General features: G+C 37.1%; 4 protein-coding genes and 1 long non-coding RNA gene across 8 annotated transcripts in view; 3 read left to right on the top strand and 2 right to left on the bottom strand.

The window, feature by feature from the left end:
• The window catches only part of LOC111868368 (neither inactivation nor afterpotential protein C-like), a 32,792-nt gene extending 28,437 nt beyond the window's left edge, over positions 1-4,355 (top strand). Inside the window, exons 11-12 of the mRNA XM_023858952.2 lie at positions 2,727-2,801; positions 4,325-4,355. Coding sequence (XP_023714720.2) covers positions 2,727-2,801; positions 4,325-4,355 — 106 coding nt within the window. The remainder of the gene's footprint in view (positions 1-2,726; positions 2,802-4,324) is intronic.
• LOC111868372 lies at positions 3,711-11,143 on the top strand. Of its 2 annotated transcripts, XM_033753022.1 has the most exons (5): positions 3,711-3,747; positions 4,325-4,599; positions 8,147-8,301; positions 8,889-9,030; positions 9,759-11,143. In XM_033753022.1, exons 2-5 carry the CDS (start codon positions 4,396-4,398, stop codon positions 10,497-10,499), a joined length of 1,242 nt encoding a protein of 413 aa, XP_033608913.1. In that variant the 5' UTR covers positions 3,711-3,747; positions 4,325-4,395; the 3' UTR covers positions 10,500-11,143. The 2 variants fall into 2 exon arrangements, with proteins under 2 accessions (XP_033608913.1, XP_023714727.2); XM_023858959.2 differs by lacking the exon at positions 3,711-3,747 and having other exon boundaries at positions 4,250-4,599.
• Positions 11,144-17,142: 5,999 nt separating this feature from the next.
• LOC111868369 (protein bric-a-brac 1) lies at positions 17,143-66,435 on the bottom strand. Of its 2 annotated transcripts, XM_023858953.2 has the most exons (6): positions 66,352-66,435; positions 64,073-64,270; positions 57,378-57,566; positions 53,981-54,374; positions 20,643-20,702; positions 17,143-19,151 (listed from the first exon to the last, which is right to left on the bottom strand). In XM_023858953.2, exons 2-6 carry the CDS (start codon positions 64,253-64,255, stop codon positions 18,763-18,765), a joined length of 1,215 nt encoding a protein of 404 aa, XP_023714721.1. In that variant the 5' UTR covers positions 64,256-64,270; positions 66,352-66,435; the 3' UTR covers positions 17,143-18,762. The 2 variants fall into 2 exon arrangements, with proteins under 2 accessions (XP_023714721.1, XP_023714722.1); XM_023858954.2 differs by lacking the exons at positions 17,143-19,151; positions 20,643-20,702 and adding an exon at positions 40,315-43,068.
• A 115-nt stretch (positions 66,436-66,550) lies between these two features.
• LOC117282623 lies at positions 66,551-76,100 on the top strand. The gene is made up of 3 exons (XR_004513436.1): positions 66,551-66,636; positions 67,838-67,900; positions 75,875-76,100. It is a non-coding gene; the product is annotated as an uncharacterized LOC117282623 (long non-coding RNA).
• On the bottom strand, positions 74,972-95,054 carry LOC111868370 (cell division cycle protein 23 homolog). Of its 2 annotated transcripts, XM_023858956.1 has the most exons (11): positions 95,003-95,045; positions 94,794-94,917; positions 92,740-92,874; positions 90,284-90,629; positions 86,892-87,069; positions 86,119-86,298; positions 84,282-84,446; positions 81,666-81,912; positions 80,801-80,990; positions 76,975-77,049; positions 74,972-75,589 (listed from the first exon to the last, which is right to left on the bottom strand). In XM_023858956.1, exons 2-11 carry the CDS (start codon positions 94,895-94,897, stop codon positions 75,491-75,493), a joined length of 1,719 nt encoding a protein of 572 aa, XP_023714724.1. In that variant the 5' UTR covers positions 94,898-94,917; positions 95,003-95,045; the 3' UTR covers positions 74,972-75,490. The 2 variants fall into 2 exon arrangements, with proteins under 2 accessions (XP_023714724.1, XP_023714723.1); XM_023858955.2 differs by having other exon boundaries at positions 94,794-95,054.
• Positions 95,055-103,605: the final 8,551 nt, after the last annotated feature.

Here is a 103,605-nt window from a genome sequence, read left to right as displayed (position 1 = left end):
TTTTGTCTTCTCGTCTGCTGTCCAAAAACATAAAAATTAGAATATACAAAACTATCATTTTGCCTGTGGTTCTGTATGGGTGTGAAACTTGGTCTCTGACATTAAGGGAGGAACAAAGACTGAGGGTGTTTGAGAACAGGGTGTTGAGAAGAATATTTGGACCGAAGAGGGATGAAGTGACAGGAGGTTGGAGAAAACTGCATAATGGGGAGCTTCATAATTTGTATTCTTCCCCAAGTATAATTAGAATGATAAAGTCAAGGAGGATGAGGTGGGCAGGTCATGTAACACGAATGGAGAAGACTAGGAATGCGTATAGAATACTGGTGGGAAAGCCAGAAGGAAAGAGACCACAGGGAAGACCAAGGCGTAGGTGGGTGGACAATATTAGAATGGATCTTAAAGAGATAGGATGGGATGGTATGGATTGGATAGATCTGGCTCAGGAAAGGGACCATTTTAAGGCTCTTGTGAACACGGTAATGAACCTTCAGGTTCCATAAAATGCTGGGAAATTCTTGAGTAGCTGCAGATTTGGCTTCTCCTCAAGAAGGGCTCAGCTCCATGAGTAAGCAAGTAAGTAAGTAAGTGCTCTAAATTAATAGTTCAATAGAAGCATACTAAATTACAGCTGTCACAGAATCTGAGCTAAATGAGTGGAGATAAATTGAACCAAGATGTGTAGTTAGTTGGACTTTCACTAATAAAAAAAGGAATACACAGAAATTTGAAAAAGTATGAGCTTGAAGCAAACGGAAAGAACAAACATTTAAGAAGTGAGATGTGATGTCCTCATAGTGGAAAGTGTCGAAAACAAGTTTCAAACGAGCCTTCTGTCTCCAAACAATTATTGTACAAGGTGGTTCAAATATGACCAGGACTGATTTTTTTTAGAAAAACAAAATTGCCAAACACTTACTTGCACATGTCAGTCTTCAACGTACTCGCCTCCGGAGTCAACACATTTTTTCCAACGTTCTGGAAGCATCCTGATGCCATTTTCAAAAAAGGCTTGTGGTTGGAGGCATATCCGCTCCTGAACAGTCTGGATGACGGCATCATTGTCCACAAACCGCATGCCTTGCAAGTCTGATTTGAGCCTACCGAACAGGTAGGAATCACCTGGGGCCAAATCGGTACTGTATGGCAGATATGTCAAAAGGTTCCATTTCAGTTTCCAGAGGGTTTCCAGTGTTGTTTTGGCCATATGAGGGCGTCTGCTGCCAGGAGCTCTGAGTAATAAGCTGTATTGACTGTTCTGGCATCTGTCAGAAAGTCTACATGGATAACCCCCTGCCAGTCCCAGAAGAACGTTGCCGTCACTTTTCCTGCCGAACAGCTCATCCGTGCTTTCTTGGGTTTGGGAGAACTGGTATGCCACCACTCGCGTGATGACTGCTGGGACTTGGGAATGAAGTAATGCACCTACATTTCATCAGTGGTCACTATAGACTTCAAAAATGCATCACCTTCATCTTCAAACTGGTGTAAGAGATGACTGGCAGCTTGCATGCGCACCATTTTGTTCATGTCCATCAAAGTGCGTGGTACCCACCATGCTTTCACCTTGCGATAGTGCAGGTGGTATTTCACGATGTCTTCTACACTACCAACACTGATGGACAGCATTGCTCCAAGTTCCTTGATAGTGATGCACCTATTCTCACGAATAAGCGTGTCTGCATGATCAATGTTTGGCTCGGTGACGGATGTTCGCAGCCGACAATCATGCGGTTCATTCTCCATGCGCTCTCTGCCCTCTCTGAAGCACTTACACCACTCAAACACATGGGTCCATGAGAGACATTCTTCCCCATACTGTTGTTGGAGTCTGTGGTGAATTTCAGCAGACGGGACGTTTTCTCTGAGGAATTTGATCACAATGCGTTGTTCCACGCTCTGCGGTACCTTCTGTTCGCTCATCGCTCTAGCAACTCCCAGACAAGACTGAACAGGTTCAAATCCTAACAGGAGGGAGGGTGGAGGTTGTGGCTTCACTCTCTCAAGGTCGCACAGCTGCTGCGCAGTGTGGCTTGTTTATGCACAAATCAGTCCTGGTAATATTTGAACCACCTTGTATTTTTGGACATTATCCACTGTCCTGCTTTTTATTTAAAACAATGTTTTGGAGACTAGAGTCTGTTTCCATCCTACTCTGTTGGGCCCAATCAATAGAGCTAGTCCCTATCTCCAGCTTTTACCTTAGGACAGAGACAGAATCCAGCCTCTGAAATGTTGTTTTAAATAAAAAAAACTGGATGATGGCTAATGTCCAAAAACACAGTAACTGTATTACTATACCACTGTCACAAATTTATTTCTTACTTCTGCCTCCATGCTCTACCCTGAAGATGGAGGCCACAAGTTCCTCTGAAACACTGGTCCTATCTAACAAACTATATGCTTTCACATTCCAGGAGACATTAATCTTAAATAAAGGATTACCACGTAAGGTAACCTATGTTCAGAGCAGGTGCTTCAGCTACAGAATGTACATGAGATTAATTACATGAGACAGACAAAAATGCATACAGCAGAACTATGACTGTGTATGAATGACACAGTATTCTCTGTACACAGCCACTGCACTTAATCTCTGACCAGAGTTCTGTTATCCATGATTCTAGCTTTGCAGTCCGATGTTCTGTTCTACTGTAGCTATATCAAAGTCCTTTTCATGCATTTGATACTAAATTCTGATTATACATCATGATTCCATATCACAGGTCAGGGCCTTCAGAATCTAATGAAGACACTGAAGATGCATGGGATAAACCATTTCAAAAAGGGAATTTTTTTCTGCAAAAAACAGGAAAATGCTCCATGAAAGGTAAATTTATGTTTACATATATGTATACATAGTGTCATTCAAAAGCAAACTTTCATAAGATTCTGTATTTCAGCATCCCGTTGCAATTGTTCAACTCAATATTGCAACACTCTTCCAGTGTTGCAATTTTGATGGACGATAAACAATGGACGTTAAGTTTCGTAAGATACACAGCATATTTAGCTTCTAGTTTTCCTCTATTAACGACAGCAGCTTAAACAGCAACAAATATTCTATCCCAGCAGTAAGCCATGAGAACTGAATTAGGGAGATCTGCCATTTGAACTTCAACCTGAGCACTGAGGTTTCTCATTACTTATCTCATTCCCTTTATGATAGTGTCAGAATGAACCTTCAAACTGACCACAACTGATTTCTTCAGATTGTTTATACTTTACTACACATAATCATTATCTAATGCAACCTTATGGCACATAACCACTAAAAATGATGAAGCATCAATAAATAAATCACATGTAAGTAGTAAATACTGACTTTAAACCTGATCATGGAAAAAATCAAAATCAAAAGCTTTGTTTAACAAGACGAGAAATTTTCTTGATCTCCAGGCCTGTTGAACTGTGAGTCACATTGTCACATGACATGACATGAGACTATGACTCACATGATATATATATGGTCTGCACCATGTCCATAGCTGCACAATGGTGCAGTAAACACACCTCTATTACAAGAGAAGAGCTGTTTTTATGTTGTCCATGCTGAGATAGTATAACTGGAAAGGTTTGGGGCAACTAGTTAGTTGCAAGAGTGCTCAGTTGAAAGTCCGGCTGTGAAGTGAACTTTAGGTGATATTTGGAATGTGTAATTCAGTGAGATTGTTATAGTCACTGTGTTCAAATCTGTTGCCAGTAAACACTAGTGGAGGCTGTAATCCAGAGGAAATTACTCTGTGTGTGAGTGAGTTGTAAAGTGTAGTCACAAGTCATGTAAGCTTAGAAGTGGTCAATAAATCAAGTCATAATCTAAACCCCATTTAAAGTTACTCATACATGTGACCATGTATAGTATATATAGATCCTACCATGGTGGCCTGCTTTTGATTCCAGGTCAGGTCACATGGGATTTGTGGTTCGGCTTTTGCCTAGCAATTCTCATTCCACCAGCAGCTCAACATTCATTAATTATCTGATCATCAATGTTATACAATCTTGATACTCACAGCGTTGTTAAATAACCAACTTAAAAATACATACATGGGCACCCACACACATATACATACATACCCTAATAGTTTCCACAAAAAACATTGCCATAAAGTATGCTCTTAAAATATTAAAACAAGGAGTCAGGTTATGAAAGTAGGTTTTGCACAGGATCTGACATGTGCAGCTAGAAAAAGAACAAAACGTATGAATCCTGGCATTTAGCATCTGTGCTTTCTAGCTCTCCAGTGACATTAAATCAGCACATCAAATGAGAAAACCATATATTATAATGAGAATAATTATTTTCTTATTCTGTATGTTGAAGACAAGGAGGTGCAAACAGGTTCCTCTCCTAACACAGAAACGTATGTTCAACAAAAAGAGCAGTTCATACACATGCCATTCTGCAGGGACCCAAGGAAATTTCCTTCAGGAAAATCATCCTTAGATCAAGACAGGCAGAGGAAACTTCATAACCAGAATAATGTGTATCAACCAAGCGACTGTTCACAGTTACCTACACTCCAGTACAGAAATCTGAAGGCTTATGGCTACAAAAAGACCGAAGTATACAATCCTGGCAAAGCCAGGCGCCTTGAGGTAAGATTTTACACACACACACACAATTGTGTGTCATAGGATTCATAAATGTGCTTGTCAGCACTAAACAATCAACACATTTTTAATTAGTTTCAGTCAACTGCTAGGAAGAAACAGCAAACAAGATCTCATTTTCTTGTGTACTGGCCCTGGGTTCTGGGCTCATGACAAAGAGAAGCTATACAACTATGCTGGAGCTGGTAATACCTGATATATATACGAGCCAGCAGTCGATTCCTACCAAGCAGTTCATTGTCCCCAAAGCTGTATTGCTTCAAGCACTTAGTATATTAAAGTAATGCCCATATTCTAACATAGTTAGCCAGTGCATATTTACTCTATAATTATTAAAGTTTCATTTAGTGCAGAAGAATGAAGAAGAATGAAGAATAAAAAGAATTGTCCCAAACCCAAATAAAACTTTAAACCTAAGCTTTTACATGAAAGTTACAAGATGAATACCCAGAGATAAAGATCTATAATTGAACTTATCAAAGCTGGATTTATGTTTCCTAGTTTTGTAATCACGCAATTTATTCCTGTTAGTTGGCCATATCACATGCAAGTTGCTTTTTAAAACCATCAGCTGCACACAACGGCATATCCCAAAAATTGAACTTACAGACAGAAGCACAGCAGTTTCATCAACAATTTTAGGGACACTTGAAGATAATGATTTTGGTTTAAACATGTAGTGTGCATACACCAGTGATGTAGAAGAGCTTTTAATATTTAAAACTTTTGAGATTTTAAAAAGCAAGTTCCATGTGAGACAGCTAACAGGAATAAATAAGTGATGTGCAACATTATGCTATATTATTATGAAAACATGCAATACCTAATCTGGACCTGAAACCTGCGTTTCTTGTGGGCTACAACCTGTAGACACATGAATTGCCCAATGAACTAATGATTGGAGCTTGGATCCCAAAATCACTTATACCAAAGCCACCATTGGTCATGATCCTGGCCCAGTTCCATTTGTTTCCCATCTTTATAACCTATCTCCTGAAGAAGAATCTTAATGCTATACTCCCACCACCCTTCCAGTCTGAAAAGTGGCCATTTTTCAAGGCAGTTCCACACCAAAATTCTACACACATTCCTTGTTCCTCCTGTCTTGGATACATTCCCAGCCCATCACTGTCACTATATTTTCCTTCCTATAACATCAAGTGACTTGTTCAAATCAGAGAGTTCCTCATTATGTATTCTTTCAAACTACACACTTATATCATCCCTCTTAAATCCATATATCTTGTGAGCACTTCATTTTCACATACTCGTAGTTTACATTCTCTCCCGATAAAGAAAACATTTAACATATATATACAAAAGTAGTAGTAAAATCAGTTGATTGCAAATACAATGAGTCACAGAAAGCTGGGTGGTTGAGAATAGGAGTAAGATAAAGATTAAGATCAGGGGGAGAGGGGGCCATTAAACAACTCTTGCACCAGACCATTTACAATCTACAGTGCATCCCCTTTCTAAGTTCAGTCCTGCACTTTGAATGAAGCACAATTCCTTGTTTAATGATGCATTTTCATAGTCATTTGGCTCCATTAAGCATTAGGATAACAATTACAGAATGTTATATGTTGTATTTTGTCTTGATGAATTTCAATTCTACATAGGTTGTACCGAAAGTCATGAGCAACTTTCTTTTGCATGCAACCTAGGAATAGCAGTAGGTGGAACCAGCTGTTGTGTTAACCTTGAGTGTCTTGTGACGTCAATAGCTTGCATCACGTGACCAGTATCACTCCTAACAAAATGGCCGACAACGATGTCGTTTTGTCAGTGTGCTGTCATTGAGTTTCTTGTGAAAGAGGAAACCCCTGCTGCAGAAATTCACCAGACACTTCAGCGTGCTTATGGAAGTGTGTGCATGGGTGCGAGCAGTGTTCGAAGATGGGTGAAACATTTTAAAGTTGGGAACACCAGCATCAGAGATGAGCCTCAAAGCGGTTGTCCTCGAACAGCCTCAACTGAACACAACAAGGAAAGAGTGGATGAGATCATTCAAGATGACAGGCGTGTGACTGTGGACACAATAGCCTGAAAACTTGGAACAGGGCACAGTGCAGTACAGGAGATGATCGAAAGCTTGGGCTATAGGAAAGTTTGTGCTCATTGGGTCCCACAGTTATTGACCGACGACCACAAAGGTCAGCGAAAAGCCATCACCTCAGAACTGCTGCAGAGATATTGACACGAAGGCAATGATGTTTTGCTCTGTATTGTGACAGGTGACAAAAGCTGGTTTCACCATTTCGAGCCTGAAATGAAACAGCAGAGTATGGAATGGCACCATTTGCATTCTCCATCAAAAAAGAAGGCAAAGACAGTACCATCAGCTGTGAAGGTGATGGGCACAGTCTTCTGGAATGCAGAGGGGTTTATTCTGGCCGAATTCCTGGAACCTGGGCAAACCATCAATGCTGCTCGTTATGTCCAGATGCTGCACAAGCTCCGTCGTGCATTGCGCGATAAACATCCGGGATGAAACATCATCATCCTGCATGACAACACTCGCCCCCATGCCGCTCACCTCACATTGGAAGCAATTGCAAAGATGGGGTGGGAAGTTCTTCCACACCCCTCCTATAGCCCTGATCTGGCACCCTCCGACTACCACCTTTTCGGATTTGTGAAGGATCAGCTGCATGGACGTTTTGAGACAAGGGAGGCAATTCAGAAAGCAGTGCGTCAGTGTCTTCAGATGACTGGAATGGAATTTTACAGAAGGGGAATTTTCAAACTCCCAGAATGCTAGGAGAAATGTGTACAAAGAAGTGGCAATTATGTGGAAAAATAAAGAAAAGTCTGTAGATTGAGATGGTGTATTTGGTTTGTCAATAATAAAGCATGTTACTTTACAAAATATTGTTGCTCATGACTTTCAGTATGACCCTCGTACTAATAATGAATCTGTGGTCCCATTATGTGAAGCCAATTAAGTCCACTGGACATGCGTCTATATCTGTACTACTGAATATCTTCAATCCCCTGCACTTTTGATTAACTGATAATACTGACAACATATCCATGAAGAGATACAACCTAGGAGCACTAAACCAATTATGAGCATACTAGTCAAAAAATTCTAGTTAAAGTTTTGCCTGGATGATCATATTTATTAGTTCAAATTTAAGTTCAAAGTTTCAAAATCCTTGAATGACAATCACAATATGTTGATTATTGATTAATGTAGGCTTATATGCATGAATATCCGTATGTAGATCTTATAAAAGTTCAAAATGTAACAGTAAAAAGCTAGATGACCATTCAAGGGAAAGTATGTATGTATGTATGTATGAAGGGGTAGGCTTACTTGGCCCTTGCACTTAGACCTCAGTGGTCCATTGTGCTTCCCCTTTTTAATTATTCCCTCAGCAACCCCACGCTTCGAATGAAGCACATGATTTTGGACGTGGGGGCGTCGAAATAGTCACTTGGTTCCATAAAAAAGGAAATTAAGGACAATATACTATAAGATACCATTCCAAAGTATACTAACAGAAATGTTATCCCATCAAAACAGCAGAAAATGAACGAGAGATCAATGAATACCACAAACAACAGATATTCACAAAGCATCAGAGCAGAGTTAAGGAAGTATTCTGGAGATAATGAGTGGGAACCTATAAGTCCCATGAACAAACAACCATTATGCAACTTAACAAATAAATTCAATTGGTAAGTTTGATACTTCCTTGTAACTCACATACTTTCATTAGATTCTTTAACCAATCTCTATCCCATTTCACATTTGGGTCAATACCTTCCATTTCAGTACATTGTGCTTGTTTAAATGCTTTGCCTTCCTTTGCATTACCACTTTTTGTTATATGCAATACTTATGAGAAGTGACCACATTTCCTTGCCTTCTGGTACCTCTTCAATCATTCATTTCTTATTCAATGGCTCTGTATTTAAAGCCAGTTATTGAAACACTGATACCAGATTACATTTTATCACAGATTATATTTCAGTCATAATACCAGATGATCAAAACTGTGCTGCTGGAAAATATATTTTGTAAAGTTGCATAACCATATAATCAGGCTCACCCAATTTGCCTATACATCTATACACATATACAAGAGCAAATGTGGCTGAACAAATTTTGAATACATTTCATCCTAAGACTCATACACTTAAGTGTACAAGGATGCTTTCAAAGAAAACAAATCATTTAGAGTTATCTATTCACTTGAAAGTCTAAATAACTTTTTTTTTTTCCACAGACTCATTGATAACATTGTAAATTTGTAATTTTACAGTCATGGGCTTATTGGGAACTCTCAGTCTGGAAATGCAGGTGATTGGATACACTATTCTAGAAACCCCATAGCAGAAATGGAGATGAAAGGCAAGGAATCATGTGACACAGACGAAACTGATAAACCTCCATTTAACTTCCAGGTAATGTAGCAAACACAGTAATTTATATTGGCACCATAACATTCATTTAGCTAATACATTCCAGGATGGAAAGAAAGATGAACATAACAGATGAAGGGCCCAGAGATACAGAAAATTATTTAAACATTTTTCTTCTCTTTAGTAAAGCATTAAGTTCCATTTTTTTATAAGGTACAAAGCCTTTTATAAACGTTACATAAACAGCAGAAGCTCATGGTGAAATTATGAGATGAATAAATTTGGAAAACGTTTATCATTACTCATTTCAAAAACTGTGATCATCCTATTTGCTAACAAAAACACCATATATAAAGTTATTTCTTTAATTCTGTCAGTTGTTTTGCTTGGCTACAAACACTCTTTCTTATTTGAAGAATGCTCTTAAATAACAAATGTTTGTAAACATAAAGCTCAGCATAATATATGGGCCATAGAAGGATAAAGTGAGCAGTTCTGAAGGTTGCATAACACAGAACTTCACCAGGAAACTGTGAAGTGGTGGGCATGTAGTTAGGATAAGGGAGACAATGAAAGCATACAGAATTTTGGTCAGACATCCATAAACATCAAATGTTACATGGTAAAGACATAACACCTGCTTTCATCAGATTCTCTTATGTTTGCATAAAGTCTTGCATTCATTTATATATCCTATAATATTCTCATTTTTCTCTACCAATTATGAGCATTTTCTGGCTAAAATTTCTAAGTTATGAATTTCTCTACAGGCAATGTTGAGAAAAACTAATGTTACTCGGGCTTCCCTAAGGAGAATTCATGACACTGCATCAGAAGGTATAACAAGGGAAACCTCTGATCAGAACTACAACATAAACTATTTGGCAAATGATAAAAACTATCTTAGGTCAAGCAGCACCCCACACAACGGCAGCAATACATCCAAACACACAAGTCCTACGTCTAATTTAAGCAAGTGCAGTGCACGAAACCCTTTGAATGAAAATGAACACGGGAATAAAAAATGTCCTAAGAGTTCCTGGAAGGAAAGTGAACAGCAGGAAAGATACAATTCCATGATACCTTGGAATGATACTGAAAACAGCTCTGACAGCAAGACATCTCCATCTGAAAATGAACAGTGGACCAGATTTGACCTCAAGAAATCACAGGCTAAAAATGAGCAGTACAAATCCAATTATGTAAATAAAAATGAGCAGCAGAGTACTGCCATTTCCAAGAACTACTGGAACGAAAGCAAACTGAAGCAATCAGAATCTATGAAATTGCAAAATGAAGGTGAACACTGTAGAAGATTCAACACTAATGAGTCTACAATACAGAATGAGCAACATGAATCAGATAACAGGCCAGATTTAAAAAAATCATTTAATGAATATGAACATAAAAGCCCTTCAAAAACCAGAAAGGAGTGGAAAGATAAAACAGGTATAACTATTACAGAACTTGTTCCAGGTCTAATCATACAAGGAGAAGTAGCAGATCTTTAGAAATCATGGCTCCTATTACAGTAACAGTGTTCATTAAAATATTCCAATTTTAAAATTAATTATTCTTATACTTCTTTCTTTTTAGCAGTAACCACACATTAACAGTCTAAATACAAGGATGTTGGAGTGACCAGCACATTAAGAACACTGCATTCAGACTAACTAATAAAAACAACTGTAATTTGCTTATTCATGAGTTTTGACCTCTCCACAATTTAATTAAGTATCATCTAACAGAAAATAGTAGCAGGTAAATGTAATGTTTGTTTATTATTAGGAAAAAGTTCATCATAGTCTTAATTATTTCACTTATAATATCTTCTGCTGAGCATGTGTGTTAAATGTACATTGTATAAGCTTAGTCTTGATGAGAAGGAAACCAAATCATAGCCTTCTGTATTTAATAAACAGTCCATACTTGATATAACAGAATAAGTAACCACCATATATTTCAATATTAACCCTTGAAATGAAACAGTGTTGTTTATTAGTTATCTCCAATAAGGGCAGTGCACATAAATCTGCAACAGTATGCTATACTACACAGTTATGAATAATGAGAAATTGTTTTAGCATGCTGTGAATTACATTCTATGATGAAGAAAGCAGTCTTCTGGGATTTGGCACCGTGTATATGTGGTGTCAACCGACGTTTCGGAGGAATGTATCGCCTCCATCTTCAGGGTAGAAGGAAAAAATATAAGAAATCCGCAAGCGAAGAGACCGTGAGAACCGGTAAAAGCAGACTGGTGTTGGAAATACGAGGGTAATTCCAAAAGTAGGGTCTCTTATGTTTGAAAATATAAAATAAACATTTATTTTCAATTTTGGATACATCAGTTGAATCTTGAACATGTACTCATTTCTCTACATGATCGCCATTTCGGTCGATGCATTTTTGTAGGCGCAGTGGCAGTTTTTGTATGCCCATGTCATACCAGTTCACCTCCATGCTGTTCAGGAAACTTCGAACCTCAGCTTTCACCTCATTGTCGTTGTTGAAGCGCTTTCCGGACAAATGTTCTTTCAACTTTGGAAAGAGATGGTGGTCACTGGGCGCCAAGTCCGGACTATAGGGTGGATGGGTGATGATGTTCCATCCAAACTGTTGCAGTTGAGCGACGGTTTGTCGGGCAGCATGGGGGCGAGCGTTATCGTGGAGAATGCTTATGCCCTTGCTCAACATCCCTCTTCTCCGGTTCTGAATCGCCCGCCTGAGTTTTCTCAGTGTCTCACAATATCTCTCAGCGTTTATTGTGGTCCCAGTTTCCATAAAGTCAACCAACAATACCCCGTTTCGATCCCAAAACACAGTTGCCATGACTTTACCGGCAGACTGTGTTTGCTTGAATTTTCGAGGCTTAGGCGAAGAGGAATGCCGCCACTGACGTGATTGTTGTCTTGTCTCAGGTGTGAAGTGGAACGCCCAGGTTTCGTCGCCTGTGACAATTGAATTCAAGAAGTTGTCCTTTTCGTCAGCATAGCGGCGAAGAAATTCACGGGAAGAGTCAACTCTCTGCCGTTTGTGGTCTTCCGTGAGCATTCGCGGGACCCATCTTGCGCACACCTTCCGATAATTCAACTTCTCTGTCAAAACCCGATAAATGGTGGTTCGGGAAACCTCGGGAACCGAAATGCAGAGATCATCGAGTGTGATGCGCCTATCCTGACGCATGACTCGCTCAATCTTCGCGACTGTCTCGTCAGAAATTGACGGTCTCCAAGTTCTTTTTTCGTCGTGTATTGCAGTACGACCAGATTCAAACTCCCTACACCACTTTCGGACGTTCTTTATGTCCATGCACGACTCGCCATACACTTCCACCAATTGACGATGAATTTCAATTGGTTTAGTCCCTTTTGCGTTCAAAAACCGAATAACTGCGCGAATCTCACACTTCGCGGTTTTAGTAATCGGGAGCTCCATTTCTAACGGCAACCGTGCCAAGACTGAGCGTCCTAGCTACGTGCGCGCATGCTTGGTGGTATTGGGGGGAGTGGGGGAAGCAACGAATGCAACAGGGTTGCCAACAGCTGCACGAAAAATTACCCAGAGCTTTGGAGACCTTACTTTTTGAACCTCTACATCCGAGGAAAGGGAGGAAAACCGCAAACGGTATAGCCAAATCTCCCGTCGGCCTACGCCAAGACAAAGACTGGACACTGTGGAGGGGTCGACCCCCTCCAAAACGCAAAAAGGGAAACGGCCCTTATGGGAGGAACCGGTAATGGAAGTACCGGCCTCCCCAACAAGGATGAATGGAGAACGAATGAATGTGAAACAAGGCGACCGACAAACTCTGGACCTTGGGAGTGCCCGGGACGAGCACAACTGAAGAGAGGGGCGGATGCGGTAAAATGAACAGCGCAAAGAGACGCGCAAAGGACACCAAGACCGAATGCAGACGTTGCCGGCAAAACGCCGCGGAATCAAAACCGAGGGAGAACCTTTAGGCTGTTCGGGGACGAACAACCTTTAGAAGGGAGCAATGTAACGTGTCTGGAATCCAGAAGAGTCACTTCTATGGAAACGCTAGAACAGACCGCTGCATAGGAAACAACAATCGCTCTATTGTGGTTCTAACAGGAGTCTCCATGGTTATAACAAAGAGTTCGTTGCATAGCGGCGACCAAGGTTATATAGCGGGGTTGAATGCATTCGCACACCCAGTCCTAGAATAACCGCCAGAGAAGAGAGTCCAGTGTCGGCCGGAATATTGTAAGCAGTAATTGTAACACTGCAAGTGCAAACGTTTGTAAATATACACAGCTATGTATATGTGTATATACATATGTGTATATGTCTCCACCTTATCGTGGTGAGGGGGTTTGAGTATGCCAAGGACCCTGAGAGCTATACCAGCGGTAGCGTAGCTACTGGCAGGGCCTCCCTTGCTGGACAGGTCAAAGGGTAGGCATCAGACGAAGAGAGACACCAAAAACCAAAAACTGATGCCGGAAGCAGCGTCATCAGTAGCGACTTGAAGCACAGAGCAAATGATGCTCGAGATGGTTCAAGTTCGTATAGCAGCAGGCNCCACAAGGCTACACAGGCCATGACTGACTAACATAGCAACCCCCTACCCCCCCAGCTTAAGGGTTAGTGCCCAGCCTTTAACCTTGCCTTTCTCTCCCAACACAAAACCCTGCCTGTCCCAGCTCTTCCCCCCCCTCCCACACTATTGATTTCACTTGTATACTTGCCCTTCCCCCCCTCCTTCACTGCTCTCACATAGCTGTGTATATTTCCAACACCAGTCTGCTTTTACCGATTCTCACGGTCTCTTCCCTTGCGGATTTCTTATATTTTTTCCTTCTACCCTGAAGATGGAGGCGATACATTCCTCCAAAACGTCGGTTAACACCACATATACACGCTGCCAAATCCCAGAAGACTGCTTTCTTCATAGTCACCGCCATGAAAGCCTCAAATCTTATACAGTCTATGATGTTGTAATCAGACAGTATATATTTTAAAGGTGTATTGCTATGAGTCATAAGTTGACAGTTGCACTGTTCTTATAAACTTCCTTTTATTAGTTTCCTTTTGAATATTACAACAATTATTACTGTGGTCTACTGCAGATTATTAGCAAGTGAATCTTCTAGCAGGATAATTAATTGTAACATTTTAACAATATACATAGAGTAAAACGTTGGGAACACATCTTTTAAGCTCATTTTATGTAATGTTTCACAAAATAAATCTGTATGAGTTGCAATCTATGATATACTCAACAATGTATAGTGCAGACAGATCTATATTATATTCTTTGTTTACAGAGAAATGTTTCCAAAATAAATGCTTCTGTAACTGCTATTAATTATATTCATTCTGTGACCCTATACTTCTTGTATTTATATTTATTGGCAAATCTTATAATGGTGATATAATTTCAGAGATGTTGTAAGAGTCCAGGAGATGACCTCTGGTTATTACATCACCCTCCTGTAACATAACTACATTAAAAGGAAAGAATATATGTTACATTCTTTAATGATTAACATTATTATACTTTCTTGAATTTCATCGGCACCCAGTACTTACTCATAACTGATATCTGATAAGATATTCTTAACAGCCTCATCCTCACTTGATAACATTGATTCAATCTTTCCTTTCTTTCCCGTATTCAAATCCTTTCTTAACAATGTTTCATTTCAGATGTTTCCCCATTTCCAGGAGCATTACAAACTCTGCACATGCCTTGCAATTTTCTATACCCATCCATCTGTACACATGAAACAATCAAAGAACCAGTAAATACTATCTAATCAAGTTCCATTTTAGAGTTTTAATAAACTGTGGGGCCACATTCTGATTATGGATAAAATCAGATAAAATGAGCAGCCATTTTAAGTGAGGAAGTAAATGTGTTCTTGCACACATCTCGCTAAATATTATTGCAGCAAAATATGTTCATCACCATATGGCCATGACTTCTGCCCAGTCTGAATAAGTATCAACTAATGGTGAATAGTTGCATGTGAATTTAACATTCATATATTACAAATGATGAGTTCACTACAATTTCATTATTCAGTTTATGTAAAATGGAGCACCTACACAATTTCAGAATATAACTTCCCCTTCTCTTGTTAACTGCGTTTTCTCCTATTATAAGTAATTCAAAAAACTAAAATTAAAATGTATGTAACTTGAAAATTGTAATTATAAATCCTTCTGCTAAGTTTTCTTGTTAGTGTACACTGTATACTTTCACAGTCTTGATTATGTAGTTTTAAAAAGTGAAACTCCAATTTCTTTAATAATAACCAGTGGCCTGGTTCCGAATACTGACTGTTTCCACAAATTTCTTGTTTCTCTAAATTTCTCTCATTGTTCTTATATCCCTTGAATGTCTTTGCATAATGGGATCTCTGTAAATCAAGTTCTCCTGTGTTTTCTCATTATCCATATCCAGCTATCCACCATGAAATATTTATCTTTTCTCCTTGAAACATATGTAAACTTCAGTGAAAACATTCAGAATGTCAGCAGTGATGTTCTGAAGTCGCAATACATTTTAAAACCATTTCTTGAGATTTTCATTTAGAAGATACTTTTCCACTTCACAGTATTTCAGGATGCTTCCTGACTGAATAGCAGATGGCTTCAGAACTTATGAATCAAAGACTTCCTGTTAATGCTTTTCCAGGAGAAGCTGCATATTATTTTAGGGCTTCAAACAATGTTTTATTAGGTAATCATCATTTCTCTCTGTAGTTGTCTGAAGAAAGTTTGATGTTAAATACAAGTTTAAAAGTTGATAGTGTAGGCCCTAATACTTATAAAAAGATGTCCCCTTTTCATTTACACTTTATAGCAATATAGTATAAGGTACATACATATAAGCTACCATTTCTGAATAAAATATTTTGGGATATAGAACATTTAAGGGGGTTTTAAACATGCATCCTTTCACTCTAGATTAATAATGAGTTCTTCGTAGGGGTATTCAACAGTTTTCACAACTGTGGTCACAAAATCAATTCATACAATCAACCTGTAGCAATTCCCTATATTACCAACATTAGAGCATCCAGCACCTCCAACGTATTACACGAAACTGGGGTTCAGAACATGCCTAAACCATCATTTACTATAAAGATGGATGAACCAGATAGGCAGTTACTTTCTGTAAAAATGCAACTAGACCATGAAAGGCAGTTTTTATCTCAGTGACCTGGAATATGTGCTACTAGAGAACACTGGCCTTGGGAAGTACAGGTGTTACAAGTTCCTACAGTGCCTAAATCCACATTTCATGTCACATACACTGCACAGTTCTTTACTGTTTCAAATCTTGAGGTAATGACTCCCAAAATCTGAATAACATCATCATTTCATAAAATTGTTTTAAATAAATGTTGTCGTCATCACTGCTGTCACGTCACTACTGTCGTGCTCAAAATGAAGCATATGAAATATTTTTTTAGTCTGTCCTTTGGCATTACCTTCCCAGTTTACAAAAAAAGAAAGAAAATAAATAAATAAGATTATAATAAATAACAAATAATCAAAATAATGTGAATTTTGTTTCATTTATTTTTGAACATGTGGCTCAAATTACATTCAAAATCTTTACCAATAATAAATATTATCACAGGTTTTTGCAAACATTTTTGCCACATCAAAGTTTGATATAAGATGATTACATAAAAATTATAATAAAAATAGTATTCATCTTCACAAATGAATATAGAAAATATGAAAAGTGAGTTCAGTTACTTATAAACACCAATATCACTGTTTTTTTTTATAGATTAATCTCAACAGACATACTAGTACTACATTTACATCTCTCTTTTACATACAAACATGTGCACAGTCAACTAAAACAGTGCCTTCATCTTGCCTTCGAGACTATGAAAAACCTGAACCAGATTTAAGCAAATAAATTGATAAACCCTCACTGAAACATAACACTTTAAATATCAGAGAAAATTCAGGCTCAAAATCCAAATGTATACATGGTCATCATGACAGTGATGCGAGATCCAAGGAAAAATACTGTGTGGGGGGGCGTAATTGGTTGAGGTACTATGCTATAAGCCGGAATGTCATGGGTTCGATTCACAATGAGGTCACTGGATTTTCTGATTGACCTAATCCTTCCATCCACACTATGGCCCTGGGGTCGATTTAGCCTCTAACAGAAATGTGTACCAGGAATCTTCCTGGGGGGTATAAGGCAGCTAGCGCGTAAGGTCTGTGAGCCAACATCTCACAACCTTGTGGGCCGCCATGGCCTGTTATAGGGGTACCTTTATCTTTTTATATTTAAACATCTAAAATTTTAACCTATTTTATTGTTATGGTTGTATAGCTTCTTATACTAAAATCCTTAGCAACTGTAAAGCCAGTTTCTTCAACTGCTGAGTCTCTGAAGATGGCCCCAAAGAGAATGAACATGTAGAGCAATATAATTAATTGGATTATTTACATTAATTCTGTTTCCACTGGATGGCTTGTCATTCCACGAACAGCTTCATAATATTCAAAACCAAACTGGTATACACTCTATAAGAAAAATAAAACATCATTCCAACACAGAAATGTAAATGTTACATAATGTAAACTCCAGGTATGTTCTTACACAGCATTCAAAGAACAATGTCATCTTCAGTAGCACCAAGCAAGAAATGTGACAACCAATAACAACAGTCTATTCCCCTCCAGAATTATGTAGTATGCAGAGCAAGGTTAGCTAATACTCATAACCTTAAATGATATATGAGTATAGCAGCTGTTTTCAACAGGCACTACATCCTTGTGGTAACCGATCATTTTCTTACAAATAGGCCTGAAGCTACCTGCAGTTGGCAAATACTGAATCACAGTTGCTGCTAATTATGAACATACTTAGTAAAATCATCCAGTTATAATTAAACTTAATTTTTTCCATATCAAAAAACTTGCATAGTGTGGAGGTTTGCAACTGTACTCTTCACCAAATATTATTAGGGCAATCAAATTAGGGATGGTAAGATGGGTGGGGCAAGTAGTAAACACGAGAGTGTACACAGACGATTTTGGTTGGAACACCTGAAGGGAAGAGATATGCTGGCTGATATAGGTGTAAATGGGAGGATGATACTAAAATGTATATGGGGTTGGAGGGTGTCAACTGAACATGGTAATAAACATTCAGGTTTCGTGAACGGTGGGGATTTCTTGACTAGCTCTGCAAGGACTCCGTTCTGCTGATTTCAAGTTCCTTTTTCTGTTGTGGTGAAGAGGGAAGGCCCTGCACAGTCAACTAAAATTTTCCATACCTTATGGGTTATGTTGGGTGCATATGGTTTTTCACATAAACCCTCGAGTAAGCTACAAGCCCGACTGATATTCTTACCAAAAATGTAACATCACTTTGTTGCGGGGAAATGGAGGTACTGAGATGAACATGAACTGATGAAAGCACATGTAAAAGTGCTCAGAGAAGGGTTCAAAAACACAATATGTCAGGATTTAAAATCATCAACATTCTAATATTTAAGCTTCATGTATCAGAATTTGTTAAAGCTATTTACACATCTACAACAAATTAATACTATCACAAAAACATGTCATACCTTCAGCTGTAAAATAATCTTTCACTATTTTACTCCTTGCCTTGTAGAAAGCCAGTGTCATTCCTGAGGATTCACTACATTTCACTTTGTAATATGAGACTTGTTGAAATATGCTAGCTTCTTTGCTAACATTTTTCCATATAATTCTTACCACAATATCAATCCAGTCAGGATTCTGAAGTCTGTACTATGTCCCTGTCTTTGGTGTTTCACTGGTCGCTTCAAGATCTTGGCTGGTACCTGAAACACTTGACTTTTCTGCATCATTATTGCTACTTTTCTTAATCATACTAACAAAAGTATCTAACCGAGTTGGATTTGGGATTTGTAGCACCATGTGAGCTTCTTCCAGAATCAGTAATCCATTATGAGCATCTCCTGGTGATAGATTATGCTCTGACATAACATGTTGCTCCCAGTCACTATGTGAGGGCAGCACTCGGAGGCACCACTTACATGAAAGCCTTGGTGACTGCGTATGAACTGCCTTGATGTGGCGACGCCTGAAGCCCCAGCTTGTATATGCCCGGTCACAGAAGGGGCAGGGAAATGGTGGATATGGGAAGTTCTTCGAAGCTAAATATGTAAACAGTTACAAAGAGATCATCACTAGTATTTATTATAAGGAAACATATACAGTTCAGTTACTAATACATGTTTAAGCCATTCAATTGTATGGAACATGATGTGCAAGGAATACTGTTGCTTAAAAAAATCTGTCTTCAAAATATTATATTCTGTACAAAAAAAAATAATGAATAATGATTGGGGGAAAAAAAGATAACCACATCAAAACTTGAAAGCAGCACAGTGTGAAGAATACACTGTTTCTTTGTTTTTAAATCACTATGACTGTAAAGACATGGAATACACTGGTAATACTATGGAAATATACAAGTATGTCAGAACTATATAGTCTTCTAGAAAGCCTACAATCCAGTTAGGTGGGGAATGCTGCAGAATGTCAACTGGATTTGATATGCCCATGAAACTACTAACACTAATTAAAATGCATAGTCCATATAGGTAAACATTTACCTGATGCATTTCCTATTCAAAATTATGTAACACAGGATGCTTTATGAGCACTCGTTTTCAACTTTACTTTACAACATGCCACTAGAAAGGTCAAAGAAAACCAAAACCAACAAAAACTGATTAGGACCAATCATCTTGAGGCTACTATGATGATATTCATTTGTTGATCAAAAACATAAATGTTCAAACATTTGGGAACAATAGTACAGAATCAAAATTTGATTTATGAAAAAGTTAAGGGCAAATTCAATTTAGTTTGCTTTCTAGTCTGTTGTCTACATGTGTGAAGATTAAAGCATACAAAACTATAATTTTACATACAGTTTTGTATGGATCTGAAACTGGGTATCTCAGATTAAAAAATGAACATAGATTGATGGCATTTGAAAACAGGATGCTGAGGAGACAAGGATGATGAAATTGGCACAGTATATAGCACGAATGGGAGAGATCATAAATGCATACACAAGTTTCAACAGAAAACTTAAAGGGAAGATAACTCTTTGTAAATGGACTTTCTAACATAAGTAATCACAGGCAATATGCTGAAACATTGTGAATATAGTATATACACAGTCTTTCATGGAAATTTTGTACAACTTTATACACCACAGCCAGTCTTTCTCTTACCCCTCTACTTGAGTATCATGATCACCTTCCTTGTAAGTTTCTTACATAAATACCTTTACCTCCACTCTATGGTCTCATGACCATTTCCCTTATATTCATAACTTGCCCATATAGCAAAGCCTATTCTTCAACCTAGACATTTAAACCCTGAAGATGGAGGCAGCAGTATCTGTCCACATGATTACAGTGAGACAATCCAGAAAACAACAACCTTAACCTCAATCAGGATAGCTGGTGACCAGGCTGAGATCAAACCAACCATCTCCCAAATGCAGGACTAGGGTATTTTCGTATTTATGCTTACTCCCTGAATGAATTTATAATAATAATACATTTAATTTCTGTAGTTCATTCAGAGTTACAGATTACTGCAACGTGCACATACAAAGGAAATCTTACCTTGTATTGGATCATAGTTTGGGTCTGTGTGAAAAGTTGATCCCTCCGACTTCGAAAAACCTGTAGAAAATAAAATATAATGAAAATGAAGAAAATGAAATACAATTAAGTAGAATAAACACTGAAATATCACTATAAAATCAAAATGGCATAAGCAATACTACTGCACAATTAACCTGTTACAGCAAGACATCATGTTCATACTGACAATGGCTGAAAGCTGGAATAGTGGAACAAATAAATGTGGCCATTGTTAAGTAATGGCATGGTAAACACATTTCTACGGCAACATACTGACACGACAACAGAGGGCAGTGTTTTCTATGCAGTCCATACCATGATTATATAACGAAGACCAACTGGACAAACCAGTCAGTCAACAGTCAGTCAGAGGTCGGAGTCGGCGGTCAGCAGTCTTGTTTTGCACTGTTAGCAGCCATTGCCTAGCAACAACTAGTGAACAAAGAAAGGATTTGTTTTGTGCTATAGTTGTGATTTAGTGTGTGCAAGTCAGTGACTGCTATAGTTACTTGTAGTAATGAGCTATTCTATTAGGGTCCAATAAATCCATTTATCAAGCCAAACCCCATGCCTAGTCACTGACACAAGACAATATATAAAATCCCTGGGATGATACAACATGACATCAAGAAGTACTGGAGACTTGGAAGCACAGTTCAGAGATAGATAATGGAGAATGAATGCTTTTACACCTTGTAAGAGGGCTCTTAGGAAAGAACAAAAGCGCTTCTAGAGAGAGTGTGAAAATCAAACCCCAAATGGCCAATCCGCAGACTGTCTCCTTACTGAGTTAGCATGGTTCACAAGGCTGTCCTTGTTTCCTTCCTATATGATATAGGTACCTAAGTAAAAAGTAAAGTAAGTAAAGCCATCCTTGTAGCAGGCCGTGAAGGCCAATAGGGTTGTGAGACATTGAGGGTCCCACATTATCTAGACAGTCAGCTCAAAGATGGTGGTAAGGTAGTCGGCCTTACACACCAGCCACGCTTTAGTCCCCAGGAAAATTAATTAATTACAAGCCAGAAGGTTGGGGGTTCAAATCCAGATGAGGTCATTGAATTTTTTTCAATTGACCTAATCCTTCTAGCCGCACTATACCCCTGGGGTCGACTCAGCCTCTAACAGAAATGAGTACCAGGATATAGGTACGTTTTTCCCAAATTAATCATTGTAAACAGGAATATTGCTCATCCCATAACGGGCTTGGTACAGATTCTGTTTAATCTACCGTAGGGAGTTTTTCAACATATAGCATATGTTGTTATTTTGATTTACAGATGGACTGTTTCTTCACAAGCAAAATGCTTACATAGGAAAAGAGCAGTTCCCATTCTTCCATACACTGTAGGCATCTTGTAAAAATCAGATCAAGAACTGAATTCCATACATGTTCATGCAATAGAGTAGATTTATGTCTTTCTAGAGTTTTTAGTTTGACCACCAGGCATCTGAATTGTGATATTCTTTCACCCAAGATATCAGTGTCTTGTCCATATGTCAATCACATTTTAGTTCTTCTATGTTAACCTTTCTGGAGCTAAATATTTCTAAATATATGAAGTGACAGGAGCTTCATAACTTGTACTTCTCTCCAAGTATAATTAGAATGATAACGTCAAGGAGAATGAGGTGGGCAGGGCATGTAGGACAAATGGAGGAGACGAGGATATAGGATATTGGTGTGAAAGCCAGAAGGATAGAGACCACTGGGAAGACAAAGGTGCAGCTGGGTGAACAATATTAAAATGGATCTTAGAGAGATAGGATGGAATGGTATGGATCTGATTAATCTGGCTCAGGATAGGGACCAGTGGAGGGCTCTTGTGAACACAGTAACAAACCTCTGGGTTCCATAAAATGCTGGGAAACACTTGAGTAGCTGCAGATTTGGCGGCTCCTCAAGAAGGGCTCAACTCCATGGGTAAGTAAGTACTGTTAACCCTTTTAGAGCTAAATATTTCGGCACAAATATGCCTATTCCAAGATTTTGTACAAGCGTAATCTCATACCTCTCCAAGATAATTGCAGCCTTCTTCAAATATTTTGATATTTATTGTATCCGATGTAAATTTGTTTATGTATGTCCGCTTTATGCTTTATAACTGTTTGCATGTATGTTTGTTTTGATTTTTGTTTTTGACATGTTTCAATTAATTATTGTAACTTAAATTTTGATCTTGTGACTCATTCTATATCCTATGGCTTGTATTATGCCTGTATCAGGATCAATTAGAAAGTGAAATAAATGAACGAATGAATGAATGAAATAGTTCAGATGTGAAGAAACATTTGTTATGACTAAGAAGCATCTAGTGTTAGGATTCTATCATGTTCATACATCACACAAATTCAACTAATGTTAAATTAAATAAAGAAATCAATTTTAAATCTGCTGACAAAGAGTTGTTATATATAACACCCATAGAGTAAACTACATGTATTTATTTGCTAGCTTAAACAGAAAGAAAGAAAGAAAGAAAGAAAGAAAGAAATTTTAAAACTGCTGACAAAACAGTTATTATATATAATATCCACACAGTAAACTACATGTATTTATTTGCTACTTGAAACAGAACATTACACTGATGTTATGTCTAATGTAAAACTATCAACATGTCATACAATATAATTACTATATATACATGAAGTACATTCGAATGACATAAATTTCCTATACAATCTGGACAGTATTTCTTCAACAGTTAACATTTCACTAGCATCAGTAATTATTGCAAGGTGCACACATTACATATACATATTTTCCTTTTATTTATACAATCTGGCAACTATTCAAGCTGAAAAATATAGCCATTTCAAAACCACTACACCTAACCAGTGCCCACTAAAACAACTGTGGAACATTAATCAGGGAAATTACAGTCTAGAATATGTAAAGACCACTTCAATTTTGACCACTAATACACTTTACTCAGAATATTTATGTTACTTTGTTATTTATTGTTATCTTTATTTTACATAATTGATAGTATGTCCCACATTATAGAATTTATGTAATTATACTGATCCTTTTTATGACTGACACTGGATATAATAATGAATTGCTTCAATAATATAATGAAGTCGTATCTGGTGCAGTAATCACTTCAGTATATATGACTATACACATATATGATCAAATAAAATTCCTATACAAAGACACCTCACTTTCTGACAATGTAATGGGAGGAATATTTAAACTAACTTTCAGTTTCAAAATATGAAACATAACATCCACTGTATGATGCACACACCCTGCATGCGCACACACCTGCTACACACAATGAAAAGGAACTCCATATTTTTAAGACATGCTATCTCGTTCAATCTGAGGTATGATCTACAAATCACCAAGTTCATGCATTTACAACATGTGACACTGAAATATACACTACATACCTACTGCAGCCAGAGCAATGGTAGCTGCTGAAAATCGATCAACCCCCAAATGTAAGACATCACTGGAATTAATTTTAGGAAAAAGGAAGTTCATCCACATGCTTTAGAAGGTCTCAATGTAAGCGCTGTTTGGATCCAAGCAGCCATCCAAATAGTATTCAGTTTCTGTCTGGGAATGGCATAACATCTCACTTCAGCTGCAGTGATTCTCTCTTTCAAACATCTCAAGGCACAGACAATGTTCTCAAACATCCCTACCAGGTGTGAGATCTGGACTGTTTGGATGCCAGAGTATTTGCTTCCTTCTTCCTATTCATTCATTCATTAGTAAAACTAGGTTTCAATAAGCCTAAAGAATGAAATGTCATGGCACAGTTGTACTTTTGCTTCCAATTTTACCATTACAAGGGTAAACAACAGAACTTGGTGAGTTGCTGTACACTTCATAACAAATCCTGTGATTAGATTATACATCTCAGACAGAATGAGGTATTAAATCATACTATTATGATGTTCCCTTCAATTACCTTGTGTGTGTATCAGAAAGAGAGAGAGAAGATACTGAACAACATAGTAACATTGGTGATATTATTCTGCTGATGCCTTTTCTAAAACAGAATTTCTGACACATACCCCACTAACATTAATCATAACCCAGGCCTGGAATTGTTTAAATAGATTACCTAAATAAACAGGATTTGTTACACATATCAGTGCTTAAAATCAGAACCTGAAAACAGTGGTATACTATACAAAAACTGCGACAAATGCATGTTTGCAGAAACAACTGGTTTCCTTAAAATGAAATACCATCACAGAACATTCAAGTACAGAAGGTTTGGCCACATGATGATCTTTATTACTCCATGCTGTAACCAAGCAGACATATGGAAAATAATGTAAAAAAAAAAGACAGGAACTCTGTCACATTATTTTTTACATTTTACTGAAAGAGTTAAAGGCGAGGAAGAGCACAAATATTAAATGTCAAGATACCCAAATCATCGAAGAACAGCTGCATAAGGGTCATAAATAGTGTGTGGAGGTGGAAAGTGAGTATTATATGATACAAAAATTTCTAAAAATAATCTGCATACTGTCCTCCAGATCTGTTAAAAACAGTGGAGGAAAAGGGGGCCATAAGACGAATGTTAAAGAGTATGGAGGATAGCTGTCAATATACTGAATGAAAAACTGGAGACAGTTATCAAGGGATGGATCTATATCTTGAGAGTTTGAGAACAGTGTCACAACTCCTTCACCATAAAAATTTCTGTGCTAGAAATCTTGAGGTAGAAGCCACAGAACTGGAAGATTCTTTGGATAACCCAGGTTATATTGTGTGGATATGAGAATCGATACTTGGAGTCTTGATGTTCATGTCAGATAGGTGCTTTGTAGTCACAGACTACAGAGTAATGAAGTAAAACCTGGACATAAAGATAGAATGAAAGTAATGATAGAAATTGCCTTCATGAACATTTATAGTCTGAATTAAACTCTGTAGATGCTGTATGAAAATTCAACTATGAGAACGTAGCCAGTAATGATAACTGAAGTCAGCAAACTTCTCCATGTCCAACATTTTACTTACACAAGCACAAGATTTCCTCTTTGTGATGCAGATTCACACGCCCGGACTTCTCCTGATAAGACAATATACAATCAAAAGGATCGAACCTTCATTCATAAAAGAAGACAGAAGCAGTCAAGGATGTACAGCAATTCTTATAGAGAAACTGACTCTGTCTGTGAAAACTATTTACTGTTGCAAAATTAAAGGAGAAAATTGCAGTTAAAAATTCAAATATTGGAAAACAAACAGCTAAGGTAAATATTCTGACCCAAGGGGATGAAGTGAGCAACTTATGCAGAAACCTTGTAATTTATACAGTTCACCATTGTTAGTAGTCATCAAATCAGGTAAGTTACAAAGGGCTGGATATGTAGGACTAACTGTAATGAGGAAAGCAGGAAATATAGTGGTATTCAGAATTCTTGTGAGGAAGCATCTTAGAAAGCAATTACTTTGAAGAAATTCAAGAAAATAATAATACAAATCCTAGTAAAAGGGGTTGTAAGAATGTGAAAGAGATTGGAGTAGTCCATGTTCACATTCAGTAGTACTGATTTTGCTGGTACTCTTGAACTTACAACCAGAGAGTGAATTTTAGTTGAATTTTTGCTTCTTTCATCATCATCATCATCATCATATACCCCTCCACCATACTATCATATGTTGGACTCTGTCCATTGGCTGAGGTATACAGGATATACACATCAAAGTCTCAGGACTTTGCTCTACTCCCATTTCTCAGTGTGTAGCTGTCAATATACTGTGATATTAGGGCTCACAGCTAGAAATGTGAACAATATTATATTTAAGCATCCTGTTACACTCACACAATATATGAGACAAACTCTGTCTTAAGTGCAACAATTTAATTGTAGTTCTTTCTTCTTTCCTTCCTCTACACTACATGTTTCGGCCCTAAATGGCCATCATCAGGTGTATAGTCTTACATAGCTGCTACACTGCTTGTAGTTTAAAATTTAAAACACCAGTCTTTCCAATTGTATGTATAAAATCTTTGTTAACCTACACACGTCAATTTGATTTCCAAAACTGGCACTTTTTAAAACTTCAATTCGAATTAAAATTTCTCGGGGTACTCGCCCTATGTCTATAGTGCTGCAGCAGCCACTTCTTGTTTTATCGCTGTTCAGGTATTGTTCTGAGTAGGCTCTCTGTGCGTGTGCCGCTGCCTATCTTTAATACGAGCAGTGTAGCAGCTATGTAAGAATATACACCTGATGATGGCCATTTAGGGCCGAAACATGTAGTGTAGAGGAAGGAAAGAAGAAAGAACTACAATTAAATTGTTGCACTTAAGAAAGAGTTTGTCTCATATATAGAAATGTGAAGCCAGCAGAGATGGCCACTGGTAGGGAATGACCCAGTAAATGTCACGTGACAGCTGGTCACTGTGGTGACAGAAGCATAATAAAAATGAGAAATTGTGGGAAGAAGTATTTTCTGTGTGGTGCAATAAATCCAGTCACAATCCAAACCCCCTGTACATTCACTAATTTTGCAACGACACTATAAAAAAGTAACTGCAAGTCAAGCGGCTTTTCCCTTCACCACTGTACCAAGACTGGATCTGGGACTCACCCAGCCTCCTAACCAGTATATTACATGCTCCTTTCCTGGAAAAAAGCAGCTGAGTGTGATGGTGATGATGATGATGATGACGAGACCTAACTTCCGGCTACTGCCAAAATTAGGAATGCACAGAGCTATGCCTCCACTCTCCATTATCCCCATAAGCACAGGGACAAATTTACTTTGAGAGCTGTAATGACAACTATTCAGCCAAAGACAGACTTACATCCAACTGCCGAAATATTGTGTACATTAAATACAACTCAGATAATGCACACACCTGCACGTGCACAAGCATGCACGCGCACACATATACATAAGGGGTGTGCTTAACTGTTAGCCCCTGCACCACAACTTTCAATGATCTGTTGTGCAGATAATGGACACGGGCAACCATGACTGTAATGTAACCAATAAATCACTGTCACAAACATTAAACAGAATCCAGTAAGCAGACTGGCTTACAAATTTTGAGCTTCAGAAAATGTCCTCTTTCAGTATCTAGTGTTTAGTATCTTTGGATTATGTTTCCTTTTAAGAAGAAAACATTTTAGGATATGAAATCATCTTTTGGTATTATTATGGCCGATATGTTTGACTGACATTACTTCTAGTAATATACTGAGTGAATTTCCTTCATAAATGCATGCAGTAATTTGATTACAGATGAATTAAAAAACAAATATTTCTTTCGGTACTCCTAGGTTCAATACATAAGTATAAAAATTTAATTTCTTTCCGTGTTGCATATATAAATCATTCTGATGAAGATTTATATTTATGCGGCAACTTTTAATTTTGATCTAAGGTTACGTAGGCATTTTAAAGCAAAATGGGTTCTATGGGTAAAACAGAAGCTTGGAAACAAAGCTACAAAGTAGAACTACTTTTAATACACACCATTTTTAAAACATGACTAGTGGACAGATGAGGATAAATTATACTGAAGCATCAAACCTTCTAACAATATGATGAAATACAAAGAAATTTATAACAATGGCTCCCCGACATTATAGAACCTGTAAGTTCAACACTGTAACATCGAACACAATTACTATACCCTAGACATAACACAAAAATATCAACATTTTTTTAAAAATGCCACACGATCTATTTTATGTCATCTATACATTTATGACTTCCTCTTCCAAGTATCCACTCATTTAAATCATTACTTCCACAACCTTCTAACATACTGAAGTACAAAATGTTATGCTCAAGTGTACATAATACGCTTTTCTATACTTATACATATAAACTGCAACTAACTGCTAACAATTATCCGAACAAATGTAAATAATTCAACTGATCAATTCTTCATATTATCATAATGAACTGTCAATCAAGCATAATTTATATCACGTAATCTTCTACCATTAGAGTCACAGTATACAAACATATTTTAATGATAACACATCCAAGATGGAGAACCCACCTCTGGCAATAAATTATCTTCTTACAGTTACACTGCATACATAACACATATGCCAATCAGGTACCTACTATTGAGATCAAATCCATGTGTTGTTTTAATTTTATAAATAAAAATTATCAATAAAGAAAAACAATGTAATTATAAATACACTAAATAGTAAAAATATATCAGATAACTGAACTGATGTGGGACGGAAGCATTTCCAACCAGTCTTAGAAAAAATTAATTACATGAAGCAGCTAAGAGGCTGCTAACAAACACACACTTTTTCCCCCTTTTAACAAACAGTTTCACTAGTTAATTTTAAAAACCCAAATACCAGATATTTTTGGAGATATAATTATGTCACATAATAAACAATATTTCTTTAATCCAAAACTATAAATTACTTCCATGTATGCATAGGTGTTTACTGGTTAAGCACAGGAGTGTTTCTACTTTGAGCTAAACTGAAAGATAAAACCCAAATTCCTACAAATGTAGGAGTTAAATCTTCTATTCACTGCTCACAGCAAGACAGAAAACACAACTGCCAGAAAAAGACAACTATATGTAAGAACACAGGAAGCTATGGGTTGCTGAGAATGTTCACTTCAGTAACAGTAATCACAATAAGACAAGAAAGCACTTGTCATGAAATACATATAAATGCCATGCAAGAAACAACTGATATAATTTAAATAATTGTAAACATCATTTATGCAAATGATAAGACAATGCCATCCAGTGTGACTGTTGAAGCTTTTACTACTTCACTTCTTAGCACCCTAACATGTTTCGGTCCCTACAGACCATCATCAGAGGGAACATCAATACTTTTAGAAACTACTATTACGTTGGGTGTTTTGATTTTTAAATACATAAATATACAATATTTGTAATATACACTTTATACAAAATCCAAATTTCTTACAACTACAGCAACTGTCCTTGATGCATAAAGTTTTTTTAAAAACTTTTTGTTATTGNCAAAAAGTTTTTAAAAAAACTTTAATGCATCAAGGACAGTTGCTGTAGTTGTAAGAAATTTGGATTTTGTACAAAGTGTATATTGCAAATATTGTATATTTATGTATTTAAAAATCAAAACACCCAATGTAATAGTAGTTTCTAAAAGTATTGATGTTCCCTCTGATGATGGTCTATAGGGACCAAAACATGTTAGGGTGCTAAGAAGTAAAGTGGTAAAAGCTTCAACAGTTACACTGGACGGAATTGTCTTATCATTTGTAATATTGTGAGTGTGACGGACCAGAATGAAACAAATCAAAATCATTTATGCAGTGTTCAAATAACTGTTGGTCTATTTGTTAATACCTATTATAATTATGACAGTCATACATATGTAAATTGATTAAATTATATGGTATAATTAGAGCTTATTACTGTACCAATTCACAAGAAGGGTGATTAAAATGACTGTAGTAATAATAGTGGGATGTCACTGCTATTACCTTCATGTAAAATTTTATTCAATATCCTTCTCTCAAGGTTAAGTCCAAAAATACATGAAATTATTGGGGATCATCAGTGTGGGTTTTGATACAACAGATAAACTACTGATAATATCTTCTGCATTTGTCAGATATTGGAGAAAAATAGGAATAAAATGAGACAGTACATCAGCTATTCGTAGACTTCAAGAAAGCCTATGATTCAGGTAGAAGAGGAGTATTGTACAATATTCTCATAGAGTTTGGGGTTCCCATGAAACTAGTTAGGCCGATCAAAATGTGTTTAAATGAAACACATACTAAGTCCATATAGGTAAACATCTGTCTGATGCTTTTCCTGTCCAGAATGGTCTAAAACTGCTTTTCAACCTTATTTTACAATATGCCATTAGGAAGGTCCAGGAAAACTAGGCAAGACTGAAATTAAACAGGACACATCAGCTGCTGGTGTATGCTAATGATGTGAATCTACTGGGTGATAACATAGATACTATATGGAAAAACACAGAAACTTTGACACTAGTAAGGAGGTTGGTCTAGAGGTAAACACAGAGAAAACTAAGTATATGTTACTGTTTCATCACCAGAATGCAGGGCAAATTCATGACATGAAAAAATTAACAGATTCTTTGAAAATGTAGCACAGTTCATATACAGTAGAACTTGGTTATAACATCATCAAAGGGATCTAAAAATAGTGTCTTTATAAATGAATGTCGTAACCGAAATGGGCACTTCCACAGTAGCCTTATGTTAGTCACGTAAAAATCTACCAAAAACCGAGTTAAAATGTTGCATTTTTTAGTGAAATATGTAGTTAAGTACAGACTAACGTAACATTAACGTGGAATTAATATGGATTCTCCATATCCTTTGTACTGTAGAATTCACCAAACCAAATTCGCGGCATACATCAGCCTTTTCCTTCCATTTTCTATTTCACGAATCACTTTAACTTTCTCTTCAATGCTTAAAACTTTCCTTTTCATTGCCATGTTTTCGCTACTGCACTTCTCTGGGTTTAGGCAGGAACACTATAGGGTAACTAGACAATGTGAGGTCCTGTTAGACGAGACTCTAGGAAAGGAATGCAGTTAACCAGCCGTGTCCTCTTGCACTATTCACGCAGTCCCACCCCACACCCTTGTTTTCGCATAAAACCGATGCTCCTCTTGCAGCCTGCGGTCGTATTCTTCCAGGACAGTCACGTCAGCAAGTAGAGAAAGTGAGGGTGGGCAGACACATCGAACTTTCCCACGATATCAGAGAAATTCAGGAATGAAAATGACGTTACATACGAGGTTGATGCATTTGTGCATGTCGTACTAAGCAAGGTATAAAAACAGTTGCTTTATGAGGAATTAGTTTGTACCATTGAATATTTGACGCAATAGACAAGGTGTCGCAGAAACCGATGTTGCTATAACCAAGTTTTACTGTATTTTGGAATGGCAGTAATACATCCATACTTTATTCAGGAGCAAATTAAGAGGAGACTGAATTCAGGTAATGCTTGTTATGCTTCAGTCTAGAACCTTCTGTCTTCTCATATGGCCTAAAAACATTATAATTAGAATACAGAAAACTAGAAATTTTCCTGTTGTTCTGTATTGGTGTGAAACTTGGTCTCTGACGTTAAGGAACATAGACTGAGGGTGTGTGAGAACAGGGTGTTGAGGAGAATATTTGGACCATAGAAAGATGAAACTATGTGAGGTTGGAGAAAACTGAATAATGAGGAGCTTCATAACTTATACTCCTTGTCAAGTATAATTAGAATGATCAAATCATGGAGGATGAGATTGGCAGGGCATGTATCATGAATGGGGCACGAAGAGGAATGCTAAGAGGATACTGGTAGGAAAATCAGAAGGAAACAGACCACTAGGAAGACCATGGCATAGGTGGGTTGAAAATACTGTGGCATATAGACATGTTGTTAGGCAGTGGCCTCCAAACAAATGAGTTAACAGCCATTGCTACACAACAGCACAGTAAACACCTCTAAAACAACACAGTTACTGTTGGAAACGGTGATATGCAACTCGTTGCAAGGCAGATGCAACATTTGGACTACAACAATGGAAATTAGGCTTTCTCTACATGATCCATGTTAAGGAGTTATCTTGAAGCAAACTGGGGTGACCCAGTTAGTTGTCAGTTGACAGAGAGTGAGCTGGAAGTCCATCTGTGAAGAGAAAACTAGGAGGCTGGTGTGAAATGGCTGCCAGCCTGGAACCCAGTCAGTTCAGAAGAGTTTTGTATGGAAGGCTGAGAAAATAAGTGTTAGTTGCAATAGTGCAACTGGAAAGAGAAGACTCTATGTGTAATATCTGAAGTGTGCAATTCAGTGAGACTGTTATAATTCCTGTGTTAAACTCCACTGACAGGCAACAGCTACTGGAAACTGTAATAGGCTGAGGACACTAGTCCATGTGTGTCAGTGATCTGTACACTGTAGTTCCAAATGGTGTGTACAAGTGGTTAATAAATCTATTCACCAATCCATACCACCCCTAAATCATAAAAATATACTCAAATGGATCTTAAAGAGATAAGATGGGGTGGTATGGACTGTATCGATCTGGTCCAGGATAAGGACGAGTGGAGGGCCCTTGTCAACACAGTAATGAACCTTCGGGTTCCATAAATTGCTATGAAGTTCTTGAGTAGCTGCACGAATGGCAGTTTCTCAAGAAGTAAGTAAGTTAGTTAGTTAGTTAGTTAATTAGTTATATGGTATACTTTGGCACATTAATGCAGTACTTAATTTAATATTATTACATGCATATACTCATAAAACATATTATTCAAAGTCTGAAATTCCTGAATGCATCCATATTTATAAAAAAGAAAAAAGAAAGAAAGAAAGAAAAACAAATGTTGTGTTTTTTGCACCTTATCTAACACAGGATATTAGTTCTTCAATACTTTTAACAACTTGGGACTTTAACAATTTTCAGTTTATAATCTAGTGCTACTCTTTATCTAGATTTCCATCAGGGAAGCACAGAAATCCAGCTATAAATCAGCAGTCTAAACACTCACTCAGTAAACAGGACAGGATTTTAGGATAAGAAATTTGAAACCCATAGAAAACAATAACAGAAATCAAAAACAGAATACAGGCCTGCCAAATGTGTTTCAAATTTTCAGAAATGAGTACCAGGAATTAATTAAATAATTTTCCTGGGGAGTAAAGCGCGGCCGGCCCGTAAGGCTGACAACCTTACCACCATCTTTGAGCCGATGGTCTAGATCAAGGGTCTCCAAACTACGGTGCGCGATGTGATTTTATCCGGCCCGCGAAAGAATTGTGAAGAAACGTGCCAGTTGATCTAATGTTCCAATCAGTACTGGTAAAAAAATACTTGTTCATAGATTTCAAATTCATTAATTAAGATTGTGTTTAAAATATATTGATATTCCATATTATGTTAATATTAATATTATTCACAATTTTACTAATTCAGGACCGTATACTGTGCGGTATTTCTTCGTGCTTGTTCGACCTCGATCAGCAGTGTCACTTCATGGCAATGTAGGCAGCGCAAGCAGTTCGTTACTAGACGTCTTGTGCACAAGACTTCTTGCAGTAGTGCAGTCTAATTGTAACAGATCATCATCACCTCAATTTAATCAGATTTTAAGAATGCAAAAAGAGTTCCATCATTCACATTAATTGTTTTATTATAATTTCTGATGAAAATATGAGCATTTGCTGCTACTGCCTGTTGTCATTAATATACGATAATTTATTCTCACATACTTTGTATTTAGTTTATGAAATTCTGTGCTTTCAATAAAACTCATATATCTAGAGTTATTAATTTCTCATTTTATCCAGCCGGTTGAAAGTGCCGAATTACCTAATGTGGCACGCATTTCAAAAAGTTTGGAGACCCCTGGTCTAGATAATGTGGGACCCTCAGCATCTCACAACCCTATGGGCCTTCATGGCCTGTTACAGGGATAGCTTTACTTTACTTTTTACTATTACATTCCCAAGTGGACACAATGCGGAATAAACCTTGATTCCAAGCAATTTGTTCATGGAAATAAATATTCAGTTAAGGCTGAAATGAAATTATTGGGTCTGATTAATCATTTAACTGTAATATCCATACTTATTCCTTCCACTACTCTCTCAGTTCTTCGCTTATCACAGATCCTGAATTAAAGGAACTAAGAAAGCCGCTGAAATGTTATTAAAAAAATTCCATTGCCTGTAGTCCACAAGAAAACTATACCAACCGAGTCACCACCGGTTGTCGGTGAAGTTAGTGGCAACTTTAGCAGATAGATGTTGCATGGTCAGCGCAACAGATCCCCATGGCCATTAATCTCGGTTTTCTAGACCAGAGAAATGTTATTAAACGGACTAAAAATCTTAGAAAATAATTTTGACTTTCTACCTTTATACCAATGGAAAAAACATTCTGCATGCTTATTGGCAACTGTGAACAGATACGATTGTGTCCCATAATTTAACCTTTGGTCTGGTTACACAGTGTTACCAATTTGCTTTCAGACTGACCACAATATGACACTATTGCAGTTAGAACAAAACTCCTCTGCTAGATGGATGTAAAGTAAAACCTGCTAAGTTATATAACATTCACTTCAATGCTGTTCTTGCATCACTCAGAAGTTACACCTTATTGAATGTGGTGGTGTGTCATGCCCTCTGCAATTTGTATTTTATCTGCAAATGGAAGTTTTCAAATAACTGCAAGTATGCATCAAGTTCTACATCAAAACTAGGCAGAACTGCTACAGAAACCAATGAAATGTTAAAAGTTACTTATGAAGGGGAAACAATGAACAAAATTTAAACATCTCATCCATTTTCCAAGTTCAATAGTGGAGTGACATCTATGTAGGAATCTGAATGTTCAGGACATTCACCCATAAGCATAACAGATGAGGTGGTGGTGAGACTAAAGCAACTTGCTCATGAAAACAGAAGTCACCATCATGAGCTGGCTAAAGAGGCAGAAATTTTATTCGGGTCTTGCTAAACTTCATGATATAAGATATGATCATGTGATGGAATCTGCCAAAAAATTCACACCTCATCTGTGAACTGAGGACTAAGAGCAGAATCACATCAGTGTTTGTCAGGATCTTCAAGATAAACATCAGAAAGACTCACAATTCCCAATATGACATTACCCTTTTCCCAAAACTGGGAGAGGGAGGCAGTTTTGCAAACATTATGATGCTAGAATGGCGGGCCACACCTGCCAACTTCAAAATACAGGATCTCTGTAATGCAACTGCTGGACTTGCTGTATCAAGAAGCAAGGGACCAAATGGTATATGTGGATATCACAGAAAAAATATAAAATCTGAAAATAATCTGACCACACTATGCAGTGAGATGACTGCAAATTTACTTAATTTCGTCTTCTTCACCTTGCACCAAAGTCTAGAGGCAGAAATGAGTACTAAGAATTGCTAAGTGCAAACTATGTATCTACTAATGAGATGTACATGATGTTTGCACAGCATTTTATTTTATATATACACCATACACAAAAAATATGCGAAATAAAGTTACAAGGTGGTTCAAATATGACCGGAACTGATTTTTTTGTAAACAAGCCGCACTGCGCAGCAGCTGTACGACCTTGAGAGAGTGAAGCCACAACCTCCACCCTCCCTCCTGTTAGGGTTAGAAGCTGTTCAGTCCTGTCTGGAAGTTGCTAGAGTGATGAGTGAACAGAAGGTACTGCGGAGCGTGGAACAATGCATTGTGATCAAATTCCTCGTTGGAGAAAACGTCCCGTCCGCTGAAATTCACCACAGACTCCAACAACAGTATGGGGAAGTGTCTCTCACAGACCCGTGTGTTTGAGTGGTGTAAGTGCTTCAGAGAGGGCAGAGAGCGCGTGGAGAATGAACCTCAGGAAAAGTGATGGTAACGTTCTTCTGGGACTGGCAGGGGGTTATCCATGTAGACTTTCTGACAGATGCCAGAACAGTCAATGCAGCTTATTACTCAGACCTCCTGGCAACAGACGTGAAGGAAAATATCTGATCCAACCGGAAGAGAGGTGGAAAGCGGGTAGCCTTCCTTCAAGACAATGCATGCCCCCATACGGCCAAAACAATGGAAACCCTCCAGAAATCGAAATGGAACCTTTTGACACATCCACCGTACAGTCCCGATTTGGCACCAAGTTATTTCTACCTGTTCAGAAGGCTCAAATCAGACTTGCAAGGCATGCGGTTTGTGGACGACGCCGTCATCCAGAATGTTCGGGAGTGGATACGCCGCCAACCACAAAACTTTTTTGAAAAGGGCATCAGGATGCTTCCAGAACGTTGGAAAAAATGTGTTGGCTCTGGAGGGGAGTACGTTGAAGACTGACATGTGCAAGTAAGTGTTTGGCAATTTTGGTTTAAAAAAAAATCAGTCCCGGTCATATTTGAACCACCTTGTATAGGTCTTATATAAGATTTGTATTTCATGTCCTGTACCAGTTTCTCGATAAGTAACTTTTGACATCATGTATGAAGTTCAGTTTCAGCTTTGTGTAAATCAGGGGTATACCTATACGAGTAAATATGAAGCAATGAAAGACTTGCCTGACAACTTTCAGTTTAGAACCCATATCAAATTTCATCAAAATGGAATCAACAATTCTTTTAAATGCAATACGTGAAAACAATCCTCCCAGTTATGTGTTAGTTTTATGCACTTCATGGAAAAAATGCATAATGAATGGCCAGGCCTTAGACAGTTCACATGACAAGGGAAAGTAATGTTGAAACCAATATATTTCCATACAAATACTGAGAATCTGTTATACGAAATGCAATGTGAGAGGTCTGCTTCATGTCCAATTAAATATGCACTTTATAAACATCAGTAACTTGTAACGCACACAACCTCTTTACTTTTCTTTCTTCACTTGGCACCTCTGCACACATGGATTTCATTTTGTAATTATGCAAACCACTGAGATATATCACTTACACCTATTCAAAAACTGCAAACAATAAGTTACATACTTTTTTATATCCTATAAAAACATTAAACATTTCAGTCTTTAAAACTGGTCGGAAATTAAATTGAAAAATAATTTACTTAATACCTAATGTTTCCATTTTATATGTTCCTCCAAGCATTTCAATGTCATCAAATTTATTATCAAAGAAATCAACCTCTCTGAACATTCTACAATACTAAAATACAGCAAGTACAGGTTATGTAACACAATTGGCCTCTGTTAGGAATATTTTACATAAGAAATCGTCATACAGCTACAAAAGGACACCACAATTTTAATATCATCTAAATTACAAAAAAACAGACACCAGCAATATTTCTATCAAAAACATACTTTCCAAGGTGGAAAAGTGCATGCCATCTGAAGGACATCCTTGTTACTAAGTTGTCAGTGCCAATTATAACACCTTTCAATATTCATATTCACGAAAGTACCAATTAACGGAAAACAAAACTTTTTCAAACTTGAGCATAATCAGATAATCCTTGTATGACAGGCACTCTTTGTACTTGGTTTCAGGATGCAGCATCATTACCACATTCAACCTAACCTGCACTCACTTATGCTTCACCAAAGTTCCCAATCCAGAACAAATGTTTCCTTTCTTAATTTTTTTTCCCAAATCAGATAATTAAATGCAAAATTGAAAGTACAAAATAGCTCTTACATATGGAGAGAAACAAACAATGAATCTGATTAAGAAAAATTTAAAACCTGGACATGCATTGATTTCAGGTTTTGTGTTTCAAATCAGTTTCTCATACATTCATTTTCTAGTTCAGCTCATTAACCATATTATTCATCGCTCGAGCCATTATTCTTATTGTTTGAGTGTAGAGCTTATTTGTTTGATCCCAGAGAACAATGACTCCACCAAAAAGAACATGAAGCAGAGGAATAAATCCTTTCCTATGTATACAAATAACTATCTTTCTTACTGTTTCACAGGCAGTCAATATAACATTAGTTTTGCAAGACAGAATCTACTGTCTCCTAGTTTTTAATAAATGAAAACAGTTTCAAACTACTGAATTGACTGCTGTATCATACTTAAGGATTATCATAGCAAATTCAACCAAACATTGCAGTTGAGTTGGTTAGCATACCTGCTATCCGTTCAGATCTAATATGGACCCAGAGACTGGCTGCCCTGACCAAGAATGTATGTTTTTTCCTTGGTCATATATAATAAATGCCAAGTGAGTATCTTAAATTGGGCCATAACTGCTCCTTTCACATCCTTTCCAATTCATTACTCACTAATTATCCCATCATTTAATGCCAAATGAACTGAGAATCTGAAAGTTCCGTCAAATAAACCATTAAAAAAATAAACTACAAAAATCATATCTTGGATTCTCACTACAGTGCAAAATTTGGTGGAATTTCTTTCTAACAAAAGGACAGTTCAAACAAAGTAGTCAAACAGAATCTCTGCTCTCTTTATTTGTCTTCCTTGTTATCAACACCATAAAGGTAAAATCAAGCAAGCTGGCTCAAACAATAACCATTCTGGCTGGTATTCAAAATGTTCCCCGTCTGCATCTCAGAATATACATATATAAGTGCCTGAATAAATTCAAGTTCAAACCCCATGTCTCAACCCAGAGTGAAAAGAGTACAGTAAACTCATAGTTATCTAGCATATCCAGTTACACAAATTTGCAGGTTGCATTATAATTGGAAATAATTACAAACCCAAACTTTATTAAACCGTTAATTCATTATATGGAATCATGCCAAATAATGTGATCTTGTCACTGAATAGGTTGGAATAGCAGTAAGGCTCTATACTCAAATTCTGGAGGTCCTCACTTCAAATCTTAGTCAGGGCACCAGCTATCCTGACTGAGGTATTTCATGGTTCTGCTCAGTCCCTCAAGGTAATATTATATTTAAGCATCCTGTTGCACTCCATACGATAAATGATATAACCTCCGTCTCAAGTGCAAACAATATATTCTTGTATCTTTGATCTTGCTCCCTACACTACATGTTTCGGCCTCAGACGGCCATCATCAGGTGTATCATGTATCATCACACGTAGTAAAGAATAGCAGCGGCATGCACACAGAAAGACCACACAGGATAACACCTATACAGTGTGGAAACAAGAACTAGCCGCTGCAGCACTTCAAACACAGGGCGAATAACCCTAACAATTTTAAAATTTTAAAATTTGGACAAGAATTTAAAAGTTTAAAATTAGAACTAAAGATTTTATTATGGTGCTATTACAATAAACTCAAAATTAACGTGTGTGAAGTAATCTACGGGTGGACAGCTATCAACGAAGTAGAAGTTGATAATGACAGGGAGAGTGTTTTAGATGTTAAATTTTGAACTGGGTGCAGTGTGACAGCGACGTGAGTGTTATACACCTGATGATGGCCGTCTGAGGCCGAAACATGTAGTGTAGGGAGCAAGATCAAAGATACAAGAATATATTGTTTGCACTTGAGACGGAGGTTATATCATTTACCCTCAAGGTAAATGCTGGGATAGTACCTCAATTAAGTCACACCTGCTTCCTTCCAAATCATTTCCAATTCATCATCCATCATAATACCTCAGGACATTACAAAATCCAGCTATTCACACTGTCATTAAATAACACCCCCCAAAAATGATGTTGCAATATTTCTCCAGTTTCACTGACATAAGAAACACAAGCTGTAGTTCAGTTGGTGGAAATCACACTGTTCAAAGGTAACCAGCATTAAATAACGAATGGCTTAATGAGAAAGAGATCTATTGCGTCCTTAGAAGCAAGCAGAGCACATCAAATCCAGAAAGTCACAATCATAAACTGTACATATTCATAATAAACAATAACAACAGTAACAATTAACAACAGTGTCAGATTTGAGGCTTCCACGGCGGTNTTTAAGATCATTTTAGTGAAAGTTTCATCCTTCAAGGCGTACCATTCACTGCTGAAATACTAAACAACCTGCTTCCATGGCCGAGATACAGGGCGCCCATATTATAAGGTAAGGTTATAAAACCACCATTTAAGATCATTTTAGTGAAAGTTTCATGTTCCTATCTCATAGAATTTAAGAACAATGATGAATAAATAATTTTCGAGCAAAATTTAAATGGCCGGCTGAATATATTACCGCAGGAGCCGCGGCCGCGGAATTTAAATGACCACGTCAAAGGGTTAATAATACATGATGAACTGGGGCAATATTTGAACTCTGAACTCTATTTCAAGTTAGTACTTAATATGGACCAAATGTAAATCCACCATACAACAGAATTTAATGGTAATATGCATTAAGTATCTGACACTAAATTAGTTTGAGTTCTTTTACCAAATTTACAATGTTGCAATTCAATGCCTTCATGTTTGTTACAATACTTGTAACAACTATGATGATCTTACCAAGTATTCTTAGATAATGACTGAAAAGATGTACCAACCGAACAGTCATAAAATGGATACCAAGATTTTAACAGACTAAGGGTTTTGTCGTTACAATTATTGTAACAATAATATGAATGACAATAACTTGTAGAATAACTGTTTTCTTTGTAAAAGTTAATTGTATGGCAGTTTATGGAAAGTACATAACTTGGGTAGTGGTATTTCTTCTACTGGGCTTTCATTTCATAGAGTATTTTCAGATACCACTCAGCTGGACCATTATCACTGTTGTTTCAAAATGGGTTCCTTATTATATATGCACATTTTCAAACTGCAATTACCCAATTTGATGCATGTAAGTACATACATCTTAGTTCTGGATAACAATGGTGACACATAAATGACTCAATATATATTTTCATTCATGTTTTCTTTAAGAATAGGTACTACAAATCTGTTGGTTAAACCTACATCAGATTTTTTTGAATTCTTAACACCACATTATTTAAGGGATGCCACATATTTTGACTATACATGAAATTACATCTCAACTCTATATTGTAGTCATCTAAATTTCTACAATTCCCTACTCACAACCAAACTACAACAAACGTTATACAATACATCCAACCACCAGGACTATTATCACAAGGCTATTTATTTTGTTTAATATTACATAAATACTGCATCTCAAATATAATATTCTATATACATCACTAAATATATTGGGCACTGTCACAGGCATAAACAAATGCCCTAGCAAGATTAATGACTATATGACCCAGATGGTCCTCTCTTTGATTTTACATCTCAAGAATGTTTTAACTGTAACTAATATACTGTATATGAAAACTGTACTGAGAATTTATCTTCAACAGCACAGCCAGCTGAAAATTTTTGTCATGGACTTCTCAATGTTACCTTGTAAACGTGATAAAACTCGAAAAATAAATACAGCAAATCTGTACTTCATACTTAAAAATTGGCACATATTTTGTCATGCAATTGGATGGCAATTCTTAGGCAAAATCCAAAACGTGTGCATAAAGATTTTGAACTGATCTGAAAAAAATTACATAAAAGCGAATTTACAAAAGTATGTAATATTGTTCCAAAGTTGCACCACAACTTTTGGCACTTTATTTCCTCACAAGTACACACAGTACCAAGAATTGTTTCAGTACAGTGTATTTAGATGTAAAATTATCAAAGTTTGGGCTTCATAAATCCATACAACAGTACTACTGTACACACATTTTTATTATTAACATTTGCCTCTCTTGCTATGACTTATTAAAGATTACCTGCTTCTTTTACGACTCCAGACTTTATCTATTAATTACAATGCTAGCTGCAGGAACAATAGAAACTATCAGTTAACAGAGCCTTAAATAATTTCCAATGAGTTTTTTCAATGCCAAACACATCTTCTCCCTATACTGAATTCTGGTCAATGTTTGAAACATGCCTGCAATTTTAAAAGCCAAGCCTAATTTGTCTGCAAACTTGTACTGCTTTGAAACTACTCATTCTTCAGTTACTTCACTGGAACTAGCTAATGACAACACTTAGTAAGTTATCAGTAAAGAGCAGCACAAATGTTCAAGCTACCCTTATCACATGAAGTCAAAACTTCCTTGTCAGCCCTATGGCCTCAAAGTAAACAAGTAACAGAACACATTTAAGCAACAAATTTCATTATTAAAGAGGTAGATTGTCTTCTCCCTAATATTCCTGCTGAGCAAATATTTCTTGAGATTACAACTTGAATAATAAGCCCTTAACCAAGAGAAAATGAAGCTTGCTGACCATGCAATCACTCTTTCAACAGATGCTCTCTTTGCACTCATAAAAATCTCAATTTTCCAATGGCAGAGGTGGGAATAACACAATCTGGCACACAGGAGTGTGTTCAATATTTCACCTGAGGGAAATTTTATTAAATTCTCCATAATTATGTCCTGCCTCATTTCATCTGCTACCTCAATATTCTTTATGTAATATGTATTTGTGCCACAGACTAAGCCTTTGTTACCAACCACACTGCATAGGTCCAACTCAAGTACAGGCATATTATTCATTAACAGATTATATCCTACACCTGAATCATAGACGTGTGGGTCTTCTCAGTGTGTAATGTTGACCTCACATGGACTTCCTGGAACAGAATTTTCCTGATAACCAACTACAACAGACATGTTGCCTTTCTCCCTCTAAGCACAAGATTCCTTTTCAACCCCCTATTTGCTGTATCAATCTTCGTAACACAGCTCTTCCACTGTTCCTCAAATTCAGCTGGAGGAAGGCTGCTAAAGAAATGCAGAACTTCACGGATCAACTGAATCTTATGCACATTAAACTGGCGCTTGCCCATTTTCCCATTCACGTTGCAGAGGATGCGTTCCTCAGTTGAAAACAGGATCTTCATGAGGTCACAAGCCAACTGCTCCAAGGTTCGAGCCTTGGCCCACGTGGACAGCACCTGAGCTCGTGGCAGCAGACAGGCATATGGCAGCTTCTGGTAGGGGAGCAGGAGGTCCAGCCCTGACCCATCACCTTCGCCTACACACGCCACACAAGACAACATGGACGTTAGTCGCATGCTCTCAATGGCGCTGCTCTCCTATGCCCAATTCAACAACTTTACAGAACGTCCAGCTTCTGAACATGCTTCTTACTTAACAGCACAGCCCAACACATGACTACTCTTGAGCCAAAGTAACAAATTCACAATTGAAAGTTGAGTATAAAACACCATACTTATGACCATTACTGTTACTATACACTCAGACTAATCATTACCTCTGCTATTAGCACTGAGTTCCCTGCCAGAATGAAGCAGAATTACACCTTTATGAACACAAAGTACTACAGCTTATCACAACATATATAATTCCATTAGTTTATTAATATCACAGGCAACAGAACTTATTTGTAGGAGGTGATGTCAGTCTGTGTGCTTTCACAATATAAAAAGAGTAAGCCATCCAAACACCAAAAATATAATTACATTCCCCATACAAATTAATTCACAGCCAAGAAAATTACCTAATTTGGACAAGAATACGTAGCATTTAACACACAACCTTTTATTATATCTTTATTGGAATATAATGACAATATAATTCCCATTTAACATTTCTCACCTTGTTTAGTGTTCCAATTTATGGTACCATTTCAGTTATCTCGGTATTAAATTCCACCATTTAATGTCTCATCAGTTCATTGTTCAAATCCACTGTATCCTATACAAACCTAAAATGAGGACCCCACAGTGCCACTGATTTGAAACTTTGAACTAAGGACAGTAAAACAGTTGCCTTAGTGAACAGAAGTTTTAGTGTGGCACATCAATTCTATAATCCTCAAATGTTTCAAAAGACACCTAACTTATACCAAAACAATTACAAACTGCTGTGACAACAACATGCACAAAACACAGCCTATAATATAATTCTACAACATACTCATATAAAGCAAGACAACAGAGACAGCAGAAAGAGAGCATTTTCCAGTCCATAAAAAATTAGAATAAAAAACATCCTCTCAGTAACACTAAAACATTGTCAACTGAGAATGGTTGGGGCTAAAACAAGCCCCTACGAAGATCTTTCAATGCTCAACAACTCCTCCCATGAAAGCTCATTCAAGGTTGACCACTTCTCACAAGTTAGGAAGGTTGCAGGGCTTTTAATATCATAAACTTCTTACTGTGCATTTAAAATTAAAATTAAGCAGATGTTCTGTATTTGTGTAACTCAGTTACTACTTCAAATTACATATTAACTGAATTTTTAACAATCCACACTAGACAACAGACAAAGCTGGATCTTCTTAGATGAATAATGATAATTATTTTGAATAATGCAATGTAAAATTAATGGAGTATTACTGTATCTTATCTTACCATGCATTTGTACAAGTACCATTCATCTATAGCTTAATGGCTCACATTCCAGTGGACACAGCTAAAACAGAAAACACCGACATCTCAAAAAGCTTCCCTACCACTGGTTCTGTCTTTTCCACGACTGCCTGATGACTATTTCAAATCTACATTCTCAATTGAAATCAGATATACACCTTCAATTATTTGTAATTGAAGAAGGCAGACAGGCATACTACAATCATCACATTAATCCTATGGAAACTCACTACCATTTTATATTCATTTCAATCAACCATAATTTCATTAAAATAATTCATCTTACTTTCATGTATGCAAATCTAAATAAAAATTAAAATATAATTCAAACATGTTACTTGTACATAAAATTAAAACACCTTTCAAACATCATTAACTAAGTAAGATTTGAGGCTTTCACGGCGGTGACTATGAAGAAAGCAGTCTTCTGGGATTTGGCACCGTGTATATGTGGTGTTAACCGACGTTTCGGAGGAACGTATCGCCCCCATCTTCAGGGTAGAAGAAAAAGTATAAGAATTCTGCAAGCGACAACACCGTGAGAAACGGTACCGTTCCTCCGAAACGTCGGTTAACACCACATATACACGGTGCCAAATCCCAGAAGACTGCTTTCTTCATCATTAACTAACTGCTATGTTTCCTATAGGTGGATTTATATGAAACTTTGAAACATATACACCTAAAGCCATTTTTCATTACCTGCAGCATAACAGCAATATATGAAAAATGTTTAATAATGTTTAATAAAATGAAGCATGGAATAAATAGTCGCTTTTATGCTTGAACACAAAATGCAATAATACACACAAGATCAAAGGGAAATAATTTTCTTAAAAATAAACAATGTTAATATTCATATGCATTATGTTAAAGAAAAATAAGTAATCTATGATTGGGTGTATTCTGGAAAAGTTACTATTGACCTCAAGTTTACCAAATACATAAACCTGCATGCATTTTACCTTTCTCTGCATCCAAATACTCTAACATAACAATAAACTGCACTTCAGCAGTGTCTGTATAATTATATTAAAATACAGAACTCTTAAAAAATGAAATAAAGATTAAATACGAGTAACATCATAAAACTAAATTCGCTGGTTGGTCTATACTAGATTATATAACATTCTGAATTATGTGATGAATCATTGATTCAATTTCTTCTTAAACAAATGTTATTCTTTAATTGGTAAAGTCATTTCAGAATGTCTGCCACAGCAATGCACAATTTTTTTAAGAAATAACAAAATGAGAAGAGGATATTATCATGTAGAAGAGAAATATTTGATAAGATTACTACACTGTCATTAAATAGGGAATAACGGTTTTAACTCACTGAATTACATACCTTAAATTTACAACTAACATTAGAATATCAGTGTAAGCCCAGGTCTTGAGATCTCTTGAATCTGTGTCAGCTAAGTTAAGGCATAACTATATCTTAGAATTATCTGTGTTGTCCAAGACACAATTACAATCACAAACTACAAAATGAATTGTTATATGTATATTTAACACACCCCTGGCTGGATATATACCTATAGGGTCTGATACTGGATCTGGCTGTTTTAGAATGCAATGTTGTAGAAGACAAAGTGGAGCAGGGGAAATTGTATGTGTACGAACAAACTCGTAGATGTACAGAATTTCAATAATCTCAACAAAGTGGCCCATGAATCAACATGCACTTACAGTTTAAACTTTTAAGCACAACCTATTCTGAATGAAACCAAAAAGTTTGTGATGGTATATTAATAAAATGACTAAATCTTACTGACATCCATCACCCTAATTTTTATTTAAAATGACATTTAAGAGACTGGAATGTGTCTCAGGAAATGTCATTTCAAATAAATATTATTATTACAGCTCACAAATTCATTCATCTGCATAACAAGCTGTGTTCAAAATAAAAGTTTCAACAATAAACATGCTCTAATTCACAGGCAATTTTGTCATTATTACTAAACTGCATACACTTAACAGGCACGTTTTTATATGTACAACTTCGCCTACACCACTTTCCCTTCAACAGCAACACATTTAAGATTACCCAATACCAATGACAAACCCTGTGCATGTATATGTGTGTGTGTACATGAAACTCAAAGTTTAAAAACCAAAATAAAACCTGCAACTAGATGCTACCTTGAGTAAGTTCCATATATTCACTTGTTAAGGACATATAGTACATCACTGTAGACTACAGATATATCACCAGTTCAAATAGGTCAGGCATGTTACAAAACAAGGCTGGTTGTCATGTGATCAGTACAGTAAAAAATTGCATGAAGAAGCTTAGTTTACAAAAAGTGATGCAAATAATTTGTTTCAACCTGCAAAAATTCATAATTTATTTATATAAATCAAGTTTCAATTGTATGAAATATTATTCTAATCATGTCTAATGACACATTGAAGGTATCTTCTTTCAATTCTTCCTGCTTGTTGGGAATAAACTTATAAACTATAGTGGAACCTCGCATAACAAGCATAATTCGCTCCAGAATCTTACTCGTAATGTGAAACACTCATTAAGCGAAGCAATTTTTCCCATATAAATTAATGTAAAATATGATAATGCATTCCATGCTGAAAAAAAATACTCAAAAAATTTTATGTATAACGTTTATTCAAAGAAAATTATATATACATTGTTAAGGAGCGTGAATCATCTTCATCTTTTCTTCTATGCGGAATGAACCAACCTGGAATGCGAATTTGATTTGCAGAAAAAAAAATAGTTTATTATTTATGATACATATCTAATTCTTTTTTACCAGAAAGCTCTCTAGAGACATTTGTTTTTGCTGACACTTCAAAATTTGGTGGAAATGAGACACAGCATTATCATTAAATAAATTTGTAGCGCACATAGCCACTGCCTTATTAGGGTGATGCTTCTCAATGTACAATGCAACAGTTTTCCATGCTTTCAGCATTTCTCTTGTTGTGCCAGAAGATTGTTGCTTTGCTGTTACCTCCTCCTCCTCCTCCTCCTCTGACAAACTCTCCTCCACAACTTCTTGCTGTGAAACAAAATGCAACTCCATAAGCTCTTCGGTGGTCAACTCTTGGCTGTGCTGTACAAGCTCATCGCTATCATCGTTATCCACCTCCAGCGCCATGATCTTGGCCAAAGACACAATCTTGTCGACTACAGGCTCCACAGGTACTATCTCAAACCCCTCAAAGTCACATTCGACAATGTTCTCCGGCCAAAGCTTCTTCCAAGCAGAAGTGAGGCGAAAATCACTTTTGCCTTCTCACAAATGGTGTTCTCGTTAATAGTCTCGCCTTGCAATTGCTTTTCGTTTATCCATACAAGAAGCAACCTTTCAACATCATCGAGAATATGTAACCGTTGTGTAGATATTCTTGTCACTACCTTTGAAGAATCTATCTCCTTAATCTTGTCCTTGTTCTTGAGGATAGTGCAAATTGCTGATGTAGACCAATTGTATGTGCGTGCTAGATCAGCAACGCTCACACCTCATTCTTGCTTTTCAATGATTTTACATTTCATTTCTACGGTTATTTTTATTCTCTTATGGCTGTCTTTTTCTTCAGGGACATGTTTGCAAGGATTATTAAACTTGGCACAAAAAAAATCACAAATAATATGTCTGAACACAAGTTTGGAAAAATGTGTTATCACAAGCGACACTAAGATGCTAGCGGAACAAGTGCTAAACACAGCCTGATGTAGAAAGCACACAATCCAGGACTTCCCCTCTCATCACTCATTATGCAAAACGTCGCTCGTTAAGCGAGTAATTTTTTTCCAATTTGTTTTGCTCGTTATGCAAATTACTCATTATGAGAGGTGCTCATTAAGCGAGGTTCCACTGTATATGGACTGAGGTCATGTAAATGTCCTGACCATAAAACATGTATCAATTTTTGTCTCCAAATATCTGGCAAAAATGTTTAAATGTGAAATTCTACAAATAACCAGCAAAATCCTTAGACTCAGTTTGCATGACTCCAATTTAAAGAATAATCAGAAAAATAAAAACAAGTAGTACATAGACAGAAAAGTTTGTCTGACATTAAGGGAGGAACATAGACTAAGGGTGTTTGAGAACTGGGTATTGAGAATATCTGGACTGAAGGGAGATGAAGTGACAGGAGGTTGGAGAAAACTGCATAATGAGGAGCTTCATAACTTGTACTCTTTTCCAAGTATAATTAGAATGATCAAGTCAAGGAGGATGAGGTGGGCAGGGCATGTAGCACGAACTTGGGAGAAGAATAATGCATATAGGACATTGGTGGGAAAGTCAGAAGGAAAGAGACCACGGGGAAGACCAAGGCATAGGTGGGTGGACAATATTACATTGATCTTAGAGAGACAGGATGGGATGGTTTGGTTTGGAGTGGACTGATCTGGCTCAGGATATGGACCAGTGGAGGGCTCTTGTGAACACGGTAATCAAACTTCGGGTTCCATAAAATTCTGGGAAATTCTTGAGTAGCTGTAGAATTGGCGGCTCCTCAAGCAGGGCTCAGCTCCATGAGTAAGTAAGTACATAGAAAAGAACTAGAATTCATCTGACAGTAACAGCATGCTGCATGCTTACAAGATAAAGGAAATCATTTCATATATCACATTTTGAAAACCAGTCAAGTTTCCTAAACAGGACTATTTACAACTGTACTAACCACACTAGCCTATGACAGTAATATATATGACCATTTCAGAGCAGGTGGTTCCTTGCATGCTAATATGATGGAAAGCAAGCTACGTGGCTTAGTCAACCTCATGTATGCCGCTTTCTTGTCCTTAATTGATACTTTCTTCACTAACAATCGCGGTTAAAGTGATATAAGATTTAAAATTTAACAAATACTAAAGTACAGTGAACTCTCCCACACTGCTACTTCACTCACAGCCACCGCTATCCCCGTCTTGGCAACATAACATGCTAAAACACTGCAATGTTCTTTGCAGCAGAAATGGATAGTGCTCTTTATGACTTCCTACATTAACATACGAATACAGACATTTCCGTTCACTACATTCAATATACTTCAACAGCATGCTCTGTTTTTAAAAATTCTTCCAATAAACCATGCACACCAATATAATGCTTATCTCAAGTACTCACCACAGTGACTTAAACATGAACTAAACATGAGACAAGAGCAAGAATTTGAGAAGGTTAGCATCAAATAAGATAAACAAACAAAATATTGCATAAATAAAGTGTCGGTAATGTTCAATTAGGCCACGCCATAGCTCAAGCAGTTAGTTGCTGGCTTCCCACTGCGGCGGCCCGGGTTCAATCCCAGGTCTGGTCAAGTGGGTTTTGTGGTGGACAAAGTGGCGCTGGGACAGGTTTTCTCCTAGTACTTTGGTTTCCCCTGCCAATCTTCATTCCACCAACTACTCCACATTCACCCTCACCTATCATCTGGGGCTGGTACATTATGCCAGAAGTGGCCGCAGTACAAGGGACTTAGTCCCACTCCACTAGCAATAAAAAAAATGTTCAATTAAAAGATCTCCATGAAATATTTTCTTTTTTGCAGACAAAAAGTACATGTGTTACTGCACTCATTCTTACAGATGACAGAAAACCACAGGTGAAAGCTGAATCAACCTATTGTGCAAGGTAATGGCAGATTCCCATCAACCCTTGGTTCAATATACTACACTGAAATGATACTTTTCATTTTATTACACCACTTACTTGGCATTAGATATAAGGAAGGCATTGGTAGAATTTTGTGTAACACAAACTACAAACACAAAGTGTTATGTAAAATGAAACCCATATGAGAAAATTTTCCATCAAATATTTGAGCAATGCACACTGCTCACGTGGAGTTTTGCAGCAATCATCCAACCCTTGTCTAGACATAAATTCTTCCAACAGACAAATATGTGGTGTTAAAAGATGTATTAAAAATACAGCATTCTGAAAGACAGGTATCTCTTATTTCAATACTGAGGTTTGGCATGGCCACAAAATGGAACTATGAGTACTATATGTTTCACACTTCACAGACTATCTGAATTAAGTTTTTTAAAGCTTATTTATCAGTTATGGTTTCATGGCACCCCTTGTATTTCAACAAGCATCATTCTTGAACAACCTATGACTATCCATTCAAGTGATTTCAGAATGACTGTGCAGCAAACATAAAATTATGCAGAACTACAACTGATTTCTTTGGGATCCTTAAATTATAGATACTGTATAAACTATCTGAAGAAACAAGCACCAGATTTTACCACCTTGCCAGAATAAAAATGATATGCCTTTAGACCAGACGCATCATCTTCAAGGCAAGAGAATTCTTACCAGTCTTGTACATTTAACAATATGTGGTGTTGACAGTGGGTTTAAGATACATCATGGAAAAAGACATCTCTCTGTGATAGTGTGTGTATCACTGGGTACCAGCATAGTCAAGCTTCATAACAGTCTATATAGCAGACATGCATACACATGTTCAGAGGCTGGTTTCAGTGGTCAAAACGGCAACTGCGATTGAGGAGTATATTACTGAAGAGCACCATTCTATTGTGCATATTTTGTTGCCAAAAGGACTCAATGCAACAGATATTCATAAAGAAATGTTTCCTGTTTACGGTGGGAAATGTTTGTCACATAAAGTGGTTCACAACTGGGTCGAGAATTGGAGCAAACGCTTCACTGATGACAAAGAGGTTGAAACGAAGGTGCAGAAGTGGCTGAGACAACAGTCAATGAGACTTCTATGCTGCCAGTTTTGACACACTGGTAAAGTGCTGGGCAAGTATATCAATGTTGGGAGAGGATATGTCGAGAAATAAATGTTCTTTCCAGGTTTAAATATGACATGTTATACATTTTATATCAATCTGTGACCTGTTTACTGACTCTCCTTTGTAAGTTAATGGACATTCAGGCAGCTGACAGAGAATATGAGAGGGCATACATGTTTAAGAGATCGAGGAACTGGAAGAGAGGGAGGCTCGATTATATGTGGTTCTGAATGACCAAAATTTAGGTGATGACAGCAGTAATGAATCAGAGCCTGAGGGTCATGATGATGAACATCACACTGCTGATGGAGATATCACTGAACATGCATCATGGTACTATACCATCAGCCATGAATTGACTGAAAACAGCTGAAATCCTAACTGGGGGAGTCTGGAAGAGGTAGAAGAAAGATAAGAGGAAGCTGAAAGATCATCTTGGTTGCCTGGTTTTGCTGCCACAAGTGGTAATTATGAAAGCACAGTTTGTGATGGTGAAGCATCCTCCTCTATGACAGCGCCCCTTACCCATAGCCAGGAGAAAGGTTCATCACTGACACAGATGCAGGTAATGTCAGGACTGGAGGGGTCCCTTCACAACTACAGGATGGACAGGACAAAGGAACAGCCTATTACAGTAAGACAGTGAACAAGGCTGAGTGAAATTACTGCATCACCCGATGGGAACTACTTGCAATTGTGATGAAACTGGAACATTTCCATTAAGTACCTCTATGGACAAGAGTTTCACCTGTGCACTGACCACTCTGCATTAACCTGGCTCATGAGTTTTAGGAACCTCAAAATTATTCAACTTTGCAGGTACAATAGACTAATCAGTGGCCGACATGCCAAGTGGCCCCAGCTTCTGATCAACTTATCCATATAAAACAGGATACATGCTCATCTGACATATTTTATTCAAAATGACATGATTAATAATCTCCTTAAATTTGGCCACTTCCTCCCAGAACACTATGCTTATATCCCACTAGTTCACATGACCATGTTGTGTCAATAACAAAAGATGCAGAATTTGGAGACATTAGTTGTGCAATATTTTAACTAAAATTCAAATGAAGATTAAAAACAAATCATTTCAAAGCCTATTTCTTCTTAATACATACAAATTGTTTGCAGAACAAATTATTACACATTTTGTGGTTAAAAAAAAAAGATAAATTAAAAGCAAAAAGGGCCGCTAAATGAACCAGAAACACAAAAAAACAAAAAAACATTAATTGCTTGTCCTTTGGGAAACAGGGTGTTCACAGACATCTTCTCACATCATAAATGTCACACCAGGATGAATGTTACTGATGCATACAAGAATGTCGGTATTACTTTGTCTTAACCTACTATTTTAATAGAAACATATATCAAGATGTAAAATTAATACTACAAAACATATCACAAAGAATGCACTACTAATAAAAATTTATGTTGCTGATATTGCAGATATACACCTAATACACAACTATCCAGCTTGCTCTGGACTCTGTATCATAAATTTCAACACTGTGGCTGATTTCACAAGATTTGAACCAACGCTTTTCATATAAAACACTACATGTTTTGTACTTCACAGACAAGACAATCAATTAAACTTCTTTAAAAGTCTTGCCATTCTTAAATTCAGGCCACATAATGATCACCATTCATGTATGTTTTCATAAGAAATGGAGTAACTATCAAGAGAATTCTTCCTGGATCTACGAGTAATATCATGAAATCCAGTAAAAGTTCACTTATGTTTCAAAGGAACATACTCTCTCCATCTTCAGGGTTGAAAAGTAAGCTAAGCAATAATCCAGCAAGAAGTAGCCAGCAAGCAGAGCCACCTGCTTCTTGCTTAACTTATGCTTCAACCCCAAAGATAAAGGCAGTATATTCTTAAGAAACACCAGTGAACTTCTATCAAATTACATGATATCACATCTGAAATGGCAGCACTCTTCATAGTTTATCAAGTTCTTAAATAAGTTTAGAACAGGATCTTCCTCCTGATCATCATCATCATCATTTACTGTGTAAATTTCAGCTCAGTCATCGAGTTCATCATCATCGTTACCACTTTCTGAATCCAAACTACTTTAAGAATTGTTAGTATGTAATGCCTCAGTCATGTCTTCCTAGGAAAACATGGCCAGATTCTTCTTACTAGTTGGTATCATAACTCTCATAATTTAGAGCTGGACACTGAGACTACTGAAAGACTGAAGTGGACTGTGGGTATCCCACATGACAAGAACCCACAAACAGAAACAAAGGGTGCTGCTTCAGTGACACTTCTTTCTCTGAAAACTCAGGCACCATATTGAGGGACATACACAAAGTGAATCCTGACGGCGGCATACCAATCAAAGCAGATATTCAACACACTGATCTCAACATATGGTCATATGATTACATGAAGAAATTGCTGCACTGACAAACTTATATTTCAACTGAAAAACAGTCACGGCTGTCAAGTAGTACCTCTAATGGTTTTAGAGGATACTTCTTGGGTAGCTGAAACTCATCTAAATATGAGCATGAAAACATGATCAAAGTTCAGGGTTTCCTTTCTCATTATATATAGGAATAATTTTAATTTGAGCCATTATTCTTCATTTAAAAAACAAATGCATAATGGTATGGGTGTGCTAATCATACAATCTATGCAGGACAACAGTATGTGATGTTCTGCTTGGACATATATCAGAGAGGCTTGGAAGGATTTCTATTCTAATAAAATAACAAAATCAACCAGCAAAATTCTAAGAAAGAGATAACTGAAACCAAAATCTTACCTTTCATTTGACTAGCATCTGGTCCTGCTAGTTTTCCCTGAGCCTGTGCCAGATCTAGAGTAGTTCCAAGTGACACATCTGTACTGTCTTCCAGTGGCTCTTCCATTGACAGCAAATGTGGTGATGGACTGCATGACTCATTGTCTCTAGGTTCCACCTTGGGTGGGAATTCAGGTTCATTTGGCTGCTGAGGATGTTCCCAAGGTTCCACTGATGATGTTGATGGATGTCGGGAACGAATAGGACGAGAGGTAGGAGTAAGGGCAAGAGGAGTATCAGGCAGAGGTGGAGACTGGGATTGCTGCAAACTCCTCTGACGTTTTACAGGAGGTGGACCATCCTGTGAACTCTCTTGTGAGGATACCAGAGCACCTTTTTTAGTGCAAACTGCCATCTGCAAAGAGTAGGTGAATCATTGGATACAGGAATCAAAAATCACAAAGAAAACTTAATTTCATATACAGTCTACTTAAAACTGGAAGAACACTTAATAAAGCATAAGACAGAAAAAGTATTGGTAGACGATAAATTAGTTTTCAAAATGTACATTCAAAAAAAGGACTTCTTACTGAGCAAGGCTATTTGCCACAGAACAGAAGTCTGCAGTGAGGATCATTTACGTGATGCTGTCAAACATCAGTGCTCCTGTAGACCTTTTCTCTGCTAGGTGCACATTCCTACCTTATTTACATTATTTGCAAACTTCTGCATAACAAAAAAAAAAAAAAAAAAAAAAAAAAAAAAAAAAGCACGAAAGACAGTGAGATTCAGTGCACTTAACCCTGACATCATGAATATTCTTAAATAATGATGGCATAAAAAGATTATATATATATAAATTTAACCTTCTCAAGTGGTCCAGCACCTGTATCAGCATCAGTGTGTTAGTAATGGAGAAATAAGAATTAAGGCAAACATAGTGTCTTATGTTAATGACTAGACACGGTTTGAATTTATAACCGGACTCACTGAATGCTCATGACTTGTAGCTACAAGCAATTATGACACTCTCCCTAATCTAAAAACTCTACAGATCACTAAAGCACATATTAAATTTTCTGTTTGTTATGTCTTCATTAACTGCAGCTAAGTAGGGGCTTCTAACACCAGAGATTCCTCTATTTCTGCCCTCATGGCTAACAACCAACTATGAGTGCTAACTCACTATTATATGACTGGGTCAGTCAGGTAAACTGCTGCTGACCCTTGTCAGCATTGTCATTCCTGGTTCCAAGTCCCACAGGACTCAAGACCAAATTTTACTGCCTGGCAGTTCTGACTGACTGCTGGTTTTCATTATATAACCTCAGCATGGACAACGCAGAAAACGCTGCTTCCAACAGTTCCTCTATTGTTGTATTTGTTTCCACATAAATGTGTTTACAGCGCCTCTGCCTAGCAATGGCTGTCTCTTCTTGTTTCACTACTCCAGCATTCATCCATCATGTCACAATATACATATCTGATCCAAAACCATAGTATTCATACAAGGACAGACTATATGATGGCTTCAGTGTCCACAAAGATAAATCACTACAACACACCAAGTTGTCTAACCTTCAAGATGAAACAAACAAACAACCCTACTCACTCTGCAAGTGCCCCAGGGAGTAATTTACATACTCATAACAAATGGTCGCACATTTTGCTTCATCATGTCACCGAATAAAATTATACAGAAAAGGGGACTGACCAAAAATGAAATCATACATGGCAGAGATTTCAACACTCACATAATGTATGTTTCAGATAATCAGACACTTACCAGAAAAAGTTCTAAATTATTCAGTCCAGAATTTAAACGATGCTGCTTCACAATATTTCATAGAGATAAACACAGAAAAAAAAATTAAATGTATGTATTCCATTGGGAAAGAACAAACTCCAAAACAAAATATGTATTAACAACAAACTACCGGAGCAAGTTAGAATGTGCTTAAATAAGCCCCTTGCCATAAATATGTATGGAAGAGTGGAGCTAAGTTCTACTCATTCTTAACCTCAACACAAGAGGCAGGCAAGTGGTCAGATTCATGCCCTGGCTCCTTTACCCCCATGCAAAGAGCCCCCACTGACAACTAATAGGAGGTTCAGTGGGCCCCAGAACCAGTAGGAGACACTGTGGAGAAGGGAGGCTCTCTTGCCTCTGCTGGGAATCAATCCCCAATTCCTCAGATCTCTACACTGTAGCCAAATCTCCGTACCAACTGAGCTATTCTAGCTCCCCACTGGAACATTAACATTTGTAGTTATCTTATGAAGGTTTCAGACATTTAAATTTAAAAATTATGTTCATAATTAGTGTCCACAAGCCATATCTTTGCACCATTTTTAGTTTTAAGACACACAATTGCTATGGAAAATATTAACACATCACTGTGAACATATGCCATAAGAAGACTGACAAATCAAGGTTAATATAACTGAACTGTACTTCACGTGACTGACAATAAAAGAAATAAAAAAGCTGTAAAAGAATTTCAAATTTCACCAAAAATATATTTTACATAAACACTATAAATAAAATTAGAATAAGCTCTGAGAGGATCGAACAAAAATATATAAAATCTCAACACAATGTACGAAGACCTTAAGACTGGATTAAAAATCTATACAAATATTCTGATCTGTAACACCAACAATTGGCTCAGTAGGCCCTGACTCTTGGAAGAATGATAACAATAGAAATATTAAGGATGACAACACTGCATTTTATTGTATAACTGCTTCTATTCATTCATTCATTCATTCATTCTCAGTAATCTGTCAAGATGACAGGTCCACAGTCTCTTCCAAAACAGTTCCTCCACTTGATGCTATCTAGAACTTTCTCCTTCAAATGAAAATACCCTCTTCTGTCCCAAGGTCATGCACCATCCTCTTCCTCTTCCTCATCTTCTGGTCATTTCTATCCGCCCCTCTATCTTTCCTTCAATAACTTCTGTTAGAAGGCAGTTACCGCGTAAGATATGACCAATCCAATTAGCCTTCCATTTTCTTATTTCATGTACGATATTCCTCTGCTCACTGACTCTAAATAACACATCTTCATTTCTCACATAATCGGTCCAACTGATCTTCTCCATCCTTCTCCAACACCACATTTTGAAGCTTTCCAGATGTTTCTGATCCACTGCCTTAAGTGTCCAAGTTTCAGCCTCATACAAAGCAATGCTCCAAATGTAGCATTTCACTAGTTTCTTCCTCAGATTTAAGTCCAATTTGCTGGTAAAAAGATTCTTCTTCTTGCTAAATGCAGCTTTATGCATTACAATACAATACAGTATGATTAAATGCAATCCAATGCACAGTGAAGAGAACTCCATATCTGTCATGTAGAAAGAAAGCAATGTGCACCTCACTTGTAGGTGGTATGGATAACAGAAACAGTGAGTACCTTCTCCTTAACCTGCTCTGAAGCACCAGAAAGTCCTCGAATCTGTAATGTTTCAGCTGCTCGCAATAAAGCTGGTAGGTTATCTTGTTCAATGTTCACTTCTCCTTTATACACAAAACACAGGAGAGATTCAAGCTCTGTGAAATGTACATCCTGCAGAATAATGACTGGATGCTGGCATGGATTGCTCTGAAACCACAAAACAGCCAAATTAAATTCAGATCTTTAAATACTACCAATATTTTACACACAAATCTGTCAAGTAATAAGCACAATTACAGTGCAGTCACATTTTATGTGAGGTTCACACAATTCAAGACAAGTTTTGAAGACCACAAGTGAGTCCTGCCAATTTTGGTGGAATTCATATTTTTTTAAACTTTGCACATAAAGTGAGGCTTTATTAAAAACTTTTATATCAAACTATTCAAAATCTGCATAATTCAAATATACAAAAAATATGACCGCACTATATACATTACATTTATAATTCCTGTTTCTATGAGCACGCCAAAAGCTACTTTTTATGCCATACTTTCTTCTAATAGGAGGTTCTGACTCTCATCATGCCATCCAAATAGTTAAATGATAACTGGCCAATTAATTCAAAAGTTATTAGGAGCAGAATCACACTGCATGTCTCTTAAATGCTTCTAGCAGCCGAAATAAAAATCTAAAGCAACAGGAACTTAGTTCCTGCTACAGCCACAGTAGGTTGAAAATACCTGTCAGGAACACTGAAAAACAGGGGATGTGGTAAGCTATGTGGACTTTACATCCCAGCAGTGGACAACGTGAAACTGTTTTCAAAACCTAATACTGGTACAAGACCTACATGCTTGTAAAGTATTGTAGCATGCAGACCTGTTGCTAGGCAACAACTGCGAAATAAGTAACTATACAACAGCCGTTGCTTCGTAATTACTCCACAAACAAGCATGTCTCCACGGCAACAACAGAATACAGCAATGATGTAAGTGGGGTTTTCTATGCAATCCATGCCAAGATGTTATAAGTGGGGTTTGTTAGCTGTTGCAGTTAGTCGATCTAGCTTACAACCATTCAAGTGATTAAGTTGCTGTTGTAGCATAAGATAGAGGACTTGTACATAGTGCACAAGGATGAATTTTCAATAACATGCTATATGTACAATACGTACACTTGAAAAACGCAAAGCCTATTCATAAGAGACAAACCCATCCACCCATCAGAGAGGGTGTTACACAGGGACTATGACCACAAGGGTTCAGTTGAAAAAAATCTCTGGTTGTGAGCCTCAAGGGGTTTGGCACCAAAACAAACTAACTGGCAGTAAACCACCAGTCATAAAGTAACTACAACTGTATGACTATGACTCTTGCAGTTAGTGAAGAGGGAGTGAGTTCTCCCTCCTCTGGTTTCCCAAATGGTCACCAGCCTCAGCTACCAGCTTCTCACAGCAACAGCTCACAACAACTGAACCGCAGGAGTTCTCTCACTAACTCACCACTCAACTCACTCAACAAGTCAGAGTCAAAGTCACACTGCGACTGAGGGTCAGTAAGTCTTGGTATTGAGCCCCAGCTGGGGCTCATGACCAGATATTTATTACCCTTTGACAGTTAAGGTCTTGTTTTTGTGGGGCGCCCTCTCTGACAAGAGGACGGGTCTGTCTTTTGTATATGCAGCTGGTCCTGGCTAGCGCAGTCTTTCTTGATCTGAGTCCTTTGGGACTCGCAACCATATTTTACTGTCTCAGATCTGAGACTTCCTTTTCATCTCCTCCTACGACTCACAGGGTCACGGTGGAGGTATTTGAGCCCACCTCCATACGGGTTACTCACTCAACAGCTAACTGGCCCTGCTTATAACATTTCAGCACAGAATGCATAGAAAACAACACTGCCATTATTGCTGTATTCTCTTGCTGCCATGAAGATGAGCTTGTCTGCAGAGCCATTAGAAAGCAATGGCTATTGTATAGTTTATTTCGCAGTCATTGCCTAGCAACATGTCTACATGCCACACTGTTATCAATAAGAGCTGTGAATACTGTTTCCATGATATAATAGAAAGATTACATATAAAAGATGACATGGAGTAAACTAAATGGAAACACACAAGATAAAAAATTATAAGGAAAAGTAATCAAATTTCATAACATATTGGATGATGACACTTCTGTTAAAATTGGTATATTCATCAGTGATCTTACTCGACATAGGAAAATGTAGAACAGGATACAAATCAGTATCTGTGCATTTAAGTGAAGTGAGAGAAATGAAGACACAAGCATGAAAACACACAGACAAGCAACATCAACTACCGACAGACAACACACGTCAACAACATCCCGAAGCAAAAAGATTGGGCCAAGCGGGAAAGAATTCTAGGGATTTTAAGAATTCTTACTTCAAATAACGAAACATAATTTTACAGAATTAACGACGAATCAAATAAGAAAGCTACTGTGGTGTGTGAAAAACTTTTAGTGAACCGACACTCTGGGTAATTTTAACTATTTGTAATTATTTTAATTAACTGGAACGTGGCTATCTTGGACAAAGTGAAGTTTTGTGTGTTGGTGATTTCTTTTTCTACTATAAATGCCTCTGATGATGGCTCCGTGGTGAGCCGAAACATGTAAGGCAGGTGCTGACGAGGTGGAAAACTTAAAAAAGTGTCACATTTGACGGAAGGAACTTGATTGTTAATTAGGATGTTAGACAAATGCCACATTAATACATGTAAAGAAGGGGGCTAAGTCATTTAATTATAAAACTACAGCTGGGATAAATCAAGTGCATTAGAGATGATAATACTGTCAAAAAGGAATTAAGTCCTTTAGACAAAAGGATGTTACACTGACACCAAGAGCTAATTTCAGTGGTGACCACAGACAATTTAATAACCATTTTTAATTGAATTGAATTGAATTGAATTTATTTACATTCTATAAATCCTAAGCAGGTTAGTACCATTGGATACAGAACAAGTCAAAATGTTACATACATAAGTACAGGCAATTTTAGCTTAAAAATTAATATAACTTAATTTTACATCATTCTCTATTTACATTGAAGTATTCATCTAAAGAGTAGAAGGAATGAGCATGTAGATAATTCTTTAACTCTGATTTAAACTTTTTAGTATCATTGCCCAAGTTTTTAATACTTTGTGGCAGATTGTTGAACACTTTTATGCCAGTAAAGTAGACTCCTTTTTGATATACTGATAAAGTTGATGAGGGTAGGTGGAAGTTGTATTTTTGTCTAGTATTCATGTTATAGACATCAGAATTTAATTTGAATTTATCTTTGTTGTAAACAACAAATAAGAGAAGCGATAATATGTATTGCGATTGAAGAGGTAGAATTTTTAATTTCTTAAATAATTCTCTACATGAATCTCTACTTCTACATCCTGTAATGATTCTAATTATATTCTTTTGTATTTTAAAAATTATTACACTATGTGAAGAGTTCCCCCAAAATATTAATCCATAGTTCATAATAGAATGAAAGTAGGCATGGTAAACCATCTTCAATGTTTCCTGTGACATAAAAGGCTTAATTGATCTCATCGCATAGCAAGCTGCATTTAATTTAGGTATAATTTGTTCAATATGTATTTTCCAAGACAGTGTACTGTCTACATGTATTCCAAGGAATTTTGTATCAAGTACTTTACAGATTAATTTGTTGGCATAACTGATGTCCAGATCAATTTGGTGGTTGTTTTTAGTTGTGAATGATATGTAATGGGTTTTATCAAAATTTAATGAGAGTAAATTGGCTTCGAACCATCTGTTTAAGGCTTCAAATACAATATTTATGTCATTTTTAAAGTTGTCAAATTTAGAGTTCTTAAATATTATACTAGTGTCATCTGCATATAGAATTGGTTTAGATTTATTGTTGATGGTTTTAGATAGATCATTTATGTAGAGAAGAAAAAGTAAGGGACCTAAAATTGATCCTTGTGGAACACCGTGCTTTATAATTCCCCAGTTTGAAAATGCATTATGACTGGAGTTTTTATTATTTATTTCAACTCTTTGATACCTGTTTTTGAGGTATGATTTGATCCATTCATTAGCTTTGCCAGTTATTCCATAGAAATTTAATTTCGATAGTAAGATATCATGATTAACACAATCGAAAGCTTTTGCTAGATCACAGAAAATCCCTCCCACAATTAATCTGTCATTGAGAGCACTTAAAATATCGTTAGTTAGTTCATAGGTTGCTTTTTCTGTTGTTAGGTCTTTCCTAAATCCAAATTGCTCTTTGACTAATATGTTGTTAGAATTTAAGTGTTCAAGTAGTCTATTATACATAACTTTTTCAAAGACTTTTGAGAATGAAGTCAATATGGATATTGGTCTGTAATTAGAGATGCATTTTCTCTCTCCTTTTTTAAAAAGTGGTTTCATTACAGCGTATTTTAAGCGTTGAGGAAAAGTACCTGATGATAAAGATTTATTACATAGATGATTCAAGGGTGAACTGATGTAAACAGAGCTTGCTTTAAGTAATTTGGTAGAGATTTCATCATATCCATGTGAATTTTTGGGCTTAAGGGATTTAATAATGTTTTCAATTTCCTTCCTTGTTGAGAATTTGAGATTGATATTTGGAAATGAATTGTTAAAGGCACGAGACAGATAGTATATTGGATTATTATTATTATTATTATTATTATTATTATTATTATTATTGGAATATGTTTTCTCAGCTAATGAAAGGAAATATTCATTAAATGCACTTGCGATAGCTTGTGGATTGTTAGTGGACTTCCCTTCAATATTCAAACTTTGTACGTCTTCATTAACAGATTTCTTTCCTGATTCAACTTTCACAATATCCCAGGTGGTTTTAATTTTATTGTTTGATTTTAGAATTTGGCTGTTATAGTTATTCTGTTTGGCTTCTTTAATGACTTTTGACAAAATTTTACAGTACATTTTGTAGTGACTTTTTAGTCTTGGATCATTACTGTCCCTACTGGCCAAATATAGTTGTCTTTTGTGTTTACATGAAGTTTTTATTCCAATTGTTATCCAGGTGGATTTGTTTTTATTTTCATTTTTGACTATTTTTAAGGGAAAGCTTGAATAAAAGATCCTCAAGTATGTGTTCAGAAAGCAATTAAATTTAGAATCAATATTATTGCTGTCAAATACATTGTCCCACGATTCATTACTTAATTTTGTGACAAAATCTGCCATCGTATGCTTGAACATTAAGAACATTATAACTCACAGATCAGCTTCCAAAACTCTTTTCAGAAGCAAAGTTATAAAACTGAAAGCATCAAGAAAAAATGCATAGAAAGACTGAAGAAATACCTACCTAAGAATAAACTTAACTGATAAAATCTGAATGAAATATTTAGATCAACTCCAGTAACCAACATGGAAGCACTGTGAATAGCAGAAGTAGATAAACTCCCTGGCAGAATAAATGCTTACCAGAAGCAATACAGACAAAAATGGAGCATGGAGGATTTGATTTACACAAAACAGAAAATAATTAAGCATCAATTTAAGGTTTTAAATTATGCCAACAGAAATGATGGGAATAACAATAAAATAAGAATGGGAAAACATATGTTAATACTCTAGAAAATTATAACAAAAAATTAATTTAAAAATAATCTAAAGGGCCCGTCACGGTAGCTGAGCGGTCTAAGTCATGCACTGTCTTCATTTGCTTGGAGGCTGGGACCATGGGTTTGAATCCCACTCACAGCATGGATGTTTGTTGTTTGTGTGTGTGTGTGTGCCTTTTTCTGTGTTTGTGTACAGGTAGAAGCCTTGTGACGAGCTGATCACCCGCCCAAGGAGTCCTACCAAATGTCTGAGATGTAGTAAACTGAAGTCCAATGGAGAGTTCCATTAAGGTAAGCCAAGGCCAAAATTAGGGTTGTAGTGCCAAAGGAAAAAAATAATCTGAAGGAAGAAAAGGGATAAATGTAATGAAGTTATTAATGAAAATAGAGAAACAGGATGGAATGAGATAAATGGCATGCTAGGTTTGCAAATATTACAAACATTTAAGGGAAGGAAAGGTAAAGAACAGAATATCATGATTCTAGGTTGGCGGGTTAAAATTATCCCTGTACTTAATTATATAATTAAGTGCTATGCCATGAAGTCATATGGTGGAATGGAGGTATAGAGCCACCATTAACCTCAGAAATGGTGCAAACAGTGACTATTTAACCTTTAAACGACTAAAGACAACGTATGTCATCGCAAAAATAAAGGCAGCGGTACGAATGACGCCATATGGGGTCGCACAGTCCGCGCGTGCGGACGTTATTTGAAATACATTTTTAAGGTAGAAAATAATGTCCTACTTATATAATTTTTGGCCACCATCTGCATGGAGTGTCTGTCTTCCCACCTGCATCATCTGCNTTTATCACAGAAATTGCAGAAATAGGAGCAAATTTAGTAGATGATTACAGTTTTTATGGCTTTATAATCGCGGGTATTTAAATTAATTCCGTACCGCTGCCCTTACAGGAATTTAAATGCCCGTAGGATAAAGGTTAAGAATTATAAATATATGCAGATGTCTCACTGTGGGCAAGCAAAGAAAACATGGAACACATGTTAACAAGTCTAAGTATAAACAAGCTCCATGACAGTGAAATGAAAGGATTCATGAACACTGTCAGCACAAAATAGTATAATCTTTCACCAGTACCTGAAACACTTTTCTAAAAAATGGACTGCAAGCCGACAAAATGACTTTGTGAGCTCGAATACATTGACCATCACTAGCCAATGTAACATCAACAAGTCCTTCTTCTTCCCACAAATTCTCAAAACTTGTAACAATATTGGACTGGAAGCTGTTCCACTTCAAGCAGATTTGTTGTCCTGCCATTCTTTAAAATGTGTTCTGGAAAGAGAATTATGTTTACAGATGTAATTTTATGCTAATAAAAGGAAATACATTTCAAAATGGAGACGGAAAAGGATAAACAAAATGACAACTGAAAACTGCATTCACGTCTAAATGCTAATTCTAATCTTATATACTCTCTGTGATTGTCAAGCAGCATCAGACAGCATATAAAACACCATTTCAAACAGTTCCTCTATTGTTGCAAGTTGATTTGTTGCTGTGGAACTGTGTTTACTGGCCTAACAATGGATGACTTATCTTGTTAAGCTATTCTGCCATGTCACAATAATTAATACCAACAGCCTTATGTTTAGAGGATGAGATGGGCAGGGCATGTAGCACTACACATAATTATGATAGTCTCAATAAGATAAACACTTCAAAGAGCATTGTAACTACAGCACACATAAAGTCTTCTAAGTCTTCACTAGCCAATGCTTGGTAGTGGCTTCCAACAATGGATATCCCCCTTCATTTGGGTTCCCAAACTGTCTCCAGCCTCAGCTACCAGCTTCTCACTTCTCATAACTGCAACTCTCCACTGAATCAACCAACCACTAGACCAGTAACCCTCATTATACAAGGTTCTATCAAAAGATCCCAGACTGTTATTGTTGTGACTGCCTCAGTGAAAGAAGATGAGAGGGGATGAGAGATTTATGGTTATGATCTAGAAACAAAGCAATAATTGTCGCAGTGGAAGAGCTAACAGTCACCAAGACCCATCTCAATGTTATCCTTCATCTTTCCAGTCTCCCAGGTGAACATTTCCTCAAGAGGTTTCCTACACAGAATTGCATGTGCATTCCTTCTGTCACCCATCACACAGCCACAAGCCTAGCCCAGCACAGCCTCACAGGCTTCACTAACTAAACAATACTATATAAACTAATTCCATGGAGCTGAGTCCTTCCTGAGAAGCCAACAGTTACTCAGCTACACTAGAATTTCCCAACATTTTATGGGACCTCAAAGATCATTACTGTGTTAACAAGGGCCCACCACTAGTTCTCTATCCTGGACCAGATGAATCCAGTCCAAACCACCCTATAGTGTTCCTCTAAGATCCATTTTAATATCATTTATGGCAACTTAATCCTTACTGTACAGCACACACAAAAGAAACTTGTTAGAAGCATTAAACAAGGGGCAGACACATCAGTATCCTTCACACAATACCTTGTATCACAGGTTAAGTTTATTGGAGTATATCTTCATAAGATGGTAACCAACACAGTGTGTTATAGAAATAACTTTAGTTATGGACAGTATAAAAATGCAAGTAACAGGTTGGGAGGGTTACACAAGTTAAATTCAGATCTGGGGTTGTGATGGCACTGAAGATTTGGATTGCAGTTTTCTGAATTTTGACACCATGTAGTCTGGTAAGTATTCACTTGTGTTTCAGAAGAACTTACTGTCTTCACCTTCTCTGTAGATGAAGGCAGGATACTCATTTGAAACATTAGCAAACCATTTACCATGCTATACAATGTCGAAATATGAAGATAACAATCAAACTTAGATTTGTTTATAGTTTAAATAATGCTTCCGTTCTGATGGAACTAAATGTGATCATCATGAACTTGTTCCACAAAGCTTTGTTTATAGTTTAAACAATGCTTCTGTTCAGATGGAACTAAATATGATCATCATAAACTTGTTCCACAAGTTTTCTATTTGGCATAAGTTCTCCATCACATAGTGATACAAACAGTAATAACGGAAAAATATAACAATCCTAATTTCGAAACTCGTCACACAAATGACATGTATTGATACAAAACTAATTATGTGCCTTGAACTGACAGTAGTAATCAATGAAATGTACAACATTACTATATCGGTACTTTGTCTGCAGTATTTACATAATGTCAGAAAACCAAACAATCGCGCAAATCAGTTATCATATTCTTCAAGCCCAATACTTTTCATAGCAAAAGTTCTTTCCTCTCTTCCCTTCCTTTTGAAATAATGGAATAATAGTGAATCAGTTCTTTATCAGAGTTTCTATTCACAAAATAAACTTGTGTCAAACATCAATCAAACTGTTATTACAATTTATTTATACGTACATCGGTTCCCTCAATACGCATTAACTCAAAAAGAATATAATTCAAATTTCACGAACCAATTGCCTGCCATTCCTAACACTTCAACAAAATACTGGTATCACGGATTACTAAGTATGTACATCACTGTCGATCACTGTTACCACTGTTACGGTTTCACCCATTCGTTTATGTACCCTGTGGTGGTAAAGCTGAACACTGCCTGCGATCTACTAATATACAGATTTACGACTTTATTTACATGACACAGAATTCAGTCCGATTCAGTCTACCTTGTCCGGAGCATTGGTAAGGTTAAGCTGTCCCCGTGCTTAATTAACTAAACACTATGCCATGAAGACGTACGTAGGAGTGGAGGTATGACTCCATCATTCTTGACCTAAGCACTAGATCGAAATGAATGGTGAGCTTCACGACCCGGCCGCTTTACCCCCGCGGAAATCGCCCACAGTACCCATTGAATACAAGACTGGGTGGGTCCCAGAGCCAGTCTAGACCGTCTAGACGCTATGAAGAAGTTAAAATCTTACCCTGCAGGCAAAGAACCAGGACCTTCCACCCAGTAGCCAGTCGAAATACAGATAGAGCTATCCCGACACCTCCTCCGGATCACTAGCCGATAGAGAAAACTTCTTACTATTATTATTCTACAATTCAAGAATTAAGCTCATGGCCTGCTTCGGCTTCTGTGACTTCCATTTTCTGCATGGTCTACCAGGATCTTGTCTTCCTCCTTCCATCCTTTTCACACATTCAAGACAATAGCGAAAAAAGAGGAAGAAATATTATCACGGATTGTATACACACTATATTAAGGGTAGATAATTAATTTTAATATCGCCGGGGGGCGGGATATATTGAAGTGACCGCGGTGCGGATATCTCGCAAGGAAAAAAATTAACAATTACTAAACTGTTAAAAGAGTTGCCAATTATTCGTTCTCAAAGCCGGCGCGATACCACAGGCGAATCAAGAGGATGCATGAGGTGTTACATTTTACAAACACTTCTTTGATCAATAAAACCCAATTCTGCTGATCTTTCATTCATGTCATGACCACTAATTGGTAGTAAAGTAAACGTGTAATGCAACAGTGTAAAGTAAAACCTTCTAATAACTGCGACATCTATGACGGTCGTTGGGGCGGGTTTTCTCCGAGTACTTCGGTTTCCCCTGCCAATCTTCATTCCACCAAATTCTCCATCATCATAATCACCCGGAGCAGGCTACAATAGGCCAATCAGTGGCCGCCGTGCCTAGTGGACCCAGTTGGACTCCAAACGCCACTAATTGAATCTGAAAATTTCGCGCGGTTATTTGCCCCGAATTTTTGAGAAAGTGGATCCCTTTTTGCCCGAAGGGAGAAGGAAAGTAACGGAACTTATTGTCGTCTGGGCAGCGTGGGGCTTTCGCCAATTGCGCTGACTGAACATAATTTATAGATTCATTAAAATATGAAAGAACAATATTAATTTTTCTTTTGTTCCAGGGGTGAGTAGGACCAAGTCCGTTGGTACTGCGGCGTCAAATGGACTTACTGTACCAGCCTCGGGTGAGTATGGAGAATTAACAGCAGTTATAAGAGTAGTAGTAGTAGTAGTAGTAATAGTAATAATAATCCTGGGAACATCACACATACTACAGAAAGTGCTACAGTGTGAAGCTTGAAGCCTGAGTGGTGAGGCGCATCACTGGTTCAAGAAAAAAAAAACAGGAATACCAGGAAATAAACCTGTGACAAGAGATGATGATGATGATGATAATAATAATAATAAGATGAAAATACCAAAATGCCCTGCACCCTTGCATGTTTTGTATCATGGATCTCATCATGGGCGCTGCCAGGATCTTTTCCAAGGGAGCAGACAGAGAATTTGCTTACAAACTTAACATTCAAGCCATTTGTGAACAATTTTTGGATCGTTGTAGGTCTCTATGGGATAAAAGAATAATTTTAAAAAATAATTATAATTTTTAATATTAATCTTTTGAAAGTTCCTTCTCTTTTAATTTTAATTCTTCCCAAAAAAAATTGGGGCTGAGCAGATATCTGCCCTTCCCCTTCCTTCCCCAGCCGGCTCCACTGAATCTCACATTTGTTTACTGTACGCAATCAATGACGGATCTAGACTCCCATATTATTATGTGATATTTTGTAGGTTGGTTATCACATAAGACAGGTTGCATATGTAGCACTCTACTGGCATGTAATGAATGGGACGGCACAGCCCTAACACTCTAGACTCCTGGTCGAGAGATGCTCAATTCTAGTCTTTGTTGAGACACGGGCTATCCTGACTGAGGTTTTCCATTAAGTTTCCTTAGTCCCTCTTGGAAAGTACCTCAACATTACCTCGTCTAGAAAATGATAATTTCCTTCCAAATCATCATTAATCTAGTATCCTACCATTTGACACTACTAGCTTATACCAACGTTGTACAAAACCCAATGGAAATACTGCATCTGAGGTTCTCACTGGGGGTCTGTGAAGAGTACCGTTTTCTGGGTTGTAAACCCATGTAGTTTAGAGAGAGATCAACATTTGGGAGAAACATATTGCATCCATCTTCAGGGTCTAAAAGTAAGTCAAGCAAGAAACCAGCAGAAGCAGGTGACAGGCTGAGCTCAGCTTGCCAATTGCGTCTGCTTCTGACATATCTTGCCTACAAGATCAGGGAAAAAGAAAAGACCAGGCATGAAACCGGTATAAGCAGGAGGAAAGCTGAGCTCAGCTTCTCCCTGAATTTTTGGAGGAAAATCGAAAATCAAAAAAGAATGAAACACACTAGATATAAATACTAAATTGTTACTATAGGATTCTGACAATGGTGTATAACACACAGAGATACTGGGTTTTCCGAAAACCCAATATCTCTAAATATTAAAGCATTTTATACAAGGTGTGGCAATAAAGAAACCGGATTCATGCTCTAACCCTTTATTAAAAAAAAATCAGACAGTCGAAATGTTATCCCCTTCAATGTAGTCCCCTCCCCGATCCCTACACCGCTCCATGCGAATTTTCCACTGTTGGAAGCAGTGCTGCAGGTCATCTTGTGTTATGCTCTTCAAGAGTTGCGTCGCTTTTGCTTTCACTGCATCCACGGACTCGAACCTGGTCCCTTTCAGCGCAGACTTGATTTTTGGGAAGAGAAAAAAGTCGCACGGTGCTAGGTCCGGAGAATACGGTGGATGTTCCATCACTGGAATGTTGTTTTTTGCCAAATACCTCTTCACAGATAGCGCGTTGTCGTGATGAAGAACCCATGAGGCATTCTTCCACATGTCTGGTCTCCTTCGTCGCACACGTTCACGGAGGTACGTCAAAACATTTTTATAATAAACCTGATTGACAGTCTGACCTTCAGGCACCCAATCAATGTAGATTACCCCCCGGATATCGAAAAAAACAATCATCATTGCTTTGAATTTGGACTTGCTCATGCGCGCTTTCTTCTTCCTAGGGGATTTGGGGCTCTTCCAATGCATGGATTGTCGCTTAGTCTCTGGATCATATTGAAGAATCCAAGTTTCGTCACACGTAATTACGTTTTGGAAGAAATCAGGATCATTTTCAATGTTTTCAAGAGTGTCAACACAGCAATTCACTCGATGTTCCTTTTGCTGGGGGGTAAGGATTTTTGGCACCACTTTAGCACACACCTTTTTCATGCCCAGATCGTCGTGCAAAATCTGTCTAACACTTTCCTTATTGATGTTCGTAAGTTCAGAAATTGCTCGAATGCTCAGTCGACGATCTCTTCGAACAATTCTAGCGACCTTCTCCACATTCTCTGGAGTTTTCGCAGTGGGAGGACGGCCCGATTTTGGATCGTTCCCGACGTTTTTCCTACCCTCCATAAACTTCTTAAACCACTCGAAAACTTGCGTGCGAGATAGACACTGATCACCATATACTTCTGTCAACAAATTGTAAGTTTCAGTGGCAGATTTTCCAAGTTTTGTGAGGAATTTGATGTTAGCACGTTGTTCTGCATTAGCACTCAGCATTATTCCGACGGAGCTCAGAAACACGATCCGCTTCTAACAATGGTCGCGGCCAGACTAACCGATGCACGTGAATGAAACTTTGTGTGACGGTAGAGGGAAGTCCAAGGGTCAATGCCCTACCCTCCTCTTCGTCAATGACGTGGCCGGAAATGAGTCATAAAAGTAATCCGGGTTCTTTATTGCCACACCTTGTATATATTCTTCTTTCCTGAATACATATACGATCCGTAAACAATATTCTGAAAGAATTCAAACATCAGTTTGAAAACAAATTATCTCGCTTCACACCCTCAGAAGAGGAAAAATTCTGGCAGTGCCCATGAACTCATCCATTGAAAAGGTGAATGTTACAATATGCTCTCCTACATTGACTATAACATAAATTGCAGTGAAGAAAATCTGTGCTCACAATGTAATGACAACAAATGGATTCATGAATAACATGAGAATGTTAATATTTATACGAGACAACTTAAATATTTATTTTACACATACACACATAAGGGGGCCCAAAAATGTATACACACTGTACCGCCGCAATTTCCTTTGACTCTCCTGCCACATGAAGAAATAACCACAGAGAACTTATACAAGAGTACACCTCAGCAATGGTGTTCCTATCAATGAGAGTGGAGATTAAAAAACACCTAGAAATGAACCTGCCCGCAGATGTATAGCTAGATTTACCACTTATCCCACCGCTATAACAAAACAAAGTAAAATCAGAATATGGATAACTTAAAATTTTTATTCTGCTGAAGCAACAACAAAACAAGTTGAAAACCAATCAAACCAAGGATATATCTTATCTATGGCTCTACAGCCCTTGTGGACCTTGACCGCTTTTTCAGTTTCATAATCTATACACATCCAGTAGGATTCCTTGGATGGGGGATCAGCTTATCACAAGGCCACTACATACACACAGAACAACACAAACAGAATAAATGCACACAGACATCCATGCCTCAAGTATGATCTGAACCTAAGATCCCAGCATTTGGGTGGGCAAAGAAGGTTCATGCCTTAGACCGCGAGGCCACTGTGAACAGCACCAAGGATGTATAGATGAAGTAATGATGCATAAATCTGCTAGCAAGGAGTACATTACGCTGGCTATGGTTAGTATATGTATAGTACAACCAACACATTTTTCCATATTCCAGTCATACTAAATCGTCACTAGGAAAACTGCGGTTGAAAGAGCTTTGTATAAAATTTAAGAAAAGAGACATTTAATTATTTCTCTGTTCAACGCATTAACTTTTTCTCTCTTTAACAACAGCTTGAGGAACTGTAAACATATTTCATCAAGCTTGGTATTTATTTGGAACCAGAACGCATACACACACCAAAATATTGTGACATGACACCTGAAAGCCAGAATGGTTCATTGCTAGAAAACGGTCGGTAAACAGGTTCCCATGGAAATTTAACACGCACTCAATAACAGAAGAACTGTCATTTCTAAGCAACAGATCGGTAAACACGCCTTGTTGGAAATGGGGTTTTCTGTACAGTCCATGAAAAATGTTTATATAGAAGTAGTTGGTTGGTGCTCGTGGTGTGGGCGCTGGAACATGTAAAATCCATGAAGATAGGAGTCAGGTCATCTACTTTCTTTATAGACTTGTTTCGTAATTTTACAACTTTTGGTTTTCATCCCTGTTACAAGGAAGGGCCATAAGATTGATGGCAATATGTTGTTAAATTGATGTAAATGTGAGAATGCATAATTTAATCATTCTTGGCTGGTCCTATGGACTGAAAACTACAGGTAGGTGGGAGGATACTACTGAAATGGATGGGTGAGTGTGCACTGGATTCGTTTTAATTAAGGTGGGTACATGTTATGGTAAATAAAGAAGCAACGCAAATTTTTATAATGAATAAGGCCCTAATAACCATTCAACTGCATCTTCTGACACATGCATGCAAGTGTACGTCAAGAGGGGCCTTGGGAAAAATGATGCAGGTTAGCCAGATCATTTTCACATAAGAAATCTGAAAGACAATTGCTATCTTAAGAACAGCAGAAAAGCTCATCTTCTCAGCTGGCATCAGCATCCTTCATGCAAGACCAAAACTCATCACACTACTCAAAAATGGCTCACTGTACGAAAACTGAATGGTAGGATCTATAAAATGTGTACATATCTTATCAAGAAACACCATGTTTATCTAAAACACCTCGCAGTTATATTTAGGGTTACAAAAAAAGAAAAAGTAATCTGTATCAAGCAGCAATTTCAATAGAAAATCTAAACCAACATGAAATTTACCTGACAACTTTTCTGTAGATGACCTATGACCAATTTCATTCCTACATTAAAAATTATTTTCATCATCCTCAATACTGTGAGAAAAATACAAATTATGAAACTCCTCATTATGCAAAAAGTTTACTAGCCTATGTTACTTCTTCCTTAAATCCATTTATTCATCTCAGCACCCTGTTCTGAATCATCTTCAATCCATTTTCTTCCTTTAATGTGAAAAACCAAGTTTCACACCCACACAAAACAATACCAAAATTATACTTCAGGACAAGGTACACAGTGTAAAGTATACAGTCTCCACAACAATATTCTGTATTTAAAGCAAAGCAGAAACTATCCTATCAACGTTTTTTTTTGTGTACCTTGTTTATGGCACACAACAGGATGCATACTATTAAGATTATACTTCACGACATTTAATCTTTGCATTTTTATATATAAGACAGAAAGACAAAACATGGCAGAAATAGCTCCTGAATTGAGTAAGCTCATAATTCTTTGTGAAGGGTGAAAAGTGATGTGGTATGTTCAGACATAAATTCATGCCAAATCTGTTAGCTGAAATAAGCATGTGGGATTGTCGATGCTTGACGAGACAACCACATAGTAAACTTATATAACAACTATTAATTGATGGTAGAATGTTTACACAGACAAGCATCTTACAACAGCTGAAACACACTCCCAATTTTCAAGTCTGCTGTGGTTTCGTTAGTCGTTGCTTCATAGCGATTTGGACCATGGAAATTCCTCTGCTTTAAACTGTCTTCTCAGTGTATTTTTCTTGCTGTTATCTTCCTCTTACATAACCACAGGCTGGTCCTTATGGAAAACGGTTCCATTGACCAGCAATGGACGTCCACTATTGTCATGTATTGTTGTAGGCTTTACCTAGCCAAGGGCTGTTTACCAAGAATCGGTCTCTGTGGGAAACGTGTTTACCAAGCTACTCTTTTGAAGCAGATGGTTCCTAGCCTGTCACTGATGACTAGTGTGTTGGAAGTACGTTGTCACTAGGTGGTGCACAAAGCAATGGGTGTTGAAGTTGCCATGGTCTGCATTAATTGGCTAGCGCTTGATGCTATGTGGGTGGCTCCCACAAACATTACAGATATATAATAGGCCTGCCAAAAAGGATTCCTCTTTTGTGCAATTTAATGATACTTTTAGTGGCAAGACTATATAGTACTGAATAATGGGATGAATAGGAAAGGATATGGAATGTAGCAGTCATGGCCTACTCAAAATACTATCCCAGCATTTTTCTGGAGGTACTAAGGAAAACCACAACCAACCAGTGTCCTGGCCAAGATCTGAACCAACTACCTTCCAAATAAAAGGCTAGAGGAGTACTGCCAAATCAACCCATCCAGTACCAAAAAAGAAGAGATATGGTACCCCATCCAAATCCAGTCTGTTAGCCCACCCACTAAGGTGGTGACTTCTATTCAAGAGGAATATTATTACATCATGTGTCAACTGATACTAGCTGTGGGGGTCATTTTATTATTCTTGTGAGTTTCTTTATACATGTGTGAAGAAACTAGCTCAAATAACCACACCTGGTCTCTTTCAAATTCTTTCCCACTTGTCTTCCCTTTGTTTTCATTGAAATAGCCTCTTCAGACTGTACTGTAAACGGATTTGGTATTGTCCTTTTTCCATAACACAATACAAATACAAATCTCTTCTACTGTAGGCAACATATAATGTCAACATCAGTCCTCAGTTTTAAACAAAAACTTACACTGGCTGCAGTCACAAACAGAATTTACTTAACAGATCATATTCACAAACTGTCCAAGTACTTAATTATGCCATGAAGTCAATGGTGTGCGAAGGTAGAGTTCCATGCATTCTTAACCTCAGCATTAGATGGAGATAAGTTGTCAGCTTCACGCCCCAGCTGTTTTATCCCGGGGTAAGATTAAACGGGAAGCTGGGCTGGAGATGGTCTGGACACTATAGAGAAGAAAAAAATTGTCCTGCTCTTTCCAAAATTAAACCCTGATTCATCAAACATCCATTCCATAGACTAGTCACTATTGCAAAGAAAAACTGTAATTCTCTATTTATAGTTTATGAAAAAGCTAACTGTTTCTGCCACTTAAGTCTGAAAAAATATCCCACCTTCTCCATCTAATGAGACTGTTGCCTTTCAAGACTCAAGACAAGACTGACTCTTGAAGTCTTGCAATCAAGTCTCTTAAGGCCTGCTGATCCAGTCTGCACTCCCACTATGTACCATCATGATAATGTAGTAAGGCACTAGTCCTAAAGACAATGATAGTTAATACAGTTACGATACCATTCACAACAAAAATTAAACGTCTGCCTTTTAGTAAATTTTATTTTTAATTGGTTGTAAGGTCGACTGCTACATAATTTGTCAACACAATGAATAAATTTCTGTTAACTTGATGCTAGAGCAGCACATATTTCAGTATTAGTTATGCATGATAGTGACTGTGCTGATTAAAATTGATGACAGATTTTGTTGTTATGACAATTTATCAGTCTTCAGCTACTATACAGAATTTCTTGATACATCAGTGAGATAATTAAATTGAACTCAAGAATTTATTAAATTAGTTATCCCTTAAATATTATGCATTGAAATAAATGTCAGTATTCATGAAACAAGACAAATATGCACACACAGACACATATCCACACATACCACAACAGATTCACAAACTGAATGTTCTCAAGTAGTATGGTCCATACTCATTTATATATACCTTTATGTTTCAATACCACTGATCATATTCTCTTTGCATTTTCCAATTTCAACATCTGTTAAGGGCAAATATTTTTAACAGAATAACACTCTTGTTCAAGCATTCGCTTTTCAGGTAGTGAAGCTGAGATTCATCGGAGTGAACTGATTGTTGGGAGTTCCCTCAGCTAATCTAGGTCTCACTCTGATGACAGATACAGAATCTTCTACCTACAAAGTAGATTAAAGAAACATACACAATTACTAAGTCATTCTTGTGCTCTGATTAAATTAATATTGCACACTGAGGAAATCACACATCATGACTCTCTGTCACTGAGCTGAACACAGACATTCGTCAGTTATACTGTGGTATGTAGAAACATTGTTAGGCAACGACCACGAAATAAGAATCTACACAAAAGCCACTGCTAGGTAATGCCTCTGTAAACAGTACTGGACACAACAAACATACACAAAAAGAACTGTTGAAAATGGTGTTTTCTGTGTGGTCAGTGCTGAGGCCAGATAACAAGGAGCAGCTGCAATTATGAGAGTCTTAAGATGGCAGTTAGAAGAGTAGGAGTTTGTTGTGCCACAGTCGCTGGCCAGTAAGGACGTGAACTCGGAAGCTGAGGAAGCTATGGAATTGGAAGTTGTTGCCAGCAACAATGGATGAAGATGCAGTAGACTGAGAAGACTTTGTATGTGCTGTAGTGAATTGCAGAGTGTGAAAATTAGTGACAGAGCTATAGTTACTTGTAGTTATGACCTTGTTCAATAAATCCAATTACCAATCCAAACCCTGTATATAGTCACTCATACATGTGAATATGATACTGGAGAACACATTAGCTAACTAATGGTGTGATCATCTACTGGAGCTTATGACAGTAACTGTTGATGAAAGCACAAAAACTTTCTTTTGCAATAACCGAAACACAGAATCTCATTCAATACATCACAACAAATTAGTCAAAAGTCGCAAAGGCTCATACCCAGGAGCTCCCACATAGACTGAAGGCAGAAAAGCAAGACAATTCTTCATAGCATGTAGTACCTTAACCCTTGGATTCATTTGTCTTAAATAGTGACCAAAACTGGGCTACTGTGAACACTGTAATAAACCATCAGTTGCATGAAATGCAGGGAATTTCTTGATCAGATGAGCAACTACTAGCTTCAAAAAGAACAACTAGTTAGTTACTCCTTATCTATCCACTCCCGTGGGAAACCATGGTATTACAAATTACTTACTGCTGTTGCTGCAACAGCGTTTTCAGCATATTCTTCCACACATAATCAAGCGATGAGCCATGTGTGATTAACATACTGTCATGTGTCATGCAGAAGTAACAGCCACTATAATGTACTACTTTATGCTGTGAGCAGAAAAATTTTGTGTTTTGGAGACTGAGGACTGAGATCTCAACAACTGAACTCTACAAATGTCAACATACCTGACTGAACACTGAAATGAATGATTCAATAAGAATGTATGTTTTATTATATTGGTTTAGGGAATCAGTATTTACAATTAGTGGTCCAAAGTCAAACAGGCGGAAACACAATCTACAATCACTAGCTTTTGAAGGGTTAATAATAAATAAACATACTTGCATCTCGCCTTCTTCCTGTTGACTCCTCTTTTGTGCAATAGCCTTCAGTAATGCTTTTCCTTCTTCCTTTGTCTGTAACAAACCAGGATATCTTGATTAATATCAAAATGATACCAGTTCAACCGTTGCAAAAATTAAATCTGGCATCTTCATCTGCAAGTCTCTTACCAGAATCATTAAAAAATAATGAACCATATAGAACCAGCCCAATGAATTTGCTAATAATTTCACAGGTGATGCATATAACCGCTCACAATTACGACATAATAATCCGTGGGCTCTGCTAAGTCGAATGGTGTGTGCATGATCCAGCAAGTGGCAGCCCTTATGCTGCAAGGTCAAGGACAATCCCAAAACATGTCTGCAGTGCGTAGGCGACAGTAATGGAGTCCACTGTTGAACAGCGAGTGTTTCTAGTTCCTACTTGAAAACGGCGGACACTTTCAACACCTGCTCTAATCACGGCACACAATATAAGATAAGATATGTGTAAATTACTTTAATATCTGTATGGCATATTTTACATTACAGCTCATTTCATCAGGCCGGTTCTATATGAATCACCCTATATTACAAAATAATTGTTAATAAATATTTTGAAATGACATCAATAAGGGACTGGGAAGTACTGGCCAGATGAAGTAGAAGGCTCTGGATGTGACTGCTGTAATGACTGGACAGAACTGAAAATTCTGTATGAGCAATTTTTAGTTCTTCACATTTGTATTATATATAGGATGGTTAAAAACTATGACCTCCAGATTTTGATGGAGTTACATGTTTTCAGCACCCCTGAATATGAAATAGTGGACTTTGGAAACCAGTTCATCTGTCTTTGTCTGGATGTGCCCATCATCAGCACCAGAAGAAGTACAGTATACACCATCGTCAGAATCCTTTCAAGTCTATCTGAGCACCTGAATGGTTGGACAGACTTCATTCATCTTCAGTATTTAAAGTTTATGCATCATGAGTTACTGCCTGGTTAATGTGAACATTCTAGTTCCGAAAACAGGGGCCATTCAGGTGAACCAAAAAACATAATAGTGATCATCTGAAAAATACTTCCAACACTTTTGATTAAATTTCAATAATTTATGGTGACCATCACCCTAAATAAAAGTACATCAGTGGTATCTTCAGGGAAATAAGAGCACGCACACTACAGGTCCAAATGATTATACAATGTGTAGATGACCAAGCTTGTATATTCAGCAACTAGTAATTGAATTTGTTTCCAACGTTCTGCATACTTTGTCATATATGACAAAGTATGCACAACGTCTTTACACCAACTTTATATATATCATCTAGGTATTGGAATGTTCTGTCTTCATTTTTGGGCGAAATGAAATAATGGATTTCATGATTCCCCATACTGTATTGTGATATCTTCAAACACTTCCATAGGTTTATCTTACTTGCATGTGTGAAATTTCAGATGCATTTTGTTCTAAGTCACACATAAACTACAGCTGATTTCCCACCTTCAAACCCAGTTTCTAGGAAACTGGTGTTGATGGCCATAGTAAACTGACGTACTTGTATGATGATACTGTAACATGATGGCTTAAAGCCAGGATTGTGGAGCCAGAAGAGATGACCGTTGTTAGGTAATGGCTTTGTAAACCCATTTCCGTGGCAACCAAGTTACATGACTGCAGCAACAGTTAGCACGCAACAATAGAGGAACCATTTGTAGTGGTGTCCTCTGTTGGATTCGTGCAGGGGCTATATAATGAGATCTAGTTTGAGCCTTGAGGAAGTGCCAGTGTGGAGGCAGGATCGAATACCTCTGCTGTAGCACTGCAAGTCATAGGAGGCAGAAAAAGGGAACCCAGTGCCTGGGGGTATAAATGGACCACCCTGTTCCTAGATGATGTAAATATGAGGACCTGATGTTCCAGGTTGGGGGAGTCTCAGATCTGAGACACTAAAATATGTTCATTAATCCTGTGGGACTCAGTTCCAAGAATGACTGTAGTGGTGAGGGCCAGCAGCAATTGTAAACATCAGTACCATCCTTCATCACAGAGGGCGCCCCACATCAACAAACCCGCAACCGTCTGACAGTAATAAAAATCTGGTCTTCAGCCCCAGGTGGGTGCTTGAAACAAAGAAACACTAGCTGACTGACCATCGGTCATAATATTGGCCGCAGTGCAGGGGCCAAGAAGGCCCACCCCCTATACACTCACTCATTCATTCATCGGTCATAACATAACTTTGACTTTAATTCTGATTTTCACTTTGGAGGAGTTAAGAAGGTGGAGACACACCTGGAGGCACCAAGCACCAGAAGCAAATGAATCTACAACATTGGGAGCCATTACCAAGCAACAACTGGTGGAGACACAGCAGACTGTGAAGACTTAATGCATGGCATAGTGAATTGTAAAGAGTGTGAATTTGTGACAGCACTTTATTCACCTGTAGTTGTGTGTGTTCAATAACTCCAGTTACCAAACCAAACCCCATGTCTAGTCACTAACACATGACACTATGTTAACCACACTTATGGAGACTTTAGAAAATTTGAAGTTACACCTGACAATTTTAACACAGTCAAAATGCATACTAGTGGAAACAACGCAGAAATGTAAGTTTTGAGGTTTTCACGGCGATGACAATGAAGAAAGTCGTCTTCTGGGTTTAGGCACCGTGTATTCTTCGTCTTGGCCGACGTTTCGGAGGAACGTAGCGCCTCCATCTTCAGAGCAGTTGAATGGCTTGGAATGCGGAGAGCAGTAGCTGTGATGATAGGATGTGATAGGTGCTGCTTATATACGAAGTAGGCAGGGGGGTGGTTAGGGAGAACGGACCAATGGGAGCAGTGGGGAGCGATTAAGACCATATATGGTGTGTGTTGATTAAGGGAGGGGGGGAGAAACGGCCAATCGCTCCCCACTGCTCCCATTGGTCCATTCTCCCTAACCACCCCCCTGCCTACTTCGTATATAAGCAGCACCTTTCACATCCTATCACCACAGCTACTGCTCTCCGCATTCCAAGCCATTCAACTGCTCTGAAGATGGAGGCGCTACGTTCCTCCGAAACGTCGGCCAAAACGAAGAATACAGGGTGCCTAAACCCAGAAGACGACTTTCTTGAACGCAGAAATGGTTCACCAAAGTGAGTAAATATTACTACCCAGTTTCACCATACACACTGAAGTACCTGAAAAAATTTCTTCCCAGAATTAAGGGTTACCTTTTGCGATATAATGCCGTTCAGTATGTTGGTTGACTTTCAAGGGACTATATGGCATTATATTCCAGAGAACATAACTTCTCAAAACAACCGCTGCAAGAACCTCTAATCCTACTTCACCGAAGGTCTTACTCAGGTATCATAGCATTATTGTGAAATATTTATCAATTAAAATTCTAAGGCATTTTTCACAATCGTGACACTGCATTTATTTAACAACGAAAACAGACTTACAGCAATGTACTATCCATGTGTCTGTGAAATGGAAGCAAAACTACTACCAGGACCCTCAAATTTTGCATGGTCACAGAGATATGAAACCAGGCAACTTCTGTTGCAGAAATCAAACAATGTCACTGCTGTGCAAAAACTATATTCAGCTTCTGGTTTGATGCTGATAACTAATCAATCAGTTGACCTAGACATCTGAAATATTTCAGATAATAAACATACCTACAAATTCTGAACGTAACATTATCTTAACAATTACAGAGTGACAACATGACAGTTTCAACAAATTTCACACATAACCTACTCTAGCCAGAGGGAAGCACATGAAGGAAAACAAGCATTATAAGCTCTTCCAACAAACTTCTTGTTACAGTGTACTTACCTCCTCAAACTCTAGACATTTCTGTGCATACTGATAGGCTTCATCTACTTGATTTCTCTTGACAAAGAAGTTAGCCAAATATTTGTATGCTTGACTTATTTCATTTTTGTCTGCATGGGGCTCATTATTTGTCACATATTCTGTAAATGCAGCTGCTGCATGACTGAACTCATTCAGCTTATCATACAATCTGGAAAAAGACAATATCTACTTTTAAAAACTGTAATGTAGATCTGTAAAACTTGGCTCAACAAGGATAGTATGAAGCAGGACCTCCCTATTCAGAATATTACTTGTAACATACTTCTTGCAGTATGATTATGAAACAAAGCATTATGAGCATTTTCAGCTTCTTGGATGCAACACTATAAAATCTAGTAGAACATTACCAACATTCCAGAGGAATTTGCTTCCTCTGTCTACAAGGTAAAGAACAAATTGAGCATGGAACAAAGTGGTATGGGCATAGAGATGAAGAACCAGGACTTGGACTCTGAGATCAATACAAACAAAACAAACACTGAAAAGAATATTTGGTCCTAAAAAGGGTCATTTTTCGAGGGCATTATGATTGGTAATGATCTACCAGACTGCACAGTGTCACAATTCTGAAGATGGCAATCTTCATAGTCACAGCCAAGAGAACCTCAAAAGCCTACAAAATATTACATGGCTTTAAAATTAGATCCTATTTAAACAATCTTGGAACAGTATTAATTTCTTTATTTATGTTCATAGACAATCAATAAAACAGTGGTTTACCAGCCATGATACAGTGCCCTACATTAAATAAAAATATTTGTTCACACAAAAGACTCAACTTAAATTATATTTAAAATGAAATCAGACATGTCTGGTTCATTACTTTGCAAGTCTAAGAAGTGCCGTTCCTTCAATATCACCAACACTACGAGCCTTGTAGTAGCATTTCAGGGCATCCTGTATCTTATCCAGTTTCTCATATGTTTCTCCAAGTGCAATGAGCATGCGACTATCATTCGGCCGCAACTGCTGAGCTTGTTTATAGTAATACAAGCAGTAGAAGAACATCTTGAGGATCTCATATGTTTGGCCAAGTCCATACCATGCTCGGTAGTCTCTTCTGTTCACCTCTTACATGGAAAACATCAGAATTTGAAAGTTTAACAGTGAAGGCAGATCAACACTACATGAAATCCAGCTTTATTTAAAGACAGAAAAGTGAAACATAGTGCCATAATATTCTACTTTACAAACTGCATGAATCTTATTCCTTGAGACAACTTCCTGTAAGATTAATTTTGTCTGATAATTGTCAGGAAGCGAAAAAAAATGACTGCACTAAATGGAGTACAGTTCTTCTTGAGAAGACAATAAACATTCAACTGGTCAAGAAATTCCCTTTTATAGGATCTGAAATTTCATTACCACCATCATGAAAGCTCATATCCTGAGGTACATAAATCCAGTCTACTCTCACATCCTACTTTCATCTTAATATTATCCTTCCATTCATGCCTAGGTTACCCATGAAGAGTCTTTATCTTCAGATTCCCTAATCAAAAGTAGACACATTTCTCACCTCATATATGCTACATGCCCTGCCCACTTCACACTCACTGATTTTTTCACCATAATATTTGGTAAAAGTAAGTAAACGTTTCCTTGCAACAGGCCGTGGAGGCCCATAGGGTTGTGAGATGCTGAGGTTCCCACATTTTCTAGACAATCTGCTCATAGATGGTGGCAAGGTTGTCAGCCCTATGCACAGGCTGCCCTTTACCTCCAAAAGCATTCCAAGAATATTCCTGGTAATCATTTCTGCTAGGCACATAAATTACAAAGTTCCTCATTATGAAATTTTCTTCCATCTTCTGTCACTTCCCCTTTCTTAGCTAATTAATATCTTCTTCACTACCCTGTTCTCACACACACTAAACCTATGTTTTCCTTTCAGGTAAAAGACCAAATTTCAAGTCCATACAAAGCAACAAACACGACACATATATGCACTCATATAATTTGCTCTTAATGAGCATCAGGCTACAATATATTCAATCTGAAGAAACTGCTGTTACTATTTATGCTTTAAACACAGGCCAATATATTTTTTAAGTTTTGTATTACACTTAAATTTCAAAGCTAGTGTATAAAATTATTATATGATAAATACTAATTGTATACAAGGCTGTGTTGAGACAGTATACATGTGTATTGATTGAAGAAATTACACTTGAGTATAATATTTCACAACATATGACACTACAGATTTGTATATTTTTAACTCTGTTTATGATTTTATGCACCTCACTTCCCTTCATGTTGACTGACTGCAGCCCCAGGCTATCCCAAAGCTAATGACACTAGGTATCACAATGCACCGAATCAGATATTATTTCCTTAAATTTAATAAAAATGATCACTATTTCATACAATGCTTCAGGGAAGATCTAATTCTTTATATCATAAACCAATTTTTTGTATGACGACTGTCTTTAGTGAAAACAATTACAGTTAGTTTTCAGTCTCACATAAAATAGGGACACAATTGATCATTATGAACCACGGCTGAGTTTGTTTGGAATTTCAGTACAGATACCCAATAAAAAAATTATACCGAAAACTACACAGTAGGTTTTGAAATGAAATACATAACAAACGAATGGACATCCCCTTTATACAATTCAGTTCTGAGCACATTACGCAAATAAGACAAGAACACTAACTGGAAAATATTTATTCTCATGTAAAATCATATCTTGTTCCATGTTTTTATATCAATGGCTTATGAATACACACTGTTTTAAAAATGTACACTCAGAATGTATTATAAATGCATCATCTAAAAATAATTAATTATTTTAATGACAATAAAATACATGAATGGGTTCAACAATCAGACTGCTGTATGAACTACTGAATAACTATCAACTGTTGAAATCAGTAGTGTAGAAACATGCCATCCTTAGATTCTGGCTCCACAGTTGGACTTCTGCAACATCCATCATTTAGAAATACAGACTGATTAAAAAATCATGCTAATAAGATATAAAATTGTTTCCACTTAGAATGTCTTATAACTTGCATTTGGATTTCTTCAGTATGAGAATTTTTTTATAAATGTATTAGAATTTTAAGTAAAGTTCAAATTTAAAATACTTACAGTTTACCTTGAAGATAAGAGAGTATATGGTTAACGGTATACTGATTGAACAATTCTCGTTTTAATTACCAAATATGAAGAAGGATCGGGTTACCTACCACATCTATTATTAGGACAGTGAGAATAAGGATGCTACAAAGGGCTAGTCATGTGTGTAAACAATGAATGTATACAAAATTTTTATTGGGAAATATCTTGGAAAACATCAAGTTTAAAGACCAAGGAGAAGGGAGAACAACATTATGAGGGCTCTTAAGGTGACAGGTTGCAAGGAGAGGAGGTGGACGGATCTGGCAAAATGATGACACTGCTACTATATTGCTGTTTAGATGTACCTACCTATGGCTTGCCTGTAGCTCTGTATTGCTGCATTAGTGTTCTTCATTTCCATAAATTCATGACCCATAAGAGTCCAAGCTGACAAATACTGAGGGTTTAATTTAAGCGCTCTCTGGAAATATAACACAGCCTTCTGGTGTTCTGATCTCAAGCTGTAGTAGTTGCCTGTAAAAATACTGTATGAACAAATAAAGCAGAAGGCAAGATTTAAGGTTATCACAACAGTGCGTATCAACATTACGGTCTTCTGCGATGTGAATTCTAAAACTCGAAATCAGTGTTTTTTTCTTTATTTAATGATTTTCTGCCAACTATGGAAGTCATATTTTGTTCATTTGTGAGGATAATTGAAAAATTACAAATCAGGAAGGACATGGAAGTAGGTGGGGTCCATTTTAAAGCACTATAAAACCATTTTCCATAGAGGGACCGAGGAAAACCTCCAAAATTATGTTACGATAGCTGACCTCTGGGCCAAGGATCAAACTTTCGATCTGACATATAAAGCAGGGGTACCAGCCATTCATATGGGATTTAGAGTTGATGAATATGAAGTTGGATAAAAGAATATTCCTTACTGCAAATCACAGTTCATAAACTGGTATCAACTTATAATGAACTACACACTGATGTATATCAAGTTGGATAAATTAATATTTGTTACTGTGAGTCATAGTTCATCAACTGATATGATCTTCTGATGAACTAAACACTGACGATTACGAAGTTGGATATAAGAAGATTCATTACTGTGAGTCAGTATCTTTTGATATCACCTTCTGAAGAGCTACATACTGATGAATATTGAGTTGAATAAAAGATGATTTGTTACTGTGAGTCATAGTTCATAAACTGATTATCATTTTTTGATCAGCTGCACACTGGTGGTGTGGTGCACACAGAGGATCTGATGCAGAGGACAAGACAGGTAACTGTATGGCAGGCTGCTGTGATCACAAATATCACCATCAGTACAACACATCATAAACTGCTGGCATATCAAAACACTGTATTAGTAAGATGGGTGCCCAAGAAAATGAACGCACAGCACAAGTGCAAATGGGACTGTCTCTGACACGTGCAATGCTACTACAAGAAAGACCAGAGAGGATGGTGGAGAGTTCTTTCTGTCTTCTAGAATATAGCGCTGTGTAGTCCACTGAAAGCCAATAATCATTTTGGAAGGACCTGCTGCCTCCAGCTTCATGGATGAAGAGTAAGACAAGCAAGAAATCAGCATGAAGCAGACAGCAAGCATTACTGGTTTCTTGCCTGGCTTACTTTCATCCCTGAAGATGAAGGTGACAGATTTCTGGGAAACATCAGTTGACATTATTATGTTATTACTTATTATGTTATTTTTCTGACTTATTATGTTATTTTTCTATGGTTTTTTATATTATTAGTCATTTTGATGTGATGTTTAATCTCATATTTTTTTTTTAAACTGACTTGTCCAATTGTACATAATGTAACAGTTAACCACATATACACGGTGCCAAATCCCAGAAGACTGCTTTCTTCTTAACAGTTATGGATGTTAAATAAATCAATCAATCAATCAATTAAACAGATTATACAGAGTTATATCCCAGAAGACACAAATTCTCATAACCACTTTTACCAATGTGATGAATTTGTGCTCATACCTAATTCTCATAAAATTCATAACAAAAAAATTTCAGCAGTGGAATCATTGTATGTATACATTGTGGTTCCTTTTTTTCTTTGACAGCAACTGTTACACAGAGGTAAAATGCCTAACTACATACGTAACGTATCATTAGAACCAACAGTTTTCTTTATTACATAACATTTTACTGCAATATTAACTCACCCACAACACAACATGTCTCAACACGGTATTTGTCTATCTCACATGCTTCATGTGCGAGACGTGCTAATTCCACTCTCAGCTCTCTCACATACAGGAGATTTGAGTATGTATCCAAATTATCCAAACGGAATGGGTCACATTTTTGTAGTCGACGGAATGTGGTTATAGCTGTATCTACATCTGAGTGCAAAATAAAACACATAATTTAACTGAAAGGAAAGAATCTGCGAACATATGACAACAGAATAAGGTGAGACACTGCAAGGTAAAGGTAAAATTGTCCCTATGCTTAATTAATTAAGCTTTATGCCAAGAAGACATATGGGGGAGTGGAGGTATTTCTCCACCATTCTTGATCTCGGCAATGGATGTAGGTGAGTGGTCAGTCTCATTCCTTGACCACTTTACCCAAGGGAAAGAACCCTTTGTGGGCCCCAGACATTGCCCGTTGTGAATCGAACCTTGGCCATCCAACACACAGTCCATTGCTATACCAGACCAAAAACAATAAATGCACTAAAGGGATAATATAATCATTACTGAATTTTCCAGAATACATTTATTAACAAACCTCACTTATGTAATCTTCTAGCAAATAAAAAAGAAACAAATCTTACACACCATCTTTGCAAGATTTATTTTACTATTAACCTACTAGCTCTCACATAGCTTTTTGATGAAACATTTGTGTGAATTTCTTACTTCCCCCTTGTACACTATGTCTCATTTATCACACAAGAGATACAACTTAAACATAAATTACACTGGAATACCTCTTCTATTATGGAAAGCAATAGCAGTTTGAGCTATGAGGTAAGTACTCTTCTCAAAACCTTGTTGCTGAAGGGCAAAATAAATATCCAGAGCATCATCATTCAGCTGCTGTTCTAGGAATGCGTGGCCAAGGAAAAAGTGTTTCATCCAGTGGTCTGGTAATACAAGTGAATTGAGCTGGAACATAGAACTTAGTTCAGTAATACAAAATATCAAATTTATTTTAATATTGGCTAACATTCAGTGTTCGTAATCTGGACTGCATGCAAAATATATAATTTCAAGGTTCTTATTACCACCATGAAGCTATCTATAACATGATATGCAAAAAAGTATGGTGGAGAACCCATCGTAAATCACACTAAACTGTCACATGTCATTAGAGAATAAACTCCAGGAATGTAAGAAATAAAGTGCAATATAAACATATATATATATATATAAAGTTTCTTAAACTCCATTCTACCAAAGTGCAAGATGTATAACAAAACTGGCCTAATCAAAGTTATTACCAACTGAGAACGTTCAACCAACTCAGAGAAAGAAAAATTTACTGCTGGTAACGCCAATTTATGCAGGTTCCCGGAAAACAATATGATTTGTAAAACTGAGGCAATATTTTTATTATATAGATTGCATCTTGTTGTGTGTATAGTATTAGATTCTTTTTTGTATTATAACTGTCAACACAACACAACACAACACAATGAGTGGTATGGAAATATCTTCAAAGGAGATAGTAGATGTATATTTTACTTATTTATTACAAATATAGTCATGCTACATGTTTTGATCACAATTCGGTCATCATCAGGCCTTAAATGAATATATCTCAAGTAATTAAACACATTGGGCACAATATGCATCTGTATTTGTTAACAGATTGCTGTATTGCAGCAAATATATTTTGGTAATATATTCACAATATTAAAAAGGTAAAAACTGATAGAAAGTGGATACAATATTAAATGATATATGATATGAATGAAATAAAAGTATACTATAAAAATTTGTATTTAAAATTTCAGACTAAAACTTCTGTTGGATCGTGTGCAAACTTTAGCAGACATATGACAGTATGCTGAAGGAGGCTGTTGCATTATTTCCTGCTATGTTGTCATGAATTTTTAAATACAATTTTGTCGGATGCAATCTATTGGTTATTTGTTGTGATTCTCTTGGTTATCCAAGTTATATACATCAGAGCATACCCCTACTAAGTTTATGTAGTGGCACAGACTAAGTGTTCCCTGCATGTAGTATCCTCAAGGCTGCTCATCCGGCGCGGCTCACTGATAAGGTGCAAGCCATTCCAGGTGTACCACCACCAACCTCGATCCATTATTTATCCAGGTGACTAAATCGTATGGCCCTCCTAGGCGGATTGGAGCTTTGGCAATTACCCTTCATGCAAGTTGCGCAACAGAGCCACATTCTCTTGGTCCCCAGTAGCCCGTGCAGCTTGTCAGTTTGTCAACAAGTTTTCATCCAGCCACTGGCCAGCTTCAGGTGTTGGCAAGCATAACTGTTGATGTGTAGATGGTCCACTAAATTTGCTGCATGATCAATTTGGGTCATTCCTTGTCGGGGGTGCCCAGAACAGCATGTCACAGACCAGTCAGAGTTCTCTTGCAAACTATGCACGTATTACATAGTGCACATAGTGACATAAGTGAATGCCCTGTAGGCCAAGAGGAAGATGGGTAATCTTGTGTTCCAAACCCTCTGGTGGGATGTGATGACCTTCCGTTGGTCTTCCTTGACCATTTTGATGTAGCATTCCACCATGACATCCAACTGTGGATGCAGGGGCATGGTGCACATTTTGCTCACTCCCAGGCACTACAGAAACCTGTGTATCAGACATGACTCAAAGTTACAGTCCTGGTCACTATGTGGGTCTTGTGGTACTCTGAAGTGGCAGAAGAAATTGGTAACTAGCGCTTCTGCCGCTGTTGAAGCCTGACTGGAAATGGCATAGGCTTCCGGTCACTTTGAAAAATAGTCCATAATCATCAGGAGATACTGGTTTCCTTGGTTGCTCCTTGGGAAGGGCCCTGCGACATTGATGGCTATCCTTTCAAACGGGACCCCAACAATGTACCAATGCATTTGGGCCCAATTCTTGGCACCTTATCAGGAAGTCCCTTGGGAAGAGTGGCCTTGAGGAGGGAGCACCAGGAGCAGTTGGAGAGCAAACACCATGAAAACTGGCCTCCTTACTTCCAGGGAAAAAGCCCCTGGTACCTTCTGGATAGGAGGGTGGGTTGACTGCAGAACCTGTCTGGTCACTGTAGAGTAGAGGAAAATCTCTTGCCTTGCCAGGAATCGAACCCTGGCCATCCAGCCTGTAGCCCATCACTATATCAACTGCACTATCCCAACTCAAAGAAAAAGTGTAGTGAGCATAAAATGTGTCCTCAATTTGCCTACATCTGTTCAATATATTCTTTGCTCTGATAAATACTTAGCAAGTTGCACTTCAGAAGCACATACTCATAGACACAAAGGTAGTGTTCACTGCTGTTGTACAATATTAACCAAAACTGAAATGGGTTGACAAGTTTATTAAACTCCCTTATATAAAAGTTTATTAAAAGTTTTTCAGTTATTTTCAAGTTGTTACAAACAAACAAATGAATGGCGAGATACAAATGGCAAACTTCAGTAATGTACTTCTCCACCTTTTCAATGTAAACACAACAAAATCAGTTGGAGGGTATAATAATTTCTGACACAAAATGGTACCTCAATCACTTTAAAGCATGCCAACAAAGACTCCAGAAATACATCTTAAATCTATTAGCAACTTAATAACACCCACTCACCCAGAAGTATGCTTCATACAAACATTTTAATAAACATATCTAAAAATTCAACATGAAATGTTACATGTTAAAATCAGGGAACACATCTTGGGCATTATTTATTTCATTGTCTGCAACCTACACATGATAATAAATCATTTGCATATAACATATTTACAATCAGAATGTAAACATACTTTTTACTACACTCAACAAGCTAACCCATGGTAATGCATCTCTTGAGCTCTTTCACCAACCATTAAAATGTCCAAAATATTACACATTCTTCCTTTCTGTGGCTATACAAGCTGCATGCAGAAAGTAAAAGGAAAACAGAGGAAACATTAAAAATGGCTCCAATAAAACTATGATATGAATGCAATCTGGTTTGACTTCCTGAGAATTTGAACATCATATTCCTTAAATTCAATTTTTAATACAGCCAACTACTTAATAATTCAGTCTTCTAGCAAAGTGGCACAAGGACATGAAATCATAAACATGCAGTAAATATACTATGAGAAACATGTTTAAACCGATTCCATAAAGCCTCATCAGCAGGTACTTCTCTTGGATCTACCCACCTTAGTTCGATCAGTGATCAAAGTTGCCAATTCAAGCCAAGACCCCCAATGCATTGGTTCTTTATGTGCAGCCTCAACAAGAACTTCTGCAGCTTCTCCAAGCAATTCTAGTCTTTTGAGTACAACACCATATAAATAAAGTGCATAGCCATCTAGTTTCCTGGCTAAATGATCCCTCATTAATTCAGATCCTAGTTCACGAAGACTTGCATTCTGAGTAGGATCAGGTGGTGTTGTAATGTCTGTCATATCCTCTATCTTCTTTTTCTCACCAGACAGATAGCGCGAGTACAAATGGAGGAAGCGTGTACGGGGTACTTGGCAAAATTCAGTGAAGTGGGCACACCTGAAATTTAGATCCTATGGTATTGACAATTATAAAAACAGAACCAACTATCCTATAGACTGGGATGCCTGAGGTCAAATAAATTCTAATTTGCCTGGAATGTGGCTTCAAATTTTGAATTCAACTTTTAACTCTAGCCTTATTTTTACCAATTGGCTTCAAATGTTACCACAAACAAAAATAAAGTGAGATTTATGTTCCCGATGATAAATGAATCAAGAAATCAACAGGCTCTAATGGAAAATCCAGAAATCAAGAGTTCAAGGGATAAAATGTATCTCTTAAAGTCTCCCTTACTTTGTTGCAAACAAACATTAATGTGGTGCAGGACTGCAAGATGTTGACACAAACGAGGCTCTGGTGGGCAAGTGATGGGAAGTGTAACATTTACATTTTAAATGCACAAAATTCCACTACCTGACTCATAAGACTGAGGCAAGGAAAAGAAACACTACCATGTCCAGGTTGGTTTCATTTTAAATTCAGTTCTTGGTGTTGTGAGATGGTTTTTGCAAATCAAAAGTTGGTACCCTTGAAAGTGTGTTCGATATATTCTTCTGAAACAGATGTTGTAGAGATTGTCTTTTGTTTTTTTGTGTAACCTGAACACTTCTGAGTTGGATACTGGAAAGGCGAGACATATGTATTCCTACTATTGTATTTTTCAAGTCACAAATACAGTTTATATTCTAAACTGGTCGTTGGAGTATTTGTTCCCGATTCCCGCACTCTGCCAACACTTTGGCTTTCTGTTCTTGAGTTATTTGATGGGCAGACAACTGCATGTAACAGTGCCAATTAATTTGAATATGAACCATCCAACTAAGCAGTCTATCACATAATATATGAGTCTACTTCAGACACAGGTCACTGTGTTTTCTTAAACTAACAGTTATATGAAAACATATGAAAATTAAGATACTAATTTCATTGAGATTGACAAACTTCATGTGATACACATTCAATCATGTACATATTAAACAGGATAATCTTAAAATTAATTTTCTTTTGTATCAAGCAAAGCACAACAAATTTTGCCAAAAGCCTGTGCACCCGAATCCTTTATCTGGATGAAGCCTGATATAATCGCATGTTGCTATGACATAAATAAAAGTATGGGGTATCTTGTTTTATAACTCTGTGCTTCTGAAGACATAAAATGTTGAAGACTGTGTGATGCTGGGTGTTTCCATGTCAGTCATGGAAGCATTAAATGATACAAAACACCATGTCTCTGAATCTACTCGAAATACACCGATAAAACTGAAATCATATGGAATTTACATAAGAATCTACCAAATGACATATGAAACTTTGTTATAACATGGATGTTTCAAGATGTAAAGGAGTATTGGTCATCATATTACTTACTTACTTACTTATGGAGCTGAGTCCTTCTTGAGAAGCCAAATCTGCAGCTACTCAAGAATTTCCCAGCATTTTATGGAACCCGAAGGTTCATTACCATGTTCACAAGAGCCCTCCACTGGTCCCTATCCTGAGCCAGATCAATCCAATCCATCCCATCCTATCTCTCTCTAAGATCCTATTAGCGTCCATTTGTCTACAATCCGTCTAAATTGCAACACTTTCTATTTTACACTTCAACAACACACTCTCTAACACTACATGTTTCGGCCTCAAACGACCATCTTCAGGTGTTTCTTTACAGATATTCAATTAAGATTGTGTCGAAACTGCTACACAGTGTAGCAGTTTCGACAAAATTTCAACACATTTTTTGGCAAGCAATGCAATACAGGGCAAATACAACTGCTACTGCAGAATTGCTGACTTAATTAATCTACAAAAACTTTTTTTTCAGACTCAAGTTCTGCTATGACTAAGCTTCATCTACATCACTGATTTGTTTCAGAACCATCTCTAGGACAAAGAGGTCTTTGCTCAATTTCCAAAACCAACTTCTGGACCTACACTCTTTGAAGATAAAATCTTTTTCAATAAAAGAAGTGCCTTCAGAAGTGTAGTATTTCACCTGACAAAGGTATTTCATATCACAGAAGAAACTCGGTGTCTACTGTTATACTAAATATTAACACATTATTATTTTCTTTCACTTCATTATAACAGCTTGTAGAGTTTGTCTCACCTGTCATATTCTTTCAGATCAAAGTAGCTTTTGGCCAACAAATAATGTTCTGTTTCATCATCATTGTCAAGTTGTGTAAAAGCATTGGAAGATTCTAACTTAACCTCCTGTAATGCAAAATTCAGTTCTGACAACCTGTAAGAGTTAATAACAGTGATATTTATTACACAATTACATACAGATCACACTGATAGTTTATTACTAATGGCATTACACTGCATTTCTTTCTCAATGGTGATAGGTAGAGTTACAGAAGCTATACAAATTTTCTACTACTGAAAATTTGTCTTGAATTCTTACATATTAATTCACTTCATCTTTAGATGCATTTAATGTCTAGCTAGAGAATAATAATTGTTTTACGCTATACATAGCAAAGATTAAAATATAAGGAATATGAAACACAAACACTACACACTCAGACATTTAAGGAGATTGAATAATAAGCATAATAAAGTGCACAGGATTTCAGAAGAATATAGGTGCCTATAAAAGTAACAAGAGGTGATTCTGTAAGTAAACCAACATGCTCTTTCAAGATTTTGCCAGAAAGAGGTGGTAAATCAATTTTACCACAAGACATCATTGCAATAAAATATGATGGCATGTCTGTTTCATCTAACATGGAATATAAAAATATTTTCAACCATTATATTAGGCCAACAACCAACCTCAGTCACAATAAAGATAAACCAAAAAGAACTGGAGAATGTGAAATGTTTTAAATATTTGGGTAGCTTGTTAACAGATGATGGAAGGTGTATTTGTGAAATTAAATCTAGGATTGCCATGGCAAAAGCTGCATTTCACAAAGATGAAGAATCTTTTTACCAGCAAATTGGACTTAAATTTGAGAAAGAAACTAGTGAAATGCTACATGTGGAGCATAGCTCTGTATGGGGCTGAAACATGGACACTTAGGGCAGTAGATCAGAAACACCTGGAAAGCTTCGAAATGTGGTGTTGGAGAAGGATGGAGAAGATCAGTTGGACCGATTATGTGAGAAATGAAGAAGTCAGTGAGTCAGTGTCAGTGAGCAGAGGAATATCCTACATGAAATAAGAAAATGGAAGGCTAATTGGATTGGTCATGTTTTATGCAGGAACTGCCTTCTAAAAGAAGTTATCGAAGGAAAGACAGATGGGCGGATAGAAGTGACAAGAAGACGAGGAAGAAGAAGTAAGAAGATGCTGGATGACCTTGGGGACAGAAGAGGATACTGTCATTTGAAGGAGAAAGCTCTAGATCGCATCAAGTGGAGGAACTGTTTTGGAAGAGACTGTGGACCTGTCGTCTTGACAGATTACTGATGAATGAATGAATGAATTTGGCCAAACGTTATCTAGATCGCATCAAGTGGAGGAACTGTTTTGGAAGAGACTGTGGACCTGTCGTCTTGACAGATTACTGATGAATGAATGAATGAATGAATGAATTTGGCCAAACGTTAACATTATGAAACAAGACATTATAAATCACTTGCTTGCCCTGTTATATTAATACAGTAACATTTGATTTCTGATGCCTCACACCTTCAGGCAAAACAACAGACATGATGAAGAAAATAATATATTTTAATATACTAATTTTTTCCCTTGGTAAACATCACTCTCACACCACATACCATGTCAGTAAATCTTCCAAATGTATCAATTAATCCCCAACTAGCTGCTTCAGTTAAGTGGGGATTTTTTTGTTTTTAGGCTACGAAAGGTTAAGTGAACTGCAGAAGTTGGAACAGCTTACATAACAGAGTATTCTAAACTTTCTCCACAATTTTAATTTACAGAATGCAACAATATTCCTATAAACCAAATAATTATTGGTCTCACATATCACCTTCATCTCAGTTGCATACTTCATGACTTCCATCACTGTCGCGGTATCGAGATATGACAAACAAAAACATAACCTCAAAATCAACTAAACAACAAACAGCCTTAGTCCACATAACAAACATACTTAGAATACTAAATGATTCAGAACAGGCCGAGTTTTGTCTTTAGTCTTTGCTGTAATTATGAAAAGTGTAATACCAAATTCTATAGCTTACCACTTTGTACTGTGCAACAAACCTCGCTGAGAACATTCTACAATTGCTTTCTGAAGATCCAATTTCACTTCCTTCAAATCTAACTTTATTGACTCTTCGGCCATTTGAACAATAACGTTTAAAGCTGCAAGATAACTATATACTGTTTACACATGACTCCACTACACATTAACTGTTATTCCGCGCAAACTTAAATGTGTATTACAAACCTTACACCTCATCGCTTATCACATGCACGGATTCCCAAGTTCCAATTCCAAAGTACAGTTCTGTGAATAGCAATACACACATATCAACGACCGTCAACGACGGTCAACGACTATGTATCGATATAACACAAGCATGAATCGGCACATCCTAGACAACACGATGTATAAATCGTATAAATTGGGAAAACCATAATATGAAAAGTGCATTTTGTTTGCTTTCATACAAATTCGAGGGCCCCCGATTACGAGGGGAAGTAATTGAGACATATGGCATAATGAAGAAACAGTTATAGCTTCTGGCACGAAAGTATGTCATTTCTAGGACATTCCTATTATTTCGCAAGGATGTAAAAATGAATCCTTTTTCTTGAATGAGCGACCCCACTAAGCAGTTAACATTTTTGATGGCAATAACGAAAATTTTACAATCCACTTATAGGGCTAGAAATTAGTGTAGACGTCGTCTAATTGGTTCCAGATCACATCCTTTTGTAATGACGCCAGCACCAGCCTCTAGACATAACATTGTCATGTGCATGAGTGAATATAGGCAGAGTTTGGATTGCTGACTTAGATTTACTGAACACTTATACACACAATTCGTTGCTACAAATAATTATAACCCCATTGCCAATCTTCACACTTCACAAATCAGTAGAGCATATGCTGTCTTCTCAGTCTGCTTTCACTGGTCACTTGTCGGTAACAGATCTTGACAATGGATATTCTTCAGCATCTGCACTCACATGAATGCCCGCTGGCTGATGCTCCACAACTGACTCATTGTCAAAGTCAAAGTCAACGTTATGTTGCAACCAATGGTCAGTCGGCCAGTCTGACTTGGAATAAAGCACCCATCTGGGGCTTAAGACCAGATCTTTATTACTGCCAGACAGTTGCGAACTTGTTGATGTGGGGTGCTCTCTCTGATGAGAGGATGGGTCTGTCATCTGTCAGAGTCACAGTCAGCAGTAATTAGTCTGTTGTCAGTATGTACAATTTACATTTTACATGTTCCGTCCTGCTTATATCTTAGCATGGACCACATAGAATACACCATTCCTCTGTTGTAGTTAAATTGTTGCTTATTAAGAATCTGTTGCCTAGTAGCATGCTGTTTTGTGGTCTTTACCTAGCATCAGGTCTCTACATGCTACATCAATCTTTCCATGTAGGAATTAATTGCTTAACCTCAATTGTAATCTTTTTCATAATAGCATGCTCTTCTACTAATTTGCTGCATAGTTCTGAAAGCTCCCTCCACCTCAGTGAAATGCAATCATTGTTGTGACGTTTGAGGTTCTCTTGAAGATAAATACAAAGATTACAACTGTCTTCTGATATGTGAGCTGTGTAGCCAGTTCAATACTTACCAACATTCTGGGGGAATACTTTGCCTCTGTCATGAAGATAGGTGTGGATTCTACACTGAAGATGGAAATAACAGGTTCTTTCAAAATTTTGCTTACTTTATCACAATATGCAGCATCTTATGCAAATCATGTATTTCAGGTTTGTATCTGCATAAAACATTATATTTTTACATCTTCAGATTATAAACAGAACTTCCAGTTCTTTGGTAGTCAATTTTCAATTCTAAGAAGTAATGTCTTTCTACAGTATCTATGTCAAATACAAATAGAATCTTGCACTTACCTATTGCACTAAAACCAGCTCTACTCACCGGTTTTGAGAATCAAAAATCTGACTGCTGTGGTTCAAAATATGTCAGGGTAAGTCCCTCCAGATTGCTGAAACCTCAGCAGTCATGCTTGTTGAGGACATACTATGTGGGGTGGAGAAAGTGACAGGTGCACTGACTGAGGAAATAGCTGAAGAGGTCTGGCAAAAAAGAGTCAGGATCCGGAAAAGTTCTTGTAAACCCAAAGTGCTGCTGACTATAATCAGAAGACTGCTGCCAACATCTCTGGCTGTAGAGTTCAAAGCCTCAGAGACATTACGGCATCTCAAAGATCCACAGGCACCACTGGGGCCCTTAACTGCCTTTTTGCCAAACATCTGGTGGGCCTATTCAGCTCTCACCTTCACAACTCTCCACATCACATGGAGAATTCAGCAGACTTTAACTACACACTAGGCTGTTATAATGTACTGTACTATTACTGTTAACAAAAACTGAACAAACTTTTAAAACAACAGAAACATGAAAAATTAACAAATGTAATTATAAACTAACATTTTCAAACTTTACTTGAAAAATCCAAGAGTGATATCTGTTTAAGACACATTCCTCAGCTGCGGTGATTTTGTTAATTGGCAATAGGTGCTCCACTGTACTTACTGAGTATATTCATATATATGTCTTTTGGAGTGGGGTGGGAGCACCACATTTGTGATTAGCCTGCGCTTCATCTCACCTCTCTCAGGCCCTGGGTACAAGCATATGTGATATATGTGTTCCTTACATACCCTGTGAAACGTACCAAGGCCCAGGACCAAAAAGTGGTTTGGGGTTAAAAAAAAATTTTTAAACAATACACACACCAAATAAATATAACAATATAATTTGTCGAGTGAAAGAAAAATACAGGCTGTCCCAGATGAGGATGAAACAACGTAAAACAGTGCACCAACTCCGCCGTTAATTTAGCAAACCTAAAAATGTTCAAGAGATAATTTGGAACGAGACGAGCACCACACTCTTCCACGGCATGCAGCAGAATCCCCTTTCAGTTTTCAGACGAACCTGCTAGTTCCTGGTGAAAGGGTGAAGGGCGCAAGAGTAGGGCAGGAGGAGAGGGGGAAAAGGAATGAAGGGGGGTTCATAGTTAAGGGACATGGCAGTAGTTTCTGACGTTACACCTGTTTCCTATTGGTCTGCTCATGGATAGCAACATCTGGTCCAGAGTACAGATGTACATAACATACATGCATACATACGTGTACATACAGACAAGAAACAAATGTGTCACTCATCAGCTCAATCTCTGATGACTGATGCTAAGACAGACCTCAAAACACTGGAAATTCATTCTACATTGACATGGCTGACCATCAAAGCTGACTTCAAAGAATACTTCTTCTGCTTGAAGCGTGTTGATATAATTTGGCACATTTGACTTGTTCCATATCCTATGGTGTCTTCCTGTATCTGGATTTATGGAATGTAAATAAATTGAACAACTGAACATATAAAGCTGTCACATTAAGAAAAGGGACTGAATCCATTAACTCTCAGATCTGAATAATCTGAATACTACAATATATAACAAGATATAATATATAATATAGTTAATATTTTTTTATTCTTTTATATTACAAAGATCAATGACATAATTATCCTTTAATAATGTGAAATAACGTACACAGTACTTTGTTTTGTTTCCACACTTCCTGGAAAGTTTTCAAAAAGTATTCTTTCCAACACTTCAAAAAATAATATAAAATCCAATGCTGAATCTAATAATTTTCAGTATTCAGTTGCACATAAACAAAAATAACAGATACAAGCTATATAAACAGAAACATTTACTATATGCCATGAAAATACTGCTTTATTTTTAACTATATCTGATTTGTTTCATTCTGGTCCATCACACTAACAATATCATGAAAATTTAAACAGTTCCGTCCAGTGTGACTGGTGAAGATTTTTCTTCAATTTCTTTCAATTATTTATGCCCTTACATGTTTTGGTCTTCAGAGACCATCATCAGGACACATTTACATCAATAGAGTTGGAGGCTACTATTACAATACATGTTCTGAAAGTTACAATATATACATATAAAACAATATACAACTGGGTATAAAATCTAAGGTCTTTACAACTACAGCAGCTGGTCCAATACTTTAAAATATTTATAATTGATTTGTTAAGACTCTATTTGAATTCGTAAACCAAGCAGGTTCATGTCATCCCTCTTATTATTTCTCTTGAATCCTCTTCTCGAGAACGACAAGGCAGCACACGTTCAGCCCCCCGTCAAGAGAAATAATATGAGGGATGACACAAACCTGCTTCGTTTACAAACTCAAATAGGGTCTTAACAAAGAAATTATAAATATTTTAAAGAACTGGAACAGCCATTGTAGTTGTAAAGACTTTAGATTTTATACCCAGTTGTATATTATTTTATATGTATATAGTTTAACTTTCAGAACATATGTTGCAATAGTAGCCTCCAACTGTATTGATGTAAAGGTGTCCCTGTGATGATGGTCTCTGAAGACCGAAACATGTAAGGACAACAATAACTGAAATAAGAAAAATCACCAGTCACATTGGACAGAACTGTTTAACTTTTCATGATTAAACTATTATTTCATATAAAAACAACCATGACAAATACACAAACACACATGCATGTACACTAACTTTTCACCCTCTAAGATACAAATATCTTATAGACTATGGTGCTGCTTTATCTAAAATGCAATAATGAAAGCAGCAACACTGTTACTTCATTTATCACAGTTTAAAAAATTATATCAGATCTACTTGCATTAACCAGTAGCGGTAATAAAATAGAGGCAATATAGAAATGATATCACTGTATTAACAGTTTTTTGTGGAACTTAAAATACATAAGCCTGAAACAGATAATTTATCTTGTTCTATACTGTGTGCACACTCACAGACTGTAATTTTTCATCACAGATAAAAAAATACACTGAATTCTATACTTGAAACAAAATATTTAATCCCATATTACTGAAAAGTGTTTGCTCTTCATTCAGGTCTTGAAATAAATTGTACAGAAATAATGAAATTACAATGTACATACTGATTATGCCAATCTCAGGATCCTCACCAACTGCAAAAAAAAAAGTTAACTGAAAACTTATAAATATATTTTCATTGAACCCACCTTCCAGATTTACTGAAAGTGCCCCTTCTTTGCTGGATTATTCTCTTAACATAAACTGCACTGAAATAATGGCATTACTTATTATGATAATCTTGTGTATATACTGCAAAGGCCCACGGGGGCCCCCCCCCCCCAAAGTCACTAGAAGTGACTGTTCTTTGGCCAGAGACTTATTTTAAACACATCACACTGAAATAGTAAAATTACTTATTATGAACACACATTCCAAACTGAAAAATGTTATTTACAAATGTAACATCACACATGTATATGCAATGAATAGTTACCACAAAATGGAACTGCAATAGGCACAAATAGCATCTGAACTACAAAAACCCATTTCTGGTCACCTATTGTTCTGATCAGAGATGTAAAAATGGAGAACAATGGATCAAAGGGTTTTATATATAATATGCATTATCAAAGACCAGATGAATTCATCAGAAAGAAATATAAAGTAAAGTATAGTTGCACTGAAGCAGATCCTGAGTTCTCACAAATTAAAAATAAAGACTTCTAATAGATCTATTCAGTCCATGCTCCAGCAAATATTTGCCACCATAGAATTTCATTCATTGGCACTTGACCCTGTTGGGCTAAATATTTCATTCGTGTGCTGAAGCATCTTCTTCTTACAAAAACATAAATTTCACCTTGTTTTTCATAAGTATTCATGTACTTCAAGATGACTAGTGCTATTATATGGAATTAAATCTTCAGAATCATTTCTTGTACTCTTTATGTATTCTTCAGATAAACTGCATGAAATGAACAAAAGCAGGGACCCTACATCAGTTCATCGGCATGCTGGTTCTCCGAAGCTATTCCAACTGACTTGGGTAACATGTAGTATCAGTAGTCCTACTACCAAAATTTATCAAATATGTTGGTCTAGAGCAGGCATGTCAAACTCAACTTGTACAGAGGGCCACCTCAGCCCTATAAATAATAGTCCAGGGCGCCACTTCAAAATAGAAATATACATTAGATTTTGATACAAGGAAATTTAATTCTATTTATTATTAGGAATAATTTCAATATAATTACCTAAAGTCACATATCTTAGTTTTAAAAAGCAAGAAAATGCCATTTTTGACAAGTATCAAACAGCTTTTCAATATGTAAAAAGAGAGATTACACAAGAAGTTATGTTAGAAATAGCAAAGCATTGAATTTCCTGCAGGCTGCTAATTTATGTCTGCATGAGACTTCTTTTCTTCTGGTCTGCAGGAAAACTGTCTTTACAAAAATACTTCTACTAAAATTTTAATATCAATTAGCTCTAAAAGTTGAGGGGCTGCACTTTGTACCTATGGGGGCCGCATGTTTGACACGGCTGGTCTAGAGATAATGCTCTGGACTTGTATTTAGGAGGTGCGTGGTTCAAATCTTGGTCAGGACACTAGCTATTCTGTCTTTCATGTCTGTCCTCAATCCTTCCAGGCAAATGCAGGGGTAGCAACACAATTAGGGCAGAACCCCTTCCTTCTGAATCCTTTCAAAATGATTATTCATCGGTTATCCTCCCAGCGCCCATATGGCATATCTACAAATTCCTCCATTCCAATATCACAGCTATGTGAATCATCATGTAATTCAGTTTATATATTTATTTATTTATAGTTTATTTAGTAAGGCCATTAGTAGATCAGACTAGATAGTATCCTATGATAGGATGATTAATGAATATGAATACGAATTTGAAAGCATGCAAAAGTAGTGGTCATGGCCTAATTTGAGGTACTACTCCAGAATTTGACTGCAGGAAAAGAGGAAGCCCATGAAAGACTTGTCAGGATAGCCAGTCTCTGAACCAAGATTTTAGTCCAGGCACTCCCAAATATTAAGCAGGTGGGTTATCTGCTTGGCCATGACACTGCTGTAATTTTGTTGACAACAGATAACACAGTTACAGTAAAATCCATATAAAATTGTTTTTAAGTTCATAATTGATAACCATAGTAGTTACTACAGTGAGAAACTCAACTGTGTTTCAAAGTACTATCACAGCAACCATGTGACCTCTGATGATTTCCAAAGATATTCAAAGATATGTGAACAGAAAGTTTGTATACAGACACATTACTGAGTTAAATGTCTTTCATTTTTAAGTTAGGATGGTGTTTATATTCATATTGAGCCATTTAAAAAGAAGCATGCACTACTAATTCCTCAAAATGTCTTGTTTATGTTGATTTTAATTATTCTTCCATATCTCTTTATTTTATGGAAGTCCCCGTCCATTTTGGTTTACAAATAGACAACTGTACGAACTATGACATTGTCACTTGTTACGTGCCTGGACACAGGGTTTGGGTTGGTAATTGGATTTACTGACCACTTATAAATCATAACTACAAGTAATTATAGTGATCTCACTAATATATGCACTTTACAATTCACTGTCGCACATATTAAGTCTTCTCAGTCTTCGCTAGTCGCCTGGTAACATTCTACAACATTGCACATTCCTCAGCTTCCATGTTCAACCCTTCCTGTCCTTGCTAGCTGGCAACTGTCTCGTAAATCCTCGTGGCCATAATGCCTGGCCACTGACTGCCTCCTTGATGTGTCTGGCCACCACTGGCTACCACCTGCTATCAATGGCTAGTACTGACTGAAGGCTGCCTGCAGACTGCTCTAGCTTCTGTCAGCCTGCAGTTGTTTAAATTGCTGCTGGTCTTCACCAGGTTCTCCAGCTTCCTTACATATCCACAGCATGAACCACATAGAAAACACAACCTACGTTTCCTCTATTGTTGCATGCATAACTGTTTCTGTGGCCATGTGTTGGTTACTGACGACTGCATAGCAACAAATGCTCACTTAATAGCACCATCACATGTTTACCATGCCATAACTTTGCAATGTATGTTTTTTTTGCTCCAAAATTCTGCCTTTCAGTCTGTCACAATACTTACACTTCAGTCATGAAAACTAACTTAATATAAAATAATATTATAATAAATATAGCAGTATTATGTATGAATAAAAGAGCTTTGGTTCATAATGAGAGTTCAACATGTTTTAACGCCCATGAACTTCAATTGACAGATATCAGCAGAGTAATAAAAGACCATAAAAAGAAACAGATATATCATTTGGGAAGAATGTTTGCAAACTGAACACCAAAGTTACTCTGTCAACATATGAATAGATCCCCCCACCATGGGAAGGATCAGTTGTAATCCTTGTAGAATAAGTTGAATAGGCCAACAGCTTATTTGATGATACTGGTGATGGTGGTGATGAACTTAAATTGTGGTCTTATGGGTTGTGACACTGTAGTCTTGTGGATGGTTACCGATATTGTCAAGGACCTACTGCCCCATCTTCCAGATGAAAGTGTTCTACTACAAAAATCAGGCACCAGGGAAAATTGCTCCACTTTTATAAACTATATACCAAATAACATTAATAATATCAACCATGACAATTTCACGATAAATGATACAAACTCCGTCCTAAGTGCAAACAATATATATTATATGTCCTTGATCTTGTTCTTTCTACACTACATGTTTCGGCCTCTATCGGCCATCATCAGGTGTATACTCTTAACGTTGCTGCCACACTGAACCCAGTCTAAAATTTAACATTTAAAAACACAATGTCACATTCTTCATATTATCAACATCTACAGCGTTGATATGTGTCTGGTATGTAGATTATTGCGACATGTTGACCCCTACCTCCCCAGCGGTACGTGGCGGTAACGTAACGCTCGCGTTACTACGGTAATAGGCGAGTTCCCGCCCCGCCACTCCCCTC

This window comes from Cryptotermes secundus, unplaced genomic scaffold (genome assembly GCF_002891405.2).
Source record: "Cryptotermes secundus unplaced genomic scaffold, Csec_1.0 scaffold2443, whole genome shotgun sequence".
NCBI classification, from domain to species: Eukaryota; Metazoa; Arthropoda; class Insecta; order Blattodea; family Kalotermitidae; genus Cryptotermes; species Cryptotermes secundus.
Note: the sequence above shows the minus strand (reverse complement) of the source record. Positions and strands in the feature narration are given on the sequence as shown.

What these genes read in the sequence shown, in the direction of transcription:
- LOC111868372 (XM_033753022.1), top strand. Translation starts at nt 4,396, where the DNA reads ATGCCATTCTGCAGGGACCCAAGGAAATTTCCTTCAGGAAAATCATCC. An exon ending in GCAAAGCCAGGCGCCTTGAG is followed by an intron (nt 4,600 to 8,146) that starts GTAAGATTTTAC and finishes CCATCAAAACAG; the next exon opens with CAGAAAATGAACGAGAGATC. An exon ending in AACCTCCATTTAACTTCCAG is followed by an intron (nt 9,031 to 9,758) that starts GTAATGTAGCAA and finishes ATTTCTCTACAG; the next exon opens with GCAATGTTGAGAAAAACTAA.
- LOC111868370 (XM_023858955.2), bottom strand. Translation starts at nt 94,897, where the DNA reads ATGGCCGAAGAGTCAATAAAGTTAGATTTGAAGGAAGTGAAATTGGAT. An exon ending in TTGTTGCACAGTACAAAGTG is followed by an intron (nt 92,875 to 94,793) that starts GTAAGCTATAGA and finishes TAACTCTTACAG; the next exon opens with GTTGTCAGAACTGAATTTTG. An exon ending in GATCTGAAAGAATATGACAG is followed by an intron (nt 90,630 to 92,739) that starts GTGAGACAAACT and finishes TCTAAATTTCAG; the next exon opens with GTGTGCCCACTTCACTGAAT.
- LOC111868369 (XM_023858953.2), bottom strand. Translation starts at nt 64,255, where the DNA reads ATGGCAGGACAACAAATCTGCTTGAAGTGGAACAGCTTCCAGTCCAAT. An exon ending in CAGAGCAGGTTAAGGAGAAG is followed by an intron (nt 54,375 to 57,377) that starts GTACTCACTGTT and finishes TACTCTTTGCAG; the next exon opens with ATGGCAGTTTGCACTAAAAA. An exon ending in AGATGCTAGTCAAATGAAAG is followed by an intron (nt 20,703 to 53,980) that starts GTAAGATTTTGG and finishes TATTTTCTACAG; the next exon opens with GTTTTTCGAAGTCGGAGGGA.